Consider the following 143,880-nt stretch of genomic DNA (forward strand, 5'->3'; position numbering starts at 1 on the left):
ATCAAACCAACCTCGTGTTAGTTCTATTGTGATTTACGTGCATCTTATCTGGATCCTATATTGCAATCCCCGGAGGGTAAATCTGATGAAAGCAAGACAGTAAGTTTACTAGCCTCAAATAAGGCAAACGTCTCTTACTGTGCTTATAAGAGGAAAAGTCTGTTTAGAATGTTTAATTAACCACTTTTTTCCTGCTTCCTTGATTTGATACTGTTGTTGTTGTACCAATAAAGATTCTGTGACTGTGAGTTCACTGCTCTTAACCGCTACACCATGCTGGCTCTCCCACTCACCAGAAAACTTCTCAGTACAGAACGGCAGATCCACGATGTGCCCCTTCTCCTGTGTAAATCCCAGTACAGCCAGGGACAATCCCATAGTGGCCATGAAATCCTGAACTTAGCCAGACAAAACAGTGAAAGTGGAAGTGACCCCTTGAGGTTTTCAAGGCAAGAGACGTTCACAGGTGGTTTGCCATCGCCAGTCTCTGCATCATGACCCTGGACTTCCTTGGTGGTCTCCCAACCCAATACTGATGAGGGTTGACCCTGCTTAGCTTCTGAGAGCCTAGCCTGGGCTACCCGCATCAGGGCCTGACAAGATTACATTTTTTTTATTTTCAACAAAATTGATACCATAAGAACATAAGAGAAGCCATGTTGGATCAGGCCAATGGCCCATCCAGTCCAACACTCTGTATATCACACAGTGGCCAAAAAACCCAGGTGCCATCAGAAGGTCCATCAGTGGGGCCAGGACACTAGAAGCCCTCCCACTGCTGCCCTCCTAAGCACCAAGAATACAGAGCATCATTTGCCCCAGACAGAGAGTTCCATCAATGTACTGTGGCTAATAGCCATTGATGGACCTCTAAAGAACATAAGAGAAGCCATGTTGGATCAGGCCAATGGCCCATCCAGTTCACCACTCTAAGTCACACAGGGGCCAGAAAACCAGGCGCCATCAGGAGGTCCATCAGTGGGGATAGGACACTAGAAGCCCTCCTACTGTTGCCCCTCCCATGCACCAAGAATACAGAGCATTACTGCCCCAGACAGAGAGTTCCATCTATACCTTGTGGCTGATAGGCACTGATGGACCTTTGCTCTTAAGAACATAAGAGAAGCCATGTTGGGTCAGGCCAATAGCCCATCCAGTCCAACACTCTGTGTCACACAGTGGCCAAAAAACCCAGGTGCCATCAGGAGGTCCATCAGTGGGTCCAGGACACTAGAAGCCCTCCCACTGTGGCCCTCCCCCAGCACCAAGAATACAGAGCATCACTGCCCCAGACAGAGAGTTCCAACAATAGGCTGTGGCTAGTAGCCACTGATGGACCTCTGCTCCATCTGCTTATCCAATCCCCTCTTGAAGCTGTCTATGTTGTAGCCGCCACCTCCTGTGGCAGGAAATTTAATCTGTCTCTGAAAGTAAATCCAGATCTGGTTATTTCAGTCTTGCTCTGATCTGAGCATTAGTACCACCTTCAAACATTTCTAGAAGTGCTACATTTGGGGCACGTTGACAATAGGCACCGCGCAGATTGAATCGCCGGCGATTTGCACTGGCGTAGCATAGGCCTTGTGTGCCTTGAGTTTTGTGAGAATATAACCAAGCCCAAAATAAGACCAATGTGGATTAGAACAACCTAGATGGAAATTCCGCAGTGACCGAGCGACATCTGGTGGCAGTTCTGCTGAAAATGAAGGTAAAACTACTCAACTAGCTAGTATTGAAGCAACTCCAATCAAAAAACGTTTTCTAGCCGGCAGCCAGTATTGGAGCCTTAAATGTCACTACACTCAGTATTCTGCCAGGTTATACCTGTAACACAAGTAGTACAATGAAAGAGGTCACTCTATAAGACTTAACAACATAAACCCAACGGTTCCTATGACTGAAATTACTATAATAATGAACATACCGTCAGGTAGGCGATATAGAGTGTTGAAGGCTAAGACAAATAGATTCAAGGGCAGCTTCTATCCAAGTGCCGTGGTTATGCTAAATGCAGGGTTATGAATGGTTATTTGTTTTTAGATGCATTTAAATGGTCTATGTATATGTCCTTTTGGGGGGGGGTGTTGATGTGTTGGTATATTTGTGGAAGAGCACCTCATTTCGTTGCTCTCATTTTCTTTTTTGAGAACAATGACAATAAATTTATCTATCTATCTGTCTATACATTTAATACAAACAAGACAGGCAAAAAAATCCATCCATCAATACATAGGTAATTCAAACAAAGCATAGAACTCAGTCCAGTCTTTAAATGCTCAGTCATCATGCAAAATCCAGTTGAATCAATGTATGTAGAATCATAGAGTTTGAAGGGACCTCTAGGATCATCTAGTCCAACCCCTGCACAATGCAGGAAAATCACAAATCCCTCCCCCTAAATTCACAAGATCTTCATTGCTGTCAGATGGCCATCTAGCCTCTGTTTAAAAACCTCCAAGGAAGGAGAGCCCACCACCTCCCGAGGAAGACTGTTCCACTGAGGAATCGCTCTAACGGTCAGGAAGTTCTTCCTAATGTTGAGCCGGAAACTCTTTTGATTTAATTTCAACTCATTGCTTCCTGTCCTACCTTCCGGTGCCACAGAAAACAATTTCACACCATCCTCTATATAACAAACCTTCCAAGTACTTGAAGATGGTGATCATATCACCTCTCATCCACCTCCTCTCCAGGCTAGATATCCCCAGCTCCTTCAACCTTTCCTCATAGGACTTGGTCTCCAGACCCCTCACCATCATACTCCAATTTCATGAAATGGCATGATAAATTATATGCGTGTGACAGGACAGCCAGTATTCCACTTCCTGTTTCACTCATTTCCTCAGGCACGGGATTATAATAATATTTCATAACATCAATAAGAAGACTGCCAATATATAACCCCACCCTTCTCTCTGAATCAGAGATTCAGAGCAGCTTACGATCTCCTATATCTTCTCTCCCCACAACAGACAACCTGTGAGGTGGGTGGGGCTGAGAGGGCACTCACAGCAGCTGCCCTTTCAAGGACAACTCCTGTGATAGCTATGATTAACTCAAGGCCATTCCAGCAGGTCCAAGTGGAGGAGTGGGGAATCAAACCCAGTTCTCCCAGATAAGAGGCCGCACACTTAACCACTACACCAAACTGGGTCTCAATTTATACATGTTTTCAATACATAAGCTTATGAAGGACAACAAGTCTCCATACTTCCTCTCTCACAGGCAACTGCTCAGATGGCTCAAGGCCCATGCCTGTAACACAGCAGCATTTTCCTGGCTCTGCCCATAATCTGCCCTTATCTGGATGGCCCCAGGCTAGCCCAAACTTGTCAGATCTCAGAAGCTAAGCAGGGTCAATCCTAGGCAGTATTTGGATGCGAGACCACCAAGGAAGTCCAGGATTTCTTGGACACTCAAATTGCTGAACAGTCGGGTTTGAATGGGGAAGTACTTCTTCACCCAAAGGGCGATTAACACATGGAATTCCCTGCCACAGGAGTCGGTGGCAGTTACAAGCATAAACAGCTTCAAAAGAGGATTGGATAAACATATGAAGCAGAGGTCCATCAGTGGCTATTAGCCACAGGGTATTGATGGAATTCTTTGTCTGGGGCAAGTGATGCTCTGTATTCTTGGTGCTGGGGGGGGGGGTAATAGTGGGAAGGCTTCTAGTGTCCTGGCTCTGCTGATGGACCTCTTGATGGCACCTGGGTTTTTTGGCCACTGTGTGACAGAGAGTGTTGGACTGGCTGGGCCATTGGCCTGATCCAACATGGCTTCTCTTATATGACACAGAGTGTTGGACTGGATGGGCCATTGGCCTGATCCAACATGGCTTCTCTTATGTTCTTCTGTGACACAGAGTGTTGGACTGGATGAGCCATTGGCCTGATCCAACATGGCTTCTCTTATGTTCTTCTCTGACACAGAGTGTTGGACTGGATGGGCCACTGGCCTGATCCAACATGGCTTCTCTTATGTTCTTCTCTGACACAGAGTGTTGGACTGGATGGGCCAGTGGCCTGATCCAACATGGCTTCTCTTATGTTCTTCTCTGACACAGAGTGTTGGACTGGATGGGCCACTGGCCTGATCCAACATGGCTTCTCTTATGTTCTTCTCTGACACAGAGTGTTGGACTGGATGGGCCACTGGCCTGATCCAACATGGCTTCTCTTATGTTCTTCTGTGACCCAGAGTGTTGGACTGGATGGACCAGTGGCCTGATCCAACATGGCTTCTCTTATGTTCTTCTGTGACACAGAGTGTTGGAATGGATGGGCCATTGGCCTGATCCAACATGGCTTCTCTTATGTTCTTCTGTGACACAGAGTGTTGGACTGGATGGGCCAGTGGCCTGATCCAACATGGCTTCTCTTATGTTCTTCTCTGACACAGAGTGTTGGACTGGATGGGCCACTGGCCTGATCCAACATGGCTTCTCTTATGTTCTTCTGTGACACAGAGTGTTGGACTGGATGGGGCACTGGCCTGATCCAACATGGCTTCTCTTATGTTCTTCTGTGACCCAGAGTGTTGGACTGGATGGGCCACTGGCCTGATCCAACATGGCTTCTCTTATGTTCTTCTGTGACACAGAGTGTTGGACTGGATGGGCTATTGGCCTGATCCAATATGGCTTCTCTTATGTTCTTCTGTGACACAGAGTGTTGGACTGGATGGGCCAGTGGCCTGATCCAACATGGCTTCTCTTATGTTCTTCTGTGACACAGAGTGTTAGACTGGATGGACCAGTGGCCTGATCCAACATGGCTTCTCTTATGTTCTTCTGTGACACAGAGTGTTGGACTGGATGGGCCACTGGCCTGATCCAACATGGCTTCTCTTATGTTCTTCTGTGACACAGAGTGTTGGACTGGATGGGCCACTGGCCTGATCCAACACGGCTTCTCTTATGTTCTTCTGTGACACAGAGTGTTGGACTGGATGGGCCACTGGCCTGATCCAACATGGCTTCTCTTATGTTCTTCTGTGACACAGAGTGTTGGACTGGATGGACCAGTGGCCTGATCCAACATGGCTTCTCTTATGTTCTTCTGTGACACAGAGTGTTGGACTGGATGGGCCACTGGCCTGATCCAACATGGCTTCTCTTATGTTCTTCTGTGACACAGAGTGTTGGACTGGATGGGCCACTGGCCTGATCCAACATGGCTTCTCTTATGTTCTTCTGTGACACAGAGTGTTGGACTGGATGGGCCACTGGCCTGATCCAACATGGCTTCTCTTATGTTCTTCTGTGACACAGAGTGTTGGACTGGATGGACCAGTGGCCTGATCCAACATGGCTTCTCTTATGTTCTTCTGTGACACAGAGTGTTGGACTGGATGGGCCACTGGCCTGATCCAACATGGCTTCTCTTATGTTCTTCTGTGACACAGAGTGTTGGACTGGATGGGCCAGTGGCCTGATCCAACATGGCTTCTCTTATGTTCTTCTGTGACACAGAGTGTTGGACTGGATGGGCCAGTGGCCTGATCCAACATGGCTTCTCTTATGTTCTTCTGTGACCCAGAGTGTTGGACTGGATGGACCAGTGGCCTGATCCAACATGGCTTCTCTTATGTTCTTCTGTGACCCAGAGTGTTGAACTGGATGGGCCAGTGGCCTGATCCAACATGGCTTCTCTTATGTTCTTCTGTGACACAGAGTGTTGGACTGGATAGGCCACTGGCCTGATCCAACATGGCTTCTCTTCTGTTCTTCTGTGACACAGAGTGTTGGACTGGATGGGCCAGTGGCCTGATCCAACATGGCTTCTCTTATGTTCTTCTGTGACACAGAGTGTTGGACTGGATGGGCCACTGGCCTGATCCAACATGGCTTCTCTTATGTTCTTCTGTGACACAGAGTGTTGGACTGGATGGGCCACTGGCCTGATCCAACATGGCTTCTCTTATGTTCTTCTGTGACACAGAGTGTTGGACTGGATGGACCAGTGGCCTGATCCAACATGGCTTCTCTTATGTTCTTCTGTGACCCAGAGTGCTGGACTGCATGGGCCAGTGGCCTGATCCAACATGGCTTCTCTTATGTTCTTCTGTGACACAGAGTGTTGAACTGGATAGGCCAGTGGCCTGATCCAACATGGCTTCTCTTATGTTCTTCTGTGACACAGAGTGTTGGACTGGATGGGCCATTGGCCTGATCCAACATGGCTTCTCTTATGTTCTTATGATTGCTAAGCAGAAGCAGGCAGTGGCAAACCACCTCTGTCCATCCCTTGCCTTGAAAACCCCATCAGGGGGTGCCATAATATGGTTCTGACTTAAAGGCACTTTCTACCACCATCGCCTATAATCTGCCTGATGCAGGCCCGGCTCTGCCAGTAGGCAAACTAGGTGGTTGCCTAGGGCACTGGCCTTCTGGGGATGTCAAATTGCACAACCCCCATGTGACTCAATGATGTTATCAGTGCGGGGCGGGGGGAGGGTGCCAGAAGTTTGCCTTGTTGAGGGTGCCAGTTTAGGGCCGGCTGTGGCCAGTTGCCACCTCTGTTCTTTACCTGGCCACCCAAATTTAACCTCGGTTGGCATGTTACCCAATTTTCCAAGTACAATCCTGGTTCCAGCAGTAACCAAGCATGTTTCTCTAGGTTCTGCCCTGACTAGTGCCACGGGTACCACCTGGTAGATGGGGGCACCACTTTTTAAATCAAGAGCATATTACCCCTTTCTGCAGAGACGTTGTATCTACCACAACATAAGACAGAGGCCTAGAAATTAGCTAAGCGACGCCATCATTCAGTAATTCAAGAGAGGGCTAAGTGCCAGGTCAACACATCGGACTGATCGCTTTGTTTGAAGAACGTCGGCCAAGTTCAAGCTTCACACCAGCTTTCCACACGACATAATTCAGCACCCGCTGGCTTTTAATTGGGAATATCTGCTTCAGCTTAGTGAAACTTTATATTCTGGTTCCATAGGTGGCTATTGTACACCATAGTAAGGCCGTTCCTGCAAATTCTGTACCCAAAAGGTGCTATTCCTCATACAGCCTGAGAGCCAGTTTGGTGTAGTAGTTAAGTGTGCTGACTCTTACCTGGGAGAACCGGGTTGGATTCCCCACTTCTCCACTTGCACCTGCTGAAATGGCCTTGGGTCAGCTATAGCTCTGGCAGAGGTTGTCCTCGAAAGGGCAGCTGCTGTGAGAGACTTCTCAGTCCCACCCACCTCACAGGGCGTCTGTTGTGGGGGGAGGAAGGTAAAGGAGATTGTGAGCCGCTCTGAGACTCTTCAGAGTGGAGGGCGGGATATAAATCCAATATCTTCATCTACCTTACAGGGTGTCTGTTGTGGGGGGGGGGAAAGTAAAGGAGATTGTGAGCCGCTCTGAGACTCTTCGGAGTGGAGGGCGGAATATAAATCCAATATCTTCATCTACCTCACAGGGTGTCTGTTGTGGGGGAGGAAGGGAAAGGAGATTGTGAGTCGCTCTGAGACTCTTCGGAGTGGAGGGCGGGATATAAATCCAATATCTTCATCTACCTCACAGGGTGTCTGTTGTGGGGGAGGAAGGGAAAGGAGATTGTGAGCCGCTCTGAGACTCTTCAGAGTGGAGGGCGGGATATAAATCCAATATCTTCATCTACCTTACAGGGTGTCTGTTGTGGGGGGGGGGGGAGTAAAGGAGATTGTGAGCCGCTCTGAGACTCTTCGGAGTGGAGGGCAGAATATAAATCCAATATCTTCATCTACCTCACAGGGTGTCTGTTGTGGGGGAGGAAGGGAAAGGAGATTGTGAGCCGCTCTGAGACTCTTCAGAGTGGAGGGCGGAATATAAATCCAATATCATCAGCATCATCATCATCTTATGTATGTTTAGGAGAAGGAAGCCCCATTAGGGTTTATTTATTTATTTCTTGAATTTACATCCCGCCCTCCCCAACGAAGCAGGCTCAGGGCGGCTCACAACAGCCAAGACTAAAACAGTAAAACAATGACTAAACGTTGGAGTTGACAATTAAGTTAACAATAACAATTAAATAGTTTAAAACAATTTAAAACAGTTTTGGTGCTAGTATTAATTTCAATTTCAATATGTTCAGCAACGTTGGGCATCCTCTTTACTATAATTCAGCTGAAGGCAAGTCGAAATAGTACCGTTTTACAGGCCTTGCGGAACTGAGCAAAGTCTCACAAGGCCCTTACTTCTTCTGGAAGTTGGTTCCACCAGTGGGGGGCCACAATTGAGAAGGCTCTTTCTCTGGTAGCCTTCAGTCTCACCTCCCTCAGCCCGGGGATCAACAATAAGTTCTGCGTCCTGGATCTAAGTACCCTCTGGGGAACATGTGGGGAGAGACGGTCCCTAAGGTAAACAGGTCCTCGGCCATATAGGGCTTTAAAGGTAATAACCAGCACCTTGTAGCGAATCCAGAATACTATTGGCAGCCAGTGTAGCCCCCGCAGCCTTGGCTGTATGTGCTGCCGTATAGAGATACCCAATAACAGCCTGGCCACCGCATTCTGAACCAACTGCAGTATCCGGGTATGAGACAAGGGCAGCCCCATGTAGAGGGCATTGCAGTAGTCCAGTCTCGAGGTGACTGTCACATGGATCACAGTTGCCAGGTCGCTACGGTCAAGGAAGGGGACCAACAGTCTTACCCGCCTAATTGCCAAATCCAATTCAAGAAATATCTGGGGACTTTGGGGGTGGAGCGAAGAGACTTTGGGGGTGGAGCCAGGAACAAAGGTGTGACAAGCATAATTGAACTTCAAATGGAGTTCTGGCCATCGCATTTAAAGGGACCGTACACCTTTTTAAACCCTTCCGTAGGAAATAATGAAGGATAGGGGCACCTTCTTTGGAGGCTCATAGAATTGGACCCCCTGGTCCAATCCTTTTGAAACTTGGGGGGTATTTTGGAGAGAGGCACTGGATGCTATACTGCAAATGTGGTGCCTCTACCTAAAAAAACAGCCCCCCCCCAAGCCCCAGATACCCGTGGATCAATTCTCCACTATTTCCTATGGGAATAAATCTCCATAGGGAATAATAGAGTTCCCAGCAGACATTTCCCTCCCTTCTCCCTGCTTTCTGATGACCCTGAAACAGGGGGAGGGCCCCCACCTGGGGATGGGCAACCCTAAGCCCCATTGATCTTATTGGGATGCAACTGGACGACCCTTTATTTAAATAAAGACATGCCACACTGAAACGATTGTACCCTTATCTAACCGTACGCAGTCTCATGGTCATTATGTGAAACAGGTGTTCTGCAGAATCAGCAAGAACAGCAGGAAGGTGGGAAGAAAGGTAGATACCGCATAATCTCCAAGAACAAAAAAAAAAGTTAATGTTGCAAATGAGGAGATATTTGGGGGGTGGGGAGAACCCTGTTAGTTTTTGCAAGCAAGGAAAGTATAACAAGACATTTTCACAATACTCACATTTTCAAAGGCTTTCGTATAGGATTGATTGATTGCTGGAAGTATATGAAAGCTGTCATGTGGCTAGAGTTGGCAGCATGGTGGCATCGAATGATACAGCAAGGCCGAATATAAAAATCGGTGGGTTATGTGGCACAGCTGGCCATGCAATTCCTTTGTAATTTATAAGGGCACAACAACTGGCCCTTGGCAGCTTGGCTCCCATCTTTTTTTATTTCATCGTCCAGATTTCTCTGCCGTGGGGGAGAAAGACTTTTCGGTTTAGCGCAGAAATTTCTCTCATCTACTCACCAAGACCAATATGAGGGAAATACCCTAGGAGAGTGGGAAGGAAAGATCACAGAAAGAATCCAAAGAGGCGCGGAGCAACTGGCAAAAATTACTAATATACTTTAGAGAAATCTGATGAAATTGGCCAGCTCGATCTGCCGTATTAAAAAAAAATGGCTTTATAGATCTGGAAAACTTTGGTAGTCTGTTATGCTTAAAAATGAGAAACGTTCGTTATGTTCAGTGAGATTTATTTGCTTGTTTCTTTGGGATTGAGCCCTGTGGCGCAGAGGGTTAAAGCTGCAGTACTGCAGTTCTAAGCTCTGCTCACGACCTGAGTTCGAAGCGGGGGTTTTAGATAACTGGCTCAAGGTTGACTCAACCTTCCATCCTTCTGAGGTCGGTAAAAGGAGTACCCACCTTGCTGTGAGGAAAGTGTAGATGACTGGGGAAGGCAATGGCAAACCACCCCGTAAAAAGTCTGCCATGAAAACGTTGTGAAAGCAACGTCACCCCAGAGTCGGAAACGGCTGGTGCTTGCACAGGGGACTACCTTGACGAGCACGATTAAACTCTGAAGGGAGTTCTGGCCATGTTCCTTTTAAGTGCCTTCCCTCTATTGGAAATCATAGAGGATAGGGGCACCTTCTTTTGGGGCTCATAGAATTGAAACCCCTGGCCCAATCTTTTTGAAACTTGGGGGGGGGGGTTTGAGGAGAGGCACCAGATGCTACCTCTACCTCAAAAAACACCCCCACCAGTGCCCCAGATACCCATGGATCAATTCTTTATTATTTATTTATTTATTTAATTGGATTTATATCCCGCCCTCCCCGCCGAAGCAGGCTCGGGGCGGCATACAACAATAAAAACATTTACAAATATTGAGCATTAACTAATTAAAACCTTAAACAGTATAACAATTAAAACATACTAAAACAATTTGGTGCTAATGGTAAATTCCAATAATTTCAGTCTTCTTGCGTGTCCTCATATGTAGCTATCAAAAGCAGGTTGAAATAAAGCTGTCTTGCAAGCCCTGCGGAACTGGACAAGGTCCCGCAAGGCTCTTACTTCATCCGGAAGTTGGTTCCACCAATAGGGGGCCGCTGTAGAGAAGGCTCTCTCCCAAGTGGTCTTCAATCTTGCCTCCCTCGGCCCAGGGATCGATAACAGGTTTCATGTCCTTGATCTGAGTACCCTCTGGGGAACATATGGGAAGAGCCGGTCCCTAAGGTAGACAGGTCCTCGGCCATATAGGGCTTTAAAGGTGATAACCAGCACCTTGTAGTGAATCTGGTACACTATCAGCAGCCAATGCAGCTCCCGCAGCCCAGGCTGTATGTGATCCCGCATGGGGAGCCCCAATAATAGCCTAGCCGCTGCATTATACCCTATGCCATGGGGACCAGTCTCCATAGGGTATAATGGAGTGCCCCCCCATGCTTTCTACTAACTCTGGAGTGGCAGGAGGACCTCCAAACCAGGGGATACACTGCCCCCAACTGGGGATTCTGTAAGACTAACAATATAAACCCAAAGGGTTCCTATGACCCAAATAATGATAACAATAATAATAATAATAGTAATAATAATGCATTTATTACAAGACAAGCAAAAACTACAATCCTCAATATATAGCCATTGAAACTCAGTCCAATAATAAAATACTTGGTTCATAGTAATCATGTAGATTCCAGTAGAGTTAATGTGTGCAGTCATATTCCAATGTCATAAGATCCCATGAAAACATATGCGTGCGACAGGACAGCTGGTATTCCACTTCCTGTGTCATATTTCCTCAGGCACGGGATTATGATTTTATCTCATAACATTAATGAAGACGTAATTTCAGTGCATAAGTTTATGAAAGACAAAATGTCTCCTGGCTTCCTTTCTTACAGGCAAATGCTCACATCCGCATGCCTTAAACAACACAGCCCTGTTCTCACTTCAACAAGGATGTATATTGTCACTCTGCTTATTTAATTGATATGCAGAGAACATCAAGCGGAATGCTGGACTGGATTAATCACAAACCGGAATTAAGGTTGCCAGGAAAAACATCAAGAACCTCAGATATGCGAACAACACCATTCTAATGGCAGAAAGTGAAGAGGATCTGAAGAACCTCTTGTTGAGGGTGAAAGAGGAGAGCACAAAAGTAGGCTTGAAACTCAACATCAAAAAAACTAAGATCATGACATCCAGCCCCATCACTCCTTGGCAAATAGAAAGGGAAGACATGGCAGTAGTGACAGACTTCACATTCCTGGGATCCAAGATCACTGCAGATGGTGACTGTAGCCATGAAATTAAAAGATGTTTGTTCCTTGGGAGGACAGCTATGGCGAACCTGGGTAGTATAATAAAAAGTAGAGACATCACCCTGCCAACAAAAGTCCGTATAGTCAAAGCGATGGTGTTCCCAGTAGTAATGTATGGCTGTGAGAGCTGGACCATAAGGAAGGCCAAGTGCAGAAGAATAGATGCTTTTGAATTGTGATGCTGGAGAAGAATCTTGAGAGTCCCTTGGACTGCAAGATCAAATCAGTTAGTCCTAAGGGAAATCAACCCAGACTGTTCCCTGGAAGGTCAGATGCTGAAGCTGAAGCTCAAATACTTTGGCCACCAAATGAGAAGGGAGCATTCACTGGAGAAGACTCTGATGCTGGGAAAGACAGAAAGCAAAAGAAGGGGACGGCAAAAGATGAGATGGCTGGACAGCGTTATTGATGCAACTAACATGAATTTGAGCACACTTTGGAGGATGGTGGAAGACAGGAGGATCTGGCATGACTTGGTCCACGGGGTTGTAAAGAGTTGGGCTTCAATCAGTACTTCAATCAGTATGGGTAAGGTGATTGAAAAAAATCAGAAGCACTGGTACACTCCCAATGGTGGAAAGTGCTGTCAAACTGAAGCCTTTTTATGGCAGCTCTGTAGAATTTCCAAGACAAAAGATGTTCTAAGAAGCGGTTGCCATTGACTGCCTCTGCTTAGTGACCATGGACTTCCTTGGTCTCCCATACAAGTACAAACAAACATAAGAACATAAGAGAAGCCATGCTGGATCAAGCCAATGGTCCATCCAGTCCAACACTCTGTGTCACGCAGTGGCCAAAAAAACCAGGTGTCATCAGGAGGTCCACCAGTGGGGTCAGGACACTAGAAGCCTTCCCACTGTTGCCCCCCCCCTCTCAAGCACCAAGAATACAGAGCATCACTGCCCCAGACAGAGAGTTCCAACAATACGCTGTGGCTAATAGCCACTGATGGACCTCTGCTCCATATGCTTATCCAAGCATCCAACTTCTGAGATGTGATTAGATCAGGCCAGCCTGGGCCATCCAGGTCAGAACACTTCCAGATAGTTGGAATCTTAAGGTCAAATTAGACATGATAGGCAAAACCGTGTGTGGTTTTGCAAATATAAAGTGGAAGGTTGGGTCTCAACTCTACCTGCAAAGGAATCGTCTGTGCTGCACATTTAAAATCCTGCAGTCAGGGCTGGATTGCTAAGGCATGCCACTATGTGACATTTAAGAGGCCCCAAAGAGTTCCTCGAAAATTGCATAGTATTATGGCAAGGACAATGGATGCAGACCTAATAAACCTTTGCATTTGCATAGGCTAGGATACAACAGGAAAGCTAATCAGCTCAAAAATGTATCTTGCATATGCAACGATGTGGTTTCTTACTTAGCATATATGAAAAAAAATTAATGTACAACAACACAAGACCAATTATACGACAATTTAGCACCTAATAAACGGAAGAGGCTATACGACCTGCACTGAATGCATTTTGCACATGACGCAAAATTTAAAACCCTCCTGTGATCTTTTTGGCTCGCTCTTTGATGAGGTCATCGCACAATAAACTATGAAGCATATTTTTTGTGTGTGTGCACATAAGGCTTGGTGCAGTCAGCTATTCTTGTAGTATTTTTATCTGCAGTCTGTTCTTGGTCTTTCTTTCTCAGCTGTGACAATGACCCTTCTCCTGAGCAGTTTGTTGCCATTAGACTCAAGCAGAGCCTCAATATTGCTTCTGTGCTAGGAAAAGCCAACTGAATCTTACCTTGGATGATGAGAAAAAGATATTGGATTTATATCCCGCCCTATACTCTGAATCGTCTCAGAGTGGTCACAATCTCCTTTACCTCCCCCCCTCCCCACAACAGATACCCTGTGAGGTAGGTGGGGTTGAGAGACAGCTGCTGCCCTTTCAAGGACAACTTCTTTGAGAGCTATGGCTGACCCAAGGCCATTCCAACAGCTGCAAGTGGAGGAGTGGGGGATCAAACCCGGTTCTCCCAGATAAGAGTCCGCGCACTTAACTACTATACCAAACTGGGTCTTGAAATAGTTCCTGGTGGGGTTAAATTTTTTTTAAAAAAAAATCTGTAGTTTTGCTTGATATAATAATTGAAGTCTATTTTTTCCAAGGTTAACATTAACATCAGGATAGTTTCAGAGGAAAGCCATGTTGGTTTGCAGTAGAAGTTAGATTCCAGTCTGATAGCACCTTACAGTAAGGTTGCCAACCTCCAGGTACTTTGTAGACTTGCCAATCCCCAGGTTCCAGCAGGGAATCTTCCAGTTTGGCAGGTTCTTTCCCATCCCCAGTCAGCCAGCCGGCGGGGAAACCCCGCCCCAACAGCCTCCATGTGCCTTCAAACCTCAGAAGGCTTACAAAGACACTAGGTCTTGCATTAAGTTGCTTACAGTGACTTGAAGACACTGGAAACAGTCTTTGAAAGGTGTGTATGCCTTTAAATCTTCAGCTAGGCTTAATAGGGGCAGGGTGAGCCTGCAAAACAATGTGGGAAGAAGGAAGGGAAGATTGTTTGCAGAGTAAATTGGTGAGTAAATTGCCCCCGTGAGACCACAAAGTGTGTGCTCCCAAAGTGCATTTGTTTTGGCTGCTACGTGTGTGTGTATGTGTGTGTGTGAGAGAGAGAGAGAGAGAGAGAGAGAGGGAGAGAGAGAGAGAGGGAGAAGGAGGGAGAGAGAGGAAGTACAGCCAGCTGCTGGGGAAATAAAGACTGTATGAGAGCCAGTTTGGTGTAGTGGTTAAGTGCACAGATTCTTATCTGGGAGACCCGAGTTTGATTCCCCACTCCTCCACTTGCAGCAGCTGGAATGGCCTTGGGTCAGCCATTGCTCTCACAGCTTCTGGGAGAGCTCTCTCAGCCTCACCTACCTCACAGGGTGTCTGTTGTGGGGGAGGAAGATAAAGGAGATTGTGAGCTGCTATGAGACTCTGAGTGGAAGGTGGAATATAAATCCAATGTCTTCTTTGTCTTCTATTCAGGGGAACTGCACTGCTGTATTTTTGTTTATTTTAGGGAATGGAAAAGTCTCCTGGCCCCACCCCCAAAGTCCCCAGGCATTTGGTTAGACTTGGCAACTCTAGTACCTGAAGATCTCCTGGAATTACAACTGTTCTCCCAATGATAAGAGATCATTTCCCCTTGAGAAAATGGCAGCTTTGGAGGGTGAACTCTGTGGCATTATCTTAGTGAGGTCCCTCCCCAAACATTATCTTCTCTGGTCTGTGCCCCCCAACTCTCCAAGTATTTTCCAACTAGAAGCCAGCAACCCTACCTTAAGAGACCAACAAGAGCTTCTGAATATAACCTTTCAAGAGTCAAAGCTCTCGTCAGTCACAGACTTTCATCAGCTTTAAACCTTCAGATGCCTGTTTTCCTGAGGCACCTGAATCAACCAAAAATAAAACATTTTGGTGCAATGTTTTTGTATACAATTGCTCTTTTCTCCAAATTGGTTTCAAATGCATCCACCACCAAAATCAAGGATTTCACTCAAAACAAGTTTCTTGGAGAAAGCTGTCTAGTGTCTACCCACATCAGGCGCATGGATAGAATTATTTTTTCTCACTCTTTTTCATCTGTTCATGAACATGTGAGTCAGGCAGGTGAGTTTTAATTTCATGAAGACTTTTTTTCTTGTTTAAGAAAGTCTTCATTAAGACTTTTTCTTGTGACATGCAAAGCTTGCACTGCACACGTACTGAGGGTTCTGTGGATCCTTAGGGCCTTGTCAGGGTTCATCCAACAAATGATTTTAAAGGTCTAGCATGAACCCAAAATGAATTCTTCCATTTTCTGCTGAGGAAAGGCAGTTTCTCTCCTTGTCTCTGCTTCTTCTCTGACTAGGGTTGCCAAGTCCAATTTAAGAAATATCTGGGGACTTTGGGGGTGGAGCCAGGAGACTTTGGGGGTGGAGCTAGGAGACATTGGGGCGGAGCCAAGAGCAAGGGTGTGACAAGCATAATTGAACTTCAAGGGAGCTCTGGCCATCACATTTAAGGGGACTGTACAAATGTTTAAATGCCTTCCTTCCATAGGAAATAATGAAGGATAGGGGCACCTTCTTTTGGGGCTCATAGAATTGGACCCCCTGGTCCAATCTTTTTGAAACTTGGGAGGTATTTTGGGGAGAGGCACTAGATGCTATACTGAAAATTTGGTGCCTCTATCTCAAAAAACAGCCCCCCCAGAGCCCCCAATACCCGCGGATCAATTCCCCATCATTCCCTATGGGAATCGTTCATGGAGGTGCATGATGGCTCTGGGGGCGGGGCTTCCGCCGCCGGCCAGCTGGCTGGGGAAGGGGGGAAGCCTGTAAAACCAGGGGATCCCCCTCTGGGACCTGGGGATTGGGAAGCCTATCTCTGACACTGGTACAAACACAAACAAGGCCACTTTTGCATGTGCTCCCCACTCCTACCCCGTGTCTGAGAGGCAATTTGGAACTATGGAATAAAGACCGAAGAACAGTCTGAGTACTGCCCATGATCAAAGTTTTATTGAGGCAGAGAAGAATGCATGTATTTGTTCAAAAGTAAAGGTAGTCCCCTGTGCAAGCACCAGTCGTTTTCGACTCTGGGGTGACGTTGCTTTTGCAGCAGACTTTTTACGGGGTGGTTTGCCATTGCCCTTCCCCAGTCATCTACACTTTCCCCCCAGCAAGCTGGGTACTTATTTTACCAACCTCGGAAGGATGGAAGGTTGAGTCAACCTGGAGCCGGCTACCTGAACCAGCTTCCACTGGGATCGAACTCAGGTCATGAGCAGAGGGCTCCGACTGCAGTACTGCAGCTTTACCACTCTGTGCCACGGGGCTCTTACGTATTTGTTACACAGGAGCAAAAAAATAATAATAAATCACTGCATTTATTTATTTATTTATTTACTATTTTCTATTTATAGCCTGCCAGTTTCCCTTAACAGGCTCAGGGCAGAGAACAACAATCAATAAATACAAAGTTAAAATTAATTTATCTATTAAAACAATAGAACATTCTAAAAACCAACCTCAGCTTTGGCAGATGGTAATATCGAATTACATCTGCTCCTCTCATACATCCCCCAGTTGGTATAAGACAGATGACACAGCCCAGTGGGTTGACTTGCAGCAGTTGCAAGGCGGTCAACAGAAACTGGCTGGCCACTGTGTGAGTCACGATGCCAGACTAGATGGACCACTGGTCTGATCCAGCAGGGCTCATCTTATGTCCTTATAGGGTTGCCAATCCCCAGGGCTCATCTTATGTCCTTATGTCCTTATAGGGTTGCCAATCCCCAGGTGGGGGCAGGGGATCCCCCGGTTTGGAGACCCTCCCCCCGCTTCAGGGTCATCAGAAAGCGGGAACTCATGATTCCCTAAGAAGGCTTAGTCCCATAGAAAATAATGGAGAATTTATCTGCGGGTATCTGGGGTTCTGGGAGCCCTGTTTTTTGAGATAGAGGCACCAGATTGTCAGTATAGCATCCAGTGGCTCTCCCCAATATACTCCCTAAGTTTCAAAAAGATTGGACCAGGGGGTCCAATTCTATGAGCCGCCAAAGAAGGTGCCCCTATCCTTCATTATTTCCTATGGAAGGAAGGCATTTAAAAGGTGTGTGGTCCTTTTAAATGTGAGGGCCAAAACTCCCTTTGGAGTTCTATTATGCTTGTCACACCCTTGTTCCTGGCTCCACCCCTAATGTCTCCTGGCTCCACCCCCAAAGTCTCCTCGCTCCACCCCCAAAGTCCCCAGATATTTCATGAATTGGACTTGGCAACCCTATGTCCTTAAGATTCAGTGAATGTCCAGGGCATGGAATATACTTAACATGCTTATTTTTCTCTAGACTAAAATGACTAAACAAAGGCTATCATATTTTGGTCACATTATGCGAATACATAGAGTTGCCAGGTCCAACTCAAGAAACATCTGGGGATGTTGGGGGTGGAGCCAAGAGTCTTTGGGAGTGGAGCCAGGAGCAAGGGTGTGACAAGCACGATTGAACTCCAAAGGAAGTTCTGACCATCATATTTAAAGGGACCGCATGCCTTTTAAATGCCTTCCCTCCATTTGGAAATAATGAAGGATAGAGGCATCTTCTTTTGGAGCTCACAGAACAGGACTCCCTTGTCCAATCTTTTTGAAACTTGGGGGGTGTTTTGCAGAGATGCACCAGATGCTATGCTGTAAATTTGATGCCTCTACCTAAAAAAAACAGTACCCCCAGAGTCCCACGGATCAATTCTCCATAATATCCTATGGGAATTGGTCTCCATAAGGTATATTGGAGTGCCGGCAGCCATTTCCCAACCAGGAGATCAAGTCACTGTAAGCACCTTAATGCATGCTTACAGTGACTTGAAGTTTGGAGATTTGAATTGCTTGACTACTTGAAGCTTGAAGAAGCAATTGTGAAACAAGGCAATAGTACATCCTTTTTGCAATAATTGGACTGCTGGCTGCCTTATGAATTAAATTTGAATTTACTTGGACATTACTCATCATTCTTCTTCAGTGCTACATCGCAAACAGTATTGGTCTGCTTTAAAAATCAAGGAAACAGCATTGGACTGCTTTAAAAATTGGACTTATTTTCCGATGGCCACTTTGGAGTGTTCTGTTTTTTAAATAATTGAGTTGTGCCTGTTCTTTATGTTATACAGAATATACTAAGTTTTTGATAATATTGTTATTGTTTCTTTAGTGGTTAAAGCTGGTAATCACAGAAGCTTTGTGCTTTATTTTCCTGCTACCCACTAGGAGATTGGCAGCCCTAACGCACTATGGATCCAGTTGGGCAGCCATGTTGGTCTGAAGCAACAGAATAAAGTCAGAGTCCAGTAGCACTTGCAAAATTAACAAAATTTTATTCAAAGCATCAGCTTTCGTGTGTACACACACACTTCTTCAGATACAATGAAAAAGAAGCATTCAAACTTATAGAAGAAGAAGAAGATATTGGATTTATATCCCGCCCTCCACTCCGAAGAGTCTCAGAGCGGCTCACAATCTCCTTTCCCTTCCTCCCCCACAACAGACACCCTGTGAGGTGGGTGGGGCTGGAGAGGGCTCTCACAGCAGCTGCCCTTTCAAGGACAACCTGTCAGAGCTATGGCTGACCCAAGGCCATGCTAGCAGGTGAAAGTGGAGGAGTGGGGAATCAAACCTGGTTCTCCCAGATAAGAGTCCGCACACTTAACCACTACACCAAACTGGCTCTCCAAGGGTTGGGGGGTGGAAATCAGCATATAACATGTAGACAATTTGAGACAAAGCGTCCATACAGCTGTTGACCTGTGTGCATTTTGTTGTCCCTGCTTTGTCTCAACACATCTACATCATGTTAGATATTAGGGGTGGCCAAACTGTGGCTCAGGAGCCACATGCGACTCTTTCACACATATTGCGCGGCTCTTGAAGCCACCACTGCTGGCTTGGAAAAGGTATTTCTCTCTTTACAGTCAGTGGCTTGGAGAACGCATTTAAAGTTAAAGTTGCTTTCTTTGCATCTTTTCTCCTCTTCCATCTATTCTCTTCCCTCCCTCGAACATCTGATGTTCATGTCTTGCAGCTCTCAAACATCTCTGTGTGGCTCTTAAGTTAAGCAAGTTTGGCCACCCCGTTATAAATGCTAACTTGGTTTTTCTTCCCTCAACCCTGTCTATAAGTTTGAATAGATCCAGGTGGGCAGTCATGTTGGTCTGAAGTAATAGAACAAAGCAGGAGTCCAGCAGCACCTTTAAGACCAATAAAGTGTTATTCAGACAAGGAAGAAGTATGTCTGAAGAAGGGGAGGGATGGTGGCTCAGTGGTAGAGCATCTGCTTGGTAAGCAGAAGGGTCCCAAGTTCAATCCCCGGCATCTCCAACTAAAAAGCCTCAGCTTGAGATTCTGGAGAGCAGCTGCCAGTCGGAGTAGACAATACTGACTTTGATGGACCGAGGGTCTGATTCAGTATAAGGCAGCTTCATATGTCCAAGCATGCATGCATGCATACGAAAGCTTAAATTCTGAATAAAACTTTGTTGGTCTATAAGTTTGAATGGTTTTCTCCCATTTCATTGTACCTGAAGAAGTGTGAATGCACCTGAAAGCTTATGCCCAGAATTAATCTTTGTTGGTTTCAAAGGTGCTACTGGACTCTTAACTTTATTCTAACACATTATGGTATCCCACCATGCTGAGGTCTCCTCTTCAAATTTCCAGGAATTCCCCAACCCAAAGTTGGCAACGCTTGGACACACGGGAGCACTATGGCCAATCCGAGCCACTCGCTCCCTTCTCTTTCCCCGCCAACGGCACTCCCTGGGGATTTAAATTCCAAACGCAGAGACCGCATCCAACCCACCGCTTTTTGCTACGCATGCGCGTATGCTGTTCTTTCGTGGCGGGGTTACTCTCTCCCCCTCCCGTTGCTCCTGCCGGCTGCTGTGATCCTTCTAGCCGGACTTCCTCAACACTGCGCGTGCGCGCGTGAGGAACCCTCAGCACGTGCGAGTGCGAAGGGGCAGGGCGGGAAGGTGCAACCTCGGCTCCTGATTGGCAGGCAGGGAGGGAGCGCCGGCGGCGGCTCCGGCACGCGCCGCCCGGCTCGCCAGCTACGGCGGCTGCGTGGGGTCGCGCGGCGATTGCGCGATTCGGTAAGCGGGCCCGGCCGGGTGAGCGAGAGGAAAAAGAGGCGACGTTGGTGCGCCGCCGCCAGATTCTCGGAGCAACGAAACAAAGAAGGCCGCTGGTCTCGGGCCTTTCTCTCCACGATGCGGGATGGGATGAAACGGCCTCAGCTGCTGAAGCGACGGCGGCCACAAGCCGGGTGAGGGACGCTGAGTAAAGGTCTTTTACCGTAATTACTGGAGCTGGGTTTTCTGCGTCTACCTTAATGGCGGTAGTACTGGATCCCTCTACTTTTTGCAGGGACTTGCTGCTTTCTGGCGGGTCGTGCCCGGATGAGAGGCTGGGCTGGCCCTCGTCTCTGCAGATAGTTGTCATAAAAGTAAATGCCAAAAATAAATACCGTGGTCCTGCACCTCTTCCTTCCAGAGTAACAGCGCTCAGATTAGATTTAATTCAGCATTAACAATCACGAGATTTTCAGGTTGTTTTGTTGTTGTTGCTCAGTCGCACAGTGGAGTCCGACTCTTTGCGACCCCATGGATCAAGTCACGCCAGGCCCTCCTGTCTTCCACCGTCCTTCAAAGTCTGCTCAAATTGGGGTTTGTTACATCAGTAACGCTGTCCAGCCATCTCATCTTTTGCCTTCCCCTTCTTCTTTTGCCTTGTCTTTCCCAGCATCAGGGTCTTCTCCAGGGAGTGCTCCCTTCTCATTTGGTGGCCAAAGTATTTCAGCTTCAGCATCTGACCTTTCAGGGTTGATTTCCCTTAGGACTGACTGATTGGATCTTCTTGCAGTCCAAGGGACTCTCAAGATTCTTCTCCAGCATCACAACTCGAAAGCATTTATTCTTCTGCGCTTGGCTTTCCTTATGGTCCAACTCTCACAGCCATGTGTTACTACTGGGAACACCATAGCTTTGACTATATGGACTTTTGTTGTTTGTTTTGGTTCAGTTTAAATCAAAATTGCCTGTAGAAGTAAATGTCAGAGGCCACTTTGTTTCTCCAGTAGATTCAAGAGTGGCAGTGCAGTTGCAGTTACAGACTTTCCTGGAGGATGCTTCCGTCCTTGACCCACTCCAGTCTGGCTTCCGCCCGGGTCACGGGACGGAGACGGTGTTGGTCGCCCTGGTGGATGACCTTCAACGGCATCTGGATCGGGGCGGCTCGGCGGTGCTGATGTTGTTGGACCTGTCGGCTGCGTTCGACACGGTCGACCATCGGTTACTGACCTGCCGCCTCGCCGACGCAGGGATTCAGGGGCTGGCTATACAGTGGCTTTCCTCTTTCCTCGAAGGTCGGGGACAAAGGGTCGCGATTGGGGGCGAACTATCCCAGAGGCGTACGCTTGACTGCGGAGTGCCTCAGGGGGAGGTTCTCTCCCCAATGTTATTCAACATCTATATGCGACCCCTTGCCCAGATTGCTCGAAGGTATGGGCTGGGTTGTCACCAGTATGCTGATGACACCCAGCTCTATCTACTTAAGGATGGTCGACCAGTCTCCGCCCCAGAAAACCTAGACCGGGCATTACAGGAAGTGGCTGGGTGGCTCAGACTGAGCGGGCTGAGGCTAAATCCAGCGAAGACAGAGGTCCTTTGCTTGGGTCGTCGGGGCCCGGGGAGGGAAATCCCCCTACCAGCCTTTGAGGGTGCGCCGATGATAGCGGCGGACAAGGTCAAAAGCCTGGGGGTACTATTGGAGTCCTCCTTAACGATGGAGGCTCAGATAGCAGCCACTGCCAAGTCCGCATTTTTTCACCTTAGGCGGGCAAGGCAGCTGGCCCCCTTCCTGAAACGTGACGATCTAGCAACAGTGATCCATGCCACGGTCACCTCGAGGTTGGACTACTGCAATGCTCTCTACATGGGGCTGCCCTTGTGCCGAACCCGAAAGCTACAGCTAGTGCAGAATGCCGCGGCCCAGCTGTTGTTAGGGCTCCCAAGAAGGGAGCACATCCAGCCGGGGCTCCGGGACCTGCACTGGCTGCCGATAGTTTACCGAGTCCGGTACAAGGTGCTGGTTATTACCTTTAAAGCCCTATATGGCCTAGGACCTGCCTACCTGAAGGACCGTCTCTCCCCGCACGTTCCCCAGAGAGTGCTGAGATCGGGAACACAAAATCTCCTAGTCATCCCCGGGCCAAAGGAAGTCCGCTTAAAATCAACAAGGGACCGGGCCTTTTCTACTATGGCCCCCTCCTGGTGGAACCAGCTGCCAGAAGAGGTGAGGGCCCTGCGGGACCTTACCCAGTTCCGCAGGGCCTGTAAAACAACCCTCTTCCGGCTGGCCTATGACTAGCTGGTATAAGAAACTGCGCGCAGTTATATTGGATGTTCGCTGCCTCTAAATGTTTTAACTGTTTAAATGTTTTAAATGCTTTAATGTTTTAAATGGTCTAATGTTTGAATTTAAATGTTTTACACTTAATTCCTATTTATGTTAGACTTCTATGTTGTAACCCGCCCTGAGCCACTTGTTGGGAAGGGCGGGATAGAAATCACAAAATAAATAAATAAATAAATAAATAAGAGGTCCAGTTCAGATTGTGGGGATAGTTAAGTATTCCTTTACTTAAATAAAGTGCCTTCCTTGCATGTGGTTTTTTCCCACCCCTGCATGACACAGTTTATTTCTACAGGCAAGAAGAATGGGAGTTTCCTTAACAGTTGTTATTTGTCCTGATAGCATCTTGCAGTTGATCTCAGAGGTCTGATTTCAGACTTTGCAGAGGACTGTGTGTCCTAAGCTCTGAAGTAAATGCGTGAAAGCTTGGTTTACATGCTGCTGTACTAGATGTGAAACTGATGCGGTACCTGTGGGGGATTCTGTTTATAGGAAAACTGCAGCAGAGGCCTTGAAGATTACGCGTCACCCTTCACTTTTGCCTTGAAACGCTGCTGAAATGCACCACAAACTCCTTAAGAGCGCTCATTACATTGAGCTGAAAAGCTACCAGTACTGGCCTGTCTTGGTGCCTCGAGGGATCCGCCTGTACACCTATGAACAGATTCCCGTATTCCTCAAGGACAATCCTTACATCACAGATGGCTACAGAGCGTATCTGCCTTCCAGGCTGTGTCTGAAAAGGTACGGAGTTTGTCTAGGTGTTCTCTGGAGGTTCGAGCTGTGCTTCGAAGAAGCAAGGAACCATTTTGTTGTGCAGTTGTTTGCTTGAAAGGAAGATGCATTAGCTTAAGTGAAATCTATTTCGGTGTTAATAGTTTTAGTGTGAAACCTCACGCCTAGCTAACATTGGGAAGCTGTTGAGCTAAGTGGATTGCCAAGGAAGTGATCATGTATTGGTGCCAAGAGCCTTCAAAAGTAGCAGTACAAATCAGGCTATATGCCAACTCGGTTAGTTATTTCACCTTGTGTGCTGAGCTGGGTCTCTGTACCATAGAATCTAGAGCTTGGATTGCTGCCATTAAATATGGGTTACATCTTTATTTTCAATCCCCTCCAAATAGCCTCATCACTGCTTTACCTGCTGACCTTAAGAGGGAGGGACGGTGGCTCAGTGATAGAGCATCTGCTTGTTAAGCAGAAGGTCCCAGGTTCAATCCCTGGCGTCTCCAAAAAAGGGTCCAGGCAAATAGGCATGAAAAACCTCTGCTTGAGACCCTGGAGAGCCGCTGCCAGTCTGAGAAGACAATACTGACTTTGATGGACCAAGGGTCTGATTCAGTAGAAGGCAGCTTCATACGTTCATATATAAATGGACCCAATTAATACGGGAGAAAATTAACTCTTTAGATATTGATTTAGACTTTCTTGCTAACTCCAATGAAACCTATATATAACATTTTTTTGTTTGCTTGCTTAAAAAATTTTAATGCCTCCTTTCTGCTAGGTGCCCGAGGGACTGCACATAAAGATGCTGAAACATTTGAATGATTAAAAACAGCTTTTAAAATTATAAAACAATTCAATACAAACACATAAGCAACACCAGAACCCGGAAGGAGGACCAGTAACCATTACTGGGGATATGTCAAATGAAACAAAGTCCTCATCTGCTGGTGGGAAAGACCAATAGAGGGAGACAGATTAATCTCTCCCAGAGTTTTGGTGCCACAACCAAGAAACTCATTTTTCTTGGCTTCCCACTGAACTAAGATGGCAGGGGGAACAATAGCAGGGCTAATAATTGTGGACAGGTGTAGTCACAAAAGACTTGTTTTTAAAGCTGTCTTAAGCCATTGCTATGTATCTGCGGTAGCAAATTCTGGAAAATGTGTTATGACGTGGCCCTGACCTGGATCATCTAGTCTAGCATGATCTTGTCAGATGCTAGAAACTAAGCAGGGTTGGTCCTGGTTAGTACTTGGCTGAGAGATCACCAAGGAAGCCCAGGGCTGCTGTGCAGAAGCAAGCAATAGCAAACCGTCTCTTTCCTTGAAAACCCTACAGCAGGGGTGTCAAACTCATTTTGTTATGAGGGTTGAATCTGACATAAACGAGATCTTGTTGGGCTGGGCCATGTGTGTTCTTAGTTAAGATCAGGTAGCAGAGATATAGACTTTATAAAGAAACACAATTAAAGATTTTTTTTTAAATCGAAACATGCTTAAAACAGCAGCACTCGTTGGTCTTAAAGGTGCTTTGTATTTCTCCCATGGGATCCAGGGAACTGGGCAAAGGAAGCCTCTGGCTCTTTCCTTTCTTTCCCAGAGAACCGAAAGGGAGGAGCCTCAGCCAAGAGAAGGAAAAGAAGCTTGGCTCGGTAGCTCTGTTGTGCAATTGAGAGAGCATGGCAAAGCAAGCTCTGCCTTACCCCCTTCCTCCCCAAGGGAGGAGCCTCAGCCAATGGAGAAAATAGAGGTTTTGCTCTGTAGCTCCTGTGCAATTCTGAAAAATGTATTATGACATGGCCCTGACCTGGATCGTCTAGTCTAGCATGATCTTGTCAGATCCTTACAAAGCAAGCTGTGATGCAGAAGGAAGCAAGAGAGAGTTGCTCAGGGGCCTAATAGGAGCCTTCTGGGGGGCCTGATTTGGCCCCCAGGCCACATGTTTGACACCCCTACCATACAGGGTTACTGTAAGTCAACTGTGACTTGACTGTGGGTGTGTTTATCTATATTATTTATTATATAATTACATTTATATATTTTAAAATTATTATTTATTTATTTAATGAATCACCCCATCCCTGTTGAAGACAGGTCTCTGGGCAATATGCATCAGTGATAAAACAACGGATAAAACCATTCAGCAATTTAAATGCACAATTAAATACGTAATTAGAAAACCTAAAATTCAAGGGGGTACCCTAATAATCTTATTCCGATACTGGACTATCCCACTGCCCCATGGGCAGGGCAGGAGGAAGGAAGCAGATAAAATGAGAAAGGTGGGGGAGGGTGCCAGCCATGGTTGCACCATCGCTGTCCTCAACCAAAAGCTGTGCACAAAATAATACTTTTGGTATGTTGTACTCTTGCTTGGTTTTGTCAGGCGGAACTTTTGCCCCTTGCACTAGTGGGCATCTCAGCTGCATGCGTGCAGTTATACACGAGTACCACTTCTGTGCCATGCCCTCGGCCAAGTTGGGATGATAGGAAAGGGACAGCGTGGTATAGGAAGCAAACGCACGTTATCCATAGTGCCAAAACCAGAGTTCGTGTTGCACTTGGGCAAGGTGTACTCTCTGGAAAGATGGGCATCAGTTCAAAACACAGAACGGACAGCTTTTCTTGTTCCCGTAAGGTGGAAGCACTTTCAGGCACAGAAATGGCAGGGATGTGACTGAACGTGCCACAAAATCCCATACGTGAGATCTCACCGTAGGGAAATAACCGTGAGCAGTCCTCTGAGCACTATCCCCTTGCCTTTTCGCAAGGAACGGGGCAGTGAATGTACCTCACTGGAGAAGCTGAGGGCTGCAGGCAAGCCAGCGGTCTGCTAGCCCAGCAGCAGTGTAAAAGTGTCCCAAAAACATAACAGTGAAGGACAGGAGCTGACTACCATGTGTAGGTGGGAGCAGGAATGCAGCGGCGCCTGTAACCACCTATGCTCTAAGGTTTGGCTGGGCTGCCAAGGGAGAGACTCCCATCTCCTATATCAATGGAGTTACCTCCTCCAGGTGGGGGCTGGAGATCTCCTGAAGTGAAAATTGGTCTCCAGACAACAGAGATCACGTCCCCTGGAGAAAATGGCTGTTTGGGAGGGTGGCCTGTTATGCCTTGCTGATGTTCCTCCCCCAACCCCAACCTTCCATTGACCGTCTCCTCCTTCACTTCCCAGCCTTTTCATTTTGTCCAATGAGACGGTCAACATCTGGAGTCACTTGCTGGGCTTCTTCCTCTTCTTCATTTTGGGCATCTACGACATGACTTCTGTGCTGCCTTCAGCCAGTGCCTCGAGAGAAGATTTTGTCATTTGCTCCATTTGTCTCTTCTGCTTTCAGGCAAGTCTCTTTTATTAGCCACAAGCCAGTCTCTGGGATGTGTGTGTTTCTGGATCGCTGGAAGGGCTCTGGAGGTTGGACTTGGTCTGTACCCGGGGGCTGGCGGAGTAACTGCTTTCAGCCTTCTCCAGCCTGTAAGACATTTCCCTCTTTCCTCCCCTCTGGAGGCAGGATTCCTGTGGTACTCAGTGGCTCTTAGAGCCTGTCATACAGCAGGGGACCAGGAAGGGCCTGCTACTGGTTGCCACCACTCTGGTAAGAGTCTGTATGGGAGGGCCCACAGCACCCAACCTCCCGTGTATCTTCCATATAGTAAAACCTTTTAACTGTGGGCAAGGAGACATGAGGACCCAGGGAGTTAAACAACAACAGCTTATGTACAGTGCTCAAACAAAGGTGGGAAAATAAAAAACTTTCAGTGCAACAGTGAAATATATATATATATATATATATACATACATATACATACATACACATACAGTTAAAGGTGGTACAAAACAAAAAGAAAAGCCCTAACGTGACTTGCTAAACTTCCCCTGTACAGGCGTAGAGGGATCTCTCTACAGCTGCAACCTCCTCCAGTCCAGCCTCAGCAGCACAGAGAACATCCCTCTTTTCCAGGCAGGCCTATTTACGCTTTCCTCCCAGGTCCCACCCTTCTTGGGTTAGTTTTCCCTCCGAAATTTCTTCTCCCAATCAGAGCGACAGAAGGGATCACGGGAGATGCAGGCCCCTGTGTCTACTCTTGGGTAGGCTTCTATCTCCTCCCTAGGCTGCACTAGGCCTCAGATCGTGACAGAGCCGCTTCTAGTAATGAGAAGGGGATTAGGAGGCTGCAGGGCAAGTCTGGTGGCTTGATTCAGCTTTCCAGGTTAAAAGAAAACCCAGCATCTTTTGTTCAGCCGGAGGAGCACAAGCTTCTTTTGGGGTTTCTGCAGCTTAAGCCAACCTAGATTTTTAAACTCAAGAGGGGAGTGTTTTGTCCAAGGCCATAGGTGTGGCCTCTGGCATCCCGTTAAGGTGTCTTGAGAGCTCTTGTGCTTCCAAGATGTTTTGATACCACCATTTGGCACTGATACAGAAAGCTTGCTCTCTGAGTACAAGAGCCCTGTGGGGGGAGGTGGTATCCAGTTGCTCTAAAGTGTTGTTTCGTTGCTTGGCTCTTGTGAAACCACACCCTGGGGAAAAAAAATAATGTGGATTTGTTTGAATGTTTTCTAGGTCTGTATGCTTTGCTCAGTAGGGTACCACCTTTTCTGTTGCCATCGCTCAGAGAAAACCAGCCGACGGTGGATGGCATTAGACTACGCAGGGATTTCCATCGGTATCCTGGGCTGCTACGTCTCTGGAGTCTTTTATGCATTTTATTGCAATAACGTAAGCCTACATTGTGGTTCGTTCATCCTGTTTGACAAGCGTGTGTGTTGCTTTGCTGATTTTCTGCTACCTCAGCTGGTTTTATGGCTGTGCAGTTTGGCTGGAAGGGGAGAATTAATTAGGGAACTGGGATTAATTTCAGAAAATTAGTTTCGCACACAGGTAGATTTCAGTCCTGGAACAAGTTAGAAACAGCTGGGAGCCAATGTGGGGTAGTGGTTAAGAGCAGCGGACTGTGATCTGGAGAACCGGGTTTGATTCCCCACAGGAAGCCAGCTGGGTGACCTTGGACCGGTCACTGTTCTCTCAGAACTCTCTCCTCCCCACCCCCCTCACAAGGGCTGTCACATAGAGGATGGTGCAGAATTGTTTCCTGTGGCCCCAGAAGGTAGCACCAGAACCAGTGGGTTGAAATTATTATTATTAATAATTTTATTCTATTTTTAGCCCACCTTTCCTGTAGAAAGGACTCAGGGCGGGTTACATCATAAAAACAATCAACAGTTAAAACCCAATTTAAAATATATAAAATCTAAAATTACAGAGTAATAGTAGAAACTAAATTGGCAAATTCTGCCTCACAAACATGGCCTATTGTCCAGGTCCAGCACGTCCTACAGCTCTGGAATGGAATGAAGGGGGGAGAGAGGCTGATAACCGGTGACGCCCACTGCCTCAGCTGAAAGCCTGGCGAAAGAGCTCTGCTTTACAGGCCCTGCGGAATTGAAGCAGATCCTGCAATGCCTGGATCTCCAGGGGGAGCTCATTCCACCAGGCAGGGGCCAGGGCTGAAAATTACATCAAAAGAGTTTCTGGCTCAACATTAGGAAGAACTTCCCGACAGTCAGAGCAGTTCCTCAGTGGAACAGGCTTCCTCCTTGGGAGGTGGTGGGCTCTCCTTTCCTGGAGGTTTTTAAACAGAGGCTAGGTGGCCATCTGACAGCAACGCAGACCCTGTGAATTTAGGGGGAAGTATTTGTGAGTTTCCTGCATTGTGCAGGGGGTTGGACTAAATGATCTTGGGGGTCCCTTCCAACTGTATGGTTCTGTGATTCTAAGGTGCCTGTTGTGAGGAGAAGGGAAGGCTTCTCTTGTCATCTCAGTTTGATTGAGTTCTCCGGACTTGCTCCCTAAAAATAGATGCTCTGGCCTGGGTGAATGTGGGGCCTGTACCTAGGGCAGAACTCTTTCAGGAAGAGGTGAAAAATTGAGTCAGAGAAATGGGAGGTGTTCTTGACCTTTTGGGGGAAATTAAAAGCCAATAAGTCCCCAGGTCCTGATGGCATCCATCAGGAGTTCTTGCGGAACTCCAGTGTTTACCAATTTGGTGTAGTGGTTAAGTGTGCGGACTCTTATCTGGGAGAACCGGGTTTGATTCCCCACTTGCAGCTACTGGAATGGCCTTGGGTCAACCATAGCTAACGCCAGAGTTGTCCTTGAAAGGGCAGCTTCTGGGAGAGCCCTCTCAGCCCCACCCACCTCACAGAATGTCTGTTGTGGGAGAGGGAGAGGAAGGAGATTGTGAGCCGCTCTGAGATTCAGAGTGGCGGGCGGGATATAAATCCAATATCTTCTTCTTCGTATATGTATCTCGTCCCTAAAATCAGCTGCTGTACCAGACGAACAGCAAATGTTCCTATCAAGAAGCCTTCCCTTGACCCAAGAATTGCTTCCCTTGACCCAAGAGTTGCTTCTTCCATTGCAGTAAAGCATTCCTGCTACTAGAACAGGTCTCCAGGACCCAATCCGATCATTTGTAGCAGTTTTAAAGGCAGTTGATTTGAACAGCCACAAAAAGTGGCTGTAGCACAGGTTTTTTTCTCCCCTTAAAAGAAAAGAAGGGAAAACCTCTGCCAATAGGTGTGCAAAAGGAAGCCTTTTCAGTAATTCTGTAGACTGAAAAACTGGATTTGTTCTAATGAACAATGAGCACGAGCTAAGGATATGCTCAAGGTAATGAGGCTTTTTAGCATCTGCTGGCCACTTGGCTCTGATTCCAAACTATCTATAGGAATGGAAACTATCTAGCCATCTATGTGTCTGTGGTTCTCCTTAAAAGTACTGGCGTCAATAGAACGTTTACTACAGAGGAGGCCGAACTTGTTTAACTTAAGAGCCACATAGAATAAACATCAGGTGTTTGAGAGCTGCAAGGGAGGAAGGAAGGAAGGAGGGAGGGAGAGGTGGAAAGAAAGCAACTTTAAATGGATTCTCCAAACCACTGGCTAGCTTGGCTGGGAGAAGTGATTTAAAGTTGGAGTTCTAGGAAGAGCAATGAGCTGTAACAGGCAGATGAAAAAACTTGTGGGGAGGGACTGTGGCTTTGCAGTGTGCTGAGGTTTCCCAGTTCTGTCATCAGCCTCTCCCACTTAGACACCTTGTGCCAGGCAAGGCTTTTCAAACACCATGGAGAGCTGCTGTCACTCAGAAAGAATGACCTAAATAGCTTGACAAACTCAGCCTAAATTAAGCAGCGTCATACGTTCATATAACATATCTGCGTGTGTTCGTAACCTCCATGTTTGCAGGCCCTGTGACTAACTGTTGCTAAGAGAGGGAGCATGCCCAGTTTTTGAATGCTTCCTGCCTGGTGACCATAAAGGAACAGCCATTTGTTCTGCTTCTTCTCACAGTGGCCAGCCGGAAATCTTGAGGAAACCCACAAGCTGAGATCCAAAGCAGCAGCCTCTCTCTGCTCTCTCACATACACACGCCAGTTGGCATCCAGAGATGACCTCCGAACTTGGAGGTTTCATTTAGCCATCGCGGCTAAAAGCCATTGATAAACCTCTCTAAGCCCTTTTTAAAACTGTGTAACCATCATCACACTTGCGGCACTGAAATCCATGTTAATTGCGCACAACTTACTGAACTTTCAATGTTTGTCCTGAATTTACTGTCCCATAATTGGGTAGCTTTAAATGTTCGTATTATGGGGGAAGAGAGAAGGGAACTCATTTGCATATTAGGCCACACCCCCTGGTGCCAAGCCAACCAGAGCTGTGTTCCTGCTCAAGAAAAGCCCTGAATATATCTGTTTCATGACATGTCCCCGCCCTTGGATACTTAAATCCAGAGACTGGAACGGTGGACAAACAAGACAAATCTTTCTACAAACTTAAGAAAAGATTGTGTGACTGTAGGCCAACACCCCCCCCCCCAAATAATAAAAGCAGCTCATGTACCTTTATGAAATAGATGCCCTCTGAGATCTCAGTATTTATTATTATAAATAATAAATTTATTAGAGCCAGTTGGTGTAGTGGTTAAGTGTGCGGACTCTTATCTGGGAGAACCGGGTCTGATTCTCCACTCCTCCACTTGCACCTGCTAGCATGGCCTTGGGTCAGCCATAGCTTTCATAGAAGCTGTCCTTGAAAGGGCAGCTGCTATAAAAGCACTCTCAGCCCCACCCACCTCACAGGGTGTCTGTTGCGGGGGGGAAGGTAGAGGAGATTGTGACTGCTATGAGACTCTGAGATTCAGAGTATAGGGCGGGATATAAACCCAAAATCTTTTTCTTTTTATTAGATTTATATTCCGCCCTCCCTGCCGAAGCAGGTTCAGTCATTGTGCTGGTTGCTAATCAACTGCAACTAGATTGCCGACTGAAAACCTTGATTTCCGTCATTAAAAAGCAGGTTTCAGGGCCCATTCCAGCACTTTTTTGGCTTACCAGCCCACCCTTGCTCCATTCCCCACTATCCTAGAGGGAGAACTCACTGGGGCCAGGGCCAGCTGGGCAACTTGCTACCATGCAGTTTATACAATTCACCTAGGTGCGGTGGTGGTGATTACTGAATGTCTTGATGTTACACAACTTGCCTGCGCCTGGTAGCAGTCTTCGCACAACTTGGCCCGACCCAGCAGCGGATGCCATGCAGCTTCTCCAGATGACTTGCGACCTCTTGACTTTTGCAACTTGGCCAGACTTTTCCTCTGAGCCAGTGCAGTACAGTGACTAGAGTCTGGAAGACCCAGACTAAAATCCTCACTCTGCCATGGAAGCTCGCTGAATTACTTTGGGCCTTAACGTTCTCCCAGCTTGATTGACCTCATAAGGTTGTTAGGATAAAGTGCAGGCAAGGAGGATAACGTATAGGGGATAGGCACGAACCTGAAAAATGTTGTTCGTGTTGGTTCGTGGTTTGCGGCTGAACCACAAAACCAATTGGACGGGGAGGTTCGTATGAGAACCAAACCAGTGTATGGCCCCACAAACCCCATTGAATGGGGTTTGCAGAAAGCCAAAAACAAAACAGCTGCGCAGTGAAGATATGGGGGGAGGACTGCAAGGAGGAGAGAAGAGGAGGGGGACTCTGGGAGAAACAAAGTGACCCTGACAGGTTTTTGTGTGGGATCCCTGCTTGTCTGTATATAATTTTATAAACCCTCTTTCTTGTGCACCATTATCTTCTCTCTTTTTTTCTCGTTCTAAGAAGCCCCAGTCTCTGCACTCTCTTCAGCACACGTGCCCTGTCTCTTTGATCAGTTGAGTTGCCTTTCCGCCACACCTTTCCCCTCCCCTGGTATTGTTTGGACAGAGAGTTGTTGTTCAGAACAGCCTGGTGTGTTGTTTCTAGCCCCTTTCCTAACAATCCCTGGCATGAATTTGCCTCTTTCATTTCTGCGGCACACGGAGTCCCATTGAGCTATCTGCTGCCAATTCAATTTGTAATAAGGAACAAAAACAAGCTCATTTATTATACTAATACCCTTTGCCTAACGGGTTTAGAGGAAGGCCCCTTTTTAACTGGGGGGTTGTTAAAATAGATGGTGACAAACCCATTAAGCTGAATTGCTAAGAGTTGGATACAAGTGAAATATTAAGAGAGAAAATGCTGTGGCCCTTTTCGTTTTTCTCAGCCTTTGCAGAACTGGACAGAGCCACCATTAGTAGATGTGTCTGGAGGCTGTGAAGAAATGCATTTTCTCCTGATGATGATGATATTGGATTTATATCCCGCCCTATTCTCTGAATTTCAGAGTCTCAGAGCAGCTCACAATCTCCTTTACCCCCCCCCCCGACACCCTGTGAGGTAGGTGGGGCTGAGAGAGGTCTCACAGCAGCTGCCCTTTCAAGGACAACTCTGCGAGAGCTCTGGCTGACCCAAGGCCATTCCAGCAGCTGTAAATGGAGGAGTGGGGAATCAAACCCAGTTCTCCCAGATAAGAGTCCGCGCACTTAACCACTACACCAAACTGGCTCTCAAGTAGCAAGCAGCAAATCTGTACTTGACATTTTAAAAGTCCCCCCTCTCCTTTTCTCTGGGCAGAGAATGGCTGGGAAGGAGGAAGTCCATCAATGGCTTTGTAGGCTCACCTCTTAAGAAATGCTAATGGGTCTAGCTAGAGATAACAGAAGGGCCAAACCTTCCCCTTCCACCTTTCTTCAAGCAGAGAACAGAGAGTTGAGGGTATCAAATTTTACAGAGGCTAAGAAGGAACTTTCTGGAGACCGTTTTCCCCCATGAGATCCTTTTCCCCTGGTCTTGCCATCTCTAGTTACCTGCCAGAGGCTACCTTTCTCCCCTCTCTCTCCCCTCCAGTACTGGCGCCAGGTGTACTTGATCACCGTGCTCGCAATGATCTTGGCCGTCTTCTTTGCTCAGATCCACCCCAATTACCTCACTCAGCAGTGGCACAGGCTGCGCTCCATCATATTCTGTTCAGTCTCAGGCTACGGAATCATTCCCACCATCCACTGGATTTGGCTCAACGGAGGGACCGGCGCATCTATCGTGCGGGTAAGCTGGGAAATTGCTGACTTTGCATGTGTACCCTGAAGTGAGGCCCCCAGATCTCACTCAGATTTGCTTCCCAGGGAAGCTTGCTTAGCACTCCATCCTTTTCCCCATTCCATTAAAGAGAAGCGAGTTCTGAAATCACCACTTCAAATGCAGTTGTTAAAATTTAACTAGTGCAACGTGATATAATTCAGCTCAGTTCCTCTGGATGAAAATAAAGAAATCTGTCTTGACTGTCTTTTGCAGGGGTGTCAAACCATTTGTTATGAGGGCCGGTTCTGACATAAAGGAGACCTCACTGGGCCGGATTGGGCCATGTTGGGCTGGCCGGGTGTATACCTGTTTTAAGATTAGGTGGCAGAGATATAAACTTTATAAAGGACACAAACACAATTTTTTTTAAAAAAGAAACAAAATAAAACATGCTTAAAACATTAGCACTCATTGGTCTTAAACTCTGGCTCTTTCCTTCCTTCCCCAGGGGGCCAGAAGGGGGAGGAGCCTCAGCCAATTGAAGTAAGAGGGGCTTGCCTCAGTACCTCTGCTGTGCGATCGAGAGAGCCTGGCAAAGCAAGCTATCCCTCCCCCCCTCCTCCCCAAGGGAGGAGCCTCAGCTTGTGGAGAAAATAGAGACTTTGCTCTGTAGCACCTGTGCGATTGAGCAAGTCTTGCAAAGCAAGCTGTGATGCAGAAGGAAGCAAGAGAGAGGGGAAAGAAGCAGATGACAGCCAGTTGCTTGGGGGCCCGATAGAAGCCCAAGGGCCTGATCTAGCCCCCAGGCTGCATGTTTGACACCCTTACAGTAAGGGATGCGATTTTTATCAGTTCTCCCACCACCACCCCTTGTTATGAGGGTCTCCTAATACCAGGAATAAAACTTAAAGGACTTGGTAGACTATGCCAGGAGGGGGAATTGGGAAAGTCCTGCTGTGCTCTAAACACAAGCCAGTAGAGGGCATCGTTATGGCCTGGCCAATGTGTGTAAAGAGTTATAGAGTTGCAGCCAACGTATAACAACCCTCTAGGGGTTTCAAGGCACAGAGACCCTGGAATTCCTCGGTAGTCTTTCATACAAATACTAAACCGGGGTGGCCCTGCTTAGCTTCTGAGATCTGATGAGACTGGGCCATTTCCTATAAGAATGGGGAAATGGGAATAACTTCCCTTCTCTGGCACCCTTAGTTTGGTCAACTTTGCAGGGAAAGAGAACTTTTGTTGTGTGGGCTGCGCGCCTTATAGTCCCAATTTCTTTGTCTCACAGACATCTTCAGAGCAGCAACATTGGCTATCCTAGGCTAACAGTCAGATTTCAGGTTCACCGTTTTTCCCTTCAAACGGCACACAGAAGAAACTTGGGTTTAGTTTACCCTGATTTGAGTCCAGAATCATTTTAGAGACCAACAAGCTTTTCAGAGTACAAGCTTTTGACAAAGAGTTCCCTTCATCAGATTTAGGATCGGGTTTCGTTTGGGTTCGCTTTACGAAGTGCCGCTTTTGTGGAAACAGCATTGATTGACAGGGAGGAGGGCTTTGTAACAATCATAATGAATAACATGCAGTTAGGAAAGGGACAGTGGCTCATTGGTAGAGCGTCTGCTTGGTAAGCAGGTTCAATCCCCGGCATCTCAACTAAAAAGGGTCCAGGCAAGTAGGCGTGGAAAAGCCTCAGCTTGAGACCCTGGAGAGCCGCTGCCAGTCTGAGAAGACAATAGTGACTTTGATGGATCGAGGGTCTGATTCAGTAGAAGGCAGCTTCATATGTTCATATGTTAGTTGTGCTTCTGTCTACGCAAACAACAATTGGAGTGGTGAACCCAGGCCTCAGTAAATCTGCTGGCATTCTGGTGCAGGGACGGTGGCTCAGTGGTAGAGCATCTGCTTGGGAAGCAGAAGGTCCCAGGTTCGATCCCTGGCATCTCCAAAAAAAGGGTCCAGGCAAATAGGTGTGGGAAACCTCAGCTTGAGACCCTGGAGAGCCGCTGCCAGTCTGAGAAGACAAGACTGACTTTGATGGACCGAGGGTCTGATTCAGTATAAGGCAGCTTCATATGTTCATATATATGTTCAGGATTGTAGTTTCTGTTTGAAGTCTGTGCTGGACACTGCACTGCCCTCCCCTGAGGATGTTTGTATTCAGGAGCTTTCTGACCTCAACCATAAACGCTGTTTCTTTCTCTTAGGAGTTTGCTCCACGCGTGATTTTGATGTACTTAATAGCTGCTTTGGCGTTTCTCTTCTATATTTCCAAAGTCCCGGAACGATATTTCCCTGGTAAGGATATGCATCTTTGGGATTCTTTCGTCTTTTTTTTTTTTTTTTTAAAGGTGTACACTGAAGGTTTCAGTAGCTCAAAGAGTCCAGATCAGCAGGGATCATAGAATCATAAGTTGGAATGTACCTCCGAGGTCATCTTGTTCAACACCCCCTGTACAATGCAGGAAGTTCACAAATACCTCCCCCAAACGCATACATCCCAGGTGACCCCTGCTCCACATCCAGAAGATGGCCAAAACCTCCAGGATCCCTTGCCAAACTGGCCTGGAGAAAAATTGCTGACTGGCCCCAAAGTGTCAATCAGCATTTCTCTGGGTGTATAAGAAAGAGCCACAAGAACTAAGCACTGATGCAGCCCTTCCTCCCCTCCTTCTCATGATTTGCCAAAGTTCACAGGATCTTCATTGCTGTCAGATGGCCATCCAGCCTCTGTTTAAAACCTCCAAGGAAGGAGACCCCACCACTTCCTGAGGAAGCCTGTTCCACTGAGGAATCCCTCTGACTATCAGGAAACTCTTTAGATTTTATTTCAACCTGTTGGTTCTGGCCCTACTTTCTGGGACAACAGAAAACAATTCTGCACCATATGAGAGCCCTTCAAGTCCTTGAAGATGGTGATCATATTACCTCTCAGTCGTCTCCTCTCCAGGCTGAACATGCCCAGCTCCTTCAGCTTTTTCTCAAAGGACTTGGTCTCCAGGCTCCTCACCATTTTCATTGCCCTCCTCTGGACACGTTCTTGTCTATATCCTTCTTAAAATGTGGTGCCCAAAACTGAATACAATTCTCTAGGAGAGCTCAAGCGCTAAGTAGGATCTAGGAATCTGAATGGTCGTGCATCAAATTGTCATATGCGGTTCTGAGAGGAGAGTTATTCAGCTACCTGCAGAAATGGAGGTACCTTCTAAGGTTGCCCTGTTGCGGTGTAGGTCTGGGATCTGCAATATGGTACCTGTGAGTGCCCTGGTGCCTGCCAACACCTTTCCTGGGGCCCACCAAGTGCTCTAGAAAGCGGGTGGGGCTGTGTGAGGATTTTGTCTAGCAAGTCTCCTGATAGGCCAGGGGTGGCCAACGGTAGCTCTGGAGATGTTTTTTGCCTGCAACTCCCATCAACCCCAGCCAGCATGGCCATGCTGGCTGGGGCTGATGAGAGTTGCAGGCAAAAAACATCTGGAGAACTACCGTTGGCCACCCCTGTGTATAACAGCGTGTCTCGCGGTCTCACTGGATCGCTTCTATATGCGGCTTATGGCTACCCCAGCCCCTCTTCCGCCTCAGTTCTTCCTTTTGAATTTTACCTCACGACTATGAAACGCAAGGGGTGGGTGTAATATGGATTTCTCAATACTAGTCTCTTCGGGGTTTTTGTTTTGCTTTCAGATGGATATAAACTCAGTTTGTAGGGGACCACAGCAGCTTTGATAGTTTTCCCAATATACTGGCACCAGAGAACTTTAAAGTAAACCACAGAAATTTATTAACGTACACACACCGACTTCAACTGGGGAATGGGAAATATAGACATGGGCTATATTATATCTCAAGCAGTTAACAGTTTCTTCGTAGTTCAGGCTTTAGAATATCAATTTTGCTTAGGTCTTTCAGGTTTCACAGATCATACAGCCTTCACTCTCCAACACTATTCTGGGTTGGCCTCTTGGGTATTATGTGCCAAGTCCCTTAAGTCAACTGGTGTCTCTTCTCCCAGCTCTTCAGACTTCTAGACCCACATCTTTCCCTCAACCACCTCTTTAGCTCTTAAGAGACGAGTGTCTGTGACCTCTCAGGTCTTTTACTGTGACTCTTCCCTAGTCACACACAGCCCCGTGGCTGTCTTTATAGAGTGAACAGTGAGCTTTGCTTCTCTCGAAGACTCTCCTTAGCTCCTGTCTCAGCTCCTTCTCAGACCAACTGCTCTCTTCAGCAGTTTCCCTCAGACTCCGTCTGTCACTAACTGCCCCCAGCTGGTAGCTGTCAATCACCTCTGAGAGTTCCGAGCACTCTGGCCCCCACCCTCAGGTCACCTGAAGCAGGCTCTATGCGTCCTTAGTTTTCTTGTTAACCCGTTCATTACTGTCACACTGTGATAGGCCATTGAAGAACAGATTGGCTGTGCAAATTTTTTTTTAAGTTGCTTTGGCAGCAGATGTCACCACAACACAAGGAATCTGCAGTGGGTGACTGAAGTTAAACCACAGTTGGCATTTTTGTGTGCACCTACCCCATTGTGTTAAGAGTTCCAGAGGCGCCTGCAAGCTCAAAACGTTGGGGATCCCGATGCAGAATGGCGATTAGCTGAGTGCTTTGAGAGGGAGCTAGCCTGTGCAGTTCTTCAGCTCATTATCTTGTGTAGCTCCCATGCCCAGATGCTCTGCTCTGTTTATTCTTTCAGCTGTCTTATGGCGTATTAACACTTTGGCCAAAAAAGCTACCATGCGGTGGCTTGTTTATATATTTTAGACCTCGGTAGTACAAAAGAACACCTTGCTGGATTGCACCGAAAGATGACTCTTGCACAGCATCTTGGTTTTGAAGTATGGCTGGGAGCTCAAGAGAAGGATGGAAAGGAGACCTGGATCTCCCCCATTTAAATGGCCAACAGCTGATCCTTGCCCAAGAAGGGCACGGTGTTCCCTGCATGCTATCTTTCGTGCTTCCTTGCCAGGGGCGCACCCCGTCTTGTTTTCAGATCTGCCAACGGACCGTGTTGCAGACGGGAATCGGGATAAATGAAAAGCACGTGCCTTCAGGGTGTGCCGTGAGACATAGTGACGACTTCTGCCATTAATCCACACCTCCCCTTTCTCCACAGGGCAGCTGAACTACCTCGGCTCTAGCCACCAGCTGTGGCACATCCTCGCAGTGATCATGTTGTACTGGTGGCACCAATCGACGCTGTACCTCATGCAGTACAGACACAGCAAACCGTGCCCTGACCTTACCATATAATAGCACGTGAAGGTATGTCAGTCTCTTCTTCCAGCACTTATGAAAGTGCACTAAAGGGAATGGAATTCAGGGGTTTTTTTGTTCATTACGGAACAGAAGAACTTTCTGTAGAGAGCTGCCAGTTGGTTCATCATTGATGAGTCCTTAGCTGCCCAGGGTATCAGTGCTCTGGGACTTCTCTTTGCAACAGATTTGGAGATGGAAAAGAGGATGAACATACCATGTCTGTAAGATGCTGAATACACAAAGCTGCCTTATACTGAATCTGACCCTTGGTCCATCGAGGTCAGTATTGCCTACTCAGGCTGGCAGCGGCTCTCCAGGGTCTCAGGCCGAGGTCTTTCACATCACCTGCTGTCTGATCGTTTTAACTGTCGATGTCAGGGATTGAACCTGGACCTTCTGCCTGCCAGGCAGATGCTCTGCTGCTGAGCCATGGCTCCTCCTCCTGGCTCTCCAGGTTCTCAGGCTGAGGTCTTTCCCATCACCTGCTGTCTGATCGTTTTAACTGTCGATGTCAGGGATTGAACCTGGGACCTTCTGCCTGCCAGGCAGATGCTCTGCTGCTGAGCCATGGCTCCTCCTCCTGGCTCTCCAGGTTCTCAGGCTGAGGTCTTTCCCATCACCTGCTGCCTGATCATTTTAACTGGTGATATCAGGGATTGAACCTGGGAACTTCAGCCTGCCAGGCAGATGCTCTGCCGCTGAGCCACGGCCCCTTCCCTGTGAGCCTCCTGCCAGAGATGGAAGTAAAGGGCTGATTCTCACCACTGCCCCTTCTCCCATCACCTCCGCGCTCTCACCCCAGCACTGGGCAGCTGCCAGGAAGGGAACAAGGTAGCCATAGGGAACAACCAACACCATGGTAGCCACCCATGAAAAAGCAGAGCAGTGGCGTCGGTGGCTTCACTTCCCAGCAAGCTTGCTCTCCTCTGGGCATGTTGGTGTTCTCACTCTCTGGCTCAGGCTGCTGTGCCTGATGTGGAAGAGAGAAGACAAAGAGACTCGCTTCCCCTTACGCCTGATGCACATGGGCTTGGCTAAGGTTCAGTAGCAGTGGGGAGAGAGCACCCTACATGCTCAGAGGGTACCCTGGCATTGGAAAGGGGAGGGCACGCAGGCTATAGAGTAGTAGCGTGGCTCTTTTGGTTGGTAGCCATTGGGCTGCCAGCTTCCATGAGCAGTGGAGCGAATCCCCCCTCCCCTAGAACAAGCCTAGTGTTTCCTTTTTGCCTTGTATTTGGAATTGACATTTCAAGAGTCCACTGGAAACACCTGCCCACACACCGTACGCGCTTGTGCCCTGGTACTTTTATTTGTTCTGCTTATTCATCTAAATTTACTCTCCAAGAGTTTCCCAAGCGGGATGAAAAACCAGGTTTGGACTGTAATAAATGTCTCCTGGAAGAACAAAGACAATGAGATTGTATTTACAGATCTTGACCCAGCTTTTTGTTTTCAATTACCTTCATTGGCTTGATATCAAATATAACAAGGAACCAATCCATCCGTAAGCACCTCCTAGATGCTCAATGTAAAAATTTTCAATTACCAATTGGTTCCGAGTTGACAACAGGAAGATAGTTTTATATTTGTCGGGCTTTGCTGTTTGCTCAAACGGGTCATAGAATCATAGAGTTGGAAGGGACCTCTAGGGTCATCTAGTCCAACCCCCTGCACAATGCAGGAGACTCACAAATACCTCCCCCTTAATTCACAGGATCTTCACCGCTGTCAGATGGCCATCTAGCCTCTGTTTAAAAACCTCCAAGGAAGGGGAGACCACCACCTCCCAAGGAGGAAGCCTGTTCCTAATGTTGAGCCAGAAACTCTTGATTTAATTTCAACCCATAGGTTCTGGGCCTACCTTCCAGGGCCACAGAAAACAATTCCATCCTCTATATGACAGCCCTTCAAGTACTTGAAGATGGTGATCCTGTCACCTCTCAGCCGCCTCCTCTCCAGGCTAAACATCCCCAGCTCCTTCAACCTTTCCTCATAGGACTTGGTCTCCAGACCCCTCAATGAGTACAGAGGTCAATGAGTACAGAGCGCAGGTCAAAGTAAAAAGTACAGTTTAGGAATACATGTTCTAAAGTTTCTATCTCTGGACAAGCACAAGCGCACACTCTGTTAGCATAGGGAGTTTTATGGAATCTTCCAAGAAGTATCGCAGATGGTAGCACATTGAACCTAGCTAGCGAATAGGCTCTGCGTTGCCAAGGGGCTGTAAGGCAGGTGAAATATTCAGCCCTATACCCAGTGGGCAAAAACCCCAAACTCAGTGGTGAACAGCCTGTAGCAGGGCTTTCAAGAACCTGCAATTCAGTATCAACCAATCTTTTATATCTTGTAGACTGCCTTCGCTACAGTGACGCGGTGGACGGCGAATGTCTCCTTTCTGGCCAAGTCCAGCTGAGCTGCTGTTTTGATCTTTTGAGGGTCTTTGTCCTGGGCTAGGGATGATATGCAGACAGACATTTCGATGACTCCCTGGACGGGGCTCCAGCTGCCAAATAACTTTTTGAACAAGTTTAAGACAGTAAAAGAGCCGCAGGCGTTTGCCCTGTGTCAGCAGAGTGTGACTGGACCCTATCAGAAGACTGGCTTCTGTTCTTAACCGCTGATCCAACGAGGCTTTAGCCCGAGAACCCTTTTGGTATGAGAAGCTGGGAAGCTGAGGATACATTCTCTCAAATGCATGCTCGTAACGCTCCTGACATGAATTCCGACATCGCGCCTTGGAACTTGAAACGTCCGTGTCCTTCGTTGTATGTTTTAATATGTTTCGTGTCCTCGCACTGATGTTGTTCTATTACTTACCTGTGGATCGGGTGGATTTTCACTGGACTCCCCTCCTTCCCTTCAAAAGAATCGCCCGCCGTGGCTTCCCTTCAGGGGTAACTGAATGACCAATCACAGCCGGCGAAAGAGCAGAGCCTCCTCGCTAGTCATCAAAACGGGACGTTGCCAACAGAGGCTCCTTTGGGTGACCTAGGAACTGAAGGACGCAAAGCCCGGAGGGGTGTGTCAATGAATATAAGGAAAATGTTACATGTATGAATCGCTCCCTTTACCAAGCAGCACTGGCCTCAAAGAGGATGTGTCGTGTATTGTCAATTACAGAGAAGCCTCTTTCTGTCCTGGTCCGGGGTTTTGGTTGGTTTGTTTTGTTGTTTTTAAGAATGCCAGCGGTTCCTTCAGATGCTTGCCAATGAATTCGTTCAGTCAGTCTAGAAGAGCTTTGCACTCGGCCTTTTGACACTTCAGTTATCATTCCCTAGCAAAAGGGCATGAAGGGTGATTCTTTCCCCCCCCCCCCCCCGGAAGGCAAAGATAGCTGGAGGAAAGCTGAAATCCTGTGCCTGCTTTGGATTGGAGGATGGGGGGACCATAGGGAAGGGTTAGGAGTGCTGCATCTGCCTGAATGCTTTGCCAATGAGACGAGGGTTTCCAAACCCAAAGCGGCTGCAGAGCCTGCAGTTCTAGCCTCAGGGCAGTTCCATCTTTGCTGTTCTGGAAAATGGCCTTTTCGTGGGCAAGTTATAGCTTGCACTCGCGGCGACCCCGAGAAACTCTGCATCCCCCCGCCCCTCCGGGGTTGCAGGGGGCACGGCCCTACCCGCAGTTTTATCTGGTAAAGCAAACATTTCAATTGATAGACAGTAGCCCACTAGGCTGGCTATATAACAGCATCACAGTTGTAGAAGTAAACGGTCATTTTAAGTTTCAGGCCTACCCCCTGAAGCGCCAAAGGGTAAAAGCTTGCAATTGTCAACTTCCGCAGCACTGCCTTCAGGTTATCACACGACTTGGCTAGTTTGTATGTAGCGCCAGCGTATTAAACGTGTGAACATTTGGTCCAAGTTTGCATATTTGACAAGTAGGACCCCCACCCAGTTTTACCTAGCGCAGGTAACGCTCATCGTTAGGGTTGGCTTGCTTTTTAAATTAAGTCTGCCTTTTAAAAAGCCAAGAGCTGCTGGATGCAGTTGCAACGCCGCTCTCTCACGTTGGTGCAGGTGCAACGCAAGCTGTGGGGCTGTTGTTTGTGTGTGAGTGATGGCGCCCCCCCCCCTTCTTTCCTAGCTCCAATGAATGTACGTGGCCTGTTGTGGCCAGTACCAGGTTTCTTATGCCTCTTAAAAGAAACAGACTTTCTTTGGAAGTTTCATTTCAGAATATCAAACCGACTTCATCTTGAGTAGGGACAAGGGTTTGTCTTGAAGATGTAGCATCGCAGTACGTTAAGCTCCTTGGTGAATGTCTTAAACAGACTCTGCGTTTTACAACACGGTTGTACCTTATTGAATGTTCTCGATGTGGCACTGCATGAACGGCGGTAAACTAATCTTTGTCCAAGTGACTTTTGCGGGCGGGGAGGGGGGAGTAAAAACACCCCTCCTCCCAATATATCGTTCTGCTGCCTTGGGGTGCTTCAGGAGCATCATAGTAGTGAGACAAACTGGCTGCGTTCTTAAGGAAAACAGTCTGTCTGCGTTGCTACGTGAAACAAATGCCTTATCTTTTGGTGCAGAGAGGTGCATTAGATCACGACTCGCTCAGCTTGCAAGACAGAGTCTCATGCGTAGATGTGGAAAGCAAAGTTGACAGATATCGCGGTGGAGGGTCTTTTTAAAAAATCGCTTCTAGCACTATAGAGGGGAAAGCTTTTAGAAAAGGAGGACCCTGTGATTTTATTTCAGACTTGGGCAAAAGCCTTGTAAAAAAAAATATATATATATCCCTGAAGAGTGGAAACGTTTCGTTTTTAAAAAGCAGCAACAGAATGCTCAGTTTGCCAAGATAGATCATGACGGCTCTACTTTCAGACTGTCTGTGACAAAAGAAGAAAGAAGGCCCTTTGTAGATCGCTGCTTGTGCGTGAGAGAACTTGTCTTTGTTTTAATTTATTTAACGGTATTATGTATAGATGTTTCTAACAGGCTAGTTCTTTAGAGACACTGCAGCAACCTAAATGCAGAATGACACAACAGTTTAAGTCTTGTCTCCTAAACCTCTGGCCCTTCCAAGGGAAGTGGGATCAGCTAAGCAAAATGTGTATCAATAACTGCTGCTGGAGCCTCCTTGTAGATTAAGAGTCCACAGACCTGCTGGAAGCAGTTGTTTTCGGATGATCTCACTTGTAGCTTAGGGTGGCTTTTTGAAAATCCCAAAACCCACATTCCAAGTACAAGGGAGGGACAAAACCCTTTGCCAACACTTGAGTGCAATTTAATCTAGTGGCATATGTATTATGTAAATATTGGCACTGTAAATAAAGAGTTTACAGAATATTTGATTAAGTGGTGGTTTGTGTACTGACAAGCGAATTGTGTACTGACAAGCGAAGGGAATTGGACCGTTGCAGTGTGGTGGAACAGCTCCAGTGATCCACGAGTGCCTTTCTCATTTGGCCCTCCAAGGCATCTAGACACCTAGCAAGGGTATCCACCCAGTGACATGCCATGCCACGCTTCCAGCCCTCCCAACCCTCATGGCACCTGGAGAGCCAGTTTGGTGTAGTGGTTAAATGCGCGGACTTTTATCTGGGAGAACCGGGTTTGATTCCCCACTCCTCCACTTGCAGCTGCTGGAATGGCCTTGGGTCAGCCATAGCTCTCAAAGAAGTTGTCCTTGAAAGGGCAGCAGCTGTCTCTCAGCCCCACCTATCTCACAGGGTGTCTGGTGGGGGGTGGGGAAGGTAAAGGAGATTGTGACCGCTCTGAGATTCAAAGGAAAGGTCCCCTGTGCAAGCACCAGTCATTTCCAACTCTGGGGTGACATTGCTTTCATGTTTTCATGGCAGACTTTTTACGGGATGGTTTGCCATTGCCTTCCCTAGTCATCTATGCTTTCCCCTCAGCAAGCTGGGTACTCATTTTACCGACCTCGGAAGGATGGAAGGCTGAGTCAACCTGGAGCCAGCTACCTGAAAACCCAGCTTCCACCAGGGATCGAACTCAGGTCATGAGCAGAGCTTAGGACTGCAGTACTGCAGCTTTAACACTCTGCGCCACGGGGCAGTCAGAGTATAGGGCGGGATATGAATCCAATATCTTCTTTCAACCACTGCATGACACAGAGTGTTGAACCAAATGGGCCACTGGCTAATCCAACATGGCTTCTCTTATGTTCTTATGAGGGGGTTTCCTCTCATTCACTATGCTGCCACCAACTGAGGGCCAGGACTCCTGGCTTCCTTCCATGTAGCTTTAGAACAGTTTGCCACGCTCATTCGCTCCCAGAGAAATAGCAGTTTAGCAACTGGCCACCTCCCTACCCCCTCACTTGTTGCAAATTCCGAATTTGAACAGTGTAGGTCCACATGGTATGGAAAACTGCCAGCATTTAAATATTAAAGAATTTATTAAAAGTGAATCCATGTACGTAGTCTCTGCGCAGCAGTAGGTTGTGAGAGGAATACAAAGGAAGATGAAGATATTGGATTTATATCCTGCCCTCCACTCCGAATCTGAGCAGTTCAGTTTCCTTTATCTTCCTCCCCCGCAACAGACACCCTGTGAGGTGGGTGGGGCCGAGAGAGCTCTCCCCAGAAGGATAACTTTCGAGGACAACTCTGCGAGAGCTATGACTAACCCATGGCCATTCCAACAGCTGCAAGTGGAGGAGTGGGGAGAGACATAAGCACGTGATCCTCTGTGCCTCAGCCCTATACATGCCCTAGTTTGTCTTGTTCTAAGGCAAGCACTTATAGAAGTTAGTTTGCTAAAAGCTTCCCACTACATTGGAGTCTTTGTCCAGGCAGCTAGCCGCGTCTTGCGCCACGTAGTACTGGTGGCCGTAAAAACTGAGCTCACACGTGACAACTTCCAGATGGAAGCAGCCACAATGTACCTCTCCCCTTTGCCAAATGATGTTATTCTGTTTGCCCGTCCCCTTGTAGGTCAAATGACCCTTTCCCGTAATCTTCAGGAAGATACCTCTCTAGGCTTCAGATTCCAGCCAAGGTGTGAGCTGGCTATTTCACTGTCCCCAACCAAGAGGGCCATGAACATATCCAAAGCTTTTATGGTTGGCTCTTGAGATCAGCCTGGGAGCAACTGAACTCCCCCCCCCCTCGTTTGGTGTAGCAGTTAAATGTGTGGGCTCTTATCTGGGAGAACCAGGTTTGATTCCCCACTCCTCCACTCGCACCTGCTGGAATGGCCTTGGGTCAGCCACAGTTCTTGCAGGAGTTGTCCTTGAAAGGGCTGCTGCTGTATAAGAGCTCTCTCAGCTCCTCCTACCTCACAGGGTGTCTGTTGTGGGGGAGGAAGGTAAAGAAGATTGTGAGCCACTCTGAGATTCAGAGTATAGGGCAGGATATAAATCCAATACCTTCATCACCATCATCTGCTAGGAAAGAGAATAACTTAAAACTAGGAGGCAGAGGTGGGGTTTGCAAAGCCCAAACTCTGGAGTAAAAAGGTATTCCCCTAGACATTGTTTAGGGGTACGATGTAGATTTGGAGTGCCGTAAGTCTCACGTTCATGACTTAGCAACTCAAGTGAAAACAAAGCTTGGGGGGAAGGCTGTTTCCTTGTGACTTTGTGGACTAGAGAGTACGTCAAATGAACGACAGCTCTGAGGCTTTACAAGACAATTTAATACATTTGTATTATTTCTGTGTAATCTGCACAGGTTGACCTTTCTGCCTCCTTGAGGCTTCTGCCAGATGACTCTTGAATCTATGTGACCTACCAAACTAAATCTCCCCAGGGAAGACAACTGCTGAACTTTGCCTTGTCTTCCACCTCCAGTACTGGCTCTGCCTAGAGAAGGACCAGAAACTGCTCCAGCCCTGTCAGTTTATCCAAGTTTTTAAACAAGCAGCTAACCTTCACTTAAATAATTAGTATCTAGCAACAACAACAAAAAATTATATGTACATCTTGTAGGAGAATTTTGGAGAGACTAAAGAAAACAAAAACACCAAAGCATAAGTATTTTCAGTGCTAGCTTTATCCTCCAATCAATCATGGCTACTCTGCTCTACAGACAGACATTTATTCTTCTGCACCTGTGACAGCTCCGTGCTCAAACCAAAGATCTCAAGCCTTTTGCAACCCCACATCCCTTCTTCCAGTTTGGGGTAGTGGTTAAGTGTGCAGACTCTTATCTGAGAGAACCGGGTTTGATTCCCCCCCTCCTCCGCTTACAGCTGCTGGGATGGCCTTGGGTTAGCCATAGCTTTCACAGAATTGTCCTTGAAAGGGCAGCTGCTGTTAGAGCCCTCTCAGCCCCGCCCACCTCACAGGGTGTCTGTTGTGGGGGGGCGGGCGGGGGGAAGGTAGAGGAGATTGTGACCGCTCCGAGACTCAGAGTGGGGTATAAATCCAATATCTTCTTCTTCTAGTCCGTTTCTCCTTTCACTGGCTTTTCTTTCAATCTGTTAATGGGCTGTTCGGTATCAGATTGTTCCAATGAAGGCTGTTTCCTAAAACAAGGAAAGAATCGCATGCAACCAAGTAACTTAAGAGTACCAAGAGGCATGCACGCCACAGGGTCTGACAGCACCAAGAGCGGGTTTAGACAAGAGCTGGGAACAAGGCAATTGAAAGCTTTTTGAAAAGAAACGCACCTAGGAAACAGAATTTCTGTACACAGCCATCACCCATGCACAGCGTATGATTATGACGCTAATTAGTGATGGATCTGAGAGCAGTTATACCAGGTCAATTTATTTTTATTTCTTTAGTAACAACTGCAAGTTATTTTTTGTCATGTACATCAAATTTCACAGAAGTTAAGTTCTGCTTTAGTGGTACACACACACACAATCACACACACACACACAAAAAAAAAAGCTTCAGAAATTTCAAGTCTAACAAGAAATGGAAGTGTAATTTGAGAAAGTGCACTTAAAGCTGTTTGCCAGCAATTAAAACTATAGCATTATGCGGTTTACTCTTGAGTGATGCCCTCGTCATATAAACCAAGCCTGGCTCCGCACTCATTACTGTAGTCCAGAGGTGGTCAACGGTAGCTCTCCAGATGTTTTTTGCCTACAACTCCCAGCAGCCCCAGCCAGCATGGCTGATGGCTGGGGCTGATGGGAGTTGTAGGCAAAAAAACATCTGGAGAGCTACCCTTGGCCACCCCTACTGTAGTTCATCTCTCCAAAGAAGCGTTTTAGAGAAATAACTGGGCGGCCACCGCTTTGCAATTCCCCGTTACGCTTTTTAGCAGCTTTTTGGCCGTAACTTGCTCGTCCGATGCCATGAAAGATGATTGTGACAGCAATGTTATTTAGATCACAAACTCCAAGAGATGTGATGTGTGCGTATGGATATTTTATATAAGTTTCTCTCTATAAAAATACACCCTATATTTTTTTTTAAAAAAATCTCCAGATATACTCTAGTTGCTATTTCTCACAGTAGAAGCTGTATCAATTTAGACTCACAGTAGATTTTTTTTCTCTCTTCCTATTCTTGGGTGGAAAAGGAACATCTGCACGGCTCCCCTCATCCCCAATGGGGCACCGATCCTGTCCCTCTACATCAGTGAGCAGCGTGCCGTTGCATTGAAAAGGTGCAGAAGTCAAGATCTAAGATGCAGACTCTTCCTCGCATACTGATTGGATATTAAAGGGAAAGTATCCCACATTTGGTACAGGTGGTGGGAAACCAGAGGATCAAGTTCATCAGATGTACCTTTTTGAACACTGGGCCATGTTAATTTCAATGAGAGGAAGACGGTCACCGTGAGGGGACGCTATCGCCTCAAAATGAAACCGAGCTGATACGGGCCATGCTGAGATAACCACGGAAAGCTTGGGACTAAGAAGGGTGAGCGTCCCACAGTACGAGGGCAAATTTTCACCTACCCCTCAATGCAAGCACCTCAGACTGACATTAGCATGCCTCAAATAGCGAATGACTCAACACTAAGGTGAGCCACATGACTGATGCTGGAAGATGTACCCCCAAAGTCTGCTGAACGCAAATAGGAACTATCAAACCATTACCGGGGGGGGGGGGAGGAGAATGCCGTGTGGACAGGAAAGAATTCCCTGCCTGGCTGTCATTGGTATGAATCAACATTTTATAGTCTTCTCTCTCTTTCAGGAAATACTATGACAGATTTTATTTCAACTACATGCAACAGGGCACAGAGTCAAGGCCATGTTACCTCCCCAAATTTAATGGTCACCGTTTGTTGGGTTTTTTTTACTGGAGTCCAGAACCAAAGGGAAACGAAATAGCCTCCACCCACAACATTCTGTAAATGTTTGTTACAGAAACCTATCAAAATTAAGTCTTAAAAGGAAAGAGAGATTTCAATGAACAAGAAAACATGAAAACGGGAAATTAAAAAGACTTTCAAGAAATAAAGACTGTTGGCAATACTGGGAATGCTAGATAACTTCTGCTCGGTTACTTTGGCCTTAATATAATGCTATAGAATTTCTCATTTTTTCACTGTTTTATTAAATCTTATGTCTAGAGCTCCACACACCTGTAACCTCTTATACATTTGTATAAGCAAATTTCAACACCAAACCACCACAAATCCTGATCTCAGTCCAGAGATGGTAACTTTAAAAGCCCTGCACGTTTTCTAACCCAAATCATTTTCTGCGCAAAAGATATGGGAAAGCCATAATCAACAATACAAACGTGCTTCTCACCCTCACTATCCTTGCTCATAGGCATTTGACACATCTACACAAAAATGTACCTAGCAGAATTTAAATCTGTAACTTCTGGATAAAAAGAAAGCCCCTCTGGCAAACGCTGGCCGGGATCTTAGATTCTGGTTCACAAGTAATGTACTGACACCGTTGTTTTAAAAAAATTATTGGAAACGACTACCGGCAGCCTGTTGGGCAGAGGACAAAACTGGCGACTTCCACCACTGTCAGCAGCCCCAAGAAAGAGGGCGTTTGTTGAAATTAATGGGACAAGTGTTAGTCCTGCTCATGTCAATGAGACTTTCAATCCGATTACTTGGTCACGGTTCTGTGCGTTTCACAGGTAAGAACCAAAAGTGGGATTTTGTTTAAGGAACGGGGCTTTCCTGCCTCCTGCTACATCCCAATGTCTCCTCCCCCTTCCTTCCCCTGCCGCCTCTAACCACGAGGGACCATCGGGTACAGCGTTCGATGTAGAAAGCTGAAGTTCGTGTCAGAGAATGTTGAAAATCAAAAGTCTTCCTTCTCCCTTGAACAACTGGGAGTCCCTTCCCGTCAGGCTAGGGCACTACTGGATTTGCATTTTATATATAAACATACCCGTTATGCCATTTGTGCTTGGAGAAAAAGAGGAGGGTTTCAGCTGGGACTCCGCAGCCATGATCAGCTAAGTCAGCTCACATGCATGACTGTTTCAATCACAACCCATTTCTTAGGAGACAGTATGTAACTTTATTACATGTTCCTGTGCTCAAAAGCCACCTCTGGATCATTTTCTGGGTAGGAAACAGTCATGGTTGAAGCAGCCCTTCTGCGCTAATAGTTGCAGTTTTAAAACGGTTAAGTTTCAATCTTTCGTCCAGGGACGCTGTGGCACAAAGCATAAAAGAGCAGGCATTCTGAGGTATGTGCACAGTTGTTTTTAGCCACGTCCCCTTTGCGAAAATATTCAGGATCACAAGACAGACTCCGTACTAACTTGGCATGAGAGACAGTGAGTGCAGGCCAAACAAAAGAGGCACAAAAAGCACTTTTAACCGTATATAAGAGAGATTGCCAAAAACATAGGATGCAGCAGTTCTAAAAAGTACTTCTGTATGTGTTTAAAAACCTTGACCCTCCTTATCTCTATCAAACTCATCTTTTATTAACACCACGTTATAAAACTAACCAAAGATGCATTTCTCCTTTGATATCTCACTTTCCCACAGTGGTTGGGAGGACAGAAGCTGTCAAGGGACATCTTTTAAAGGACTGCTCTTCAACCCCATTCTTCGCCTCCCCTTAGATTAAAATCCAGCTGTTACCTCACTGGTTCATATGCAATCAGGGAAGCAATACCCAAATGCATCCAAATCCTGGGCCGTGTAAGTGCACGCAAGCACTTCAGATTTGATCAGATGTATGTCTACAAAATGGAATAAGACCCAGAGAGCTTTGTCATACTTACACACACACACACCTGGTGGGATTTCTATCCGTTCTTCTTTGAACAGCTGAGCCGCACGACAAGCTGTTTGGGAACTTGCCCAGTTTCAGAAGTGATTTGTCAAAGCATCGCAAAGAGAAGCTGTTTTGATAAAAACAGAAATCGGAGGCTCGAGTACTCAAGAGCCGATTGCACAGTTCTTTGGATCCTGGCCAAACACAGAAACACTGGTCACTGAGGTCTTCTCATACCGCCCCCCCCCACCTCAATGCAAGAAATGTCAAGCTGACCTAAACTCTCGAGTGAACTGAGAGACTTGGGAGGCCTTTGACCAACGCCCTTGCAGTGTATCAGGTTGCTACCTTGAAGGGCTTGCAGCTGACCAGGAACGGAGCGCAATGCGCCACAGACATCATGAACACGCTAGCCCCATTGGAAGGTCCGTAAAAAATGCTCGATGTACTCACCTGCTACGTTCTGCAAGTTTTTAAAACAGTGTCTCGAGGGCACTGCTTGGCTCAGAGGTAAACTGACAGCAGGACACGGAGGTCCTGGGGATAAGGCAATGGTGGTTTACTATGCAGTTTAGTGGTGGCAGATTCAAATCTGCAATTTTTTTTTTTTTAAAGCCTGCAGTTTTACAGCCCCTTTTCTGGAAACTGCCCGGGTTCAAGTTAGCTTTTTTTAAAGAGCTCACTGCATTTTTGCACAAACTCCTAAATGACAGATTAGAAGTACAATATTGTATAATAGATGGCATTCAAAGTATTTGACAGAGGGATTAAAAACCCATTCCTAAAGTAAACATGGTTTATCTGGAATACAAACCTCAGTGAGAAAAACGTAAATTGGGTGTAAATCCTACCTTATAACAGATTTCCGCCATGTTTATACTTGCTACCGATATTCTGCTTTGTGTTTTCTCCTGTTGTCAATGCTACACGCAAATAAACCACAGTCTTCAAATGCATTGTGTTGTCTCAAAGTGCTGCAAAGTCCAGTTATATATACCATTATTGATTCGGCCCCTCCCCCCGCATTCTCAATTTGCTCTATATTTCATAGCTTGATATTTTAAGAATTACAACTCTAGGTTTCTCTGTCCCTGTGTTATATTAATGGCACTTATTGGGGACAGGGGAGGGGGGAGAAACCAACAGAATTCTGGCACATACACATACAAAGGTTTGGAGTTATTTGGAAACCAACGTGAGTTTTTCTCAAGCCATCAAGTTCTGACGTTCAGAGACGTTCACCAGGAAAAGACGCTGATCAAAGGAAATGCTGTCGTTCCAGATCAGCTTGGCTTTTAACATCTAGATTTTGGATTCCTCCCCCATCAGGCCCAAGGCAGACCCTTCCAGTAGCCATTGCCTCCTTGCAGTGTAACTGCCCTGCAAAAGGACACAGTGGTTATTATGTGCAAATACAGTCACAGGGAATAGCCTTTGATCACTTCCGTCTGGAAGTCTGCTCCTAAATGAAAACGCTTTCAACTCCTCCTAAATATTGCATGTTTCAACGCAGTCGATTTCAAAAAAATCAAAGGATCTGGCCACCAAAGAGACAGAAGAGCCTGTACCAAACGTCCACTCCTCCTTGGTTCAACCAGGCAGATTATTACGGTGTGAAAAAACCCACGTTAAAACAATGTGGAAACGCTCCTGGAAGCATCTACTGTTTGGAAGGAAACGGAGCAGCCCCAAACGGATCCAACTCTACCGTCTGTTGCTGCTGGCTCTGCTGAGACGTCGCGCTCTGCACAACGAGTTCTGTGAAAGGAACGGCCCCAAAGTCGTCTGTTAATTTCACCCCGTCACCGGGATGAATGGCACCAATCAGCGAACTTTGTCTTGGTCTACCAGGCACGACTGTGTTATGGTCCACCCGATGGTCGCCCAAGCCTTGATGCTGTGGGAGACGCACCAGCTCAGTTGGGTGAAACGGCTTGGCTCCGAAAGGGTCCAGGAGCCCATCATCCACTTGCAGAGAGCTGACTCTGTCCTTGCTATCCGTCAGCGCAATGCTTATGTTCTCCTTGGAATCGGAGATTGTCAGAAACTCGTTGCTGCTCTGGGAATCCCGACGGCCGGCTTTCTTGTGCCTGCGGGCTCTTTCCGGTGTGCGATAACTGGGCTTCAAAGTCTTCTTGGTGCTCGTCGGAGTGCCGTGATGGCGCTTCCCGTTACTCTTGGAGACATCCTGTTTCATGCGTCTCTGGCGGGAAGAGAGTTTTTGTAGATTCCGCTGCTGCTTCACTTTCTGTTGCTGCTGGTTCCCTGCTATCTCCTCAAACGGAACAAGCCCGAAGACGTCCTCTTTGTTCTCACCGTCCTTTGGGATGGAAGGAGGGTGGAATGGAATGCAGCCAAAAATATCTACGCTTCTGGGAGAGATGGGAGAAGGCTGGTTTTCGGTATCTACCAGCAAATCGTCCTGCTGAGATACTTTTCTGCTGAATGGGGCTTTGGTGAAAACGTCAAACTCATCTTGATCTTGTTCCAAGCCTGGATAAGCAGCCTGGGATGAGAAATCCTGGCCATCGTTTTGCCTCAATTTAGGCTCTGGGGGTGGAAAAGCAAAAAATGGAACTGCTCCAAACACATCAAACTCTTGTTTGGGGCTCCCCTTGGAAACTGTTCCTGGCAACTCGGACAGCCCAGAGAAAGCTGAAACAGGCTCCCTGACTTCATCACTGCCAAGCTCTTCTTTGAATGGGCTGCAAGGTGCCTCTTCTGCAGGCCTGGTGTGCCCAGAGTCAGAATCAGAACTCTGCTTGTCGTCATCTTCCACCTCATCCTCAGAATCCATGAGAAGGGGCCGCTGGCCAAAATTCTCCGGTTCGGTATCATTGTCATCAACGAAATCTCCCTGCTCGCCTTGCAAGACTTCTTCGTCCTCTTGCTCTTCATCATCCTCGCTACTCTTGGGAGACGGAGGATCAGATTCAAAATCGCTCTCCGATTCATCACTCCCTTTTTTCGTATGTCCTTCTGTCACTCTCTTTACAGCTTTGTGTTCCTCAGTAGCCTGGCTGGACATCTCGTCTTTCCTTGAGCTCCCTACCTTTTTTTCTAGATGGCTGGCTGAGTTATCAGTTCCATTCCCTGGGGAGCCTGTATGGACAAAGAAAATGCAAGAGAATTTGAATTCCAGCTTAATATTTCACCCTCCAAGAACCTTGTATCATTGCACTAAAAAGAAAAGTTAAAGGTAGTCCCCTGTGCAAACACCAGTCGTTTCCGACTCTGGGGTGACGTCGCTTTCACGTTTTCACAGCAGACTTTTTACAGGGTGGCTTGCCATTGCCTCTCCCAGTCATCTACACATTCCGCCCCCCAGCAAGCTGGGTATTCATTTGACCGACCTCGGAAGGATGGAAGGCTGAGTCAACCCTGAGCCGGCTACCTGAACCAGCTTCCGCAGGGATCGAACTCAGGTCATGAGCGGAGGGCTCCAACTGCCGTACTGCAGCTTTACCGCTCTGCGCCACGGGGCTCTGGGACAGATTGAACTCCTTTGATATTTCGCAAAGCTTATACAATAAACTGGTGGGGGTGAAAAAATGCTGTCAAACAGCCACGGAGTTCTGAAGGCAAGAGACAAAGAGAGGTGGTTTGCTTTTGCCTGCTTCTGCTTAGTGAGCCTGGATTCCCTTGGTTGGTTTCCCATCCAAGTGCTAACCAGCTTCTGACATGTGATGAGACTGGGCTAGCCTGGGCCATCCAGGTCAGGGCATGAAAGAGACAAAAGGCAAATTAGATTAGGTTACTCATCACGAACAGTGTTCCCTCTAAGCTGAGTTAGCGTGAGCCAGCTCACAAATTTTTAGCCTCCAGCTCACTGATTTTTGTCTTCGCTCAGGAAGGACGACCCCAGAGCACACTAATTGATGCAGTCGCTCACAACTTTAATGCCAGGAGCTCACAAAGTGGAATTTTTGCTCACAAGACTCTGCAGCTTAGAGAGAACACTGAGCAGAATGCATAAGCAGCATTAATTGGTAAAAAAGGAAATTTTTAATATGTTAAAGACTCGTGTCCTTGGGAATCTGGGACTCCATTATTCCTTCCTGCCTTCCACACACAAAACCATATAACAAACGGCGGCTTCAAGGGAAATTACTGGTATGAGCAAATACATCAGGCAATAAAACCTGGACCGTTTCAGATTGTTGCTGTTGTTTTTGGCATGCTCTATTAATCTAATAGATGTGATTTACAGTCAATTTAAAGTGTGGATTTGATCATGTGCTGTAGATTTCCCAAAGGAACAGCCATCACGAGAAGTTTAGGAGGCTATGGCATCTAAATCCTTACTTTTCAAAATTTGTTTAAGTACTATAATGTTTACATGAATGTAATTTTGTAAGATTAAACAAAAAAAAAAGCTTAATCTTTCATCAGGAGTGTAAATAATCCTTTTGCTCAAGCAGCTATCGATAGGAACCCCCGCTTTAACTCTTTACATAGAAAACAGCATCACACTTTGAAGAGTGCTCATGGTAAAGGCCACCAGTTCTTCCTTTTGGAGAAGCCCATTTGTAAGGTTTTGCAAGTTTGTGCAGTACTGAGATCCACCTACTGATATAAATGTAAACCAGGGGTGTCAAACATACAACCCAGGGGCCTAATCAGGCCACTGAACAACTGCTTCCTTCTTCCTAACTCTTGCTTCCTTCTGCATCACAGCTTGCTCAATCACACAGCAGAACTAGTGAGCCAAGCCTCCCTTTCTTCTACTGACTGATGCTCCTCCCCCTCCTGGTCCCCTGGGGAAGGAGGGGAAGAGCCAGAGCTTCTTTTGCCCAGATCCCCGGATCCCATGGGAGAAATACAAAGAAAGCACCTTTAAGACCAACAAGTGCTAATGTTTTAAGCATGTTTAAAGTTGTTTTTAATATATATATATATATAATTTGTGTTTGTCTGTGTCCTTTAAAAAGTTTATATCTCAGCTACCTAATCTTAAATAGCTACACACACGGCCCAGCAAGGTCTCATTTATGTCTGATCCGGCCCTCATAACAAATAAGTTTAGCACCCCTAATGTAAACTATCTCACAGCTCATGTGGGTACTCTTCACATCTTCAGGGGCCCACTTTTATTTCTTTTGAATAACACTGCAAGGTTTCGGCCCCAAGATTGCTTTCCAGCGTAACTTCACAGAATACCACTAGGGTTGCAAGGCCCCACCCCCACCCCTGGCCACCAGCAGAGGAATGGGGGTAATAGGGTTGCCAGATCCAGCTTGGGAAACTCCTAGAGATTTGAGAATGGAGCCTGGGGAAGACAGGGACCTCGGTGGGGTACAATGTCATAGTGTCCACCCCCCCCCCAAAGTACTCGGGGAAAATGATCCCCACAGTCCCGAACAGGCCCATAGCTAGAGGGTTTCCAGGGGGTTCCAAGCCCCTCCAATCAAACCCTTGTTCTACTTTGATTGGAGGAGCCATTTTTATTTATTTACTAATGAAGGTGTTGGTTTTAAACGTTAATTTTAGGTCCAAGGCATTCTGTAGGTCTTACTACTGCGTGAACATTCTACCCTGCCCCTAGCTTCTCGGTTTGCAAATGTTTAACATATTAGTATTGCTGTTACTGTTCCGTTAAAGGCAGCCAAGTTAAACCTGCCCCGCTGCGTCAGACCTGAGAAGCGGTTAAAAGAAATGTTCGTTCTGAAGCAACGGAACTGAGTGACATACTTCAGCATAATAATCAGGGCCCCCACCAAAAAAATGTGCCCCACTAAACGGAAATCCTGGCTTTGGGCCCCACCAAATGAAAAATTCTGACTACAGGCCTGGTCCTGAGATGATGCGATTCCTGGAGATCCCCCAGAGGCTGCCATCCTTAAATATCACACTGAATTTTCCCAAGCCCAAGTAAAAGCCCTGCTGACACAAAGCTATTTAAAAAAAAAAGTCTTCATATACACAAAAGTCAAACCTATTTTCAAACCCAATCCAGTTTCCCGTGCCATCTAAATCCATATTTAATTTAACAAATGCCCTTACTGTGATGAGGGGGGGGGGGGGGGAGTGAGGGAAAGCCGGCATTCAGTGTTAAATTAATGCCATCATAATGCTGCAACGAGCTCCTTTATAGTCAACAAGCACAAGGGGGTTTGACCGAAGCGGTCTCTGAACTCCTGCAATGAAAATTTCAGGCCTACATTTACAGAGCTGAAGAACATCTGCTTATAATATACTGTACAGATTATATCGCTTGTAATCATGTTTGCCTCTATTGTTCTCTCGGAAATTCAATGCAGGTAAGAACATCTTTAATCATGAGATCCCAATCTTCAAAGAAAAATTTGTCCTGATGTTCTTTTTTTCCTAGACATCCGATTACAAAAGGATGAATGGCTTGTAACAACCGGAGTAATTACATGCCTTCTGCTAGTTCATCATTTTCAGGGGCCGGATGAAAGCCAAGGCGGCGTGGCTGTTTTTAAAGCTCCTTCTGAATTGGTAACATACCGCCACTGTCATTTCGCAGCAATTTGCCTCATGCCAGCCCCAAGGATTACCGGGACACATCAACTAAATCTGCACTGTTTCTTTTGGCAACAGGCAGTGGGGCAGATGTCAAGCCGTGATGGATTTAGGGACCATTCATGGCCCCTGTTTTAAGAGACATGAAACCTGGAAAGTGCAGAATTGCATTCTGATAGGCAGTCCCAACTTTAAACTTGGTGCAACATGGACAGGAAAGCCCCTTGAACGACGGCCTCCCATTACTAATACAAAATCGTAAGTCATTTAGGCATTGTTTGAAGAGAAAATTATTTGACACTTGTAAAAAAAAATAGATAAAAACAAAAGACACAGTACAGGAGATGACAGATCTGCCTATCTGGCTCACATCAATAAGAGACTTTAGTGCCACAGGAGGTGGTGGTGGCTACAAGCATAGATAGCTTCAAGAGGGGAATGGATAAGCATATGGAGCAGAGGTCCCTCAGCGGCTATTAGCCACAGCTTATCGTTGGAACTCTGTCTGGGGCAGTGGTGCTCTGTATTCTGGTGCTTGGGAGGGGCACAGTGGGAGGACTTGTAGCCCCACTGGTGGACCTCCTGATGGCACTTGGGAGTTTTTTTGCCACTGTGTGACACAGACTGTTGGACTGAATGGACCATTGGCCTGATCCAACATGGCTTCTCTTATATTCTTATGTCTTCTGTTTGCCTCATGCATCAATGCTTTAATAATTTTTTAAAAAAACTATTTTTCTGCAAAACCTATACAACTAGGTTTCAGATGGCTGCAAATCCATTTCCTTTGAAACAGAGGAATGAATGTGGCACAAATGCCCGATACGTTTTTAAAAATCAGTTATTTGCAAAACATACTAACTATATCTAAATACTGAGATTTTCACAAAGACCCATAAAGGCTGTGATCACACACACTAAGTAATGCACTTTCAATCCACTTTCCAACTGGGTTTTACTATGTGAACTGGCAAAATCCAGTTGGAAAGTGGATTGAAAGTGCATTATTTAGTGTGTGTGATCACTGCCAAAGAGTATAGAACTAAATCCAGGTCCAGTAGCACCTTAAAGAGCCAGTTTGGTGTAGTGGTTAAGTGCGCGGACTCTTATCTGGGAGGACTGGGTTTGATTCTCCATTCCTCCACTTGCAACTGCTGGAATGGCCTTGGGTCAGCCATAGCTTTGGCAGAGGTTGTCCTTGAAAGGGCAGCTGCTGTGAGAGCCCTCTCACAGGGTGTCTGTTGTGGGGGGAGAAGATATAGGAGAGTGTAAGCCACTCTGAGTCTCTGATTCAGAGAGAAGAACGGGGTACAAATCTGCAGTCTTCTTCTCCTTAATTTTAGGTCCAACAAAACCTTCTAGGGTAAAAAAGTGAGTCAAATCTCACTTCATCAGATACAATCTTCTCACTCATCTGTTTCCCCACCCACTTCCAAAAGAGTGCACACTAAGGAACTGTACTGCTTTTAAAATCCATCTTGTCCTCTGACTATCTTCGGTAGGGTGAAATGGCTGCTAAGGACACTTCCACTGTTAATTTTGAGTAAAGTGCTATTTCACAGTTGATCATGTTCCTAAAAATTATTCCATGGGAAGCCTATACATTTACGTCTCAGCTTGCCCCATCCCAATACAATGTAGTATTTCAACATGTCAAATTTGCTACCGAAAGAAAAAAGGAATTCTGGCCCTGGGACATCTGACTTAAAAGAATCATAGAGTTGGAAGGGGCCATACAGACCATCTAGTCCAACCCCTTGCATTGATTCAGAAGAAGGTAACCCCCCAAAAAAATCTGATTTTGGTGCTTTTTTGCTAAAAACAATCTATAAACACTGGACACATGTTTGAGGCTCATTAAGACTCAGCTGTGGAAGTATTTATTCCTATAGGTCACATAATATCATTCAAATTAATTCTAATCTATCAGATACTCTCCTTGCAGAAATTCAACCAACAAGAGCAGAGTGGAAACAATCACTTTCAGACTTTAAGCACCGACAGATTATGGTTTGGTATTTTCAGCATAACAATGGACCTCTGATACCATGCAAGTTTTTACTTTGGCAATGTAAAAGGTACACACATCAGTAGTCGCATCACCTAAGACAGGGGTGTCGAACTCATTTGCTATGAGGGACAGATCTTGACCCTGTCGGGCCAGGCCATGTGCGTCATAAAATGAATGCCAGGTCAGGGAGATATAAACTTTATAAAGGACACAGACAAACACACACACTCAGCCTAATCCACTTCACTGGCTTGCTAAGGCTCAGCCAACAGAAGGAAGAGCGGCTTGGTTCAGTAGCTCTGCTGTGCAATTGAGAGAGTCTGGCAAAGTCTTCCCACCCTTCCTCCCTAAGGGAGGAACTTTGCTCTGTTGCTCCTGTGCGATTGAGCAAGCCTGAAAAAGCAAGCGGTGCTGCAGAAGAAAGCAAGAGAGGGAGAAGGAAGCAGATGACGGTGAGTTGCTCATGGGTCTGATAGGAGCCCCCCCGGCTGCATGTTTGACACCCCTGATCTAAGATCCTCCCTCCATTCCACACACAGCCTGTTCATTAACCAGTCACTCAAGAATGGGAAACTAATTTGTTTCCAGACTTTCAAAAGCTGAATTTCAGTTTCCAGAATGCTAAGCCCGAGATACCTGAAGAATTAAGCTATAATATACAGCACAGAAATCCAAGGAGACGCCAGCAAAAAGAAAGTACTGCAAAAGTGAGAAATCCAAACTGCTCAAATGATTGTGACTAGTCAATGGGTGCACAACACTACTGTCTACTAGTCTCAAGAGGCTCTATTAAGTGTACTTTTTAAAAATAAGACAAGGTGGGGCAGTCTGGCTGAAGTGGCATCAATTACTAACAAAGCGTCTTTTAAAGACATAATGGGTTAGATCCAAGCAGCTGGTAAAGGAAGAGAGGAGGGGTCCTTTTTGACGACCCAAACAGCTATGCTGGGAACCATGGGACCCAAAAGAACAAAAGCCAAGTGGGACTGGGGCAGTATTAAGCGGAGGAATTTTTTTCATTTATACCCTGCTTTTCTCCCCAGTAGGACTCAAAGCAGCTTGCCTTGTTCTCCTCTCCTTCACTTTATCCTCACAAGCCACCTTGCAAAACAGATTACCGTAGGCTGCAATACAGCCAGAATGACAGGAGAGAGAAAAGGAAAGCTGGAAGAAGGAAGATGACGACACTGGATTTATATTCTGCCCTCCACTCAGAGTGGCTCACAATCTCCTTTATCTTCCTCCCCCATAACAGACACCCTGTGAGGTGGGTGGGGCCGAGAGGACTCACAGCAGCTGCCCGTTCAAGGACAATTCCTGCAAAAGCCATGGCTGACCCAAAGCCATTCCAACAGTTGCAAGTGGAGGAGTAGGGAATCAAACCTGGTCCTCCCAGATAAGAGGCCGCACACTTCACCACTACACCAAACTGGCTCTCCTGCTCCATACTCTGAACCTCAGAGTCTCAGTCACAATCTCCTTTACCTTCCCCCCCACCCCCGCAACAGACACCCTGTGAGGTGGGTGGGGCTAAGAGAGCTCTTACAGCAGCTGCCCTTTCAAGGACAACTCCAACAAAAGCTATGGTTGACCCAAGGCCATTCAGCAGCTGCAAGTGGAGGAGTGGGGAATCAAACCCGGTTCTCCCAGATAAGAGTTCGTGCACTTAACCACTAGAGCAAACTGGCTCTCGAACACAGTGGCGATCCAGCAAGAGCCAGCACAAAAATGAAGGAAGAGATCTACCGGGGAAGTCTTGCACCCGAAGACAAAAGGTTGCTCTGTTGACAGACCTCCCAAACAATCTAACACAGCTTAGTGACAAAGAAAGATTCACATTAAACAGAAACAAAATGTGATTAAAGATGTTTTAGGAAAAAACAGAGGCTGGATTTGGACACAGTGAAAGCTAGCTTTAAGAGGATGTTCAGTAAGTGTGAGATGTTTTTCTGTTAAGGCTCAGTAGACAATCGATCCTAATATTTCTGTAACAAGCTATAGACTAGGTGGAGCCTCAGGCCTCTTCCAACTCTAGGGTATAAATATGGTATTTTTCAGGAATTTTTTCAGCCAGTGGGGGCTATTCATCCAGCTATCCAAAAATGGCCAACCCAAAAAATCCTGAAAATATTTGGTTTTTACAGGACTATCACATAATTGCAGTTAAAGGGTATTTAAAGAGCTCTCAGTCCCTTAAAATGCATTTGGAGTAAACTCAGCTTGAAGAAGGCATCAAAAGAGACTGCAAGCATTTTGAATGCCTTTGAAGTTCACTCACTGTGAAATCACACAGCCTGGAGAAGACATTTAAAGGGACCATGAACCATTTAAATGCATTTTTCTCCCTCTAGTGGTAACATTGGAGGCCCACAGAATTCGATCTCCTGGTCTAATTTTTTTTGGAACTTTTTTTTTGGGGGGGGGGGGGAGGTTGAGGAGAGACACCAGCAGTTATACTGCTAATGTGATGCCCCTACCTCAAAAACAGCCCTCTTGGAGCCCATTACCCCTGGCTTGATTCTCCATGACAGCATGAATATTTCCGGCATTGCGATTTGGGTATATCAGGCAATACCTATATTTTTAGGGTTCAATATAACCACACTCAAAAATAGCAGGGTTTTTTTTTGGGGGGGGGGGGTGTTTGAACAGCCCTATCAACTCTATAATTCTAACTGGAAAACCTGTTTTGAGTACATGACTTATCCATCTCAAGAGGAATTTCAAAAACTATTTTCAGATTTGTTTCCTATATTAAGGTGGTGACTATCATAATGAATTCTCAAAACTTCTATAATCAGTTGTTGAAGGGGTTTGCTGTGCGGTTGAAGAAAACAGAAGTTTAAGCGCTAAAGCAATAAAAGTTCAAGTATGTCACAGAATAAAAAAGCCTCTGAAATTCAGCACCGAGCAGCGGATATTAAGCTATCAAACATGAAAAAATATTTGACTTTTACACTAGGTTAGATACGCATGGGATAGAGAAGGTAGAGAAAGAAGTACTTTTCTCCCTTTCTCACAATACGAGAACTCATGGACATTCAATGAAATTGCTGAGCAGTCGGGTTGGAACTGATAAAAGGAAGTACTTCTTAACACATGGAATTCACTGCCACAGGAGGTGGTAGTGGCTACAAGCAAAGACGGCTTCAAGAGGGGAATGGATAAGCATATGGAGCAGAGGCCCATCAGTGGCTATTAGCCACAGCTCATTGTTGTAACTCTGTCTGGGGCAGTGATGCTCTTGGTGCTTGAGGGTGCACAGTGGGAGGGCTTCTAGCATCTTGGCCCCACTGGTGGACCTCCTGATGGCACTTGGGTTTTTTTGGTCACTGTGTGACACAGTGTTGGACTGGATGGGCCATTGGCCTGATCCAACATGGCTTCTCTTATGTTCTTAACAATCAAAACTGTTGAAAAACTCACTCTCCTTCTCAGGAACACGTCTAACCTGACTTACAAGATTTGTCCTATACCATTTAATCAATCCTTTTTCTTGCCTATCAATATATATATATATATTTACATGAAAATGCATTGATGTTACGTTATGTAACTTGCCTGCATGAGAAATGAAAGGAACAGAACCAAAGGGATCTTCTGAAGGACGGTTCTGTGGAGCAGAATGTGGCTCCACATTCTTATCTGAGGATGTTCTCCTCTCCACGAGCCTGTCTGCAAAAAATAAAACGAAAACAAAAATAAAAAGTAAAACAAAAATGGCAGCTTTTATGCCAGTTAAGTATATTCTTAGAAGCTAATCTCCCAATAGTGGCTCTTGAAAACAAGAGTTCATAGGCTCAATGCCCTCTTCCTGAAAGACCCACTGAAAAGAAAGGAGTTGCAGCAGTGTAGGTATTATAGGAATTTCAATAGGGTTTCTACACAATGCTGTTGGGACAGTTATGTAGCCACATGTTTACCGCAGGCTACAAAGTTAAAAACCTGGCCTTAAGATAAACCAGTCAAACAAAACCTCAATGTTAGCTTCCCCCAATCCAGTTATTTAACCAAAGAGCAAAATCTAAAACCACCTTCAGAAATTGCCCAGGTAACACACAGCTGAATACCATACATGGAACAGCCACAGAGAATATGATTCTAAAAACAAGATCCAAATAAGGCTTAATTTGGAGTTTATGATTAATTATTGTGTAACTGATGCACAAATAAGTTTATTTTTATCAGAACTGATATAAACTTATTTAGCTTTCCTGAGGGAAAAATACAAATATCTGAAATGTGCTGGGGATTCTGCAGAACTTTGAAGTCAATTTTTCAATTTTTTCCCTGGCACCAATTGGCTCTGTCCTTCTGCCATTTCTGTTCTGAGTGCTGTGGCCCTCCGTTTGGTTGTACTACAGAATAACGGTCAGCCATACAGTACCAGGTGCGCACGTGTTTAGGCAAGCAAACATAGCGTTATAAAACCCTGCCAATTTTTCATGCATGTCTTTCAGAAATCTCTGCAGTTTTAACCTAATGCTTTCAAAAAGATCAGTGGCTTGCCATTCCAAGTAACCACTAAGAGATTTTTAGTTCTCACTGAGGTAACACTGCCTGTTAAGGTTACTAATTGTATTAAAGGTTAAAACCAAAACCGTTAAACAGAACACCTTTGTACGACTTCAGGTTTTTTTTTTCCTGTGCCTGCTCAAAGAAGCGTAGTTTGTCCAAAAATTGGCACAATATGCAGCTTAAAATACAATGTTGAATATCCACAGAATAAGTGGAACTAGAATAAGTCGTATGTAGTGATGAGTGAAGACAGCAAGATGTAAATATTTTTAATTTGCATACATTGTAGGGACAATACAAGTTAGGTTGCAAACAACACCAACCATTTAACAGAGTGAATGAAAAAGCTTCCTTATGAAATGTTTTACAGAATTTGGCAGCTGAGCCACGTTTCTGGAAAAGAAAAACACCAACGAACAGTTTCCTTAGCTCCCCCTCGCCCCCACTATAAGCAAGAAAGGAGAAAAATAAACTTAACATTCAATAAGTGATGTTTAATACAGGAAATTTTCTTATACATACATACAAAGTAGGCTTTTTCAAAAGTATTTGATCAAGAGTGGTTGTTCGAAAAATACAGTGCAGCCTACACAAAGAGGTGACCGAAACATGTAACGTTTATTATTCTGAATTAATTTAACACACAGCCAATTATGTGTTAGTAACTTTGCCTTTGTGAACACTGAGGCTTTTAATAAAGGTTTGCATCTTATCATAACTATTTCAAGTATAACCAGCAACAAAAGGAAAAGAAGTGCATACAAAAAGCTGAAGATTCTCACAAGTAATGTCATCATTTAATGTAGCATATATTAAGGACTGGGAGATCTATGGAGGACTTCTTCAGAGACTTAAACTGTACTCAGGTCAAAGTATGAGAAAGTCTTTTATTCAATCAATGCACTTGTCAAAATTTTAAAAGTGTGTGCCCATTTTTACCTACCACAAAATTCATGAAAGAAAAATGGGAGAGAAGAAACGAGGGAGATTCCAGTTTACTGACTTAAACACAGAAACTACTTGACCCACTTCTATATATATTGCCATTCCAGAAGCACAATAATAATCGGGAGTGGTGTTAATGGTGGTGTTAATCTATGCAACAGTGCAAAAAATGCAGAATTAGGTCTCTAGCCACATTATTAATCTGGAGTCTAATACAGCCATCAGCAGTGCAGTATAGTATAAAGTTTTCAGAAAAGTAGTTGACGACAAGATGTTAATACAAGTAATTGAGAATGAACAACTAATTTCAGGTGTTAACAATTCCTCAGAAACCAGGATTTCACAAATAACAAAATCCACACTAATCCCTACTGTGCTTTAATCACTCTGGGAGAAGTGAGCAGCAAGAGAAATGGTTCATCAGAGAAACTGCATTTTTAGACATGCAGTTCCAAGGTGCACTCCAAAGCACACAGAGGCTTCCCATTCTACCAAAGAAAAATCCTTAGCACACAATGGAAAACATCTGGGTACTTGTGACATGTTTTACTCGTCCCGCATTAAGAGAAGAACAACTTTGGATCCCAGCCACCGTGTTCCAAAAACTTAGGTCCAAAAGAACTTCAAGAAAAAGCATTTTAAATTTATATAAGGAAACATACCCAAAGAAAGCCACAAATGAAAGTGTTATAAATGCAAGCAATCCTTCTTTCCAAGCCCTTGGCTACTCAGGTTTAATAACCAACCAAAGTTTACAGTATTCTTTGGTCTTCTCATTCTGTTGCAGGAGGTCATTACATTCCCCTTTGTTCTACAAGGCATTAAGTGTATAGAAAAATACAAAGCTTACAAAAAGACTTAAATCCTTGATATGAGCCCCAAACATAAAATTCCCTTCTGAGGAAAAAGGTACTATCCTCTGGAACCTTTTCTTAACTGACCTCGCACTTGAAACAGCTGGCCGTTTCTAATTTCTTCCAATTTTGTTCAGTCAGTATAAAGTCAAACAGGACCATTCTTGCAAGATTGATGCCAGCCACTCCTCCTATAACGTTCTATAGTTCAGCATTCTATACTTGTTCGCTATATAGACAAATCATTCTCTATGATGCCAGCCACTCCTCCTATAATGTTCTATAGTTCAGCATTCTATACTTGTTCGCTATATAGACAAATCATTCTCTATGCATCAAAGTGAATGAGATGCTTAAGCAGCAATAGAGTCAGGCTCATCAAAATGATTGGTATTTAAAGCCTCTACTGTAACCCACTTATCTTCAGAGCCTTTCACACCAGAGGGATTCCCAGATTTTAATACACCCACCTAAACTACTGATCGTATATTAACTGTAGCTCATGGAAAGGTTTTAGTGAGTGCAGAAAAATTCCTTTTTTAAATGAGGAAAGGGTTTTCTACCACAAGTAAGTTTCCTCTTTGAGATTAGGATAACTTTCAAATTTAAGTTTCCAAAAATATGCCAGTTTATCATTTACTGGCGATGAGAATTTGCCAAGTTGACAATTATTTTTTTGTATTTCGCTCACAATTGATTCCCTTGATAAATTACGAAGAAATAAGTAGAAGACCACGTGATTTCAAGTAAACACACTAGCTCTTTGACTTGAAGAGAAAGTTTATTCAACTGTTTGTGTCAGAACAATAAAGCAGCCCTTACATGTAGCCAATCAAAAGACATTACAAAACATTAACATAATGTACTAGGTCATTTTCCCCTCTTTCAGGCATTTTCAAAAGGCATCTCAGACCCATGGAAACTTCTGTTCTGGTGTGCAAGAGAACAAAGTGCAAAAGTGAAGCAATGCAAGCAGCTGACAGGTGTTCTGCAGTGTTACACACCTTCCAGTTTTAAAAAAATATTCCTGGCACTTAAGAAAAATAAGTATTCAAGAGATGGCTGACATTTTCTGCGGCATTACAAACGTAGACAGTGAATCTCTTTTGCACACATTTTTTTTTGTAACAGAAGGACGAGTGAGACAGCGGCCTAAGCTCTGCCCTCAAATGCTCAGAAAGACCTTTCTGTACAGACAATGAGGCCCTTCAACAGAACAGTCTTTGGCACTGCCAGTTGTACCTAAAGAGCTATTTACTGTGAAGCGAAATAAGCCTTCAAGCGTCCCTTACTTGATCTCAGAAGGTCAAACTCCCTGTCCAACAGCTCCTCCTCTGTTAGTTTGGAGAAATTGTCTTCTCCAAACGGGTTCCAACCAGACATATCAGGGGGATTACTGATGTTCTGCTTTGGATAGCTTGAAACAGACTCTGCATCAGAAGCAGATGACCTGTAAAAAAGTTGATCAAGAAAGCAACTTAAGGCAATATGAAGAGAATCCAAAATGCAATGACAGAATATTCAAATATGGATTTATATAGAATTAAGCCATTTTGGCTCTCCACTGAGGAGAAAAGAGGAGGATATTTTTTAAAAATTAAAGTTTTATTAGGGTTTGTAGACTCTTTCGGGCTCAAGTGCCGTGTTCTACTGGAGAAAGTTTTTCTTCCAGACGTTTCGTTCTCAGCTGTGGAGAACATCCTCAGTGGCGTTGCAGCCGGAGCAGGCGCTCTGACCTTCTTGGCTGCTGTGCATTGACTCAATGCACAGCAGCCAAGAAGGTCAGAGCGCCTGCTCCGGCGTCAACGCCACTGAGGATGTTCTCCGCAGCTGAGAACGAAACGTCTGGAAGAAAAACTTTCTCCAGTAGAACACGGCACTTGAGCCCGAAAGATTCTACAAACCCTAATGATGATGCCAGCCGTGAAAACCTGAAATCTTTGACAAATAGTTTTAATTAGGATTTATTGTACACAATTAAACAAAATACCTCCAGAAATCAGAGTTATACTGTAGGACTTGATCTGCAACATGCAGCTCAGGGGCACCATGTGGCCCAACACCTTTCACGGTACCCACCAACTGTTCTTCAAAAATGGATGGGGCCAGTGAGGCTTTTGCTCATTATAGCTTCTGACTGCGCTTTTTCTAAAAATTGATTTGGCAGCAGCTGCCACTACATACAAGGACCTTCACTGTGTGGCTGAAGGTAAGCTGTGTATATGCAGGGAAACGTCTTCAAATGACACATTCGTTTTAAAAAGTGACCTGTTAAGCAGAGCATCTGCCTGAAGCAGGCCCATAGCTACAGGGGGGCCAGGCTACTCTATGTAAACCCCCATCCCTCTATAGGGCCCCTCCATTCCCAGGCTATTCCTCCCCCCATCATGAGAGAGAGCAAGAGTGACAGTGAGAGTGGGAGAGCAAGAGGAGGCAACGAAAGCAAAAGGAAGAGAGAGCAGGAGAGAGAGCAACAGCGAGTGTGAGAGCACAAGAGCGACAGCAATAGTGAGAGAGACCACAAGAGAGCAACAGCGAGTGAGACAGAGAATGAGAGAGCGACAGTGAGAAAGAAAGCGTGAGGAGAGAGTGACAGCAAAAATGAGAGAGAGCAACAGTGAGTGAGAGAGCGCAAGAGAGAGCAATGAGTAAGAGAGACCATGAGAGAGAGCAATAGAGAGCATTAGAGAGAGAGTGCATGAGAGCGACAGTGATAGTGAGAGAAAGCACGAGAGGAGAGCACGAGAGAAACAGTGACAATGATAGAAAGCGCAAGAGGAGAGAGCGACAGCAAAAATAAGCGAGAGCGTGAATAGGAAAAAGACAGTGACAGCGAGTGAGAGCGCACGAGAGAGAGCTGGGGCTGTGCAGCTGGGCTGCTGTAAGAAGCAGCCAAGGGAATGGGGCTTTCCTTTGTACCTAACTGTGATGCTGGAAGAAGCAGCCAAGCCCCACGGTCCCCTCACCCAGTTTTATCCCACGTGCCCCCCACCCAAACATTTCTGGCTACGGGGCTGGCCTGAAGTGCTGAAGAGTTACTAGAGTTATGCATAATCTCACTCCCTGACATTCTGATTGGCACTGCGTCTTTTAGCAGCTGTTTTGTAGTTGCGCCCACCAACTTATGTCAATTCCAAATATGTCCACAGGTTCAAGACTGGGTCAAGGGGACCCAGACTCTAGGAACTTAACTGCAAATTGAAAATAGGTCTGCACGCTTATTGGTAATATAGGATGCTTGCCTGTTAGCAGTATATGGGGTGTCCAGAGCTGCACCAACATGAGCAGGAAATGATTTAGAATGCGACATTAAGGCTGGTGAGAACTCCTGAGGAGAGGCAAGAAATTCAGGAGAATGTTTTGGTGGAGGCAGCTGCTTTGCAAGGACCTGTTGCTGTAAAAGCGCCTGTTGGTACTGCTGCATCTCAAAGAAGAAAAGAACAAAAGTCGGCTTTGCAAAGTTACAATGTTTTACTTTCTATACAATAAGCCACCCAGTTTCATTGTGCACAGAAACTTTTTTCTTTTATTGCAAAATTCCAAAGCAGCAACACTGAACTGTTTATTAAAATAAATTCGTTTGAGAAGCAAGATCCAATTAGGAAGTATGTCAGCTTAATGCAGATTTATTTTTTATGTATGAAATATATTTAATAAATACTTTAGAGCAGGGGTCCTCAAACTACGGCCCGCGGGCCAGATGCGGCCCGCTGAGGACGTTTATGCGGCCCGCCAGGTTATGGCAAAATCAGACCAGAAGTGACGTTCGACCTAAACTCGCGTTAGCAACGCACACTTCCGGCACTGGGCTGAGGCGGCGGAGACAGAGTGTGAGGTGATACCGAGGTGAGGTGAGTTCCCAGGCTGGGGTGTGTGGTGTGGGGAAGGGAGAGAGATGCAGAAGACGGAGAACTGACGGCCCGCGGTCTTGTATAGTAACGGCAGTCCGGCCCTCCAACAGTCTGAGGGACAGTGAACTGGCCCCCTATTTAAAAAGTTTGAGGACCCCTGCTTTAAAGCATACATAAAAACCAGTGGTCCATCTAGTTCAGCATCATGCCTCACAAGTGGACAACCAGTTCTTCTGGAGGGCCACTAACAGGGCACAAAGGCCAAGAACTTCTCCTGATGTTGTCTCTGGCTCTGGGATTCAGAAGTTTAGTGCCTCTGGATGTGGAGGTCCTCCTCAGTCACCATGGCTAGTAGCTACTAACAGATTCATGGAGGATAGGGAGGGACGGTGGCTCAGTGGTAGAGCATCTGCTTGGTAAGCAGAAGGTCCCAGGTTCAATCCCCGGCATCTCCAAAAAAAGGGTCCAGGCAAATAGGTGTGAAAAACCTCAGCTTGAGACCCTGGAGAGTCATGAATGGGGCTGTGGCTCAGTGGTAGAGCATCTGCTTGGGAAGCAGAAGGTCCCAGGTTCAATCCCTGGCATCTCCAAAAAAGGGTCCAGGCAAATAGGTGTGAAAAACCTCAGCTTGAGACCCTGGAGAGCCACTGCCAGTCTGAGAAGACAATACTGACTTTGATGGACCGAGGGTCTGATTCGGTATAAGGCAGCTTCATATGTTCATATTTTGATATATCTAATTGTAAATAAATAGTTTTAATCAATTAGCCTGAATCAGTGAGAGCTGCCAAAATAATTTGATTGGGGAAAAGCCACTTGCTTATACTAGGTGACAATAAAAACAGTGAATGAATTTCAAGCTAAATTCTACAAATCTAAGTATTCTTAAATTATTTTAGCAAAGATTTTTAAAACTTTTGTCACAACTTCTTCAAGAACTGTACTTCTCACCTAAACACTGCAAACACCTTGCATTTCATTGTAATTACCAGGGCTTTTTTGAGCAGGAACGCACAGGAACACAGTTCCGGTTGGCTTGGTGTCAGGGGTGTGGCCTGATATGCAAATGAGTTCCTGCTGGGCTTTTTTCTACAAAAAAGGTCCTGGTAATTACTGTTTTATAAGCTGCACACAGTATAGGAAAAATGAAAAACCATATAGCGTATGCAGCATAAAATATCCATGTCTGTCAAGATGGAGTTAAATAGCTGATGTTTTTACCCTATATTCACACAGCACGCTAAGGTTTGTTTTGGTTTTGTCTTCCTATTTCAGTGCATGTAGCAAGCACCAAAGAATATATGAAAAATGCAGCAACTAAAGCAGCAATCGAAATCAATCTCAGAAAATGTTCTGCAAAGTGTTTGTGCTATTTTAGGTTGTTAATACGATTTACTTTCCCTGTATCTGTGTTTATCCTCTATTCAAAAACAACTTACCATGCCAGGATACTGGGATGGGGGAGGCGGCTGTTGGTACATAGACTGCATCAAAAGTTGCTGCTGAAGCATGTGCTGCTGCATTGCTTGATACTGTATTTCGAAGGAGACAGAGTCTTGTTAAGTCATGCTATCTACTCAACCTGTGAACACAACCTGTCCTAGCAAAAAAAATCAGCAGCACTTGAGTGGGAAGCCAGTTAACAGTAAATTATTGCATAATTCGTTCAACCAGAGATGAGAGAAATAAAGGCATTTTGTGTTGTCATCTGACAGCAGAACCAAGCATTTCCTGTTGCAGTGCCCAGACATCCAAATAAGTGGGCCATAAACATATGCCCTCTCAGAAAGGACTAAAAAGCAACCCAAAATGTGAAACTACAAAACCACTAGCAATGCAGGGGAAAATTCCTATCCAATGGCAGAAAAGCCTATCAGCTGAATCTTGACAAAGTATATGCAGGGATAAATGAATGCCAATCATCCTCTAGCAGAGGAAATCTCAAAGGATAGGAACATGCAAGAAAAGCCATCCAATACAAAGAAGTGCCATAGCAGGAAGTGACAATATATCCATTGCATACCTTTCTCCAGGTCTTACAAACAGCGAACATCATGTTTTCTATTTTGAATAGCAGACCCTCAAGTCCTATTCACAACTTGCTTCTGGACTGTCTTGTATAATATGGGAGGTTGCTTTTAGGTTTGGGTAAACAGACAGGGGGGTTTGGTTCACTGGTAGAACCTCTGCTCAACACGCAGAACGTCACCAATCCCAAGCATTTTCAGTTAAAAGGTCAGTCAGGAGGTGGTGTGAAAGATAGCCTAAGACCCTGGAGAGCAGCTGCCAGTCTGAGCAGGCGATACCGATGGACCACAGGTCTGATTAAATATAAGGCAACTTCATGCACGTTCATCTTGCGCGTTTCCTTCGGATGCTGCCCTCGCTCTGCACAATCCCAACAACTTCCTTGCTTTGATGACTGCTGCTTATTTGCTAACTGCCTCCAGATGCATGACCATACACTTCAAACTACTGAATGCTTACTCACTTCAATTAATCATCCAGTCAAAAAAATGGTCTCATCTATACATTGTCCTAGGAAACCAGGTGAGAAGCTCAATGCATTTATAGACGACACAGGTCACAAGAGGCAAGGTGAAAGCAATTTGTTCTACAGCGAGTACCTGCTGCATGTAGGCATCCTGAAGTAATTGCTGCTGCTGTTGCTGCTGCTGCTGCTGGTGATGCAGGTGATGCAACTGCTGTAATCTCCAGTCTCCTTGTTGTAGTTGTTGCAGGACTCTGTTTTGCTGTGGAGTCTGATTAGCTCCCTGGGACAGCATACTCTCTTGACTGCTTCCAGGTTTAGAGACCCCTGGGATATATTGAAAGCACAAGACCTGTTTATTATGTTTCGGAGTCTAAACACACACATCCCTCTGTAAATCATTCATTAAACTTTCAAATTTAAACTACAAACTAGCAGAGAAACACCAAATACATGTATCTAATCCCAAAGTTGGCCCCAAAGTGTGCAAGCTTCATGCAGAAAGGGCAGATGTTTCTACAAACCTGTGAAAATCCTCAGGTTTGCACACACAACAAAAACCCTGAAACAAACGGAGAGCTCAAAAACAAGAGAAGTGAGGTGGAGCGGGGTTGGAGGGGAAAGTGTATCCACCACTCTTCCTTCTCCAAGCTAACTGGCAGTGGACAGGGAGGAAGCTTGGAGCCAAAAAGAACACAGGATGCCCTTTTTATTTATTTTATTCTATTTTTAGCCCGCCCTTCCCATAGGACAGGCTCATCATGAAAACAACAGTAAAAACAATAAAAAATAATAAAATAAATAAAATTTAAATATATAAAATCTAAAACTAAAGAGTGACAATAGAGACTAACATGGCAGGTTCTGCCTCACAGTCATGGCCTATCATCCAGGTCCAGCAGATCTTATAGCACTGGGATGTGATGAAGGGTGTAGGCCGGTAACAAGTGACGTCCACTGACTCAGCTGAAAGCCTGGCAAAAGAGCTCTGTTTTACGGGCCCTGCGGAATTGTAGCAGATCCCACAGGGCCCAGATCTAAAGGGGGAGCTCATTCCACCAGGCAGGGGCCAGGGCTGAAAAGGCCCTGGCCCTCGTCGAGGCCAGATGGACATCTCCAGAGCCGGGTATTACCAAAAGTTGTTGGGTCACTGATCATAAAGACCCACGGGGCTCATACAGGGAGAGGCAGTCCTGAAGGTATGCTAGCCCCTGGCCGTATAGGGCTTTAAAGGTAAGTACCAACACCTTGAACTAGATCCGATACTCAATAGGTAGCCAGTGCAGTTCACACAGCACAGGATAGATCCATGCCCATACAGGCGACGATGTTAACATCCGTGCCATCCCTGGCATAGACGATAGCATACCTCCCTAAATTAACACCTACTCATTTTAAATATTTTTCTGTCGCCTTTCCACCCAATCAGGATCCCCAAGACAGTGAACATGAAACATTTTAAAACATTTTAACTATTAAAAATACATTTTAAAAGTACACACTAATTTAATACAAACGCACAAATACCGAAACCAGGAAGGAGGGCCAGGAACTTATGGGGGGAGGGGGTATGCCAAATGAAACAAAAAAAGTCTTCACCTGTGGGAAAAAATACACCTGTAGAGGGAGACAGACAAATCTCCCTTCTGCAGTGATAATCCTTTCACAGGAACATGTCTTGAAGCAACTTTTTAACATTTTGAAATAGCAAACGCAAAGACTGAACCTGACCATATGTCTTTTCCAAACTAATGTAAGATTACCTGATGGCAGGATATGCATTTGTAGCTTTTTCAAATACAAAAGTAAATAATAATAATAATGATGATGAAATACTCCTTTTCCAAAATACCTGGGATTCCGCAATTTTGTTGGCTGTTCAGCGGTAATAGTTAAAATTTCCAGAATATGTCATTGTGATTCTAAAAGAAAAATTATTCTCCAGGTTAATTACGGCAGCTATTTCTGGCCGGTCCATTTGTCTGAACAGTTACCTTTTTGCCCACTGCTGAAATCACCAGGGACTGGCACTTTGACTGGTGTTGCTGAGCTCTGGATTGTTAGCACACTCGAGGTGGCAGCGCTTGTGTTGGCCTTTGGTCTTTGCCGTGGTGCTATTGAGGTTTCTGTTGGTCCAATGGCATCTGTTATTCTACAATGGAAGAGAGGTGAAACATTTCTCCAACATGTACTTCAGAACTCTCTTCTATAAGAAGTGCATTTTTAAGACCAACAAAGTTTTGTTCAAGGTAATTTCCCATTTCATTGCACTTGCACACAAAAGCTTATACCCAGAATTAAAACTTCGTTGGTCTTAAAGGTGCCACTGGACGCAAACGTTGTTCTACCCACCTGAATCCACCTTCTAAGAGTGTTATCCATAATACACAAACACCCTTAGTGTTTCTATTTTTAATGTTTAGAAGTTGTGTACTTGGCCATGATTTCATTTCATACATTTTTCTCAATATTCACGTACACCACAAGAGGGGGCTTGTGTAACATTTCTTCATTTCAAGCCGCAACAGAACAACTGACACTCTTTAATGCCATTTAACACATTTTCTACTTTAGAGCGAGCTGTACATCTGGTGTGACAATAATCCTATCCACAGGTTTTTTACAAACTTAAACCACTGGAGGGGAACAGGGAATGGCAGGGTGTTTTCTAAAGCCTGAGGAGCCTGAAGTGTTTTATTTCATAAAAAGGTAAAGGTAGTCAGTCCCCTGTGCAAGCACCAGTCGTTCCGACTCTGGGGTGACATCGCATCACAACGTTCTCACCACAGACTTTTTACAGGGCGGTTTGCCATTGCCTTCCCCAGTCATCTACACTTCCCCTCCCCCCACCCCCACCCCCAGCAAGCTGGCTACTCATTTTACCGACCCTCAGAAGGATGGAAGGCTGAGTCAACCCTGAGCCGGCTACCTGAACCCAGCTTCCGCTGGGATCGAACTCGGGTCGTGGGTAGAGAGCTCAGACTGCAGTACTGCAGCTTTACCACTCTGCACCGCAGGACTGCCTGGGTTTTTTTTTAATTTCATTGTTTTATTTCATAGGACTACTATATTGTTACGCTATCTACAGCAAGCAGAACAAACACTGCCTAACCAAGTGTGCCAGACACAGAAACTAATTTGAGAAGTAGGTTTTCATTCTACTTTCAAGGCAGGAAGCCCTTTTATATATCGTTCAGCTGAGACACAAATGTCACTGTTTCTCTACTTCCCCCAGCAGGGACCTTCATTCCTATTCTCCATGTGATGCTCCAAGAGTACTGCCTATCTTTAGCTACATCTTTACTCATGTAGATTTCTCATTTCCCCCCCCCCCCCCTTATGCATAACAGCAAACTGAGAAGCTCACAGCAGTCACAGAAACAACAGAACTGGGCCAGGTCACTTCATACAGCTCAGGCTTCTATGCACATAGGTTGTCTTGGAAGAATAGAATAACACAAGAGTTTGTAAGTTAACCAAGAGGAAATAAAGACCCCCCCCCCCCCAAACACAAAAAATCCTACAGCCTGCAAAGGACTGAGCAGGAACTGGAATGACAGAATGTTAAGAACTGTTAAGGGCCAGATAAAGAAGAAAAAACAGGGCGATAGAATGCCCCTGAGAAATTAGAAAATCTTAAAGTAGAGGGGGGAAAGGGAGTGTGGGGAATTTCAAGATCACTTATCTCCCCTCCCCCCAAAAAAACCCTGATAAGGACCAAGCATGCTCACTGTCCTCAGAATGCTGACAGCCATCAAGAGTTGTTTTTTTGTTTTGTTTTTTTTGGGGGGGGGGCAGGGTTCAAAAAAAGATGAAGAAATTTTCCTGCTCACTCTCTTAAGAGAGTATGGCATGCTGGAGGAAGAGATTCAGGTAACAGGAAAGGGATTTCCTCCAAGAACCCTTAATTTGGGAAATAACATTTAAAGAGCATCACCTACTCTTGAAAGAAGTGAAAAAGCCATTAGGGGATCAGGCATTTTAGTGGGGCTGTTTAATGTGCTGATGCTGAGGTTCCCCATTAGGCCTGCCTTCAAGCTGCCAACAAAATATTCCGGCATTCAGCTTACCAGAAAAACTGCTGGCAAAATGATTTGAGGCATTTCGTAATCAACATGCTAATGGTGCTGGGGTTTTTTTTTAAGGGGAAAAACCACCCCTGCCTTTGCCACTTGTGATGCTCTTTTAAAATGTCAGCGATAGCAGAATGAGCGTTTAGCAGAGGAACCAGGGAGCCAAAAGATCAGATGATAAGCGGTGCACCGCCCCATCCCCCAAGCAGAACGAGGCAGAACCAACCTCACCAGCTGCCAGAGCTGATCAACCCACAGAAATCCAGACAAGACCACAAGGGTAGCAAGTAGACATATTGCTGAAAAGGCAGCTTACAGAACAGACAGCTTCAAAACCAACCTGAATGTTTGACTTTTTTTCCTCCTGGTGCACTGGATTGGATCCGAAGGCACTTGTGGAGCACTACTCACAAACAATACTCCCTCTAAGCTGTGGAGTCTTGCGGGCAAAAATTCTACTTTGTGAGCTACTGCCACGAAAGTTGCGAGCTACTGCATAAATTAGCTTGCTCTGGGTCCATTTTTTCTGAGCTAAGGCAAAAATGAGTGAGCTGGAGGCTAAAAAATTGAGCTAGCTCACACTAACTCAACTTAGAGGGAATGCTGCTCACAACGTATTTCCCGTTCCCCTTTTCTGCAATCCCCCAGTCTTCGTGACAAATTGTCTACGACTCGGCAAAACCTCAAGAACAGCATGAGATGAGGTGGTGGAGAGAGATGGGAACTGAAGCTTATGTGGAGAACCTGTGCAACCAGGACACATACCCACAGGAGTTGCACCCCACAGGTTTCTGCTTGTGCAAGGACACCTTTCGTCTGGTTAGTATAAAAGTCAAAAGAAATGATGAAATCCATTTCCTGCCTGGTTTTCTACATTTAACGATATCTCCCTAAAATGTACTTGGGACAAGCTACTCTATAGCAAACTACATAGACATGGCTGACTGGAGTACTCTCATTGAACTGAACGCCTTGTATATGAACATATGAAGCTGCCTTATACTGAATCAGACCCTCGGTCCATCAAAGCCAGTCTTGTCTACTCAGACTGGCAGCGGATCTCCAGGATCTCAAGCTGAGGTTTTTCATGCCTATTTGCCTGGACCCTTTTTAGTTGGGAGATGCCAGGGATTGAACCTGGGACCTTCTGCTTACCAAGCAGATGTTCTACCACTGTATCAAACGGTTTTCCTCCACGCTGCCATGCCAACTTCATTTGACAATTATCTACATGGAAATCTGCTGAAACTGAGTGTGGGTGAAAGGGATTTGCATTCAATGAGCGGGTATCATAAGGAACTCAACATGTCGATGAACCTTGAACAGCTAAAAAATACACAAATGTACGTTCAAGACTTCTACTGCACTCCCTGAACTGGATGAAGGTCTGCCAACTATCACCAACACAGTTTTCACAGTTAGGTGAGCATTATTACAAAACATGAGGAATGTATCTGCAGTGTTAAATTTACGACATCACAATGCTGGATTGTCTTCAAAGATTCAGTTGGTCCACAACACAGCAGCTAAGATGCTGATTGAAATGAGTTATCAGGAGCACATATTATCACTTTTAAAATAACTGCTTTTGTTAGAATCACAGAATCATACGAGTTGGAAGGGACCTCCAGGGTCATCTAGTCCAACCCCCTGCATGATGCAGGAAACTCACAAGTACCTTCCCCCTAAATTCACAGGAAGAGAAGTTGGTTTTTATACCCCACTGTTCTCTGCCCTAAAGCATTTCAAAGCAGCTTGCAATCACCTTCCCTTTATCTCCCCACAACAGGCACTTTGTGAGGTAAGTGGAGCTGAGAGAGTTTGGAAAGAACTGGGACTGGCACAAGGTCACCCAGCAGGCTTCACCTGGAGGAAGAGTGGGAAATCAAACCTGGTTCTCCAGATTAGCATCTGTTGCTCTTAACCACTACACCATGCTGGCTTGAAATCACAATGGCTAATACTTTGCAAACCTTACACAGCCAGGGGTCAGAATAGCTAAAGGAATGCTTACTCCCATAGGAACCAGCCCAACAGATATTTATGGATTTAGAAAATGGATAGGCCATTTCTCCAGAGATCTGTCTGACACAACTAACAAGGATCTTCTCTAAAGAGAGGTGTGTTGTCACCAGAGCCGGGGCCTTTTCTGCAGTGGCTTCTCACTTGTGAGAGCTTCCTTCCCACATCTAAAGGTTCCACCCAATATATCTAAGTTCAGGCACCAGGCTAACGTCTCTCTTCCCTAAGGCGTTTGCCTTTGACTGTATGGCATATGTGACTTCGCTTGGGAAATGTTTTATTTGAGGATGATGAAGGTTGTTACTGATTTCAGAAGTGATTTTATTATTCACTGTTGACATTATACCTCGGTTAGCTGCTCCAGGGAAAAAGGCCAGACAAGACCAAGAAAGAAAGCTGAATGAAGATACAGCCTAAGATCTGATATATACATTACTTCCTAAATATAAAAATAATCAACATCCTTTCGAAGAATAAAAACTATGTTTATACAGAAAAACTCTCAAAGTGCAATATAATAATAATGTGCAGTCCAGTCACAACTGACTCATGACCCCAAAACCATAGGGTTTTTCAAGACAACGGAGGCACAGATGTGGTTTATCTTTGCCTTTCTCTGCACAGCAACCTCAGTTTACCAGGCTATCAGGCTACTACAAAGCACAATACTGTACTATTATTATGCAAACAGAGCAAAAGCAGTTATACTCACCTAGCTTTTATTTGGCTTTTCTTAGCAGCAGCCTCACTAGCTGTCAAGGGCTCAGGAAGAGCGGACGGGAGAGGAGAATTCTTGGGCAAATAAATAACCATAAATTAAGATTATTTTGAGAAATAGATTTCTATTATACAAATAAGGTTACAGAAGTACTTGAAGGATAGCAAATGAGCTTTACAATATTCATTAACAAGTGTCCTATGGAAGACATCACGAAGAGAAAATACTTAGGAACACTTTAGAGGTGTTTCTCGGAAGCAAGCTAGTCAAAGAGTGGCTAATGCTTCCACTCTTTCTTTGTAATGACAAGGGAATGAACATCAAGAAAACAAAGACTGGGTCATGAGTCCTAGGCACCCCAACTAAGAGCTTAACATAACTGATGTGCCATTTTGTCAAAGTACTTAGAAATTTCATTGCGGTGCCTAGAATTTTCAGGAATTGTTTTTAGTGTGTCTCAGCAATTCTCAGTGGAAATATGAACAGCTGGAACCAACCAGCTTTTCCATTGACAGAAAACAAAACAAAACAGGGTTCTCTTTAACTGAAAAGGCTATGTTTGGAATCATGGGACCCACAAAAACAAAAGCCATGTGGAAGAGAAAGAAAGATAATCAGAAAGGGAATTGTCCAAGACTGGCTAGATTCAACCCAAAGTTTATGTCATTTTGCATAGGAATGCTGTGTTCAAACAATAAAAAAGGTGCATAAATTTCTTTTGATCATTTGCTTATACATAAAAGTTAATTTTACACCATTCAGTGATGGTGAATAAACTCACTTCTTAACCAGCTGCTTTCCAAGCTGGGTTAATATTAAATTAAATCAAGCTTTTTTTTAGAATAATGGAATTATGAGAGACTGGGGAGAAGAAAGGCTAGGGTTAGAGGTTAGCTTTTTGTTGTGGTAATAACCACCAGAACTACCTGCAATTAAAGCGGTGACGGTTTTCTTGAAAAGGTCCAGAGAGTGACATCTACAGACTAAAATTTCTGTAATATTTGATACAAGCAGTAATCAAAAACATCAATACCAATTACAGCAGGAGCTGGGTTAACTGGCACTCGTATGGAATTAGGGCTGCCAATTAATCAGACGTGCTAGCTGATAGACAATTATAACATTAAAAGCATTTCTCTATCGTTTTTGCTTGTCTCAGATGTGGATGCTAAATCTCATCAGATCTGCCTCCCGTGCCTCAATATCACAGGCGGTATACAGCTGAATGCCAAACTGCTGCATCCATTGGCTCTGACTTTCTCCTCTTCCAAGATGCCTATTGTTGTTCGTTTTCAGGGTTACTGTCAACAAAGCATGTTTTCTTTTCTACCCTTTGCTTGTTGATGATATCTCGCTAGCTGCATTGTGTGCGGCTGCACAGGGACGGGAGGAGAGGTGGCAAGCACCCTGAGTCATTGTCCTCTCTGTCTTTAGATCAAAGGCAGCAGGGGAGGCTGGAGCCACACTCACACAGCTCATCTGGGGCTAGCCAGGAGGGCTCCTTTGCCTGTCTCTCCATGCTTTGGAAATGCCAGGCTTACAGCTGCCCTCACAGCAAACACTGGCGACTGTGAGCTGCTTGGCTAGTGGCCCTTCCTCCCTACTCACCAGCGACTGGTAAATGTAGGAATATGCCTTTCCCCCTCCATCAAGACTGGTGCTGGTTAACTAACTTGTCCTGATTAAAAAGTGCCAGATAACATAGCTTTCACTTATCTTATTTAGCCATTTTCAAAGCAGACAGGGAAGCGTTTCTACCTATTTAACGGAAGCAAAGTTTTAAAATAGAACACCCACTGCCACTCTTTCTGTGGTACAATTTTATTTTATTTTAGTGTATCTCAGCAATTCTCAGTGGAAATATGAATGGCTGGAACCAACCAGCTTTTCCATTGACAGAAAACAAAACAAAACAGGGTTTTGAAACAATGAAAAATACCTACAAGCAACTTACATTAATGTTGGTTATTGGACAATCCTTTTTGGCAATTTTAAAGGCAAAGAAAGATACTTGAAAGATATCTGGCCTCCGTTCTTGATCTGGCTCAAGCATGTACCCTATAGATTAGGACAGATTAAAGTTAAATTAGTGAGAAAACTTGCTCTCTTCTGCTTTATACTATATCAGAAATTATATGGAAGCAGGCAACTGAAAACATATTATACCAGTACTCCAGCATCTAGACTGCCGCCTCAATGTCTTCCAGGCACAGTCTAACATAGTGCTTTTTAACCTGTGGAGCCCTAAAACTGATTGTGTCCCAAATACTTTGCAGTGCCATCCTAAGCAGAGTTGAACCCATCTAAGCTCATTAACTTCTGCTTAGGATACCCATTTTCAATTGCTACATTACAGGTAAGACAGTTTCTTCTTCCAAGGATTTCCAAAGTTCAAGCTTTTCAGCACTTTCAAAAAACATACAAAGCTTCCTGTGTTTTCACTAAGGTTTCAAAGATGTGCTTTGATATGACTGGTATTACACTGTACATTTATTTTGGACCATTACTACCCTGATCCTTAATGATGAAGCGGACCAGAAAGTCAGACAAACTTGCCATACCACAAAAGATGAGACATTAAGAGATGTGGGAGACTTAAAAGGACACCTACTTTCTTCACAAAAGCACTTGCTCTTATTGTTGCTAACAAAACCCCTCTAATGCATTCTTCTGAAATTTATGAAATGTTTAAGTGCCAAATGTATTCCTAAATATTTATCTGTATTTAATATCATATTTGTCCATATAAAATGGGAGAAATGTGGCTGAAACATGACAAGACAATGTAGGACTCAATTTTTGTCAAATAAAAACATTTTAAAAACTGTTCTACTTTTCAGTCTAAGAGCCGACAAGCATGTGGAACAAGGCAACTTTTAAAAACAAGCTGTGACGATACAATTTATAGTTTCTCTAAAGAAAAATAATTTCTAAGTTGCCTTTTTCATTGCAGTATCCAAAACAACACAAAAACTGTTAAACAAAAGCAACCATTTCTGTTATATAACATACTACTTTCCGTATCTGACCATTTAAATGCATGATTTAAGCCAAACATAAGTAATGTTTGGCTCCCACAGAGGATTTCCATGGGGAAAAGGAGGGGACAATTTTTACAAACTATGTTCTCCAGCCACAGATCTACAACTCCTCCCCTCTTCATTCTGCTCATGGGGATTGTTCCCTTTTTTCCATTAGCAACATGCTCCATTAGTATTTCTCTATTAGCAACATTAGTATTTCACTAATTAGTATTTCACTAATCAGTATTTCTCCATTAGCAACATGCTCCATTAGTAAATCCCCTCTATCCAATCAGCACAAGTCACAAATTCTCCTTCTACCAATATGTTGATTTCTAAATGTTGAACTTATTCTAATAACACTGCGGTCTTGTCGAAACCAAAGATGTTACAAATCAAAGGTAGGTAGAAATATCCCAAGTTCTACACAACAAAACTTTCAGCAACCAAGGTAACTCCCTTTAGTGCTCCACATTAAAAATGTTTAATTGAAAATTTAATTCAAAAAATTGTTCCAGGTACTCACTTATTAAACAATGTATACTATGAGAGTAACGGGAATTGTCTGGAATGGTAAAGCTTCCATCACAAATGGCAACCTGACTCTCACCAAAGGGAAGTACAAAGAAGCAAAGCTTATAGAGCAAGCAACCAAGGGCCTGTAAAGTGAAACACAGGTAAGTTAGCAAGAGAAGCACGAATAAGATGGTAAAAATTCTTCTGATCTCTACTTCCTAAGCGCAAAGTATGACAATCTGAAATTTAAAGCTAAATTATCCCTGAAATATTACCACAGGCATCCAACTGATTAAGAAAAACTGTTACAAAGCCTAAATCAAAGCAATAGCAAAACTGCTGTAGCTTCTTCTCCCTTCTCCCATCACCACATTTATGCAAATAGTATTATTACACTGCTGTTACTACACCTCAAAAATCAGTAATCTGTTGTACCTACATTCCACTTGGGGGCCTATGTTAATAATTAATAATTTGGACAAGATAGTCCTAAGAAGAGAAGTCTTACAGTTTTTTGTTTAAGTAGCGAAGATTACCTATATTTTTCAATAATGGGCTAAAGAAGTATTGCTCATAAGCATTCATGTACACCACCAATTTGGTCTGGAAGAATGAAGTCCTTATGAATTATCAATACTGTGTTTCTGTATTATGAGCATGTATTAATTAATACAGATAATTAAGAGTTTTAGAAGTCATTTATTCAGGCACTTTTACACATTAGTCCAACTAAAAGTTTCAGAAGTAGATGAGACATATGTGAGAAAATCTGCACATGTTGGCTGTAATACCCTTCCTCCAACCCCACCCCTCAAATACATTAATTCTTTAGTTTCATCTTATTTCACTTCAATCAAATTACAATTTTCCTTACCCAGATATCCGCCTTGGTAGTAATTGGCTTCCCTCCATAAAGGTTGATCATTTCAGGAGCTCTGTATGATAATGTAGTATACCTACAACCAAATTACATTGAAAGATAAATTTAGCAAATCGTTCTACACTAGTATTAAGTCAATGCAATAAGTCTAATTTGCATATCATGCAATGAGAGGTGCCATTAAGGCATGAGACATGTTATACTTAGATCTTTCACATCATCTGCTGCTGGATCTCCTGTACCTAGAGATGCCAGGGTTCGAATCTGGGACCTTCTGCCACAGCCTCTTCCTAATTTAGAGGTTTCTTACAGTCCAAAGAGCCCTGTGGTGAAGAGTGGTAAAGCTGCAGTACTTAACTCCAAGCTCTCTGCTAAAGACCTGAGTTCAATCCCAGCAGAAGCTGGGTTCAAGTAGCCGGCTCAAGGTTGACTCAACCTTCCATCCATCTGAACTCTGTAAAATGAGTACCCAGCTTGCTGGGGAGGAAAGTGTAGATGACTGGGGAAAGCAATGGCAAACCACCCCGTAAAAAGTTTGCTGTGAAAACATTGTGATGCAACATTAGGGTTTGTAGAGTCTTTCGGGATCAAGTGCCGTGTTCTACTGGAGAAAGTTTTCCTTCCAGACGTTTCGTTCTCAGCTGCGGAGAACATCCTCAGTGGCGTTGCAGACAAAGCAGGCGCTCAGACCTTCTTGGCTGCTGTGCATTGAGTGGATGCACAGCAGCCAAGAAGGTCTGAGCGCCTGCTCCGGCTGCAACACCACTGAGGATGTTCTCCGCAGCTGAGAACGAAACGTCTGGAAGGAAAACTTTCTCCAGTAGAACACGGCACTTGATCCCGTAAGACTCTACAAACCCTAATGATGTTACCAGCCGTGAAAACCTGAAATCTTTGATTGTGATGCAACGTCACCCCAGAGTCGGAAATGACTGGCACTTGCACAGGGGACTACCATTACCTTTTTTACAGTCCAAATGGTACTTAAGCATGAAGTAATCTACTATTTTCGATTAAGTTATTAGGTATCTTAACAAGCTCTAATTTTCTTTACTTTGTGATCAGCAGACTGGTCAGATGGCATACGGATAAGGCATTGCATTAAACTTTGCTCTTGGACTAGGCCCATGTAACAAGCGAACATAAAGAGGGCTACCAAACCAAATACATACATGGGGTATCAGACAATCAGAAAACCACTGAAGTTTCCTTACAAAAAGAGATCCTTGCATATGAGCACCACTTGGGACAACTCTGTAATACCTTGCTTCCACTTAATGCATTCTCCCCCCCCCCCCCGCCCCACAAAAAAAATGTAACTTACTTCTTAATTTCTTCTTCAACTACATTAACTCCATCTTTCTGAGGATTAAGGAATTTATTAGTAGCACTGCCGAAGTCACAAAGGACGTAATTTCCACTGTCATTTAACAAAAGGTTCTCAACCTTAGGAACAAAGAAGACAATTTAAAAACACAATTTGTCCTAATTTTCAGAACGTGTCACTTCCCTGTTTCTTAACCCTCAATTTTAACCAATGGCATTTATTTAAGTATGCACGCTTCAGCACCAATACTGATCTCTGAAAGCATAATAACCATTCTATGCAGCTGTTGCTTCCAAATAAGCTTTATGCCACATGCTTAGTCTCTATTATGCTGTTCATGTTGTCCACTGTGCGATGTCAAGACCAATTTATAGATGCAAATCTTTATCAATCCTCCTGCCCCCTCTTCAATCCCTCTCCTATGAAAGAGCACAATCATTCTATGTCATTTCATTTGAATAAGGAGAGGCGCTGGATGTTCTTAGTAAGTTTTTAGGAGTGCTAATGGCTGATGACCACCATTGAATTGAAGCCATATTGATAATGCTGCCAGAGGTTAAGGAGCCAGCCCTTTCTGGATATGTTTGCACTGATTTTGAAAGAGCCACAGAAACACGTTTCATATCATAATGACAAGCTAATTGACTGTTTTAGAAGGAGGATACTGGTATCTATACCTCATTCAAATTTAGCATCATCATGCATAACGCCACATATCTTAAAAGGGGTTTATTTCAGTTCAGTCATCACTATCTAATTTCACTCTTAACTGAGGACCAGCCTACCTGAAGGACCGTCTCTCCCCATATGAACCCCAGAGAGCACTGAGGTCAGCAGGAAAAAACAGACTGACTACCCCTGGGCCAAGAGAAATTAAACTACAGAACACTCGCTCACGGGCCTTTTCGGCTGCAGCCCCATATCTCTGGAACCAACTCCCAGAGGAGGTGCGGGCCCTGCGGAGCCTTGATCAGTTCCGCAGGGCCTGCAAGACCACCCTTTTTAAATTAGCTTTTATGAACAGCTGAATTATAATTTTACAACGAAGAAAATCCGCCATCAGCACTAACTAGAATAGCGTCAATGATAGTGTTATAGTTTGTTTTAGTTAATTGTTCTAACTGGTTCTTAAGGTTAATTAATGCTTAATTTTAATGTTCTTAATGTAATTGTTTTAATTAATGTACCATTGGTCATCATATTGTTAGCCGCCCTGAGCCTGCTTCGGCGGGGGAGGGGGGGGTACAAATAAAATTTATTATTATTATTATTAACTCCAGGTTCTCACCTTTAGATCTCGGTGAACGATGGGAGTTTTGCACTGATGCAACCTGGCAACCGCTTCACAGGCATCACAAAATATCCTTAGCACTTCTGCCTCAGTGAAGCCTGTCTGCAGTCTCTGGTTCATCTGATTCACTACCTGACCCGCTACAAAAAGAAGAACACAATTACGACAACGCAAACATTTCCCCACATTATAAATACGAAGCAATTTTACCAAAATTAAGACAGTTGTCAAATGCTAAAACATTAACAACTCTAAGCAATCAGAAATGCTACTTAGGAAAAAAAGGTCTCTTCGTGGTACCTACATATGATCGTTTTTGCTCTTATCAGTAATCCAAGAATCCAGGAATCAATAAATGCCATACGCATGCTGCAATGAAAACGTGTCTAAATGCTTGTCTACAGCTGGACCGTATCCTTAAAATGTAGTGCTTAGACTGAAATTTTAAAGAGTTTTCCAAAGGAGTGCACTTTTGCTTCCAAGCACTGCTTAGACAGCATAAAAATCTAATTATACACACCCACAAGGAAAGAGGTTCATTTGGCCAGCATTACTCAGCCATGAGGAATGCTATTTTTTTTAAAAAAAAAGTTTGAATGCATCAAAATTATGAATTAAGCTTAAAAGGGAGTCCTCAAAAACCTGAAGCTTGCCGCACTACAGATGAAATGAATTTTTTTTCAGTCCAAGTGCATATTTTTGCATTCTAAACTAACTGCAACAAGCCTGCAGTGACATGACATGCTATACATGTTGAAATTCCTGCAACTAAAAAACAAAGGTATCCTAATGATCAAAGGCTATCAAAGCAACACTAAGACAGGCTTAAAGACATTGTTTATTGCGATGGGACAAGCCCGAGGAAACCTTTAGGCAATACGTCAGCATTTCCTCCCTTTTTCACATTCCTATATAAAATTCATTTATTCTACTGAACAATATATTTCGTCTCAATCACAAATTATAGTTTGTTCACTGCCCTCCAAACTAGGATTCCAAGCCAAGCTTCAATAGTGTCTCTCTTAGAAACCAGATTACTAATATAAAGCTTTAGCACAAGATGTCAAACAAGATTTCTGCAAGTGAAAGAACCTTTCCACAAATGAATGGGCACCCTTGAATCCAACCAAGCATGTTTTTGGCAACAGTATTAAATCTTTTACATTCCAAGTGACAGAAGTTTACTTACCACGACAGTACTCCATTAAGATGAGCACCTCCCACACATTATCACTAACGGAGTTAACAGCACATTCCAAATACCCCACAATGTTCTTGTGCCCAGACAGCTCTTTCTGAAAAAGGAAACACATATCAAGGGGGGAAACCTCCTCAAAGTCTACAAACAAAAGTGCTGCTAAGAAAAAAAAAAAACCAACCCAAAGACTAACGATTATTCTGAACTACCACTGATACATATTAGTCTAGCATAGCACTTCTTGGTTAAACAGATTTTTACCAGTTTCTTCAAAAACTGATATGAAACTCTGAGATTAGTTATGCCATCATCTTCATAACATCCCATTTAAATGACTACCAATAAAACTGCATCATGTGAAGAGGGCCTGGGAGAAAAGTGATGATCGACAGTATAACACACGGTTTATTCCACACCCTCAGGGAGCCCTTTCACAGCACCCAACTCTCAAGAGAAGTATCTGAACAGCAACAGAATTCATTCGGATGGAATTGTGAATCACTGGGCTGGCCTACAGCCTCAAAGTACTTTTCTTTCCCAGAGATACTCCCTTTCAAACATTTAAAGGGTATGAAAGTGTAAACACTCATAACTGCCTCCCAAGCCCATCGGAGCCTTTTAAATGTAACCTCAGGGGATGTAAACTCAGCATGGCTTTGATCACAAACCAAAGCATAGTTATCCAAAAGCATTCAGAATCCAAAAATAACACTACTTACCATTATCGTTATTTCTCTTTTGCAGATATTGAGGTCAGTCACATTATTTACATACATTCTTTTCAATGCACACCGGACTCCGCCATGTGTGCGTACAAGCAGGACAGTGGAAAATCCACCTATAAAGAAAAAAAAAGATGGATTTAACCAACTCATTTAATAAATGTAAGCAACTTTTTTCCACTTTATTTTGTTTTACTTTTTTGGAATTAACACTTTTTTGAAGTTTTGGGAATAATACATAAATCAAGAAGATACATAACAAGGAATTATACAACATAGAAAACAAAAAGGCTTAAATGCAAGAGAGTGCTATATAAAAGATCCAAAAATAATAAAATATATATCACCATAATATTATGTCATAGTAGTAAGATATCATCCATTACAATATTAATTTTTGAGATTACCACAGATACAGTTCATCAAGCTGTTTAGATATTTCTCACTGAGCTACCAAGTATTCCAAAATAGGAAGCCAAATTGATAGAGATTGAATTATTTTTGTCAAAGTGTGTAATATTCTCTGCAAATTTAGCCATAAAATAAAAATCCCAGTTTCTTGTGCCAGAGAGAGAGACTGGGAGCACCGATATTTTTCCAGTTTATGGCAGTGACTGTTTTGGCTGCAGAAAGGAGAAGTGAAATCCTTTCTATCATAGAAGAGCAATGCCTCAAAACCTACCCAATTCAAGAAGAGGTTTTCTGGAGTAAGGGGGAATATCTAGGTTTGTAATTATTTTGATTGTTGTAATACTGATTTCCAAAATTGACAAATATTTGCGACAATGCATCCAACAATGTAATCAGGGGTGTCAAATTCATTTGTTAGGACAGCCAGATCTGACATAAATGGGCCTTTGTGGGGCCGAGCCATGCATGTCCTAAAATGTAATGGCAGATATAGACTTTATAGAGGGCACAGGCCAACATAATTAAATATATCAATCATGTATTTTAACTTAACTGACTGGTTTTTATGCTTAATTTTAATTGTTAAATTTAAAGTTTTATCATTTATGTTAATGTCTAAGTTGTTGTTAGCCGCCCTGAGCCGCCTAGGCGGGGAGGGCGGGATAGAAATAAAAGTTATTATTATTATTATTATTAATCTTTAATTTAAAATACAAACATGCTTAAAACTCTTGCAATGTTTTGTTTAAAACAGAAAGGGGAGAATAGTGGGATTTTGCAATGCAATTATAAAAATAAAGCATCCCCCAAAAGCACAAAGATTACAGCAGAAACTTAAAAAAATAAAATGCTCTCAGCCTGGGAAAACATGAAATGGCAAGGCACTGCAAGTTTCTCCCCCCCCCCCCCCCCGCTCCCTCAGGTCTACTCAAGTTAGCAATGGCTCTCCAGTGTCATATCTCCCTTTGGCTGTGGGTTCCCAACTTAAGAGTACTCACTAGGCACTAGTTTCTACTCCACTGAGAAGAGACAAAGCTGATTCAAGGCATCAACGCTTGGTTTCCAAGGACACAACTCCAGGAAGCTTCAGCTGGCCTTAGGAACCCTGTGAAGTTAAGCTCAGCTCCACTCCATTGGAACAAAGTTGCAAGGAAAACATGGAGGGGATTTCCCATTCCGTTCTGCTCTGACCATAGGCCTAAATAGGAAATGGGAGCTCTGTGCTTCCAGCCACGCAATAATTCAATCAAAACCATGGACCATGGGGAGAAGGGGCTCAGATCTTCCACCTGCCTTCCTTTCCCAACCTGAGACAACTCCAGGGGGCTGTTATTTGCTCTGATGAAGACACTATGGTTGTAATCATAGCAGTAAATGTGTAGTCTCCCAAAGGCTTCCTGGGGCCATTTCAGGCTGGGGGAAAGGTGACAAGAAAAGGTCTAAGCCTCTTCTTCCCCAACAAAGCAATTCCATTCTTGATTGGGCCTGTGAACCAACCCAGGGCCATAATATATTTACACTTAGGCCATAATACAACATAGGCAGCAGTATACAGCACTCCCTCAAATAACTTAAGCTTTTCAATTCCATAAATATGCCACAGTAAAATTTTATACACTAAGCCGAACACGTTTTATGTTATTAAAGCAGTCAAAAAAATGCACTATATGCTATTAAAGCACTAAAATAAGTTTCAGTTTGACAACAGGCATACATATACTTCAGGTTTTCCCAAAATTCCTTACTTCCCCACCACCATAGCTTTAAAAGTTCTGAAAAGTTTACATGTCTAGGCAACAGTAGTTTAAAAGTTAAGAATGGTTGCTGTGTGATAATTATGGGGGCCAGGTTAAGTTTATCCTCATCAGATAATGAAGGAAGCATCAGCAGAGGCAAATGCAGTGTGCTGTCGGCAGCATGCCAGCAGTACTGTTGCCTACTCTCAAGAGTGCAAACTGGAAACAACCCACAGGCCACCTTCAAGAGGGGTTTAGATAAAAATATGGAGCAGAGGTCCATCAGTGGCTATTAGCCACAGTGTGTGTGTGTGTGTGTGTATATATATATAAAAATTTGGCCACTGTGTGACACAGAGTGTTGGACTGGATGGGCCATTGGCCTGATCCAACATGGCTTCTCTTATGTTCTTATAGTGACCACAATTACTAAGAATTTCATGCACTATAATTCCAAATTTATATGTAAAACATAGATGCACACATACATTAAATTATGGAACACTCTCAAATATGCCTTAACACAATAGAAATTCACAATACAAAGTAGAGTCCCATTGTACAGGAGGTCAACTTCATATCCTGCTTCGAAGTTCAAATTTTTCCTCCTTCCTCTTCCTCCTTCAGCTGTTCTCTGAGCAGTTGCCTATTAGGAAAGTGACAAGACTTTGATGTCACCTTAAATGTACTATAGGAAGAATTTATAATAATTGAAGGAGGAAGAATTTGAAGTTGTCTTTCATTTGGATTGTGCTTGAAATTACTGGAGTGGTCTCCATGAAAAAGACCTTTGCTGGAAGGAACTTTTGCACCTTTGCTGGAAGGAACTTCAAAGCAGGATATGAAGTCGACCTCCTGTACAATGGGACTCTACTTTGTATTGTGAATTTCTATTGTGTTAAGGCATATTTGATGGTTCCATAATTTAATGTATGTGTGCATCCATGTTTTACCTCTAAATTTGGAATTATAGTGCATGAAATTCTTAGTAATTGTGGTCACTATAACCCTGTGGGTTGTTTCCAGTTTGCAATCTAGAGTGTACTCTCAAGAGTGAGCAGGGAGTGGCAGAGGGGCCTCTGAGTCCCTGTCATGGGCACTACCTGCTCACACTGCTGCTGCTCTTCCCTTGTCCTTGCCAATGATCAGCTGCACAGCAGCCAGAGAACTGAGTCACTGCTTGACACACAACTATCAGTGGAAAGGGGCAGGCTGCATGGTTCAAGGCCATGGGCACCTCCCACTGCCGCAGAGCGCACCATTGGGACTTGCTGTCTGTTCCTCTTCTACCTACTCTCAGGCTGTGGAAGGGCGAGCAGTGAGTGCCCTAAAAGTATAGTTAACAGGCATTTTTAGTTTAACTGGCAACCCCCAATGTTGCCCATTAACAAAGTATATTTCAGGGGTGGCCAACGGTAGCTCTCCAGATGTTTTTTGCCTACAACTTCCATCAGCCCCAGCCAGCATGGCCAACGGCTGGGGCTGATGGGAGTTGTAGGCAAAAACATCTGGACAGCTACCGTTGAACACCCCTGGTATATTTTATCCCTATGTTTGGATTTGGGACAAGCTTTCTTAGCCAGGGGTTCTGCTGCACAGCATTCAGCTTAACGAACGGACGATCAGATCTGACGTGTTGGTTCTGTCCGCAGAACCAATGGAACCAAGACACTCAAGGGCAGGCTTGCAAGTTGGTTGGAAGTTGCAAGTTCTAACCAGTTCTAATCGGTAATTTCGAAGGCAAGGACTGACTGTGTTTTGCAGGGACAGACATTTTCACTGTTGGGTTATTAAAGCAACGGAGTGCTTTCTCCCATAAGCTTGCCTTCAAGCGCACTGCTCAATCTGAATGGCTTTCAGGATCAGTTGGGAGGCAGATCTTGCACATGGCTGTATTATGAATTTCACCCAAGCAGAAAAGGCACAAAAAGGTGTTCATTTGAACAGGTTATTTTTGCACCACACTGGGTACATTTTTTAACCTAAGCCTTCTGCTACACTTCCCAAAGAGGGAAGAGAGCCCAGGAGCAAAGAAACTTCAAGAAAACTCACAATACCCAGAGCTGAAGAGAACATGTCCTCACAATGCAGCGAAGAAAGGACTGAGAAAAAAGGGGAGTTCCTCCCAGGAGAGCACGTGACCTTTAGGTGGGAAACAGCCTCTAATGAGTTCTGCAGGAGAGGGGCTCACTTTGGGGTGTTAAAAATACCAGAGTAGCTGTAACAGAGCCTCTGGTGGTTGGCCTGCATAAGCCATTGGGACTGCACAGAAGACTGAAGATGAACTCAAGACCACACAGCTCAAAGGCAACTGAAGCAAAATAGCTGTTGATCCAGGCAGATACTCTCACCATTAGAGGGCATCATATCCTAAATTCACCATCACAATAACTGAATAGTTTTGGTAAACCAAGATAAAAACATGTGTTTTGCCTCTGTAAAGGGAAGTAAGTTTATAAAACTTAGATTTTACATGAAAAATGGTTCAGCGGCTTAATATTTAAAGCCGTCGAGGAAATAACACTCGTACAGCACACGGGACCTACTATTTAGCAAAACATTCACAGTGAACTATATCTCGTTCATGCATTTGTTGCTATAACACCTGGACAAAATATTCCACATCTATGTAAACTCAGACCTGAGACCTTTGTTTACTTAAAGCACTGGCATTCAACCATTTCTCACTCTGTAAATTTAACCTCCCAGGAATTTACCAATACAACAGTCTAATTACAAGAATTCTCTACCATGCTCAAGAAGTTCACTGGACACTGGAGGAGAAGCAAAGGTAATGAAGATTACACATCTCGATTTAGCTGTAGAAGACAAACTGAAAGGGCATATAGGCTAGATTCCAATTGGGGCCATACAGAGAAGGTTCAGTTTCCACTTAGTTTTGCTAATAGAACACATACCCTCCACACACTTATTAGCACTTTAAGGCGTTATTATAAAAGCCAGTCTTTTCCCTTTGAAGTGCTACCAGCAACAGAAGGAGGGTATTTAGTGAAACTAAATGAGCACAATAAAAGGGTCAACATTTTTCCTCCTCCAAACATGGCCCCCATCTACATTGGGCCCATATGCCTTTTACCAACAGAGGTCTGTTATCTTTGGTGCATCAATTCTGGTCCAGAGATCCAAAACCAGTTATGTTTGTTTAGTCAGTGTTTTGCCCCATTAGCATGGAATTTGGAAAAGGGGAGTATCATATGAAAATACATACACTGGTGTTGGAAGCCCCCCCCCCCCTTACCTTGTTACACTTTTGTTTCCTGAAGACCCTTTCTCCCCAGCCAAGTGAACTGTGAAGTGCAAAGCAACATTCATATGATATACTGTACTCCAATATGAAATTGCAGGCGTATGCTACTGGACTCCTGACAATTTGAGAGGACAATTCCTACCCTAGCGAAGTCACACAACTACGAAAATTACGGACTTCGCCTCTCCATTTTAAAAGATAAACATGAGATTTAAACTGACTCAAGAAATAACACACCCATACTAGTATTGTACTGCATTAACAAACAGCCCCAAGTTTTTTTTTTTTTTAAAAAAATGTTACTTGCTTCAAAAGTATTTTGTAACAGTATGAAGAAGTGAAATGCTTGAAAGCCTTTACATCTTCGCTCATCGCTGCTCCTGATGAAGGAAGATTGGAGCAATTTCTATGGCTTCTCTTCCTTCAGTGTTCCACACATGTTTTGAAAATGATAAAAAAAAATCCAGAGAACTCAGTGAAATGCACACGACAATGAAGTCCACAGAATTCTTGGCGAAAGTGGAAGCAGAACCAATAGACACGGGTCAGCAGATGCAAACTACGTGGACAACTTCTTGGCCTACAGGGTTAGCACCAGGCTAAATTTTCCAATGGCAGGATGGAGCATCCCTACATCCCTCTTCCTGCTACAGCCCACTGATCTCCACAACATGTTGCTCTGATGAGAGAAGGAGCCCTGAGGAGTGCCAAGCAGGGGGCTGAAGGAGGAAGACAGAATTGGCAGAAATTGCCAATGTAGTCTGGACCCAAACAGTAAATCTGAAATATGAAAACTCTGTGTTACTGATGAACCAATCCACAGGCTCTCACCTGTATATCTTTCAAGATTTAAAATGGATATATTCCTTAATCTAATACTTCAGCTCCTTTTCTTCTGTGCATCAACAGCAGACATCAGGGCTCTCATCATACCTTGAAGCATCTCTTTATCACCATCTACTCTGGATTTTGTTTTGAACAGGCAGCCTTATAAAGAGTTCTAGGAAACTTAAAAGTTCACTTACTACTTCCTGACAACTGGGCAGATCCTAACAGAGTGCTCATTAAAAACCAGGTCTTTTTTTTATAGCAGGAACTCCGTTGCCTGTTAGGCCATACACCCCTGATGTAGCCAATCCTCCTGGAACTTACAGTAGGCCCTGTACTAAGAGCTCTGTAAGTTCTTAGAGGATTGGCTACATTTGCAAAGGAGTTCCTGTTAAAAACAAATCTAAACAATCTCTTCTGATTGTTCTGTTAAGATGAAGTGGAAAAGTTGTAAATATAAAATATCACCAGGATAACCTGTGCAGTTTTTCCAGTACCAAACTGTACATTTCTATCCTCCAAGTACTACTCACTACAGTCCTAATGTATACCACTAAATCTGTTCCACTAAGCAGCTGGATAAGAAATAACTGGTTTGAGAATGGACAACATATTGGAGCAAATTAGACTTGTTATCAATATAAATAGCCATAACAATTAAGGTTGTTGATCTAATAACAGAAGCACAAAGTTAATTTTCAGGTAGGGCAGATATCCAATAACACAAAGGGATTTATTTATTTGAATAAATATAACTGGCTCCTGAGTTGTGCGCAACCCACAATGTGCATGAATTTAAAATACAGGGGTCTGATTTTGTGCCTGTTTTACACACAAAATTATTTCACTTGCAGTACACGCTCTGCTGACACTAAGAGTAGTAGAGGAGACTTTAACCACTTCTTCCTCCTTACTGAGCCACCTGTTTTACATGGTTGTGGTTCCCCCACCCACAACAACTCTTTTTTAGTATGCACTAGTGGGTACCGAGGGAAAGTGGAAAAGATAAACCAGTGGAGCTGCATAAGTTCCAACTCACTGAGATGTAAATCACCAAAGAAACCCAATTTAAATTGCTGGTTTTAAGTTTTCAGTTTTCTTGGTTGTTGTTTTTTTAAAGCAACGTGCTTACTAACACATTGTTTTAAACATGCAATAATGTTTTGAAGGCGTTACTTGCCCTGAGAGATCCAAGCTGGGCTAAAACTAGAAGTGAGGCCTTCCCTGTTCCCTGTACTGCAGGCAGAACACAAGATCTTCCAAGCCACAGTAACTTGGGAGGAAAAAATAACAGCAGAATCCAGGGGTGGCCAACAGTAGCTCGCCTCATGTTTTTTTGCCTACAACTCCCATCAGCCCCAGCCAGCATGGCCAATGGCTGGGGCTGATGGGAATTGTAGGCAAAAAAAAAACATCTGGAGAGCTACCGTTGGCTAGGGTGACCATAATGTCTGAAGGCCAGCCAGGGACACTGGGGGGGATGGGGGGGTCCCATCATTGTGGGACCCAGGGGGCCGGCGCAGCGGCACGCCGAAGCAGCCTGTCACTAATAACACCGGTCGAGATGCAGGACAGGAACCTGGAAGTGACCGACAGGCTGCTTCAGCGTGCCGCTGCGCCGGCCCCCTGGGCCCCACAATGATGGGACCGATGCCACAGGGACGGGCTCGAAACACTCTATAACCCCTCAAAAGAACAGCAGTCTAGCTCGCTTCCCCCGAGCCCTGCCGCCATAAGCCTCAAGGGGGCTCATTTTGCGGCATCTCCCGGCGGGAGGGTGGCACCCGCACGGGACACATATCAAATGAAAGAGGGCGCGCAGGGCTATCAGAAACAGCCGGCGGAGGGAGTCGGGAGACCACTCCACTGGGGGATCCACACCCCGAAAGTGATGAAGGTGGCGCAGATAGAGCCAACAGAGCCAACAGGACAAAATAAATAGGCTGCATTATGCAGCACAGTTGAGAAAGTGCCTTATCCCATATACTGATGAAGTAAATACAGGATCTGAGAACAAAATTGCACTAGAAGACACAAACACAAAGCTCCCTTACACTGAATCAGTGCTTGGGTCCACCAAAGTCAGTATTGTCACATAAGAGAAGCCCTGTTGGATCAGGCCAGTGGCCCATCCAGTCCAACACTCTGCGTCACATAAGAACATAAGAGAAGCCCTGTCGGATCAGGCCAGTGGCCCATCCAGTCCAACACTCTGCGTCACATAAGAACATAAGAGAAGCCCTGTCGGATCAGGCCAGTGGCCCATCCAGTCCAACACTCTGTGTCACATAAGAACATGAGAGAAGCCCTGTTGGATCAGGCCAGTGGCCCATCCAGTCCAACACTCTGTGTCACATGAGAACATAAGAGAAGCCCTGTCGGATCAGGCCAGTGGCCCATCCAGTCCAACACTCTGCGTCACATAACAACATAAGAGAAGCCCTGTTGGATCAGGCCAGTGGCCCATCCAGTCCAACACTCTGCGTCACATAACAACATAAGAGAAGCCCTGTTGGATCAGGCCAGTGGCCCATCCAGTCCAACACTCTGCGTCACATAACAACATAAGAGAAGCCCTGTTGGATCAGGCCAGTGGCCCATCCAGTCCAACACTCTGCATCACATAACAACATAAGAGAAGCCCTGTTGGATCAGGCCAGTGGCCCATCCAGTCCAACACTCTGCGTCACATAACAACATAAGAGAAGCCCTGTTGGATCAGGCCAGTGGCCCATCCAGTCCAACACTCTGCGTCACATAACAACATAAGAGAAGCCCTGTTGGATCAGGCCAGTGGCCCATCCAGTCCAACACTCTGTGTCACATAAGAACATAAGGAGGGAGGGAGGGAAGGAAGGAAGGAAGGGAGAAAGGGGGGAGGGAGGGAGGGAAGGAAGGAAGGGAGGAGGGAGGGAGGGAAGGAAGGAAGGGGGGGAGGGAGGGAGGGAAGGAAGGGAGGGAGGAGGGAGGGAGGGAAGGAAGGAAGGAAGGAAGGGGGGAGGGAGGGAGGGAAGGAAGGAAGGGGGGAGGGAGGGAGGGAAGGAAGGAAGGAAGGGGGAGGGAGGGAGGGAGGGAAGGAAGGAAGGGAGGGAGGGAAGGAAGGGAAGGGAGGGAGGGAAGGAAGGGAAGGGAGTGAGGGAAGGAAGGAAGGAAGGAAGGAAGGAAGGAAGGAAGGAAGGAAGGAAGGAAGGAAGGAAGGAAGGAAGGAAGGAAGGAAGGAAGGAAGGAAGGAAGGAAGGAAGGGAGGGAGGGAAGAAAGGAAGGCCGCCCCCTGCCCCCCCCGCCCCCCCCCCCCCCGCTTTCGGCCCCCTTACCTTATTCCAGGGCGGCAGAGTCCAGCGGCGGCGGGGAGTCCTCCGGCGGCGGCCTCGCGGCGAGGGAGGGAGGGAGCTGCCGGCGCTGGCCTCTGGAGGCCTCCAGGGACCAGCGCCGGGCCTCTCCGCTACCGGCGCTGGCCTCTGGAGGCCTCCAGGGACCAGCGCCGGCTGCTCCGCGGCTTCCCCGCGGCCTCCGCTGGTCCCTGGAGGCCCTCCAGAGACTCTGGAGGGCCTCCAGGGACCAGCGGAGGCCGCGGGGAAGCCTTCGCTGGCCGGCGCTGGTCCCCGAAGGCCTTCCAGAGGCTCTGGAAGGCCTTCCGGGACCAGCGCCGGGTGCTCCGCGGCTTCCCCGCGGCCTCCGCTGGTCCCTGGAGGCCCTCCAGAGACTCTGGAGGGCCTCCAGGGACCAGCGGAGGCCGCGGGGAAGCCTTCGCTGGCCGGCGCTGGTCCCGGAAGGCCTTCCAGAGCCTCTGGAAGGCCTTCCGGGACCAGCGCCGGGTGCCCCGCGGCCTCCGCTGGTCCCTGGAGGCCCTCCAGAGACTCTGGAGGGCCTCCAGGGACCAGCGGAGGCCGCGGGGAAGCCTTCGCTGGCCGGCGCTGGTCCCCGAAGGCCTTCCAGAGGCTCTGGAAGGCCTTCCGGAACCAGCGCCGGGTGCCCCGCGGCCTCCGCTGGTCCCTGGAGGCCCTCCAGAGACTCTGGAGGGCCTCCAGGGACCAGCGGAGGCCGCGGGGAAGCCTTCGCTGGCCGGCGCTGGTCCCCGAAGGCCTTCCAGAGGCTCTGGAAGGCCTTCCGGGACCAGCGCCGGGTGCTCCGCGGCTTCCCCGCGGCCTCCGCTGGTCCCTGGAGGCCCTCCAGAGACTCTGGAGGGCCTCCAGGGACCAGCGGAGGCCGCGGGGAAGCCTTCGCTGGCCGGCGCTGGTCCCGGAAGGCCTTCCGGGACCAGCGCCGGGTGCCCCGCGGCCTCCCCGCGGCCCTCCGCTGGTCCCTGGAGGCCCTCCAGAGACTCTGGAGGGCCTCCAGGGACCAGCGGAGGCCGCGGGGAAGCCTTCGCTGGCCGGCGCTGGTCCCCGAAGGCCTTCCAGAGTCTCTGGAAGGCCTTCCGGGACCAGCGCCGGGTGCCCCGCGGCCTCTCCGCGGCCTCCGCTGGTCGCTGGAGGCCCTCCAGAGTCTCTGGAGGGCTTCCAGCGACCAGCGGAGGCCACGGAGAGGCCTCCACCACTGCCGCCGGGCCCCGCGCGCGGGCGGGGAAGGCGGCGAGGGAGGGAGGGAGCGTCCCTGCGCCTGCGCAGGGGCCCTGCGCAGGGACGCTCCCTCCCTCCCTCGCCGCCTTCCCCGCCGGCGCCCGCGGCCCACCGGCTCCGGGGCTGCCTAAACCGGGACCTTTAATGGTCCCGGTATAGGCAGCCCGGGATCCGGGATTGGGTGGCCAGATCCGGGAATGTCCCGGGAGACCGGGACGGTCTGGCCACCCTACCGTTGGCCACCCCTGGAAGATACACTTGGATGCATTATACAGTAAGAATACTTTATCTTAGCAGCCCAGAAGCGCAAATAAATACGTAATACCCACCAAAACATAACCTTCAATCTGAGGGAGGCAGTCCTTAGGAATCCAAAAAGTTCCAAGGCAGTATGCATTCAGGGGCACATTCCATAAATAACCTACCTCTTCCTCCGCCAAACCAGACCCATAAAACCTTCTACTGACAACTTCTCAAGCCTCGCAATGTTGAGAGTTTTACCATCATGCTCTATAACCTCAGTCAAAAGCTACCCTTTACAAGATTTAAATGTGTCATATCAGTGGCAAAGGCACCTGACACTTACCACAAAAGACAGTTAACTTGCCAAACGTTTTGGTCAAGCTGCTAATGCGTGGTTTCAATAATACCTTGTAAGCTCAAGTTCCACAGCATGCCTATACATACTTGAGAATTAGATGCAAAGCTATGCACCACCTTTGATCTGTCCAGTTTTGCCTACTGTCTGCTCTCCCCCTCCTCCCTTGCTTACTTGGCAACTACAGGAAACTGGGCCTTCACCTCTGTTGTCCCAGCTACCTGGAATAGCCTGACAAACCACGCAGCAACCCTCCTTTTTATTGTTCTTTATAAGTATAACTTATAGTATAACTTCTTTATATACTTATAAGTTCTTTATAAGTATAACTTAGGTTTGGTGTTTGTTTTCAGCAGCACTGGTTTTGGACTTTGTTGAGAATGGATTTCTTTTTTTTAAGTCTGGTTGCCTGCTTCGTGATTTTTTTACTTTTACTGTATTTTTATCTGAAGGAATTTATGTTGTGAGCTTCCCTCAGCCACTCAGAACAAGTTAATTTCTTTAAATAAAACCACTTGCTGAATAGTTTACCGTATATAGACGACCCAACATACATCTACATCCTTATCCCAGGGGATGAAGTCAACAAACAAGTAGAACAGAGTCCTAAAGGTTTTAGAATTGTGGCTGATTTGTTCCAAATGATATGGCAAAGAACGCAATGCCTCAAATGTCTACTAAATTGTAACAAACTAGAAGCATTCATCCGAAGAATTAACTGACTAGCTCAAACTCGCATTTATTTAACAGATCTTTACCCCACTTTTCTCCTCATAACAAGGAAACTGTGAAATTCGGCATTCAATGCTGCAGGGGCACTCAACATCACAAGTGCAAGAATCTTCCTATGTGCAAAAATGTGTCATATCAGTGGCAAAGGCACCTGACACTTAACACAAAAGACAGTTAACTTGCCAAATATTTTGATCAAGCTGCTAATGTGTGGTTTCAATAATACCACCCCTCATGTTGTTTGGTTTATTCTTTCTGTGAATTGTTAGCTGTTATGGGTCTCCATTAGGGGGAAAAGCATATCCATCTTCCATAAAGCTACCTGTTTATCTGATCTGGAACATAATCTTGCAGGCCTGCATTTGTCTCCTATCAAAGAAATAAGCAGAATATCAAACTAGTAGTCAGTGATCTATGGCTGCAATATCAAATGTGGCTCCATATGACTCTTTTTTTTAAAAAGCCTCTTTACGTTAAAGTGTACTTGGGGAGTACTTTGGGGAGGGACGGTGGCTCAGTGGTAGAGCATCTGCTTGTTAAGCAGAAGGTCCCAGGTTCAATCCCCGGCATCTCCAAAAAAAGGGTCCAGGCAAATAGGCATGAAAAACCTCAGCTTGAGACCCTGGAGAGCCGCTGCCAGTCTGAGAAGACAATACTGACTTTGATGGACCAAGGGTCTGATTCAGTATAAGGCAGTTTCATATGTTCATATGTACCAGAGAAACAGTAGGATGCTAGACAACCAAGTATATGAACAGAATGGCAAAGATTTCTATGGAATGGAAGGGCTTCTCAGAGTTGTTTTACAGAAAGAGAAATGTAAGTAATCAAAGGGTGAAGCATGCAAGAATTTATGCCAGTGTACTAAAACAATCATGCAGGGTGCTCCTGTCATGTATATTTATTACTGAAACTTTGTGCATTCCACTTCCTGTGAAAGGATTCGCAACCACCACTGTGGAAACTTTTTAGATTTATAATCCACACATCAATTATGAGTCATGTTAAGTTTTATATTTTCAGTTATCTAAATCAGCTCTCTTATACTGGCTCCTTGTTGACCTCTTATTTTGAATTTCTTTTTTATGTCGCTTGGTTCTTTAATTGTTTCTGACCCCTGCTCTAGCCTTTCTGCTCTCAAAACTCAAGTCTTATGACCTGAACATGAACTTTTACAAGTACTGCCAGAGTAAAGTTGCAGTCTCATGAGTCATCTTATATATGCCAGAATTTAATATACTTAGCAGTCAGTTTATTTGATAAATATATAAAAACATTCTCTTCAAATCTATCTCAGAGGCCTATATACTTGTATGCAAACCTATCACACAAAGTCTTTTGGTTCTACCGATACTGTTTTAAGAAAGTAATTTCTCCCCAATGCCATTAACTAGGCCACCACAAGTCCACAAAAGTAATCGCAATCTACCCCACATTTCCATATACCACTGGTCTGAATAAGCAACTGATGAAGGTATTTATACACAGAAATATAAACTGGCTTTCAACAGATGGCTAATTGAAAGATTAAGTACATTTACAAAGATCTGTTCCATTTGGGCTAGTATCCATATAAGGTTGGGGTCAGCATTTGAAGGCTTTTAGATCAATGGCACTTAAATCTCAACTGTTATGAGGAAGAGGCTTTTCTGGCAGGCTTTACTGGAAAGTCACTGTGGAGCATGGAGATTGAGGCACTGAGTAGCTTACTACTACTCCCTCTCTTCTCAAGGTGGACCCTTCAGGAAACCTGGTCAGTGACCAGGGCTCTCAGAAGGGGCCATAAAGTACTGCCTCTGCCGGATGTCTGAGCATTTATTTGCCAAGCTATGATGTATGCTCTGTTTCATATAACAATTCTAAATTCAGTATCTTACTCCTCTGCCAAAGGTCACTGGGAACATAGTATATGCAGGCAACAAAACCACTCTCTCAGTGTATCATAAATAACAATATTGGAATGGTTTATGCGAGCTTGAAGGAAACAAGGGTATATTGATGCCATGTTACATTCTCAAGCAACAGCCCCACACAATTGCCAACCTCTCTCTATAAACATTCCTCCATTATATGCTGTTTGCTTTGCAATGGTTATTCAAATACTATCTGTCATGTGTGACAGAAAACTATCTGTAACCACTTCATACACACATATCATTCGAAAGTTCTGGTAAAGGCCTAATAACTTCTGACAACTGAACCCAAGGTAGTATTTTCATTTAGCACCATCAAGTCAGCGTATAGAAAGCCTAACTCCCAGTGTTTTCAGAGGTGCTAGTGGGGCAGAGCGCAGAAGGTCTGACTTAGGAGGTGGGATATCTCTTGTTCTGGATGGGGTGTACTCCTCCAAAGGAGCACATTTGTAGCCTGGGGATACTCCTGGATCCAGGCCTCCTACTAAATAAACAGGTTGCAATGGTGGCAAGAGGTGCCTTTCGCCAGCTTGCTCAATGGGCTCCACAAGGGGTTACTTAAGACTGTACAGTTGGTATAGAATGCTGGGACCAGAATGAGTCATACTTACCAGATCACTCCTTTAAAGCCTTATACAACTTGGGGCCAGCATACCTTAAGGACCACCTTCTACATGAGAGCCAGTTTTGTGTAGTGGTTAAGAGCAGCAGATCCTAATCTGGAGAACTGGATTTGATCCCCCACCCCTCCACATGCAACCAGCTGGCGATCTTGTGCCATTCACAGATCTCTCAGAAATGTTCTCTCAATAGAAGTTCTTGAAAGAGCACTCTCAGTCCCACTTACCTCACAGGGGGTCTATTGTGGGGAGAGGAAGGGAAGGACATTGTAAACTGCTCTGAGTTTTAAACCCAATTCTTCTTCTCCTGTACGAAACCCACGCACATACTCTGGTCACCTTCAGAGGCCCCTTGGTTTGGGTGGCCTGCCATCTGAGCTAATGGGTGGCATCCACAAAGGGCCGCAGCTGTCTCACTAGCCAAAGCTCCTGAAAGACAACCCTGGCCACCTGTTCATCCAACAGGAGGTCTGGGTCCAAGAGCTCCCCCCCAAGGTATGAACCTACTCCTTTAAGGGAAGTGAAACTCCCTCTAAAGTTACACATGTTTAAATGCTTTTACTGAGTTATTGTTTTATTCAACTCTTGTGTATATACTTTGTTTTAAAAAAATTTAAATGCTGAAATGTTTTAACGTTTGATAAACTCCACCTTGGGATCCCATTTGAGTGCAAAGGTGGCATAAAAATGTTTCCAATGAATAAAAATTTAAATGTTGTATTCAGGGCTTTTTTGTAGAACAAGCCCAGCAGGAACTCATTTGCATATTAGGCCATACTCCCTGACATCACCATGGTCTCACACAGGTTTTGGTACAAAAAGCCCAACAGGGACATTTGCATATTAGGCCACACCCCCGACTCCAAACCAGCTGGAACTGCATTCCTGTGCATTCCTGCTCAAAAAAGCCCTGGTGGTACTTATTTTGGCCGTATCATTCCACAGTAACCTACCAAAGTAAATTAGCTACATTAAAGTTCAGTTAAAGGTTTGTAAAGTCAAGCAAATGAAATTGCTAATAATCAATTTAGCTAATTTTTCCCTTAATCCAGCAAACTGAATGAACTGCACTATCTCTCATTAACAATCTAAAGCAAATTTCTGCCAACACAGAAAAGGACTAACATCATTAGTATTCAGAGGTTAACAGATCATACCTTAAAGGCTCCTTATTTTCAATTATGCTTACAAAAATTTAAGTGCTTGCTAACTAACTGGGCGAGTTAACTACTTTCAGAAGAACAACTGCAACAGATTACAAATGAAAACTAGCAAAACTGCAAACACAGAAATAGCCAAAAAGCACAACACTATACTGCAAGCCATTCCTATCCTAAGAATTAGCACCTGCAAATTTCAGTCTCAAAGCCACTCACAAGGGAACTAGATAAAAAGATGAGAGGCACTCAGACTCCTCGCCATGAGACTAAATTTGATCCCCAGTTCCTTATTCTTCAACCCAACTGCAAAAACATTCTTTAAAAGGTTCACAGCCTAAAATAAGCTTCAAAACACCCCAAACCCCATACAAACACAGGCATTGTCTGACTTCATCTGAAAACACTTGTTTTCTGTTGCCCCAGATCGGACCAGAACCAACGGGTTGAAATCAAAGAGTTTTTGGCTAGACATTAGGAAGAACCTCCTGACAGAGCGGTTCCTCAGTGGAACAGGCTTCCACGGGAGGTGGTGGGCTCTCCTTCTTTGAAAGTTTTTAAGCAGAGGCTAGATGGCCATCTGACAGCAATGCTGATTCTGTGAATTCACATAGATTACGATAGGGAGGGCAGGCTGCATTACATCAGTGCTTAGTTCCCAAGGCCCTTTCTTACATGCCCAGGGAAATGCTGAACGCCACTTTGGGGTCAGGCAGCAATTTTCCTCCAGGCCAGTGATCCTGGAGGTTTTCTGCCATCTTCTGGGCATGGAATGGGGTCACAGGGAATGTGGGCGGAGGTATTTGTGAATTTCCTGCTTTGTGTAGGGGACTGGACTAGATGACCTTGCAAGTCCCTTCCTACTCCATGACTCTATAACGTGTAAGGCGGTATACACTGGACCTTGGACCAGACCCCAGTGTTGGTGCCAAGAACTTCAAGGGAGAAGGGCAATCAGGAACCACAGAAGGTTTGCACTGCAAAGTGCTAAAACAGCTGCATCCCAACTCCAACCTCAATCTCTGAAGCACCCCAAATACACCCCTAAACTCTGAAGACTATGCCCAGCAAAGTGAAGCAAACTGGCGCATGCCTCAAAACCAAGTACATGCATATACACATGCAAACCTATGTGCAACTGGCCTTTCCAAGAAAAAAAGAGCAACTCCAAAGGAGAAAAAAAATCCTGGTTATGGATCTCTTTTCATCTGCCACAGGACTCTGCTCGACTTTAAACATGCTTGCTGAAGTCCTACTGAGTTTAGCAGGACTTGATTTTCAATAAGTTCAATAGAACTTGATTTTCAATAAATTCAATAGAACTTGATTATCAATAAGTGTGCTTTAAATTTGGACTGAGGTCCTACTGTCAGTGGGTTCAATACACAGAATTCTACACAGGATCTTGCTGTCCAGGACAAGATGGCCATCCAAAAGGTGAGCACCTCTTGAAGTCCCGTAAAACTTAATTGGTAACGCCCACTACTACAGGAACCTAGACAAGCAGTAAAATTAAACTGCAGTCTAGTAACATCTTACGGCCTGACAGCATTAAGTCCAGCTTTCATGAACTGGTGCTGACTTCATCAAAATGCAGCCACCCTCTGGCCCTATGCATGCACAGTGGCTGCAACACTAGATCTAGAGTCCAGTTCACATACCATCACACAAATGGGCTTAACAATCCTGGGCAAGTCAGAAAACCAATATAAGGTTTACAGACGAACGGTGTTTTTTTTTCCTCCAACCCCAGAAGCACCACTATTTTCCCAAATTAATAAACGAGGCTAAAATCAGAAAAGCTCATGCTGGGAAACACCTTTACACCCAAAAAGGAGGAAGACATGGCAGCAGCTCTTGCTAAATGTTTACAAAAACAGGGCTGCTGAACCCTTCAACTCCTGAGACGTTCCTCATTTCCCAAAAGGCAGCATTAGTGTGAGTCCAATGACCCATGAAAACTGGAAGTTTACCTACCTTAGACTTCCACAAACAAATCACTCTTACAGTGGATCTTGGCAACATCATGATACAATACACTGTATACAAGTTACAACCATTTCTGTTAACAGGGTGGGCAGTCTTTAATAAATCACCAGTATTTTAACAGCTGTGTAAAAAGAGTACTGCAACTTTTTGTTTGATAAGCTGAACCTTCCAAAATTCCTTCTTTTATGCACCTATTAAGTGTACAAGACACCTACCACTAAATTCCATCCGTTACCCTAGAAACAAAAGCAGGAAAATAAAGCTATATAATTTTAAAAGTATGCCTGTTTCAACACACACACCCTTCAAGTAAAAAAAAAACTAGCCTGTTTCACAGAACTGTTGAAAGGACAATATTGGAAGCGCTGTGAATACCAAGCACTATGCAAAGTTTATGATCTTTATAACCCACCATTCTTCCATTGGGAAAATCAAAGCAGATGTAACAAAGGCTAAACACTGGCCTAAACTTCTTTCTTTATTGCTTTCACGACACCCCATAGGGTTTTCAACAGAAGAGACATTCAAAGGTGGTTTGCCACTGCCTGCCTCTGCATAGCAACTCCGTACTTCCTTGGTGGTCTCCTATCCAAGTACTAATCAGGGCCAACACTGCTTAGCTTCTCAGGTCTGACAACAACGGAACAGCATAGGCTGCCCAGGTCATCGCCAACCAAAACTGCATTAAGTGCTGTCAAGTCACTTCCAACTTATGGCGACCATATGAATTAATGACCTCCAACATGGCCTATCATTAACAGCCTTGCTCAGGTCTTGCAAACTGAGGGCCGTGGCTTCCTTGATTGAGTCCATCCATCTCAAGTTGGGTCTTCTTCCTCTTTTCTGGCTGCCTTCCTCTTTTTCCTCCCATGATTGTCTTCTCCAGTGACTCTTACCTTCTCATCATGTGACCAAGTACCATATCCTCAGTTAAGTCATTTTACTATTTCTTTTCTCCAGGAGTATCAAATCTGGTACCTTCCACCCATAGGTGACAGGGCCACCTGCTAAATATGTTGTCTAGTGCAAGAAAAAGGTGGGCCTTGAGTCTGAAGAGACAGAGGAGGACTAGTGACTTACAAGCCCCTGCAAAGGATGCTGAAAGGAGGAAGGAAGGGGGGACACTGAGAGAAGCTGAGTGCCCCCCCCTTGTCTAAATCAGAACCAGATCTAGAGGGAAGTAGAGGAGGCGCTTGGCCTGGGTCTTGCTGGAGGGGGGGGGAGCAAATTGGGCATGGAGTCCATTCTATTCTATGGGCCCATAAGATAGAATGGTCCCATAAGGGGGTGTAATTTTTTTAATTTTGCCCCCCCCCTCAAAAAACATGTAGACCCTTTGTCCAGTGTTCCCTCTAAGCGTGAGCTAGCTCCTGGTTTTTTAGCCTCTAGCTCACACATTTTTTTTGTTTTTTGCTCAGGAAAAAAAAGGGCCCAAGAGCAAACTGATTTATGCAGTGGCTCGCAGCTTCAATGCCAGCAGCTCGTGAAATACGATTTTTGCTCACAAGACTTAGAGGGAAACACTGCTCCTGTCCTGCTCTAGATGGCTTCAGAGGCCCTGAGCTCCGGTTCCTCCGAGGGGAACCCGGGCGGGGCCTAAACTGCAAAGAGTAGTCCAGCAGCCCCTTTTAAGCCGAACCAGTTTTATCGCAGCGCGAGCTTTCGGGAGACACAGCTCCCTTCGTCGGATGCAGGCACGGATCTATGCAGATCCTCTGGATGCACGGCGGGTGGGGCCTAGCTCTCCCCCTTCCCCCGCTGCGGGGCACCTCACCTTCCGCCAGCACCTCCTCCACCGTGACCTGGTAACGTCCTACAGAGAAGACCCGGCTGCTGCCCACGGCTGGGCCGCCCGCCGCCACCACCGGCCCGCCGCCCGCCGCCACGGCCGCCGTCCCACCGCCGCTGCTGCCGCCGCCGCTGCCTCCGGTCCCGTCCGACTTGGGCATGCGAGAAAACTTCTTCATGGCGGGCGAGGAAGGACCACGGGAGAGAAGCGAGCCCGGGGAGGAGGAGAAGCAAGCAGCGCAGCAGCCGCCGCCGCCCAAGGAGCCGCCCCTTCTTCCCTCAGGCGCTGGGACCGGGAAGCTTCGCCCGGCGGCCCTACGGCCACTGTGGGGAACAAGCAGCCGTCACCCCCCCTTCCCCGCCGCCCCTCCAGCGGGCTCCGCGCCTCACATTCCGGGAAGGGAAGCCGAGCCGCGGCCGCCCCCGCTCCCTCTCTCGCACTCGCCCAGCTCCTGAGGGAAGACGAGCGAGGAAGGCCCCGCCCCCCCTTCCCAGCCTGAGAACGAGGCTTCGAGGCGCGCGCGCTCCGTCCTTCCTGCGCGTGCGCCCGCCCGCGAGGACGAAGCACGCCGGACTTCGCACCCGCCCGGAGGGTCCGAAAGTGACTTTTTTTTTTGGTGGGGGGGGTCGGCGCATGCGCGCTCCCTCGACGTTCTCGATACGCTCTCGCTCGCGTCTTCTTATCTCGGGAGGCTGGGCTGAAGAGCGAGCGCCGAAGGAAAGCTGCGCGTGCGCGTTGTGTTTTCTCTCTCTCTCTCTCTCTCTCTCTCTCTTTTTAAAGCTCTTCTCTACCCTCTTGGTTGAGACTGTTATTTCCCCCCCCTCCCTTTTTCTACTTCAGCGCCTCCTTTCCCAATAGATGTGCCGCCGGAAGTGAGGTTGCCACGCCTGGCAACCCTTGCTACAGAGGGAGGGGAGTGGTGGGGAGGCGGTTTTAAAGCGTTTCGCAGGGCTTGCTGTAGTGGATGACTGACCCTCCCCTCCCTCCCCTGTTGGCGTGACGACGCCAACGTTCTAAACGGTTCGGGCTTGTCGTTGGGAAAGGAGGGGAGGGGGATGTGGCAAATCGGCCTTCTCGTAGAAAGTGTTGGGGTTGCCAACCTCCAGGTCAGGGCTGGAGGTCTCCCGGAATTAACAGGGTTCTCTAGGCAACAGAGATTAGTTCTCCTGGAGAAAATCAATTCTGATTATAGGGTTGCCAATCCCCAGGGGGAATCCTTCCCCCCCCCTTCAGGGTCATCAAAAAGGGGGGGGGGAGAATGTTGGCACTCCATTATACCCTATGGAAACCTATTCCCATGCATAGGGCAGGGGTGGCCAATGGTAGCGCTCCAGATGTTTTTTGCCTACAACTCCCATCAGCCCCAGCAAGCATGGCCAGTGGCTGGGGCTGATGGGAGTTGTAGGCAAAAAAACATCCGGAGAGCTACCGTTGGCCACCCCTGGCGTAGGGTATTGAGAATTGATCCATAGAGAATTGATTCATAGAGAATTGATCCGTGAGTATCTGGTGCTCTGGAGGGGCTGTTTTTTGAGGTAGAGTCATAGCATCTGGTGCCTCTCCTCGAAACACCCCCCAAGTTTCAAAAAGATTGGACCAGGGGATCCAATTCTATGAGCCCTCAAAGAAGGCGCCCCTATCCTTCATTATTTCCAAATGGAGAGAAGGCATTTAAAAGGCATGTGGTCCCTTTAAACATGATGACCGGAACTTCCTTAGGAGTTCAGTCATTTATCTCAACCTTGCTCCAAACTCCCCAGATATTTCTTGACAGACCTGGCAACCCTAGTTCTGCTAGCAGTTTTGCCAGGGATCTTGGAGAGGTCTTTGTGAATTCCCTGCATTGTGCAGAGGGTTGGACTAGATGACCCTGGTGGTCCCTTCCTTCCAACTCTTTTTTTTTCTCTTTTTTTTTTCTCGGCTTGACTTCGTGAACGAATATTTAAGAAGGGTGCAGTAGTCCACGTCTGCTGCAGGCTCGCTGGTGGCTGACAAGACCAATGCGGGACAGGCAGATCCGGCCACAGTGGCTGCAGGGAAAAGTCTGATTTGGGGTTGGTGCTGTAGCAGCGCAATTCTTCCTCAATCTCCTTTTGTCCTCAAGACCAGCTATGCGTGCATTCTCAAAGGAAGAGACAGCCTGGTGGATGGTGTGCCTCCATGCTTTGCGATCTGAGGCTAGGTCAGACCACTGGTGATGGTTGATGCGACAGGTGCCAAGGGATTTCTTCAAGGAGCCCTTGTACCTCTTCTTTGGTGCCCCTCTATTTCGATGGCCGGTGGAAAGTTCGCCAACTCTACACTTCTTTGAAAATGGCTGCTTTGAAGGGCACACTCTATGGTATACCCTAGAGTCTAGGAGAAACAAGTCCTTTCCCAGGTATTGCACATAAATCTCCAGGAATTTCTCAACGTGGAATTGGCAACCTTAATTTATAAAATTAAATATAAACTTAGTTGATCGCTAAAACACTACTGTTTTGTTAAAATGTACAGTTTTGTCTTGAAAACGTCATCTGGTGTGCAAGGTTTTGTCGTTCACACAAGCACCTGAAGATCATTTCTGTGGCCAGAAGTCCAGTGCCACCTTAAGACCGACAAAGTTTTATTTGTCGGTCTTGAAGGTACCACTGGACTTGAACTGCTGCTTCAGACCAACATGGCTACCCACCTGGATCTGTAATTTCTGCCATAATCCAACTGTTTGGAGACTGGAGCAGTGCTCCTAAAGTACTGCTTTGCACGTTGCACCTTCGGTAACATTGCCCGCTTTGAAATTAAACTAAGGGGGAGTCATTCGCTTGGCAACCAACGCAAGCTATTGCTGAAAGAATAATCATATTTCAAATATAAATGCGTAGAATAGATATATAAGTTACTGGATGCAATTCCCCTGGTTGGAAATTTTAAAGAGATCGTGTTAGTTATTTCAAAAGCAGTCTAAGCACAGTTTTTATATCTGTAGAAACTTCAAAGCTAACAGATACAATTTCACCCGAGTATCAGAACTGTTGTAGTTATATGGATCATCAGTACCAAAATCACTCATCATTTTTCTGGCCTGTAAAAGTAATACGAGATAGGCGGGGCTTTTTTTGAGCAGGAACGCCGTTCCGGCCAGCTTGGCGTCAGGGGTGTGACCTAATATGCAAATGATTTCCTGCTGGGCATTTTCTATGAAAAAAGCCCTGATAGGTATAATTTATGAAAAACGTTGAGCCTTTATCTTTAAATGTTTTAACCAAAGATGCTGCTATTTAAATATTTGCTTTTACAGTTGTTGCATAGATTGATCCAGTTCTGCTATTTCATACTTGGTCTTCTTTGTGTTCAAAGTAGTCTTATAAGGTACATTCTGCGTAAGGCTTTAACTGACTGCTTTGTGAGCCATTACAAGTGTTTTGTTAGCATGAAGCTCTGTTTCAAATGCCTGGTTTGTGCTGTTATCTTTAGAGTTTGCATCTTGCTCTTTACTGCTGTCGCTGTTCTCTTCTGGAGCATTTTCTCTCCTTGTCGGGGAGCCATTTGATATTTCCCACCCACCCCCCTCCCGCATACAAGAGCCTTACCTTGTCTTTGGCTGGCCTGGTTTTACTGTTTTCATCATCCTTACTGGGGCCAGCCAGTTTAATGATTCACAGTTGAAAAGAAAAGAAAAGAACAAATCTTCAAAAGATGTGTATCCCTAACTCAATGAGTCAAAGGGCATTTAAATAAATAACGAAGCAAATCTTCCACCTTAGAACTTCCTCATACGCTACATCAGAAGCTGTATTCAGAACAGCACCTTGGGGTTGCCAGCTCCACCACAAGGGAAATTTGGGGAGCGTACCTGGGGATGGAGCTCCACAGGGATGTCTGATCGCAGAAGCGTCAAACTCGTTTGTTACAAGGGCTGGATCTGACAGAAAAGTTACTTTGTCGGGCCAGGCCAATTCTGCCATAAAATGTAATGCCAGGTACCAGAGATATAAACTTTATAAATGACACAGGCGAGCTCAATTCATGATTTTTTTTTTCCTCAAAGTAAAAACAAAAGCAAGTGATTCCTAAGAGCAATTGATTTACTGGGGAATCCACAAAAGCCCCGATAAATGCATTTAATCTTATGCAAGACCTTTTTTAAAAAAGAAGCAGCAGCCCCGCGGTGCAGAGTGGTAAACCTGCAGTATTACAGTCCAAGCTCTCTGTTCACGAGTCATGACCTGAGTTCGATCCCAGCAAAAGCTGGGTTCAGGTCACCAGCTCAAGGTTGACTCAGCCTTCCATCCTTCCAAGGTCGGTAAAATGAGTACCCAGCTTGCTGGGGGTGGGGGGGGGAGAGTGTAGATGAATGGTAAACCATCCCGTAAAAAGTCTGCCAAGAAAATGTGATGCGACATCACCCCAGAGTTGGAAACAACTGATGCTTACATTAAGACCTTTTTAAAATTCCTTTTTTCCTGTCCCCTAGCCATTTCCTTTCATTTTTTGACAGCTTTGACCACACATACCTTGCCATATCCACCTGCATGCTCACTCCCCCCCGGCCACCCAAAGCCTCCCTAGCACCAGTTGCCCACAGGCCAGATAAGAACCCTGGATGGGTGGCATTTTTGGCACACCTGCTCTAGGACTCCAGTTTAATACAATTAATTAAAACAAAACATATTAAACAAAGCTTATACTAGGAGTGGCCCAACTTGCTCAACATAAGAGCCGCATAGAATAAACGTCAGATGTTCACAAGCTGCAAGACATGAACATCAGATGTTTGAGAGCTGGAAGGCAGGCAGACAGGCAAATAGATGGAGAGGGAGGGAGAGGTGGAAAGAAAGCAACTTTTAATGTATTCTCCAAGCCACCAGCTGGCTTGGCTTGGAGAAGTGATTTAAAGAAGAAGACTGCAGATTTATACCCCGCCCTTCTCTCTGAATCAGAGACTCAGAGCGACTTACAATCTCCTTTATCTTCTTCCCCCACAACAGACCCCCTGTGAGAGGGCTTTCACAGCAGCTGCCCTTTTAAGACGACAACTGCGAGAGCTATGGCTGACCCAAGGCCATTCCAGCAGCTGTAAGTGGAGGAGTGGGGAATCAAACCCGGTTCTCTCAGATAAGAGTCCACACACTTAACCACTACACCAAACTGGCAAATGCCTTCTCCAAGCCAGCTGATGGGGTGGTGGGGGCTTCAACAGCCGCACAATATGTGTGAAAGAGCCACATGTGGCTCCCGACCTGCAGTTTGGCCACCCCTGGCTTATACCACGCTCTATTTAGATGTAATCTTCAGCCTTTTCATACTAAATTGCATAGTAGGGCATACAGATCTTAACTACCGTAACTGTGGAATTTGAACCTGGCAGGTGTCTTGCATGAGCGATTTTTTTTGAAAAGCTATAAGACTGTTTACAAAAAATAGTGTGTGTGCTGGGGGGGGAGGGGGAGGCTGTGCATCTAGGAAACTAGTCTCATTATTTAGTTCGGAAAAGAATTAAGATTGAATGTTCTATAATGTCCACTAATCTTTGTGTCGATAACCAGGTTAGATTTCAGTGCATTAAACTGTAATTGACTGCACCTGCGTACCCCAGCCATTCTCCAAAACGTCAGTGTTCTTGCAGGTGTCTGTTTAGTTTTGGCAGCTTGAATACATTTTTTTTCAGCTCCCATTATTTAGGGGGGAAAGTGTTTAAAGAACCAGATATCATTTTACCAGTTCAGTTGCCTGGGAGTTGAGAAGAACCTTAGCTTTACTTCTGGAAACAATAACTTTCGTTTTCTCATAATTATCAGTGGGCAAATTCTTTTTTTTTTTTTTTTTGCAATACAATCCAGAGGTATGAATAATCTGTGCAAAGGAAAACAATACCATATTGTTGGTGTAAAAGCAACTCTCTGTTCCCAGCCACAAGGCGGAAAAACTGATATCCACTCAATTATAGAATAATATCATTAATACATTAAAGCAAAAGGCTGCACATGCAAAGCCCTCTTTCGATCCTCAGATCACAGGTACGGTTTTAGAGAAAGATTTCACAGGAAAAGCCTAGGTTTCAAAGATGTCTAAATATAATGGGTTTGTATTAAGTACAAGACTTTAAATACATGTGTGTTTAACAGCGAATTCTGGCGACTCTCCAATCGTCAGCATTGCTGCCACTTTGAACTGGCACAAGTAGAAAAGACAGAGCTCTTATATTAATTAATAAATATGTCTGTACGGTGTAGTCAATGAGTAGCCCCATGGCGCAGAGTGGTAAGCTGCAGTATTGTAGCCCAAGATCTGCTCACGACCTGAGTTCGATCCCAGCAGAAGCTGGGTTCAGGTAACCAGCTCAAGGTTGACTCAGCCTTCCATTCTTCCAAGGCCGGTAAAATGAATACCCAGCTTGCGGGGGGTAAAGCGTAGATGACTGGGGAAGGCAATGGCAAACCGCACCATTAAAAAGACTGCCGTGAAAACGTTGTGATGTGATGTCAGCCCATGGGTCGGTAACAACCCAGTACTTGCACAGGGGACTGACTACCTTGAGAGCCAGTTTGGTGTAGTGGTTAAGTGCGTGGACTCTTATCTGGGAGAACCGGGTTTGCTTCCCCACTCCTCCACTTGCAGCTGCTGGAATGGCCTTGGGACAGCCATAGCTTTTGTAGGCGTTGTCCTGAAAGGGCAGCTGCTGTAAAAGCCCTCTCAGACCCACCTCCCTCACAGGGTATGTGTTGGGGGGTGGGGGGAAGGTAAAGGAGATTGTGACTGCTCTGAGATTCAGAGGATAGGGTGGCAGGCGGGATATGAATCCAATCTCTTTTTCTTCATTTACCTTTAGGGTGTAGTCAAGCACAAAGCAGTTATCCAGTGTGGAATCACCTGGTCTCAACTTGGTCTATTGTTTAATAAATATGTTGCTTTCTCCTGTCCAGTCTTCACATTTATTCCACAAGTATTTTTCATACCATTTAGCAATGATATTATTGAAGCCAATTGGTCTATGACTGGTGAGAAGGATCACCTTTTAAGAAATAAGAATTGGAATTGTCAAGTTTCAACCAGTAATGATGATACCCACAGAATTAATACAATCAGAAAATTTGCCTAAAACGGGGGCTCCAGCACTCTGTAATCTTCCAAATCGTACCTCCCCAGGAACTCCATCCTTCTGTATATTCAGGACCAACATAATTTTGTTCTGGATAGAAGCTTTCATGTGCATGCGCACTTCTTCAGATACATGTGCATGCACATGAAAGCTTATACTCAGAATAAAACTTTGTTGGTCTTAAAGGTGCCACTGGACTCAAACTTTCTTCCGTTGCTTCAGACCAACATGGCTGCCCACCAGTGTTCCCTCTGAGCTGAGTTAGCGTGAGCTGTCTCACAGATTTTTAGCCTCCAACTCACAGATTTTGGTCTTAGTTCAGGAAGGATGACCCCCAGAGCACACTGCTTGATGCAGCAGCTCACAACTTGAATGCCAGGAGCTCACAGAGTAGAATTTTTGCTCACAAGACTCTGCAGCTGAGCGGGAACATTGCTGCCCACTTGGATCTGTCTTTGATATCTTTGTTATAGGATAGCATCATATTGAAGTTCTCTACAAGCTGGGGCCTGTGTGAGGCATCATGAGAAGGAAGTGGAGTGGTTAGGTCCGCCCTGGCCAGTAGTGAGAGTAGGGTTGCCAGCTCCAGGTTGGGAAATTCTTGGAGATCTGGGGACCTCAGTGGAGTACAATGCAATAGAGTCCACTCTCCAAAGCACCCGTTTTTTCCCCAGGGGAGCTGATCTCTGTAGACTGGAGATGAACTGTAATTCTGAGGGATCCCCAGGTCCCACCTGGAGGCTGGCATCCCTAATTGAAGGATCCTGCCCTATCCCCCCAAAAATTCTCTTCTCCCAACATTTTCTTGCGCCAGTTGATCTCCCCTCCACACCCATTATTTCCTTTAATTAATTTTAACAGCTCTTGTAGGGTTGCCAATGTTTGGAGATTTGGGACCGCAGGGTTTGAGGAAGAGAGAGGCCTCAGACAGGTGTAAAGCCATGGCTTCCATCAGGACTTTTTTTTTTGGTAGAAAAAGCCCAGCAAGAACTCATTTGCGTATCAGGCCACACCCCTGGTGCCGCCGTTGTTTCACACCGCAGGAGTTCGTTTGCATATTAGGCCACACCCCCTGCCGTCTGTGCGTTCCTGCTTGGAAAAAAGCCCTGGCTTCCATCCTCCAAAGCTTTCATTTCCTGCAGAGGAACTGATCTCTGTAGTCTCTTGTAATTCCGGGGGCGGAGGGGGGGGGCTGGTCCGTGCTCATGGAGCATGGATTTAGTTGGCTTCCTAAGCCCCTCCAGCCTCAGGTACACCATTGAAATGTGTGCAGCATTTTGCTACCAGGAATTTTGGCATAACTCAGATCAATCCCACAGGGACCAGCGCAAGTTAAAAAATCAACACATTTGCCACCCTGCCTGCAAGCACTGGCTGTAAGATGCAGAGTGAGTCAGCAGCCAGTTGCGTGCACGCAATATATAAATCCCCACTGGGACACCTATAGCTCACAGGCCACGCGGTGTATGGGGTTATATTTCTCTTCTTTGCGTCATGCACACTTCAGAGCCTTGCCCTTGGTGGTGATTCTTCACCCAAAGGATGATTAACACATGGAATTCACTGCCACAGGAGGTGGTGGCAGCTACAAGCAGAGACAGCTTCAAGAGGGGATTGGATAGCATATGGAGCAGAAGTCCATCAGTGGCTATTAGCCACAGCATATCATTGGAACTCTCTGTCTGGGGCAGTAATGCTCTGTACTCTTGGTGCTTGGGGGGCACAGTGGGAAGGCTTCTAGTTTCCTGGCTCCACTGATGGACCTCCTGATGGCACTTGGGTTTTTTGGCCACCGTGTGACACAGAGTGTTGGACTGGATGGGCTATTGGCCTGATCCAACATGGCTTCTCTTATGTTCTTATGTGGTGGGAAATGGTATTCAATAGGGTTGCCAACTCAATCGGAAATACCCGGAGACATTGAAGGTGGAGCCTGGGGAGGGGGTGGTTTGGAGAGGGGAGGGGCCACAGTGGGGTATGATGCCATAGAGTCCACCCTCCAAATCAGCCATGTTCTCTGGGGGAACTGTTATTTGCAGTCTGGAGAGCTGCTGTAATTCTGGGAGATGGCCAGCCAGTTTGGTGTAGTGGCTGAGCGCGGTGGATTCTTATCTGGGAGAACCGGGTTTGATACCTCACTCCTCCATTTGCAGCTGCTGGAATGGCCTTGGGTCAGCCATAGCTCTTGCAGAGTTTGTCCTTGAAAGGGCAGCTTCTGGGAGAGCTCTCTTAGCCCCATCTACCTCACAGGGGTTCTGTTGGGGGAGGAAGGTAAAGGCGATCGTAAGCTGCTCTGGGATTCAGAGTATAGGGCGAGGTATAAATCCAATATCATCTACTACTATTACTACTTGGAGATAAGCATTTAGTGCCACAGAGGGAGAGCCTTGGTCAATCTGGAGTTGGGAAAATAGCATGGGGAGCAGTGTTCCCTCTAAACTGAGTTAGAGTGATCTAGCTCAGGGGTGGCCAATGGTAGCTCTCCAGATGTTTTTTGCCTACAACTCCCATCAGCCCCAGCCATTGGCCATGCTGGCTGGGGCTGATGGGAGTTGTAGGCAAAAAAAAACCATCTGGAGAGCTATTGTTGGCCACCCCTGATCTAGCTCACAGATTTTTAGCCTCCAGTTCACACATTTTTTGTCTTAGCTCAAGAAGGATGACCCCAGAGCACAACAATTGATGCAGAAGCTCACAACTTTAATACCAGCAGCTCACAAAGTAGAATTTCTGCTCACAAGACTCTGCAGCTTAGATGGAACATTGATTGGGTAGAAGGGCTGAAACTCCTGCCTCATCATAGGACCTACGCATCTCTGGGAAAGACGGAATCAGCACGGCCACATGGATATCGGAAAGTGTGCATCCAACTGAAGAGGCTCCCAGTTTGTGAGTGGCCTGGTTCCATTGCTTTTGCTATTGTCAGGAAAGTGGTATAATAGAAATTAGCATTGAAATTCTGAGACGCCGGATCCATTAAGTACAGATATGCTGTTCGCAAGCATTTCCTGAGAAGGTGTTTATTTAGCTGTCACCATGAAATCCATTTGGGCTGCAGCCTCAAGAAAAGATCAAAAATCCTTCCGGTCTTCTTTCCGTCGTTTATATTCTATTTAGTTTTTTGCTTTTTTTTTTTAACATGATCTGTCAAATGTTGAAAGAGCTTCATCGTCCTGGTGACTTAATGGATCATTTTCTTAGCTATTGTTCCCGCTGGTATCAATTCCTAAACCTCTACAGTGCGTTAGGGTTCAAACCGCAAGAGCTGGGAATCGTTTTTTTCAACTGCAGCTAATTCATTTGTACCCTGCCTTCCTCCCCAATGGGGAGCCAGCGCAGCTTACATTGTTCTCCTCGCCTCCATCTTATCTTCACAACAACCCCATGAAGTATTTATTTATTTATTTTATTCGATTTATATCCCGCCCTCCCCACCGAAGCAGGCTCAGGGCGGCTTACAACATAAAATCCCAAGAACAATAAATTAATAGTATTAAAATATACATTCAGTAATAAATAACAATAATTAAAACAGTTAAAACAGAAAACAGATTATTAAATTGGTGCTATTCTGATGGCGGCGGCCTTCTTCCACCGCTCTTAGATACCGGTGGCAATCAGTTGTATGCCAGCCGGAAGAGGGCAGTCTTGCAGGCCTTGCGGAACTGCGCAAAGTTCCGCAAGGCCCTCACTTCATCTGGTAGTTGATTCCACCAGCAGGGGGCTATGATTGAGAAGGCCCTGTCTCTAGTTGATTTCAATAGGGCCTCCTTTGGCCCGGGGATTACTAACAGGTTTTGAGATCCTGATCTAAGTAGGTTTGGCTGAGAGAATGACTTGCCCACGGTCTGTAAGAATATAAGAGAAGCCTTTTGGGTCAGGCCAGTGGCTCATCCAATCCAACACTCAGGGCCAGATTAACTATTAGGCCAAGTAGGCACTGGCCTATGGGCCCCCATGCCTTTAGGGGCCTCAGGCTGGCTCCCCTCCCTGTTCCCACCCCCCCTGCTTGCAGCCCTCTCAGCCTGCACAGGCAGCCACCAACTGAGCCGCTCTTTGCCTGACTTTCCTGGTGTGGCTAATGCTGACGTCATCACCAAGTTTGCCTCTCTCTGTCTCTCCCCCACAGCTTTGTCAAAGGGGCTTTTAAGAAGGTGCCTGCAGGCTGCAGCACGGGCTGCAGCCTTCTGGGGGCGCCAAATTGGGTGCCCCCATGTGACTTGGTGATGTTACCAGTGCGGGGGGGGGGGACACCAAAAGTTAGCCTTGCCTAGGGTGCCACATATTCTAGGGCCGGCCCTGCACAGCACGCATAACTGCTGCAGGATGCAGTGAATGTTACGACACACATTGCATACTTTGAACGATTTTCTCTTTTTTGCCCAAACACCACCATCCCTTTATACATAACAGGAGTCATTTGCTACACAAACCACAGCTCTGTGAAGTTCCTTTTTTCTGCAAAGGCTGATAGGGAGCAAAACAAATGGTGACCTTGGCAGCAACACAAAAGCCAACAGTTTTGTTCTCACTGGCATTAGTAACAAGGGATAGGATAGGATGGTTAATATATTGTTAGCCCATTCCATGCTTTTTGAGATGTTGGGGCTGTATAACCAGATCAATAAATAATGCCATATCTCTCAGTGCATGAAAGCAATGTCATTATTATTATTATTTCAGATAAAACTGCAACTTAATCCAGGACCGCCCCCCCCCCCCCAAAAAAATGGCTGACTGCTTTACAAGAGCCAGTTTGGTGTAATGGCTAAGTGCATGGACTCTTATCTGAGAGAATCGGGTTTGATTCCCCACTCCTCCACTTGCAGCTGCTGGAACGGCCTTGGCCCATAGCTCTGGCAGAGCTGTCCTTGAAAGGGCAGCTTCTGGGAGAGCTCTCTCAGCCCCACCTACCTCACGGGGTGTTTGTTGTGGGGGAGGGAAAGGTAAAGGAGATTGTAAGCCACTCTGAGATTCAGAGTATAGGGCGGGGTATAAACCCAATACCATCTACTACTATTACTATAAATCCAATATCTTCTTATTTTTTATGCAGGTAGCACTGCTTGGGAGGTTTCTCATAGGTCACTGCCAATGTATCAGTATATATCTCACCTCTACAGTGTACAGCTGCCGATTCATCACAGTTTTTATTGCTTTATAGTCTGGATCAAGTATAGTATCATTATAGCACAGAGCACTTAAGAGGTGTTGACCCCACACAATATTATTCCATATTGCACATTATTGCTCAAATGAGAACAGTTGTTGTCTTAGAATCATAGAGGTGGAAGGGATCTCCAGAGTCATCTAGTCCAACCCCCTGCTCACAGGGTGTCTGTTGCGGAGGAGGAAAATAAAGGAGATTGTGAGTCACTCTTGAGATTTGGAGTGGAGGGCGGGATATAAAGCCAATATCTTCTTCTATATTTTTTAGCACAGCCGTATTGGAGAGAAGTCAACGCATTAGTTATGAAACTTAAAAGGAGAAGGTAGTTCTGAACTGTGTGCTCCTCAAACACATGGTCAAGATGCTAGAGGGTATGGATTACTCGGTTCTGAAAATATCACATTCAGGCACTGAAAGGCGGATGCGCTGCATCCATAATAGCATTGGCTGTGGGAATAAGCGTTAAGACACTCCCTGCAACGGCTGTGTTTGAACTTCCTTCCACCAGGTTGTAAACTGGGGTTGTGTTTGGTTTGGTTCGGTCTCATGACTTGCAAGTCTTAGTTGACACTACTCGGGCATGGACCCTGTGACACAATTCCTTTTGTGCGTGCTACCACCACGAAGAAAATCTTTCTCCATGGGTGAAGAGAAAGAGGAAAGCTGTTATAGGATCCAAAACAAGATTTTCGTGTCGCTTTGGCCTGGGCGGCCGGGCCCAAAAAGCAACCCTCTCAAAGTGTTTCATTAACATTAAGTGTTTCATTGTGTTCAGTTTTGGGCACCACATTTTAAGAAGGATATAGACAAGCTGGAACGGGTCCAGAGGAGGCCGATGAAGATGGTGGGGGGTCTGGAGACCAAGTTCTATGAGGAAAGGTTGAAGGAGCTGGGCATGTTTAGCCTGGAGAGGAGGCGGCTAAGAGGTGATATGATCACCATCTTCAAGTACTAGAAGGGCTGTTATGTAGAGGATGGTGTGGAATTGTTTTCTGTGGCCCCAGAAGGTAGGTCCAAAACCACTGGGTTGAAATTAAATCAAAAGAGTTTCCGGCTCAACATTAGGAAGAACTTCCTGACCGTTAGAGCGATTTCTCAGTGGAACAGGCTTCCTCGGGAGGTGGTGGGCTCTCCTTTCCTGGAGGTTTTTAAACAGAGGCTAGATGGCCATCTGACAGCAACGCAGACCCTGTGAATTTAGGGGGAAGTATTTGTGAGTTTCCTGCATTGTGCAGGGGGTTGGACTAGATAACCCTAGAGGTCCCTTCCAACTCTATGATTCTATGATTAAAACTCCTAAGCAAATCCTGAGGAAGGTGCTTTGCTTCTCGTTGCCTGCAACTCCAAGAGTGGAACCCTGCCCCAGTGAAACAAGGTTTGGAAAGATAGGAAACCCCTCTCCCCAGAGCTTTTTTTTGTAGAAAAGGCTCAGCAGGAACTCATTTGCATATTAGGCCACACTTCCGGATGTCACCATTGTTTCACACAGGGCATTTTTGTAGAAGAAGCCTGCAAGAATCATTTGCATATTAGGCCACACCCGCTGACACCAAGCCAGCCAGAACTGTGTTTCTGTGTGTTGCTGCTCAAAAAAAGCCCTGCCCCTCCCCAATCTAATTTGATAAAAAGTTATATCTTCCTGAAAGGGCAAGTTTCAATGTGAAAGACCAAAATCCATCAAAAATTTAGCTCCTGCCTAATCACTAAAGTTTCCTGGCCATGCCTAGTGTTGGGGAATTTCAAGATCTAGGAAATTGCCTGGGACCAAGGCTTTTTTTAAATAGAAAAAGTCCAGCGGGAACTCATTTGCATATTAGACCACACCCCCTGTCATCACCTTTGTATTGGGCTGGGTTTTTGTAGAAACGGGTCTGGTGGAAACTTATTTGCATATTAGGCCACACCCCCTGGTATCACCATTGTTTCACGCAGGCCTTCTTTGTAGGAAAAGCCCAGCAGGAACTCATTTGCTTATTAGGCTACATCCCCTGACATCACCATTGCTTTACACAGGGCTTTTTTGTAGAAAAGGTCCAGCAGGAACACATTTGCATATTAGGCCACATCCCTGATGTCACCATTGTTTCACACAGGGCTTTTTTGTAGGGAAAGCCCAGTGGGAACTCATTTGCATATTAGGCCACACCCAGTGACATCACCATTGTTTCACACATGGTTTCTTTGTCGAAAAAGCCCAGCAAAAATCACTTGCATATTAGGCCACACACCCTGGTGTCACCATTGTTTCACATGGCTTTTTTTGTAGGAAAAGCCCAGCAGGAACTCATTTGCATGTTAAGTCACACCTCCTGACACCAAGCCAGCTGGAACTGTGTTCCTGTGCATTCCTGCTCCAAAAAAGCCCTGCCTGGGACTCCCACTAATATTCTATGGGCTGGGTTGAGACAGGCGAGGGAAATTTCACAGAGAGAGACAACCAAAACAGTGGCTACTTTAGAAACTATTTATTGAATCTTGAAAACCATAATTGCAGAATTTTTTAATCATATCACTTTCTAGTATGCAGCTTACAGAATTAGTCACATTAATCAAATACCCAATTAGAGTGCACTGTAATTCTACAAAGGATATATCCTGGTTATTCTGTCAAGACCCAAATAGAGGGTAGTCGGCCCAGAACACGAATGACTAAAAGAATATCCATACTTTAAATACTTTTTGCCATCTATTGAAGCAAATGTGGCTGTCAATTAGACCCGTGACAGGCGTCTGACATAATTGACCAAATCCTGCTATTAATGTATTATCTGTAATGGCATGGAGCCCCAAATTATTCTGGCACGTTTTCAAGCAGCAATCTGTATATTATCAATAGGTCTGGAAGCTCTTAGACACATACTACGTCAAGGATACCTCTGGAGTCTGGCAATCTATGTTTTGGCTTTGGAGCTAGTAGCATAGACTTGGAGAACATAAAACTATTTTCTAGGACAAAGTGTATGGAGAAATCCACTCTTACTTGGAAAAATATGCCACTTAGTTAGACTCAAAGCCTAATGGAAGGAAGAACCAGATAGAGAGCCATAAGCTACTATACAGACATGGCTGCCAGACAGAAATGGCCCAATCTCACTTGGACCTCTGCTACACCTGGCAGCCAGCAGGAGGTTAGGGGACGGGGACAGTGATTGCATTCACTGTGACATCACTTCCAGGGAAGCCTGGAACTGATGGTGGGTAGCTCTAGGAAATGCCAAAAACTCTATAGTAAAACTAGTGTTTCTGGCAGTTCCTAGAGCTGCTTGTCATAACTTCCATGTTTTCCCAGGAAGTGATGTCACACGATGCCCGACAGTGGTGGGTTTTTTTTCCTCTGGGAGGCCTGGCAACTCTACTTAATCAAAGTAGCATAAACTTAATGAGAGTAGATTAGAAGTTGGTGCAAAATTAGGGTTGCCAGGTCCATCTCAGGAAATAACTGGAGACTTTGGGGGTGGAACTGGGAGACTTTCCCATTCCAGATAAATAAATAAAAGTACAGCAATGAACTTCCCCTGAATACAGTCTTCATTTCCTCCTCCTTTTTGTCTTTTTTTGTTCCCCCAGCCGCTGCACTTCCACTGAATTAGAGTGAACACACACAGAGAGTCACAAAGCAGCCAAAATAAATAGTTTGCATCCCTACATTTTTGTGATCGCCCTGGGACAATGGTATAGACAGCTTTACTCACCAGAGTTGCTGAATGTAACAATCTGCTGTATTTTCACCAATTTAAGGAGAGAGAGGTCTAGAAGATGGAGTTTTGCTCTAACCCATAAACAAGTTCTAGTTAACTCTTTTATTATCCCTTTCACTAACAGCTTCTGAAAGGAATGCAAAACAGAGAGACTGGGCTGTCTCTCTTCCTCTCTCACGCATGTAGCTCTACCTGCTTTCCCTGCCCCCATGATGAGCTTCAGTCTCACTGAGATTTAAAGGCATGCACACACCCCTTCCAAAACACAAGCAGTTTGCTAGCTTCCAAACCTGTCTGAGATCTAAAGGCGCATTGTGGCGCTTCCTCCCTCCAGCCAGTTGGAGGCTGGCTGGTGGTGGGGAGGAGCCTACAAAACTGGAGGACCCGGGGACCCACCCACCCACTCCTGGGAACTGGTAAGCCTATGCAAAATATATAATATGTACCAGCAATTAGTCCTAGCAAGTCTGTTTTATCCTCTGCCCTTCCTTAAAACCACAAAAAACTAAAACCAAAACTTATTTGTTTGCTAGGGCCCAGTTTTTACTTAGATATATTATTTAGCATCAAACTGCGAAATCTATGGTGTCTGTGAAAACAACTGGAGGCCTTAATATACCCTGAAGCAGCCTGTGGTGGTGAGGCGTTATAGAAAGACCACAAGATCTTCAAAGCTTTTCAGAGCAAACTATTTTGATCTATTTTGATCTTTTGATCTATTCCTTTCGATAGATGACATTGTTCCTTTTGAATTTTTCTGAAGCTGTTTTGCTGTATCTTCTGGGTAGCATTTGAAGCTTTTTAAAATTCTTTTTAAAACATCAAATACTAGAAAAATGTAGGGGAGGGACGGTGGCTCAGAGGTAGAGCATCTGCTTGGTAAGCAGAAGGTCCCAGGTTCAGTCCCCGGCATCTCCAACTAAAAAGGGTCCACAGGTAATAGGCTTGAAAAACCTCATCTTGAGACCCTGGAGAGCCGCTGCCAGTCTGAGTAGACAATATTGACTTCAATGGACCCAGGGTATGATTCAGTAGGAGGCAGCTTCATATCTCATATGTTCATATCAGTCAGGCAGAAATTGTAGGGGGAGGGATGGTGGCTCAGTGGTAGAGCATCTGCTTGGTAAGTAGAAGGTCTCAGGTTCAATTGCCAGCGTCTCCAACTAAAAAGGGTCCACAGGCAATAGGCTTGAAAAACCGCAGCTTGAGACCCTGGATAGCCACTGCCAGTCTGAGTAGACAAGACTGACTTTGATGGACCGAGGGTCTGTTTCAGTATAAGGCAGCTTAATATGTTCAGATGTTCATAAGAACTTGTTCACATAGAACTAAATAGCGTCCTTCCCATTAACAGTGCAAGATCAGTAACACAGAACTTAAGACAGGCTTCAGGTCAGCGTCTCTGGAATACACACTTGATGAAAATGCCTCTTAGCAAGTACTAGGGTTGCCAAGTCCATCTGCCGCTGTGGCGGGGGACTTGTTCCTCATGCACTCTTTGTGCTCGCGGCGCGATGATGTCACCCAGAAATGACACCATCGCGCTGGGGATGCTCTAGGATTTGCGATAAAACTCTACGGTACCAAAAAGTTTTACCACGAGTCCTAGAGCATCACACTGGAAATTTCTGGGTGACGTCATCGTGGTGGGGATGGAGCGAGGTGATGGGGCTCTTTGGGGACGGGAATCCCCCGATGGCCTGCTCCCTGTCAACGGATAGGAGCCCTCCAGGCCAGGGGTTCCCCCATGCTTAGTGGGAGCTTGGCAGCCCTAGCAAGTACAGAGTGTATTTCCCTCAATACTGTCTCAACTAAAGTGCATCCTAGAGCCTGCCTGGCACAATGATGTCACTTCCGGTGATGTCATCGTGCTGGGCATGTCAGGTGCCAAGGGAGCTCTTCAGAGGTGAGGATTCCCCCGCCAGCCAACTCTGTGTTGGTGTTTGGGGGCCTCCAAATGAGGAAATCCTAACCCCAGCGGGAGGCTGGGAACCCTAGCAGTATGTTGCTTTAAAAAACCAGGGCCATCTTCTTTTACTATCCAAATCAAAACTAGATATATTAAGAAAGTCAAGATCTAAGCAGGCAGCCGTGTTGGTCTGAAGTAGTAGAACAAAACAGGAGTCAAGGGGCACCTTTAAGACCAACTTAGCTTTATTCGGAACGTAAGCTTTCGTGTGCGCTCTAAGCGCACTTCATCAGACGAGGAATCCTGTACAGCGTCTGATGAAGTGTGCTTAGAGCGCACACGAAAGCTTACGTTCCGAATAAAACTAAGTTGGTCTTAAAGGTGCCACTTGACTCCTATTTTGTCTTACAAGATCCATATATACTACCCCCATCTCCTTGGAGGATATGCAGAATGAAAATATAATGTCTGGATGCATCACAACGTTTTTGATGGTTCCCAAATGTTAGAAGTTATTTAGTTTTAATTTCAAGCACGTTGATAGATACCAACGGGAGTCGTTTGCCTTGACCTGGATGACCCAGACTAGCCCCATCTCACCTGATCTTAGAACCAAAGCAAGGTCAGCGAGGGTTGCTAACTCTTAGTTGTGAAATTCCTGGACACGTTGGAAGGAGGAGGAGGAGGAGGAGAATTCAGATTTATACTCCGCCCTTCTCTCTGAATCAAAGACTCAGAGCAGCTTACAATCTCCTATATCTTCTCCCCCCACAACAGACACCCTGTGAGATGGGTGGGGCTGAGAGGGCTCTCAGAGAGCTGCCCTTTCAAGGACAACCTCTGCCAGAGCTATGGCTGTCCCAAGGCCATTCCAGCAGCTGCAAGTGGAGGAGTGGGGAATCAAACCCGGTTCTCCCAGATAAGAGTCCGCACACTTAACCACTACACCAAACTGGAGGTGGAGCCAGGGAAGGATGGGGTTTGGGAAGGGGAGGCACTGAGGTATAATGCCCTACAGGCTACCTTACAAAGCAGCCATTTTCTCCAGGGGAGCTGATCTCTGCCATCTGGAAAGCAGTTGTAATCTGGAAGTAGGGTTGCCAGCCTCCAGGTGGGGCCTGGAGATTCCCCCGCTTTTACGACTGATCTCCAGCTGGCAGAGATCAGCTCCCCTGAAGAAAATGGCTGCTTTGAAGGGTGGGCAGGGCTGGCCAACGGTAGCTCTCCAGATGTTTTTTTTGCCTACAACTCCCATCAGCCCCAGCCAGCATGGCCAATGGCTGTGGCTGCTGGGAGTTGTAGGCAAAAAAACACCCGGAGAGCTACCGTTGGCCGCCCCTGCTCTAGGGCATTGTACCAAGCTGAGGCCCCTCCCCACCTCAAACCCTGCCCTCTCAAGGATCCAACTCCAAAGTCTCCAGGTATTTTCCAACATAGAGCTGGCAACCCTATATGGAAGATTTTCAGACTCCAGCTGGAGGCTGGCAACCCTAGAGTTGATCCTTGTTAACGCTTGAATGGAAGATCACCAAGGACGTCCGGGGACGCTACGCAGGGGCATAACCACTTCTGTTCATCTCTGGCCTTGCAAATAGGGTCGCCATAAGTCAGTTCCCCTTTCCACCACCAACAAGAGCTGTTTTAAAAAAAGGTAGTCCCCTGTGCAAGCACCAGTCGTTTCTGACTCTGGGGTGACGTCGCATCACGACGTTTTCATGGCAGACTTTTTACGGGGTGCATCCCAGTAAGCAGCCGTGTTGGTCTGAAGTAATAGAACAAAGCAGTAGACAAGTTCACCTTTAAGACCAACTTAGTTGGTCTTAAAGGTGTACTTGTCTACTGCTTTGTTTTTACGTGGTGTTTTGCCAATGCCTTCCCCAGTCATGTACACTTTCTCTCCCACCAGCAAGCTGGGAACTCATTTTACCGACCTCAGAAGGATGGAAGGCTGAGTCAACCTTGAACCGGCTACCTGAACCCAGCTTCTGCCAGGATCGAACTCAGGTCGTGAGCAGAGCTTGGACTGCAGTACTGCAGCTGACCACTCTGTGCCACGGGGCTCCTGTAGCAGTAGAAAAAAGTAAAAGTCCAGTAGCTCCTTAAAAACTAACAACATTTGTGGCAGGGGAGAAGCTTTCGTGAATCACTTCGGTGACTCAGGGACCCTCCTAAAAGGTAAAAGTAGTCCCCTGTGCAAGCACCAGTTCTTTTCGACTCGAGTGACGTTGCTTTCACAATGTTTTCACGGCAGACTTTTTATGGGGTGGTTTGCCATTGCCTTCCCCAGTCATCTACACTTTTCCCCCAGCAAGCTGGGAACTCATTTTACCGACCTATATGAACATATATATATATATGAACATGAAGCTGCCTTATACTGAATCAGACCTTTGGTCCATCAAAGTCAGTATTGTCTTCTCAGACTGGCAGCGGCTCTCCAGGGTCTCAAGCTGAGGTTTTTCACACCTCGTTGCCTGGACCCTTTTTTGGAGATGTCGGGGATTGAACCTGGGACCTTCTGCTTCCCAAGCAGATGCTCTACCACTGAGCCGCCGTCCCGACCTCGGAAGGATGGAAGGCTGAGTCAACCTTAAGCCGGCTACCTGAACCCAGAGCTGTTTACCTCACTAATAAATTTCTAACTGCACAAAGCTAGAATCGAGCACTTCCCAATCTGAGGGTGCAGCTTCTGGCATATCTCTTTCTCTGGAAATCAAGCACTATAGAGCAGGGGTCAGGTCCGCTCCGGTCTATCCCTTCCATCAGCAATTTCTCCAGAATGCAACTCATGGAAAGTGTTGTAAAAGTGATGTAAAAAAGGATGCTGAATTGTGCCTGGAAGACTCAAGAAAGCCTGTGACTTGTGCCAGGTGACCTAATCCCAGGAGGAAACAAGGTTCCATGCCCAGGACCAGAAATCAAAGGATGCAACTATAAACCAGTCAACCTTAAAATGAGGCTTTGAAACTTTAATTCTAGATATTTAAATGCTCTTCAAAAGGGCCAGAAACAGCCAGTTAAAAAAAATAATAATAATTGCATCATCTATTTTTAAAGCGTCACTTGTTCTTTTTTGTCTCGGTTTAATTTATACTGACAGCCGCTTCGCTGCATCCTGCCGAGAGATCAGTGCTTCTCTGTCCTTCCTCAGCCCCCAGAAAGTTGCTTGTGGTTCAGCCCATCGCCGGATGAAACCAGAGTGTCAACTGCATAATGATACCCAGCACTTATATAGCCCCTTTCATCTTCAGAGCCACATAACAGGCGTCAAGCTTATTAAATTGGGTCGTGTCCTTCGGAAGGGGGTGAATAACAAGGCCCCAGTCCTGGTTAGGAAGTCTCTGTCATTGCAAAGGTAGAATACAAAACGGCAGGATCCTATCGAATCAGGATCTTCACTTGCGTTGATGGAGAGCATTGATCTAGTGCATCCATGTAGCAAAGATCTAATAATATGTTCAGATTCTCTGACCAGAAAAATCACCTTTCTATGCTATGGGTAAACAAAACAAGCAAAACACACACACACAAGAGTCCCCGATCAGGATGGGGGATACCCTGCCCCCCACATCCAAAGAGAAAACTTTTGAAAAAATTCACAATAACCACTGTGACCGTTAGTTTGGTGTAGTGGTTAAGTGTGCAGATTCTTATCAGGGAGAACCAAGTTTGATTCCCCACTCCTCCACCTGCACCTGCTGGAATGGCCTTGGGTCAGCTGTAGCTCTCACAGAGTTGTCCTTGAAAGGGCAGCTTCTCGGTGAGCTCTCTCAGCCCCACTTACCTTACAGAGTGTCTGTTGTGGGAGAGGAAGATAAAGGCGATTGTAAGCTGCTCTGAGACTCTGAGATTCAGAGTGGAGAGCAGGATATAAATCCAATGTCATCATCATCTTATTATTATTACATTGTAAAATATAATGAGATAATTATACAACTCACGGCCCAGTTGCTAACAGGCCATGGACTACTACTGGTCCATGGCCCAGGGGTTGGGGACCTCTGGAGTACACTATCACAAGTCTACAATCCAAAGCAGCCATTATCTCCGGGGGAACTGATTTCTGTAGTCTGGAGGTGAGCCATCATTCTAGGAGATCTCCAGGCTCCCCAACCCCCACCCCGGAAGTGGATACCCTACTGGCCGTAATCAGTGGCTGGTGAATTTTGTTCAGCTAGGCAAGTCATAAGTTGTGCAAGCAGGTTATATATGGCATATGGGAATCAGATACATCAGATACTTAAAAGGCACCTTAGAACCGGCTCCTGAATTGCCCTCATAAAACTTTATTGAGCAGTTCTCACTGTATTTTCATCTTTATATTTCCAGCTCTGGCCAAAAGCCACATGGAAATCTCTGGCCCTGTTCTCTGAGTTCCTGTTTGTCAGGAGAGGAACAACAAACAGAGTAAGTGAAGGATTTATGTTTGGTTTGCATAGACACTAGAAGGGGGTGATGGACTGCTGAGTTGGTAGAATGGGCTCCACCACTTAGGACTGTAAAGAGCGGCTTCCCACAGTGAACGTTCCTTCATATAAAAATACTTTATGCAGTATAGCAGGAGGAATAGTCCTAACCCCCTCTCTTGGCTAGCTTGGCTTTCTATTTGCAGGGAGTTTTTAATATAGGGAAGTGTCTGAAAATGTGACCTTACACCTGCAGTCGGAAGTGGTTCCATATGACACCCAGGTGCTTTCACAGCTCCCTGCCTTCCACATCACACCTTCCAGTAGCAGTGACCAATCTGCTTTTGTTAATGGCATGGGTTTGTGGGTGATCAGCAAAGCCATTTTAACAAAAAAAACTGTGCTCAGGGCTGGCCCTAGACTGTCTGGCACCCTAGACAAGGCTAATTTCTGCCCCCCCCCACTGATAGTGTCACCGAGTCATGTGGGGGGCACCCAATGTGGCACCCCCAGAAGGCTGGCGCCCTAGGCAATTGCCTAGTTTGTCTAGTGGCAGAGCCAGTCCTGCCTGTGCTAGATTATGGTAGAGCCCGGAGATCTTCCAGAATTGCAATTGACCTCCACACTGTAAAGATCAGTTCCCCTGAAGGAAATGGCAGCTTTGGACAACAGACTCTATGGTATACCATAGTCTTCTTCACCCAAAGGGTGATTAACATGTGGATAAAAAATTTTTGGCCACTGTGTGACACAGAGTGTTGGACTAGATGGGCCATTGGCCTGATCCAACATGGCTTCTCTTATGTTCTTATGTCTAGGACAGGGGTGGCCAGATTTCCTTAATGTAAGAGCCACATAGAATAAACATCAGAGGAAGGAAGGAAGGAAGGAAGGAAGGAAGGAAGGAAGGAAGGAAGGAAGGAAGGAAGGAAGGAAGGAAGGAAGGAAGGAAGGAAGGAAGGAAGGAAGGAAGGAAGGAAGAGAGAAAGAGAGAGAGAGAGAGAAAGAGAGAGAGAGAGAGAGAAAGAGAGAAAGAGAGAAAGAGAAAGAAAGAAAGAAAGAGAAAGAAAGAGAGAGAGAGAAAGAAAGAAAGAAAGAAAGAAAGAAAGAAAGAAAGAAAGAAAGAAAGAAAGAAAGAAAGAAAGAAAGAAAGAAAGAAAGAAAGAAAGAAAGAAAGAAAGAAAGAAAGAAAGAAAGAAAGAAAGAAAGAAAAACTTCAGGAGACAAATGCCTTCTCCAAAGGTGTGGGGGGCGTGATTTTGAAAGCCACACAATATTTGTGAAAGAGCCACATGTGGCTCCCGAGCTGCAGTTTGGCCATCCATGGTCTAGGAGAAACAGTGACATCATATCCCTTCTGCACTTTCACCCCTCCCCAAATTCTACCCTTCCCAAATTCCACACTCCCAGCTTTCTAGGAATTTCCCAACCCAGAGCTGGTTGGCAACTCTACATGCTGCCATTACTGAGGAAGCCTGGAGAGGTAGAATACAAATCTGAGGCAACTTGTACTACTTCCTCTCTCCCAGAGTGACTTCTACCAACACCTTTCTTTCACAACACAAAAAGAATGTTTATTGTCTCTTCTTTAGAAGGGCTGTGTGAAGTCATTTCATGGATAAGACAAAGAATGTAACCAGTTATTGGATGGTACAGCAAAGGACAGCAGAACTAGTCGCAGTTTCACACATACACAGCTTCACTGAACTGACAAGGTGTTTCTGTCAGGAAGATAAACATAATTTCATTTGTAGTTCTTTCTTAAACCTAAGAATCCCAGCCTATTGAAATAGCAGGAAAGATAGATCCAAGTGGGCAGCTGTGTTGGTCTGAAGCAGCAGAACAAAGTAGGAGTCAATATCACCTTTAAGACCTACTTAGTTTTATTCAGAATGTACGCTTTTGTGTGCTCTAAGCACACTTCATCAGACGAGGAATCTGGCTTTTGTATGCATGCAGACTTCTTCAGACAAGGGGGTAGGGTACAGTGGACTGAAATACATGTAGTTGGGGGGTTAAGAGTGTAAAATGATACACAGGATCAAATGGCAAAATGGTCCGGATAGCAATAAAAGGTAATAAAAGTTGCCTATTAATTGCTGCTGCTGAAAGTCTAGGGGCGTTTTCGCACTGACCTTACTCCGGAGCGACGTCCCTCTTCACCGCACAGCGTCTGCGCGGATTTCGCACACGTTGCTCCGCAGAACCCGGAAGAGCCGCAAAGTCCCACGGCTTTTGCGTCGCAAATGTAAACCGCCCAAAACCAGTTTACATTTGCGACGCAAAAGCCGCGGGACTTTGCGGCTCTTCCAGGTTCTGCGGAGCAACGTGTGCGAAATCCGCGCAGACGCTGCGCGGTGAAGAGGGACGTCGCTCCAGAGTAAGGTCAGTGCGAAAACGCCCTAGGTAAAACAAAAGGACATGAATTTCCTAGTTCTTGTCCACCTAATTTACTTCTCAACATCATTCTATACATTATAAACATCGTTCTAGTTTGCCATTAGAAAAAAAAGAATACATAAAATGAAAATATGTAATGAGATAAACTGCCAATATCCCTTATTTGAGTATGTCAATACAAAAAATTAGTCTGATGCGCTGTTATTAAAGAGAAATACATTGGAATACTGTGGATGTATAGCTATTCCCAGTGAGAGTGGGTTTAGCATATGTAATGAGATAAAATAATAAGATAATGAGTAAGAATGTTACAGGAAAGAGAAAGAGTCCAGTAGCACCTTAAAGACTAAACAAAAAGAAATTAGCGGAAGCGAGGAGGTTTTGTGAGTCACTGCTCACTTCTACAGTGACTTCTTCACTTGAAGAAGAGGCCCTCTTCCTTCTTGTTTGGTGTAGTGGTTAAGTGCATGGACCCTTATCTGGTAGAACTGGGTTTGATTCCCCACTCCTCCACTTGCAGCTGCTGGAATGGCCTTGGGTCAGCCACAGCTATCGCAGGAGTTGTCCTTGAAAGGGCAGCTTCTGGGAGAGCTCTCTCAGTCCCACCTACCTCACAGGGTGTCTGTTGTGGGGGAAGAAGATCAAGGAGATTGTAAACTGCTTTGAGTCTCTGATTCAGAGAGAACGTCAGGGTATAAATCTACGGTCTTCTTCTTCTTCTTCTGTCTCACACCTGGAGAGCACTTCTTCTGAGATGGCGCTTGCTGTAACAGTGGTATAAATCAGCTCAAAAAAATTGGAAATGCATTTGTCGTCCAAACTAGTGTGGTGTGCAGATTTAATACAGCAACCGACTCCCCATTAAAACAGAGATGATTAATTGACTAAGATTTCTTAAGTCAGAGCTCGAATCAATTTCCCTTCCTGCCATGTATCACTGTGTCGCCATACAGATGTCATGCCACTCTCTGTAAAGTGTTCCATCAGCATTGGCTCCTTGCTGCATACTCACCAAGGCAGGAAATCCCATTAGCAAGAATATAAAAAGCATTTCAGCGAACTGTTAGAGAACCACATGCATCACTTGCCTACTAGCTGGCTCCTTCCATTTTCTGATGACAAAAACATGGTCCAGGATAAGGGAAAGAAGCCCAGAAAAATAACCTTGGCTGCTTCTGTTAAACGAGAAAGGGAGGAAACAAAGAGGCTGAATGCAGGCAGTTAGCCTTCTAGCTGGAGTAGCATGTGACATCAGGGCTTTTTTGGTAGAAAAAGCCCAGCAGGAACTCGTTTGCATATTAGGCCACACCCCTGACTTTTAAGGAAAAATCCCAACAGGAACTCATTTGCATATTAGGCCACACCCCTGATGTCACCATTGTTAGGGGCGAGACTTTTGTGGGGAGAGCCTAGCCGGAACTCATTTGCATATAAGGCCACACACCCCTGATGTCGCCATTGTTTGGTGCAAGACTTTTTGTAGGAAAAGCCCAGCAGGAACTCATTTGCATATTAGGCCACACGCCCCTGATGTCACCATTGTTTGGCACAAGACTTTTTTTATAGAAAAAGCCCAGCAGGAACTTATTTGCATATTAGGTCACACCCTCTGGTACCAATCTAGCCAGAACTGTGTTCCTGCTCAAAAAAAGCCCTGTGTGGCATAAAGAGTGGCCAGGAAAATTTGGGGCGAGATAATCTAAACTAGGGTCCCCAGGGTGGTGCCTGCTGACATCTTCCCTGGTGTCCTCCAAGTATTTTTAGAAAATGGGTGGAGCCACGTGGCCTTCAAACCAGGGGATCCCCTGCCTCCACCTGGGGATTGACAACCCTATATTTCTGCAGTGTGTGAAGTGGGAAAAGAGGGGGAAATAGGCAAGTTTGCAAGCTCTTCTCCTCCATCACAGATGTTGTCCGGAGACCTACAGTAGGGAAAGAGAGCGCAAGAGCCAAGGGAGCCACTGGAAGAGGGACGGAATTAAAGACCACTGTGGAGCCCTTGTAGGAGCTTGTATTTACTAACCTTTGTGTCAAGGCAAAAAGAGATGCATAATGATGCAAACAGTGGTCAGTGATTTATATGGTACAGGTGTGTTTCCTTCTCCCTAATTCCCTACCTTTTCCTTTGCTGGTCTTATGGGAACTGTTATTCCCAGCTTTTGTTTCTTTAAAAGTCTCCTTCTAGCATAGTCATGTTGGACAGTGTATACAGATATATTTTATCTTTCTGTGCAAATAAAGTATTAAGAGTTTTAATAAAGACATGTGTGTAACATTTGTTCATGTCTTGCGGCTCTCAAACATCTGACATTTATTCTATGTGGCTCTTACATTAAGCAAGTTCGGCTACCCTGCTATATGCAGTAGAATATAGACCACAGTCCCTAGTAATTTTTTGCCCAGAAACTTTGTGAATCATTTACTACAGTTCAACTCTATTGCATGCATAGAAAAGCCTTCTTGAATAATTCAGTTTTGCATAATTTGCCGAAGGCCATAAGAATGGGTGCTTTTCTGACTTCCTTAGACAGGCTCTTCCACAAGGTGGGGGGCCACAGTGGAGAAGGCACGTGTATGGGCAGTTGTCAACTTTGTCCATTTTCAGGTTGGGGCCTGCAGAAGACTCCACTCCAGTGAGCGAAACTGGTGGCAGAGCATGGGGAGATTAACTGATACTGACCTTGATTGACCAAATGTAGGCTTCCCAATCCCAGGCCCCAGCGGGGGATCTCCTGGTTTTACAGGTTTCCCCCCGCCCCCAGCCAGCTAGCCGGCGGGGGAAGCCCCAACTCCACAGCCCCCACAGCTCTAGATCTCCAGCAGTTTCAGGGAATAATGGGGAATTGATCCGCAGATATCGGGGGCTCTAGGGGGGCTGTGTTTTGAGGTAGAGGCACCACATTTTCAGTATAGCATCTAGTGCCTCTCCCCAAAATACCCTCCAAGTTTCAAAACGATTGGACCAGGGGGTCCAATTCTATGAGCCCCCAAATAAGGTGCCCCTATCCTTCGTTATTTCCTATGGAAGGAAGGCATTTAAAAAGGTGTGCTGTCCCTTTCAATGTGATGGCCAGAACTCCCTTCAGAGTTCAATTATGCTTGTCACACCCTTGCTCCTGGCTCTGAATCAATGTCTCCTGGCTCCACCCCCAAAGTTCCCAGATATTTCTTGAATTGGACTTGGCAACCCTAGACCAAATGGCAGACGCAGCTTAAGGCAACTTCGTGTCACATCTTCATCATACTTCAGCAACAACAGTCTAAATTACGTGTGTGTGTGTTTTGCATAGCTCTGTCTTTTAAAAATTCATAACATCCAGGTGCCAGAAAGTCTTGTTTATTGCCAAGAACGATAACGTCTCTTGCTAACAGGCGCTGAGATTACACGCACAACCTTGCGAAAGCTTGCGAAGGTTTGGCATAAAGTCAGCATTGCGTTTTCCAAACAGTAGCTTACTCCACACATCTTCAGGTTTTTGTTTCGGTTTTTTTGGTAGTCGAGACCCTTATCATAGTTTTACGATGCTCTGGGTGCAACAGTTTTGAACCCTTGTTTCTATAAAAGATTCATATCGGTGGAAGGATTGGAGAAGAGCTTGCTGCTAGCTAGCAGCAGCTGAGTAATAATATAATATAATAATAAAATTTTATTTATATCCCGCCCTCCCCGCCGAGGCAGGCTCAGGGCGGCTAACAGCATTCATAGAATAATTATACAATCTCGGCTTGGCTTCGCGAACGAACGAAGATTTAAGAAAGGTGCAGTAGTCCACGTCTGCTGCAGGCTCGCTGGTGGCTGACAAGACCAATGTGGGACAGGCAGATCCGGCCACAGTGGCTGCAGGGAAAAGTCTGATTTAGGGTTGGTGCTGTAGCAGTGCGATTCTTCCTCAATCTCCTTTTGTCCTCAAGACCAGCTATGCGTGCATTCTCAAAAGAAGAAACAGCCTGGTGGATGGTGTGCCTCCATGCTTTGCGATCTGAGGCTAGGTCAGACCACTGGTGATGGTTGATGCGACAGGTGCCAAGGGATTTCTTCAAGGAGTCCTTGTACCTCTTCTTTGGTGCCCCTCTATTTCGATGGCCGGTGGAAAGTTCGCCATACAGAGCAATCTTGGGAAGGCGGTGGTTTTCCATCCTAGAAATATGCCCTGCCCAGCGCAGCTGCGTCTTCAACAGCAGTGCCTCGATGCTGGTAACCTCCGCCCGCTTGAGAACTTCAGTGTTGGTCACAAAGTCACTCCAGTGGATAATTATATAAAAACTTTAAAATCAACATTGTCTTAAAACCATTCTAATTCACATTAACATATTTTGACAGTAACGGTGGTGTTCCTGGCGCTATTCTGTCAGTTTACATAGGAGCGGAGATCACCAAGACCAAATCATTTTGGCGGATCCATTATTCAGCGATCCATAGTCAGCAGTCTGCAAAGGCCAACCAAAAAAGGGTTGGTTCCATAGGCATGGAGCTGCGATGGAGAAGGCCCATGCGCGGGTGTTCTGCAATTTCGCCTCCTTTGGCCCAGGGATGGTCAGCTTGTTCTTCCCAGCTGACCTCAGTGCTCTCTGGGGCTCATATGGGGAGAGACGGTCCCTCAGGTAGGCAGGTCCTCGGGTAGGCAGGTCCTCGGCCTTCGTAACATCTTACGAAGTTTGTTCCCCTCTGTGCGCAAAGGTATCGAAGGTCTGGATGTACCTCAAGGCAAAAGCCCTTGAGTGGAAGCCAAGCGGCAGAATCCCAAGATCTTTTGTCCTTCAGCTCTTAGCCTGAGGGTTGCTGCCTACCACTGGTTACCAATTGAGTACCAGATCCACTTCAAGGTTTTGGTACTGATGTCCTTACATGGCCTGGGACCCACATACTTGAAAGACCGCCTCTCCCCATATACGCCCCAGAAGGCATTGCAGTCTGCTACCCAGCACCTCCCGATCACCCTTGGCCGGAAGGATGTCCGTCTTACCTCAACCAGGGCCAGGGCTTTTTCGGCTCTGGTCCCTGCTTGGTGGAATCAGCTCCCTATGGAGATCCGAGCCCTACCTGAGCTACTGCCGTTTCGTAGGGCCTGTCAAACGGAGCTGTTCCGCCGGGATTTTGGTTGAGGCAGCAGGTGTCCTATTCCACCAACTATCTTATCAGCATTTTGAGGAGAGGCATTGTTGTGACATCATGCTTTATTGCCTTGTTGAGGTGCTGAAATGATTTTAACACCGTCGCTTCTTCTTGGGCCAAAAACCGTACTCTGTGAAATGTGCCCTTTCTGCCAGCGATGCACCATATCTTGTTTCATCATTCCGCTGTTTGGTTTTATTGTGTTGTTTTAAATCTGACTTGTTGGTTTTTTTCGTCTAATCTATGCTGTGATCCACCCTGAGCCCGTTATGGGAAAGGGCAGAATATAAGTTCACTAAATAAACTAAATAAATAGAGGTGGGTGGAAGATCAAATAGGAGAAAGAGAAGATATGCTTGGCACTTAGAAGCTGTCCACCATGCTCCTGTTTCTTTGTGTGTGGGGGGTCTTCTCAGTATTGTTAGCCATGCCCTGATCTGGCTACCCCAATCTCATCAGATCTCAGAAGCCTTCTGCCCTGTGTAGAAAGTTATTTCCTTCTTTATCTGTCTCCTTTCCCTTCCCTCTCCATTGGGAAACTTATTTCCACTAAATACAGGAGCTGTGTATACAGCAGACTCCAAAGATGCCCCCAGTATCCACCTCTGGTTCTACACGTGTGAAGGACACTAACCCAAATACAACCTAGCATGGGTACTGATTGGGGTAACAAACCCACCGATCAGCCAGCTAGCGTTGCCAATCCCCAGGTGGGGGCAGGGATCCCCCAGTTTGGAGGCCCTCCCCCCGCTTCAGGGTCATCAGAAAGCAAGGGGAGGGGAGGGAAATGTCTGCTGGGAACTCTATTATTCCCTATGGAGATTTATTCCCATAGAAAATCATGGAGAATTGATCTGGGGCTCGGGGGGGGGCTGCTTTTTGGGGTAGAGGCACCAAATTTTCAGTATAGCATCTAGTGCCTCTCCCCAAAATACCCCCCAAGCTTCAAAAGGATTGGACCAGGGGGTCCAATTCTATGAGCCCCAAAAGAAGGTGCCCCTATCCTTCATTATTTCCTATGGAAGGAAGGAATTGAAAAGGTGTGCCGTCCCTTTAAATGTGATGGCCAGAACTCCCTTGGAGTTCAATTATGCTTGTCACAGCCTTGATCTTGGCTCCACCCCTAATGTCTCCTGGCTCCACCCCCAAAGTCCCCAGATATTTCTTGAATTGGACTTGGCAACCCTACAGCCAGCCCAATATTATCAGATCTCAGAAGCCAAGCAGGGTTGGCCCTGGTCAGTGCTAGGATGGGAGACCACCAAGGAAGTCTAATATAGCTAATCAAAGGCAGGCACTGGCAAATTGCATCTGCTCATATTTTGCCTTGAAAGCCCCATGAAAGGTTGTCGTGAGTCAGCTGCAACTGAACAGTACTTTACACACACACATTAGTCACATTCAGGGGTCATTTTGTAGAAAAATAGGTGGTGGAGCTCATCCAGAGATTGTTAGGCAACTGCTCCTGCTATTCAATGGACAAGGTAGGTGGTGAGGAGGAGGGGGAACCCTCAGAAAGGTTCAGGAGCTGTGCTCCTGTGAGCTCCTGCTGAATTCAAGGCCTGGTCACATTGGTCCCCCTTGAGGAAAAAAAGCAGGAGATAGATAGATAGATAGATAGATAGATAGATAGATAGATAGATAGATAGATAGATAGATAGATAGATAGATAGATAGATAGATAGATAGATAGACAGACAGACAGACAGACAGACAGACAGACACAGACACACACAGACACACAGACACACACAGACACACACACACACACAAATAAAATATCATGGCCTAAGGCAGCATGTCAAATGTGCAGCCTGAGGGCCAGATCAGGCCCCCAAAGGACCCCTCTCAGGCCTGTGAGCAACTCACGGTCCTCTGCTTCCCTCTCTCTCTCTTGCTTCCTTCTGCATCACAGCCTGCTTTACCAGACTTTTTCTTGTGTTCTGTTGCCATGATTCGACTCATGGGCTTATTTCAAAAACATATGTGCTGCTTCTCAGTAGGGCATTAACACCAAGATACCTGCAGGCTCTCAGAAGAAGTCAATGTAATATTTGCATGACTCAGGGAAACCCAGCCGGTAGAACAGCACTTGCCATAATACCCTGAGCTCCTTGCAGCAGCATGTCCTGTCTTGACTCTTCAGCTCTCAAGTGTGTATGAACAGCTGTCTTACGAAAACAAAGCCCATCTGTAATCCTTCCCAGTCCATAACAAATAGTTGGGAGCGGGTGTTATAATTAAAATGAACAGGTCTTTTTTTGTAGAAAAAGTCCAGCTGGAACTCATTTGCATATTAGGCCACACCCCCTGACATCAACACTGTTTCACACAGGGCTTTTTTTGTAGAAAGAGCCCAGCAGGGGCTCATTTGCATATTAGGCCACACACCCCTGACATCAAGCTAGCCGGAACTGTGTTCCTGTGCGTTTCTGCTAAAAAAAAAAGCCCTGAAAATGAAGTTTCTTTGCTTATTCCAGCCCATGTTGATGATAACAGCAATGGGTAGGTCACAGGCTACATGGAGAGCGACTACATGGTGTAGTGTTTAAGAACGATGGACTCTAATCTGGAGAACCAGGTTCGATTCCTCAATCCTCCACTTAAAGTCAGATGAGTGACCTTCAGCCTATCACAGGTGTCTACAAACCCAACCCCTCCCCCCAAAATAAGATCAATTTCGCACTAGACCTTTACTCCTAGCTCAACCCTGTCCCCAGTCTGACGTTCTACACTAGAATCAAAGAATCAGATAAACCAACTCTATGACTTTAGTGCAGAATATCAGTTTAGGGACAGGGCTAAACTATTTATTTATTTATTTATTCTATTTACATCCCGCCCTCCCCACCGAGGCGGGCTCAGGGCGGCTTACAACATAAAATCCAGAACAATTAAGATTAATAAATATTAAAAGACATATTCAATAATTTACAATATTTAAAACAGTAAAACAGAAGAAACAGTCTAACAGGTCGGTGCTATTCTCACAGCCTTCCTCTGCAGTTTTTAAATACCAGTCAATTATATGCCAACTGGAAGAGGACCGTCTTACAGGCCTTGCGGAACTGCCCAAGGATTAAAGGTCTAGTGCGAAATAAGTCTACCTTTCCTGCTAGTTGCGCATAATGCTAAAAGAGCTAGAACTTTAGGCCGCTGGACAATCTTAGGACCTCTCTGGCTATGCCACACACAATGCCATATATTCAAGGCTTTTTTTAAAAGCAGAAACGCACAGGAAAGCAGTTCTGGCTGGCGTGGCATCAGTAGGTGTGGCCTAATGCACAAATGAGTTCCTCCTGGGCTTTTTCTAAAAAAAAAAAAGCCCTGTGTGAAACAATGGTGGTGTCAGACGGTGTGGCCAAATATGCAAACAAGCTCTTCCTGTCTGGGAACAATGGTGGTGTCAGGGGGTGTGGCCTAATATGCAATTGAGTTCCTGCTGGGCTTTTTCTACAAAAAAGCCCTGCATATATTAATTGTTATCACATGGAATAACTGTGCCACGTGTTGTCTTAATCAGGGCTAGTGCTCTGGAAAGACAGAGGTGAGCAGGCAGCTAACTGGCAAACTGGGTCTGTGCCTGTACAATAAATTTGTCATTCTGAGGAATCAAGTGAGAACCTGCAGCTTCCTAGGACCAGGTATGATACTGTTGGCTACAAAACAAAATACCTTGTCTTACAAAACCATACCTTTCCATACCGCCTCCGGGACCCCGACTGGGTGGAAAGATGGCATATAAATGTTTAAATGAAATAAATAAATAAAATAACTTGAAAGGAGGGGGGGAAACCCAGCAACACGCAGGTAATTATTAAGTAAAGTGTTCTATGTGGCTGTGCCTTACGCCTGATGCATTTTTCTTTGTGCAAATGTGTGTGTTTGTGTGTAAAGTGCTGTCAAGTGGCAGCCCACTTGTGGCAACTCCAGCAAAGGGTAGGGTTGCCAAGTCCAATTTAAGAAATATCTGGGGACTTTGGGGGTGGAGCCAGGAGACTTTGGGGGCAGAGTCAGGAGACATTGGGGTGGAGCCAAGATTAAGGTTGTGACAAGCATAATTGAACTCCAAAGGGAGTTCTGGCCATCACATTTAAAGGGATGGCACACCTTTTCAATGCCTTCCTTCCATCGGAAATAATGGATAGAGGCACCTTCTTTGGGGGCTCATAGAATTGGACCCCCGGTCCAATCTTTTTGAAACCTGGAAGATATTTTGGGGAGAGGCACTAGATGCTATACTGAAAATTTGGCGCCTCTACCTCAAAAAACAGCCCCCCCAGAGCTCCAGATACGTGTGGATCAGTTCTCCATTATTTTCTATGGGAATAAATCTCCATAGGGAATAATAGAGTTCCCAGCAGACATTTCCCTCCCCTCCCCCCGCTTTCTGATGACCCTGAAGCGGGGCGAGGGTCTCCAAACCGGGGGATCCCCTGCCCCCAACTGGGGATTGGCAGCCCTAGCAAAGGGCTTTCGAGGCAAAACAGAAACAGAGGTGGCGTGCCATTGCCTTCCTCTGCAGAGTCTTCCTTTGTGAGCCCCTGTCCAAGTATCCACGCTGCTCAGCTTCCGAGCTCTGGTGAGATCTGGCTGTACCATGCCGCCTTGCCTCCCCTCCCCTTTGTACAAATACACTGCCTCAGTTAAGGAACAAGGTATAACTATCCTTCTTCTTTGGCCTTGGTTGACCATTTCTTATCTCCTTGAGGTATTATCTCCTATTCACCATTGAGATAATACTTATTTCATCACGAATGCTAATGGGCTCCATGAATCTCCTTGCTCCATACTAAGCTGTTATCTACAATAGCATTTTCTGGCTATCTGCAGTGGAAATTCCATGTCTTTCAAGACAGAAAAGACAAACTCCACATGTCCTTGGCCACTCAGGGATCCCATGGAGCTGGCATGTCATCTTGTTACCCAAATCAATCCTCATGACAGGTTACACACGCGTGAGCATCCTCTACATGCATAGAACCAGGGGGGCATTTTATGAGTCTGCTGTATACACAACTCCAAGATTTAGTGGAAATGTTTCCCAAAGGGGAGATAAGAGGGAAAGGAGACAGACGCTTAACCAGGAAAATAACTTCACTGCAGAGAGCAACAAAGAAAAGATGGTAGCAGTGCGAGACGGGAAAATGGACCTGCTCAAGTAATCAATACGCTAGCAATCTGTGCTTGACAAGCTGATGAGCCATTGAGTAGTGTCCAACTGCAGTTCATTTGAGCCAGTTCCTCAAAATAGTGTGTTCCTTCCATGCGGCTGGTCCAGAGAGGTGCAGAAAGAGGTGCAGGGATCTCCGGAAAGGGGCCCAGAAAATGCAGAAAAATAAATGGGGAAGGATTTTAGGCTCAGAAAGAAGGATTCTCTAGCTAGGTAGGAGAGGTGCAGTGGGGGCTGGCTGGTTGTCCAGAGAGAAGCTCTTAGTACGGGGCCTACTGTAAGCTCCAGAAGGATTGGCTACATCAGGGGTGTGTGGCCTAGTAGGCAAAGGAGTTTCTGCTACAGAAAATGCCCTGGGGAGGACAAGGCTAAAAAGCAGGAATGAATGGGGAAATATTGAGGATCGTTTTCAAGAGCAAAGGCATAAAGAGAAAAGAAGATCCCACAGTCATGTGTCAACAGTGGAATAACTACAAAATGGAAGGGCTTGAGATACCCTTTTATATATCTTGTTGACCTAGACATGGATAGGTGAAATAAATAGTGTGATTGGCTCAAATTGGTGCAGAGTCAGGGTCCACATTCGATTCTCATTGGTGGAAAAGCAAAGCTCCAAAGTGCCATAGGACCAGGGCTTTTTTTGAGCAGGAACACACAGGAACGCAGTTCCGGCTGGCTTGGTTTCAGGGAGTGTGGCCTAATATGCAAATAAGTTCATGCTGGGCTTTTTCTACAAAAAGCCCCATGTGAAACATTGGTGATGTCAGAGGGTGTGGCCTAATATGCAAATAAGTTCCTGCTGGGCTTTTTCTATCCAAAAAGCCCTGCATAGGACAATATACACCTTCTTTTGTGAGATGTTCTAATATGGGATACATCTAGGCGATGTAATGGGAAGGGGAGATGGGTCTGGCAGAGATGATTGCGTTACCCAGGGAGTAGGCA

The 143,880-nt window shown here is 45.6% G+C and overlaps 2 protein-coding genes and 3 non-coding genes across 6 annotated transcripts; 4 read left to right on the top strand and 1 right to left on the bottom strand.

Annotated features, from left to right (window-relative positions):
* The first annotated feature begins 20,593 nt into the window (after positions 1 to 20,593).
* PAQR3 (progestin and adipoQ receptor family member 3) lies at positions 20,594 to 44,674 on the top strand. Of its 2 annotated transcripts, none has more exons than XM_060247463.1 (8): positions 20,594 to 20,819; positions 23,459 to 23,710; positions 26,870 to 27,032; positions 28,254 to 28,409; positions 33,959 to 34,156; positions 36,337 to 36,427; positions 39,243 to 39,391; positions 41,736 to 44,674. In XM_060247463.1, the coding sequence occupies exons 2-7, from the start codon at positions 23,526 to 23,528 to the stop codon at positions 39,377 to 39,379; spliced, it is 930 nt and encodes a 309-aa protein (XP_060103446.1). In that variant the 5' UTR covers positions 20,594 to 20,819; positions 23,459 to 23,525; the 3' UTR covers positions 39,380 to 39,391; positions 41,736 to 44,674. The 2 variants fall into 2 exon arrangements, with proteins under 2 accessions (XP_060103446.1, XP_060103447.1); XM_060247464.1 differs by having other exon boundaries at positions 20,646 to 20,839.
* Positions 24,124 to 24,198, top strand: TRNAN-GUU (transfer RNA asparagine (anticodon GUU)). The gene has a single exon. It is a non-coding gene; the product is annotated as a tRNA-Asn (tRNA).
* A 7,502-nt stretch (positions 44,675 to 52,176) lies between the features above and the next one.
* Positions 52,177 to 108,187, bottom strand: BMP2K (BMP2 inducible kinase). Its single transcript, XM_060247142.1, has 16 exons — positions 107,974 to 108,187; positions 88,386 to 88,504; positions 87,658 to 87,763; positions 86,466 to 86,608; positions 85,175 to 85,296; positions 83,845 to 83,926; positions 82,981 to 83,113; positions 81,386 to 81,489; positions 79,426 to 79,505; positions 74,613 to 74,770; positions 72,755 to 72,945; positions 71,567 to 71,659; positions 69,519 to 69,700; positions 67,569 to 67,726; positions 63,521 to 63,634; positions 52,177 to 54,564 (listed from the first exon to the last, which is right to left on the bottom strand). The coding sequence occupies exons 1-16, from the start codon at positions 108,164 to 108,166 to the stop codon at positions 53,123 to 53,125; spliced, it is 3,420 nt and encodes a 1,139-aa protein (XP_060103125.1). The 5' UTR covers positions 108,167 to 108,187; the 3' UTR covers positions 52,177 to 53,122.
* On the top strand, positions 70,646 to 70,717 carry TRNAP-GGG (transfer RNA proline (anticodon GGG)). Its single transcript has one exon. It is a non-coding gene; the product is annotated as a tRNA-Pro (tRNA).
* TRNAN-GUU (transfer RNA asparagine (anticodon GUU)) lies at positions 101,029 to 101,095 on the top strand. Its single transcript has one exon. It is a non-coding gene; the product is annotated as a tRNA-Asn (tRNA).
* Positions 108,188 to 143,880: the final 35,693 nt, after the last annotated feature.

This window comes from Heteronotia binoei, chromosome 9, assembly GCF_032191835.1.
Source record: "Heteronotia binoei isolate CCM8104 ecotype False Entrance Well chromosome 9, APGP_CSIRO_Hbin_v1, whole genome shotgun sequence".
Taxonomy (NCBI): Eukaryota; Metazoa; Chordata; class Lepidosauria; order Squamata; family Gekkonidae; genus Heteronotia; species Heteronotia binoei.

Excerpts from the sequence above, each read along its gene's own strand:
- PAQR3 (XM_060247463.1), top strand. The coding sequence starts at position 23,526 with ATGCACCACAAACTCCTTAAGAGCGCTCATTACATTGAGCTGAAAAGC. Across the intron at positions 23,711-26,869 it reads TCCAGGCTGTGTCTGAAAAG|CCTTTTCATTTTGTCCAATG; the intron begins GTACGGAGTTTG and ends TTCACTTCCCAG. Across the intron at positions 36,428-39,242 it reads CCCGGAACGATATTTCCCTG|GGCAGCTGAACTACCTCGGC; the intron begins GTAAGGATATGC and ends CTTTCTCCACAG.
- BMP2K (XM_060247142.1), bottom strand. The coding sequence starts at position 108,166 with ATGAAGAAGTTTTCTCGCATGCCCAAGTCGGACGGGACCGGAGGCAGC. Across the intron at positions 83,927-85,174 it reads GTTGAAGAAGAAATTAAGAA|GTATACTACATTATCATACA; the intron begins GTAAGTTACATT and ends ATTTGGTTGTAG. Across the intron at positions 74,771-79,425 it reads AAAAGCCAAATAAAAGCTAG|AATAACAGATGCCATTGGAC; the intron begins GTGAGTATAACT and ends CTTCCATTGTAG.